This window comes from Chiloscyllium plagiosum, unplaced genomic scaffold, assembly GCF_037043375.1.
Source record: "Chiloscyllium plagiosum isolate Xiang-an unplaced genomic scaffold, Cpla_swu_hap1 HiC_scaffold_1, whole genome shotgun sequence".
NCBI classification, from domain to species: domain Eukaryota; kingdom Metazoa; phylum Chordata; class Chondrichthyes; order Orectolobiformes; family Hemiscylliidae; genus Chiloscyllium; species Chiloscyllium plagiosum.
The window spans coordinates 59,617,923-59,762,101 of record NW_028270139.1 but is presented as its reverse complement, the minus strand read 5'-3'; positions in this window follow the sequence as shown (position 1 = coordinate 59,762,101).

Genomic DNA, 144,179 nt, shown 5'->3' with positions numbered 1-144,179 from the left:
GAATGTAAGAAGTTCCTTTTCATTGCTGGAGAGTTTGTTCTACAGTATTTGAGAGTTATATTGCTTGATATTGCTGAAACAGTAAACATTTTTGGCTACATTTTTCACTCTGCATTGTTCAGAACATTTAGCAAGAAAACCTTTTTCTCTCCCTTGCCCAGTATCTTCCCACATACATTTGTGATTCTTCTGACACTCAGAAGAAATTAGGTCATTGCACAATTTCCAGTTTCATGATCCTAGCAACCTCTTAATCACGATGGATATGGAATTTATTTACACCTCCATCTCCATCTGAAGGTTCTTAGCTTCTTCCTTGAAAAGAAAGGGCGGCTCAGTGTTTAGTCCTGCCGCCTCACAGCTCCAGTGACCTGGGTTTGGTCCTTGCCTTGTGCTACTGTCTGTGTGGAATTTGCACATTTTCCCTGTGTCTGTGTGGGTTTCCTCCCACAATCCAAAGATGTGCAGGTCAGGTAAATTGGCCATGCTAAATTGCCTATAGTGTATGTGCATTAGTCAGGGGTAAATGTAGGGTAGGGTAATGGGTCTGGGTGGGTTACTCTTCGGAGGGTAGGTGTGGACTTATTGGGCCAAATGGTCTGCTTCCACACCAGAAGGAGTCTAATCTAAAAAGGGGCCTGAACTACCCCTATCCAATATCAACCTTCTTCCTCTGAGTTCAACATCACTTTGAACTGTTTGTCCTACAAGTCATCTCACTTTCTCCAAGTAAAAGACCTGGGCGGCACGGTGGCTCAGTGGTTAGCACTGCTGCCTCCCAGCACCAGGACCCCAGGTTCGATTCCAGCCTTGGGTGACTGTCTGTGTGGAGTTTGCACGTTCTCCCCGTGTCTGTGTGGGTTTACTCTGGGTGCTCCGGTTTCCTCCCACAGTCCAACGATGTGCAGATTAGGTGAATTGGCCATGCTAAATTGCCCATAGGTTTAAGTGGAGGGTAGGGGAATGGGTCTGGGTGGGTTACTTGTCGGTGTGGACTTGTTGGGCCAAAGGGCCTGTTCCCATACTGTACAGAGTCTAATCTAAAAGATATTTTGATCAGAACCTGCATGAGTTTCAATATTCCTTGAATATTTGTGTTGTATGTGTACTGTTGTTTGTTCCAGTCCTACTCAAGCATCTCCACAACCCTTTCCCTGGTAAATTGATGATTGCATTCTTAGTGAATTCTATTTTCTGCTATGAACACTTACCATTCACATCTACTCTTGTCTATATCATTCTTTCCCTACCATAAACAGTCTCTTTACCTTTTGCTCTGGGCACGTTTCCCATCTATTCCAATTGCTCTTCCTCCATCCCCCTTTCTCCACAGAATAAAAACAATCGGTTTTCCATCCTCTTTCAGTTCTGAAGTATGGTCATATTGGATTCAAAATATCAACTGGTTCTCTACCTACAGATCCTACCTGATATGCTGAGTTATTTTAGTATATTTTGTTTTAATTTCAGAAAAGATTCAGTATCCATAGTGCTTTTCTTTTATTTTATTAGTCGTTGTGGTGCTGATTGAGGGATAAATATTGGCAAGGACACTAGGGATAACTCCCTGTTATCCTTTGACATAATATTGTTTCATCCAAACAACCAACACTTTGGAAGTACAGCATTCCTTCTGTACTTTTTTTATGTTGAAGCCTGGGAGTTGAACTTAAACCTATAATTTATGATTTAGAGTTGAGAGGACATCAATTGAGCTACAGTGACACAGTTTGCATGTTTAACAGCTGCTGAAAGTTGCTATATAATTTACAAGTAAATAACAGTGAGAGTTTTGACCTCATCCTTCTTTCTACAATAGAATCTTGATTTGATTTATTGTCACATGTACCTAAGTACAATGAAAAGTTTTGTTTGCAAGCAGTATGGGCAGATCATAATAAGCAAGATCATACAGATCATAGGATGCTTGGACAGGGTGAGGCATATAGGTTATAGATTAGATTAGATTAGATTACTTACAGTGTGGAAACAGGCCTTTCGGCCCAACAAGTCCACACCGCCCCGCCGAAGCGCAACCCACCCATACCCCTACCCCTACATTTACCCCTTACCTAACACTATGGGCAATTTAGCATGGCCAATTCACCTGACCTGCACATCTTTTGGATTGTGGGAGGAAACCGGAGCACCCGGAGGAAACCCACGCAGACACGGGGAGAATGTGCAAACTCCACACAGTCAGTCGCCTGAGGCGGGAATTGAACCCGGGTCTCTGACGCTGTGAGGCAGCAGTTATGCTGACAGGTGGTGCACAAAGCGAGATCAAGATTTGAAAGATCAGCATTATTTGAAGTTTGAGAATCCATTCAGCAGTCTAATAATGGCTGGGAAGAAGCTGTGCTTGAACCTGCTGAGACCTGTTGAATAAATCAAATCAAATCAGAACCTAACTCATTCTGTGTAAAGAAAATAAATTGCTAATAGGTCTCCATGATCACTAAGTCATTTGCATCTTTCAAAACCGATTGAAAGAAACATTACTCCACCTTAATTGGTGGGCTCTGACTGTCTACAAACATAAAACTATCCATTACAGCAGCAGCGATAAACTGTTTGTGGCAGAACACTTTACCAAAGCATTAATTGAAGGTTTTTGTGTGACGAGGAGTTCTGATTGTAAGGAGATAATAGGCCGAGAACATTCACATCTGAACTCTGTTTTGCTGTAGGTTCTGCTGAATGACATGTAACTGTCTATTAGATGGGCTGTCTCCATAACCTCATCTGCATTTTTAAACATTAGATGCTTTCACCACTCCACTGTTCTGTATAATTGACCCATTGATTTAAGCCCTTTGACTGACAGGTTGTTGTGGTTGTGTTGATGATACCCCCCTGTAATTTTGGTTTGTGTCAGCATCTGGAGCCAAAATGCTGTGCATGATTGCAACAGTTGTTGATATTGAAGGCAGTCATATCTCAGCAAAAGCCGTGGGAAAAGATAAAACTTCGTTAACAGTCATGTTAAACTCCTGCTGTTCTGACAATGCTGTAAAAGATTATTTTTAAAGAATTAATGTTAGTAGAAATCTTACATTACATTTCCTACATTTCTCTGAGTGGGGAAATGCATTGCAAATGAAGTATAATCTGGGTAACTGTGAAGTACTCCACTTTGAAATAAAAACAGGGAGGCAGACTATTATCTGAATTCCAATAGATCGGGAAAAGGGATGAAATGAGATCTTAGTGTCTTTGCAGACCAGTTCTTGAAAGTAAGAATGCAGGTACAGCAGCTAGTCAAGACGGAAAATGACACGTTGGCTTTCAGCGCAAGAGAATTTGAGTTTAGGAGCAGGGATGTCCTGCTGGCATTGCCTCAACCTAATTTGACAGTCCACTTTAGCCGGCTCTGTTTTCATGTCCTCATTTAAGTTTAAGGCACTTTGAGATTCGCTCTTCTTTCCCTCAAACTGAATGTGAAATTTAATCACATTATGATCACTGATGCCTCAGGGCATGTTCTCCCATTAATTAATCCTGTCTCATTGCACATTACCAGATCTCATATTGCTTTCTCCAGCTTGGTTTTTAGAATATGTTGCTTTATGAATTTTTCCCACAGCGACACCATGAACCCATCATATCAAGGTTACCTTTTCCAATCTGATTAGACCAGGCGATGTGCAGATTAAATCATCCATGATGACTGCTACATTTTTCTCACATGCTGACATTATTTTTTCCTGAATACATATTCCTACAATGCATTTTTAGTGAATACATGAACCACTTCCAAATGTGACATCCACTTCCATTTTTCTCATCTATACTCAAGCTTATATTCTATATTTTGATATCAAGGCTTAAAGTCATCATTGTCTTTTGTGCCTTGTCATCTTTAATTATTAGAGTTATGCCTCTGCTTCTTTCTAACTTCCTATCATTCGTAAATGCTATATACCTGAATATGCAAGTCTGTAATGTTTATCTAATCATGCATTTTTTTCCATTTTGTGATGTCAGTTTCTTTTAGATTTTATCAAAAGGTTAAGAGTAAAATAGTTACTAAGGAAAGAGCAAGGTCTGTTAAAGAGTAACACTGTAACTTATGTGCATAGCCAGGAGATGTGGTTATGTTTCTTCACTAATACTTTCCATCTATGACATCTCTCTTGTATCTCAAATGGGTAGATCAGTGGCAGATGGAATTTAAATCTGATAAATGTGAGGTGATGCAGTTTGGAAGAAGGAACAAGACAATGGAGTACTCAATAAATAGCAAGATACTAGGAAGCTCAGAGGAACAGAGGGAACTTGGGGTGCTTGTCCACAGATCCCTGAAAGTAGCCGGACAGTTTAATAGGTTAGTGAAGAAGGCATACGGGACACTATGCAAACTTTGGTCAGACCACAGCTGGTGTACTGTATGCATTTCTGGTCACTACAGGAGAAATATCATTGCCACAGAGGGAATTCAAAGGTTATTCACCAAGATGTTGCCTGGAACAGTGCATTTCTGCTGTGAAGAAAAGCTGGGTAAGTGCCAGTTGGTTTTTTTTGGAACAGAGAAGGTTGAGGGGGTGATGGGGAGGGGAACATGGTGGAGGGTGTATAAGGTTATATGGGTCAGGAACAAGGTAAAAAGGAAGCAGCTATTCCTCTTAGTTGAATGGTCAATGACAAGGGGACATAATTTTATATAGAAAGGCAAATGGTTTAGAGAGGATTTAAGGAAACACCTTTTCACCCAAAAGGTAATGGTGTCTGCAATACACTGTCTGGGAGGGTAGTTGAGATGATAAACCTCACAATCTTTAAAAAGTACATGGATGGGCACTTGAAATGTCATGACATTCAAAGCTAAAGGTCTGGTGCTGGGAAGTTGAACAAATGTAGATGTAACATAGCTTTGGCAGAGTTATTGGCTGAAGGGCTTTTTTCTGTACTGAATAATTCTATGATTCTGAATCCAAATATTATGGTAAAGTAAAAGAAGTGTGAAATTTTCAACTTGAAAAATATAGATAAAGAATGTACTAAAAGGATTAACACTGGTGAAAGTGGATAGTAACCAGGACAAGATGAATTGTATCCCAAGTTGTTAATAGAAGCCAGGGAGGAAATAATGAATGCACTGACTATTATGTTCAAGTCCTGTCTGCCTGCAGTGTAGTGCCAGAGCAAGACTACTAATTCTGTAGCTTTGCTTAAATGTGGAGTGAAGGATCAACTGAATAATTACAGACTATTCAGACTGACCTCGGTAATGGGGAAGTAGTTGAAATACATTCTGAAAGGCAGGATGGACTGTCAGTGAGAGAGCCACAGAATAAACAAAGGACAATAAACATGGACTTGGTAAGGTAACATCATGAACTTGATTGACTTTTTTTGAGGATGTTACAAAGAAGATTGATAAAGGTAATAAGTTCAAGTGTTGTGGATTTTAAAAAGGCTGTGGACAAGGTCACACATGAATAATTAAGAAAATAAAGCCCATAGATCGAAGGCAATGGAGCAAGCTGGCTATGAAATTGGGTGATACAGTGGTAGAATTCAAAAGATAATGTTTGACAGGCGTTTTGGCGACTGGAAGACTGTGGGACTTGCATGGCTCAGTGCTTTGGTCTCCTCATTTTTCGTGAAAATATTAAAGACTTGAACATAAATATATCGTACATGATCAGCAAGATTGCAGACAATAGAAACATTTGTTAAGTGTTGATGGTGAAGAAGTTAACTGTAGACTTCAGGCATATATCAGCGAACTGGTCAGGTGGATAGAAAGTAAAAAAAAACCTTGAGAAAAATGTGAGATGATCCATTTGAGGAAAGCAATACAAAAAAAAGTGAGGCCGCTAGGAGGCATGGAATCAGTGAGGGACTTGGCAGAGCTTGTCCACAGATCCCTGAAGGAAGCACATCAGTTTGATAAGGTGTTTAGGAAGGCAAATGGAATGTTTTACTTCAATGGTGAAAACATAAGCTTAAATTTTCCTAGTTTTGGAAAAATATTCCTTTTTATGACTGATTTTCACAGGTGCAGATGCAATGGAAAGAGTAGCCTCCTTCTATGCTCTCAAGTTTTATACATTAAAAACCTGACGAGGAGTGATGTGGGGAAGGAGTTGTTGAGTGTAAATATACAAGTTGTTCCTTCAAAAGACCAGCATAGATACGATGGAGCAATTGACATTTTTTTTGTGCTTCAATGATTCTGTCCTTCTATGAAAATGAAAAAAGAACAAATGGATAATACCACCTGAAAAAATGTTACCTGTTTTACACTATCACCAGAATCAATTTTACACCAAAGAAGTTCTAGATAAGAGCCATTCTGGACTTGAAACATTAACTCTGTTCCTTTCTATACAGATGCTGTCAAACCTATTGTGTTTCTCTAGTACTTCCTGTTTTCATTTCAGATTTTACACTCCATATTTTTGTCTATTGATTTGCACTGTAGCGTGTCTTAACTTTCCATATGTCTTTACTCAGGAAATATTATTGAATTAGTTTTCCTGTTGAAATTCCATGACTTTCATACCTTGACAGTTACATTTTTTTTGACACAACTATTAACATTACAGAAAAGATAAGAAAAAACGATCTCCTTATGTCTATCAATGCCAATTCTAAAATAATCGAAAAGCAATGGATTATAAAAAGCCAACTATCCGTTGAATATCTCAAAGACATTTTTATAGCTAAATTTGAGCAGAGGCAAGTACCTTCTGATGAAAGTACCTTCAGTTGATGAAAATGTAAATATGCCAAGACTTGAACATTCACCTGCTGGTTGAAATGCAGTTTGTGATTATAAACATGGATAACTTTGATTTCATTTCATTAGTTAACTCATTTGAAGGCTTGGCACGATTTCTTTCTTCATGTGCTTGCTGTGATGGATAAAGGTAAAGTTGGATCAATTTGGATCAAGCCTGAGAATTTCCTCATTTTCTTGCAGACATCAGTGAGCCAGATAGGGAGCAGCCAAACATGGACCACATGTGATGCTGTGTCTTTCTGTACATGTGTTCACTTTCCAACAACATGGTTAATGTTTCTGTGAACTGGAAAGCTCAGACAGAGTGAAGTTATTATATAATAACATAATCATTCCGAAAACCTACAGCACAATTTCTTTGTTCAATTGGACATCAGGTCTTTATGCTAAACCTGACCTGGAACAAAAAGTAGTGTAAGATAGTGGTGTGAAAAGCAGTCAAATTAGATATAAAAGGTTTATTGAATAAAATGCTATTTGAGCTTACAAAAGAAAAAATAATTTTGTTTTTGTTTTGCACACATCAAGACAACTCACAAAAAATAAAGTGAAGGAAAAGCAATATTTATAATGTATAAGTATGTTCTGATCAGGTAATGTTGTCACGGGGAACGTACTAGTTGATAACTGACAATTAGCTGAAAAGCTTTAGTTAAATTTGAAACTTTGCAATTTGACTATGATTGGTTCAGAAATTTCACTGAGAAACAAGTCAGAGTAGGGCTATCACCTATTTTGTTGAAATGAAACGAGTGGAATGTGTGTGCATATTCTCTGTGTCAGCAAAGAGTATGGCCCTATTAATGTATGCAGCTTCCAGTACAAGCAAGTGGTACCACTGTTTAAAAAAAGTAGTAAGGAAAAGCCAGAGAAATCTAGAGAACCTGACATCGGTGGTGGGAAAATTGATGGGGGGAGTCCTGATGGAGAAGATTTACATGTATTTGGAAAAGCAAGGACTGATTAGCGATGGTCAACATGGCTTTGTGCGTGGGAAATCATGTCTCACAAACTTGACTGAGTTTTTTGAAGAAGTAACAAACAGGATTGATGAAGTCAGAACAGTGGACGTGATCTATATGGATCTCAGTAAGGCATTCGACAAGGTTCCCCATGGGAGACTGGTTAGCAAGGTTAGGTCTCATGGAATACAGGGAGAACCAGGCATTTTGCTACAGAACTGGTTCAAGGGTAGAAGACAGAGGCTGGTGGTGGATGGTTGCTTTTCAGACTGGAGGCCTGTGACCAGTGGAGTACCACAAGGATCAGTGCCGTGTCCACTATTTTTGGTCATTTATATAAGTGATTTGGATGAGAACATAGGAGGTGTGGTTATTAAGTTTGAGGATAATACCAAAATTGGAGGTGTAATGGATAGTGAAGAAGATTACCTCAGAGTATAATAGGATCTTGATCAGGTGGACCAATGGACTGAGAAGTGGTAGATGTGTTTAATTTAGATAAATGCAAGGTGCTGCATTTTGGAAGAGCAGATCAGATCAGGACTGAATAGACAATAGACAATGGACAATATGTGCAGGAGTAGGCCATTCTGCCCTTCGAGCCTGCACCACCATTCAATATGATCATGGCTGATCATCCTTAATTAGTATCCTGTTCCTGCCTTATCTCCATAACCCTTGATTCCACTATCCTTGAGAGCTCTATCCAACTCTTTCTTAAATGAATCCAGAGATTGAGCCTCCACTGTCCTCTGGGGCAGAGCATTCCACACAGCCACCACTCTCTGGGTGAAGAAGTTTCTCCTCATCTCTGTCCTAAATGGTCTACCCCATATTTTTAAGCTGTGTTCTCTGGTTCGGCACTCACCCATCAGCGGAAACATGTTTCCTGCCTCCAGAGTGTCCAATCCTTTAATAATCTTATATGTCTCAATCATATCCTCTCTCAGTCTTCTAAACTCAAGGGTATACAAGCCTAGTCGCTCCAGTTTTTCAGCGTAAGGTAGTCCCGCCATTCCAGGAGTTGACCTCGTGAACCTACGCTGCACTCCCTCAATAGCTAGAATGTCTTTCCTCAAAGTTCCTCAGACCAGAACTGCACACAGTACTCCAGGTGTGGTCTCACCAGGGCCCTGTACAGCTGCAGAAGAACCTCTTTGCTTCTATACTCAATCCCTCTTGTTATGAAGGCCATCATGCTATTAGCCTTCTTCACTACCTGCTGTACCTGCATGCTTACCTTCATTGACAGGTGTACAAGAACACCCAGATCTCTTTGTACTGCCCCTTTACCTAAATTGATTCCATTTAGGTAGTAATCTGCCTTCCTGTTCTTGCCACCAAAGTGGATAACCATACATTTATCCACATTAAACTGCATCTGCCATGCATCTGACCACTCACCTAACCTGTCCAGGTAAGGTCCTAGCAAATGTTGCTGAATAAAGATACCTTGGAGTGCAGGTTCATAGCTCCTTGAAAGTAGAGTCACTGGTAGATAGTATAGTGAAGAAGGCATTTGGTATGCTTTCCGTTATTGGTCAGAGTATGGAGTATAGGAGTTGGGAGGTCATGTTGCAGCTGTACAGGACATTGGTTAGGCCACTTTTGGAATATTCCTCGCAATTATGGTCTCCTTCCTATTGGAAGGATGTTGTGAAATCTGAAAGGGTTCAGAAAAGATTTACAAGGATATTGCCAGGGTTGGAAGGTTTGAGCTATAGGGAGAGGCTGAATAGGCTGGGACTGTTTTCTCTGAAGAGTCGGGGGCTGAGGTGTGACCTTATAGAGGTTTATAAAATCATGAGGGGTATGAATAGGATAAATAGACAAAGTCTTTTCCCTAGGGTGAGGGAGTCCAGAACTAGGGGGCATAGGTTTATGGTGAGAGAGGAAAGATACAAAAGAGTCCTAAGGGGCAACCTTTTCACACAGAGGTTGGTGCGTGAATGGAATGAGCTGCCAGACGAAGTGGTGGAGGCTGGTACAATTACAGCATTTAAAATCAACGAGGTAAGGACTTTTGGCCGAAACGTTGATTTCGCTGCTCCTTGGATGCTGCCTGAACTGCTGTGCTCTTCCAGCACCACTAATCCAGAATACAGCATTTAAAAGTCATCTGGATGGGTATATGAATATGAAGGGTTTGGAGGGATATGGGCCAAGTGCTGGCAAATGGGACTAGATTAGGTTAAGATAACTGCTCAGCATGGACAAGTCTGTTTCTGTACTGTACATCTCTATGACTCTAAGTGCACCACACTACAAGCCTGGCTAACAAACCCAAGTTGAATTGACAGTCCTAAGTCTTTGCACCCTCACAATTATATTTTATGTTGGACTGTGTCTTTTTCTTTGGCAATTGAGGTCTGGTTGGATACTGTCAGCATTTTGCTTGCTGCAAACAGTTAAAAGGGTATGCTGTTTGAAATTAAAATTGGCATTGAAATTCATATATTATCTTACTCATTTCTGTGGTAGATAGAGCATCTTTTTGGCTTGATGACAGCATCTTGTTAATGCTGAACATTACTCAATAATAATCATATTTGCAAACTTTAACAGCTAGTTTCACTTATTGCTCAGAAGTTTGATACTTCTTACTCTTCCAGGGTAATCTGAGATAGACTGGTCACGTTCAGGACCAAAAGTGACGGCCTGAGGTTTATTGATGAGTTTGCATGTTATACAGGTGACCTGATCACTATAGGTATTTCCCTGCAGTATGGCTTTGAAATGACCTTTTCCAGCAGCAACCCTATATATTGAACAAAAATTTTGGTTCCAATTTAAGAAGTTGCAAATTAGGTCAATCATACAGCATATGGAATAGGAGGAATTGTGAAGAAAGCTGTCTTTTTTATTTTTCTGTGTTTTTGATTGTAGACTAAAATGGAGGAGAAAACACTTATAAGTCAAGGATTCTTGAATGATTGTTAAAAATTTTAAAAACAGGTAATCTGATGCTCATAAGCCTAGCTACAGATAAGCTAGACCAAGGGGGCGAGGTATAAATGGAGATTTGGCTAGCAACCAGTAGTTGGTTGATCTGTGTACTTGTGACCAGTCATTGATGACAAAAAAGCTCCTGCTTGTATACAACTATCTGTCAGGCTCCCAGGTAGACAAACCACTTGGCTGGGCAGAAATCATCTGAAAGAGAAGGAATTGGGTCACGCTCTGATGGAAAGAAAGAACATCTTAAGCCTGAAAATAACTTGTTCATTCCTCCTTTCCAGTTACTGGAAGGTCTGACTTTCAATTGATTCATTTGGTGCCTCCTGCAAACAATGTAAAATATCTGGTGAAGGAAAAGCAGCATCGCAATCAGCCAAATGGTCATCCCAGCAAACTCTGTGAAGTGGGACCACTCAACTGCCTTCCTGGTGTTTCCCTTCATTCAGAGCACACTTCTGTTTTGTGCCTATCTGCACTTGTCTGTGTATGTGTGTAGAGTGGGGGTTTATAAGGAGTTTAGACTTTTATACATTAGATTTATATGTCAACAGTTCATAATTATTTATCTGTATCTAGAATATGTTATTTATTATAGATAGTCTTTCTTGTTAAGCACAGAATCCTTGTCCATGCTTTCTGTCAACCTGGGTCAAAAAGAGAGGAAATTTGAGGATTCTGAATACTTCTCAAAATCTTTAACTTTTGTAATGACTTTGAGAAAAGTGAGACTTTATTTTTAGAGTGCTCCTCCAGTGAGGTGTAACAGAATCCCAAATAGTATATCAACAAAAGTAATTTTGTTGCAATGAGAGGCAAAAAGAGGTCTTTATGATTAATGTCAGTCAGATTTAGATTTGGAAGGTAATTCTGATGAATTATCTATCTTTGTTATATGAAAAGTGTTTGGTTATCATTGTTTAGACTCTAAATACAGCAGATTCTGGAAATTTGAAATGAAAGTAGAAAATACACGAAAATCTCAAACATATTTTACATTATCTGTGGAGAGAGAAATGGAATAAATAACATGGATTTTACCTGAGTTGGGATGAATCAGATTTTGCCCTTCATGATTGGTGAGTGTGACATCCAAATACAGAATTCCCAACTTCATTCCTGGGGTTACTGACTTTGGGGATGCCTTTTAAAGATATGGATTAATTCGAGACATAGCCCACATCTGGCCTTCCCAAACAAGTCAAGTCTGCTGCAGCGATAAGCATGCTCTATGTCTCCACAATCTTCATGGATTAAACCAAATTTTTTACAAGTCACTGTCAACAGTACTTCAAAGTAAAGTGTGCACAAGATAACATTTGAAAGGCGAATAGAGCTTCTCATGACTCCATTGCAGACTAAAACCCCGATATATAAGGAAACTTGGCTGAAAAACCACATATCCATTATTCCTTTGAAACAAATGAGCCCCTGTTTGTTTGATACATCTTGATCTCTAGGCTTTTCTTATAAATCTCACATTTTATATTAACACCAGACTAAAATATTTCAAGTGCTTGCAGCTTTGCCTGTCAAAATTAAAAGGGTCTCAATGATCAGCAGCTTTATTGCCATGAATTAGAAGCAAAGTTTTCCAGGTCATGTAAGGTTATCAGTTAATAGTTTTTCAAAGCTTTTTTTTACATACATGCAAATGTCACAATAAGGTTGCATGCTTCCACAGAGTGCACAATGGGTGAATCGGCATGTGTATGCCATGGGTTGGCATGTGTTGTAATGAGGAGCCAGAGGGATTGGCTTTGGATGGAAAACCTTGGAAAGAAGAGCATGCGTAGCCATATGGGATGTGTGGAGAGGACATAGCTTGGCATGAGGTGCATGAGTAGACATTGTTGGTGAGTTGGGCAGCACAGTGGCTTAGTGGCTAATACTGCAGCCTCACAGCACTAGAGACCTGGTTCAATTCCAGCCTCTGGCTGCTGTTTGTTTGGAGTTTGCACATTCTCCACGTGTCTCTGTGGTTATCCTCCGGATGCTTTGGTTTCCTCCCACAACCCAAAGATGTGCAGGTTAGGTGAATTGCCTAAGCTAAATTGCCCATAGTATTCAGGAATGTGTAAGTTAGGGGTAAATGTAGAGTAATGAGGAATAGGTTTGGGTGGGTACTCTTCGGAGGGTCGGTGTGGACTTGTAGGGCCAAAAGGCCTGATTCTTAGAGGCATAACCTGGCATGAAAGTCCATAGCAGGTGAGGAAGGGGGGAGTGCAGTGTCATGAAGTGGCATGTATTGAGCGTGGAAAATGTACACGGAGGCAGGAGTGCATGTGGAGTGAGGCTGGAGAGCTTTTCTGTTTTTATTGTTACTGAAACAAATCGCACAGCGTTGAAGTGAACCTGCATTGGATCCAAGATACACTCAGCTGCCTCGGAACTTTCTGATGGGTTGATTGACTTGACTGCAGTCTGCATCTTCCAACAGGAGTAATGAAACTGAGGTAGGCCAGCCAAGCCTGGAGTTTCTCCAATACCCATGATTCTGAGATTTTTATAAATCCAGGTCAGTGCTTTGAATTCAGTAGGACTGGTATTTGGAATTTGTTTGAAGAAATCACTCAGTTGTGAGTGCCATTTTTAGTTTTAGTGAAAGTGCTCTAAAATGTTACTGAATTCAGCCAAGCTCTATGAATATTTAGATCACAATGAAGCTCAGGCATCTGCTTTGAAAATCAAAACTTCTCTGACAGCTTTAGCTAATCTCTCAAACATTACTTTGAACCTAAGTATTCTGGCAAGCTGAAGATATGATGAGGTCTGATCAACATCTCCTCTAACTTAGGTCAACAATCTCTTAGCTTGATGACTGGTGCTCTGTAGTCATTACACGTGTATGTATGTTCACCCAGTCTGGTCTTGATGCACCAATTTGCCTCCTTCTGTGCGACAATGACTTGAAACCTTGACCCCATTCAATTTCATACTCAGGTAATTAAATATTATTCATTTATTATGTGCACTGCACATTTATTTTCCACTCTACATTTGAATTATATCTGTTACTGCTCTCTCCACTCATTACTTCACGGCTGCTGTCTGAAAAGAAACACAAATGAAGTGCTACTACATATCTCAGACCAGCCAATCAACAATCCAACCGATGGGGGCAAATGTACATTCTCATTGCCTGGGTAACAATCTGCTGGAGCAAATTATCTTCCTATGGTTGAACCTGCCTGATTTTCAGTCTTTGAGGTTATGCAGAAAAAAGCCTATTATAGTGAAAAAGCATTTCCAAATGTATCTCAATCTGGCGAGTGGTAGCAGGAATACAGATATGCAGGAGGTTGAGTACTCTGATAAGATTGGCAGGATATAACATGAATTTTAGCACCAAGCTTTCCAGAGCATTCAAATATATCCTACAATAGGAATCAATTATTATAAAATGGAGCTACAGTCTGGTCCAAAAAAAAACTTTTTTTTTGTCTTAAGAATGTTGCCAGCTAATGAAAGAAAATGTATTGAAAAATATCCCTGCTGGATTAAAAACAATTCATGAGGAGCAAATCCTGACAATAGAAAAAAAATGGAACTAATGAGTCAAAATTGGATATCCTCCAGGCTGGTGAGTTTGCATGTTGGAGATGTGTGTTTAAATGGCTGGAAATCATAAGTGATTGCTGGGCCTCTTGCTGAGATATTTGTATCATCGATAGTCACAGGTGAGATGCCGGAAGACTGGAGGTTGGCAAACGTGGTGCCACTGTTTAAGAAGAGCAGTAAAGACAAGCCAGGGAACTATAGACCAGTGAGCCTGACCTCGGTGGTGGGCAAATTGTTGGAGGGAATCCTGAGGGACAGATGTACATGTATTTGGAAATGCAAGGACTGATTAGGGATAGTGAACATGGCTTTGTGTGTGAGAAATCATGTCTCACAAACTTGATTGAGTTTTTTGAAGATGTAACAAAGAAGATTGATGAGGGCAGAGCAGTAGATGTGAACTATATGGACTTCAGTAAGGCGTTCGACAAGGTTCCCCATGGGAGACTGATTAGCAAGGTTAGATCTCATGGAATACAGGGAAAACTAGCCATTTGAATACAGAATTGGCTCAAAGGTAGAAGACAGAGGGTCAGTTAGACTCGAAACGTCAGCTCTTTTCTCTCCTTACAGATGCTGCCAGACCTGCTGAGATTTTCCAGCATTTTCTCTTTTGGTTTCAGATTCCAGCATCCGCAGTAATTTGTTTTTATTGAGTACAGGAGTTGGGAGGTCATGTTGCGGCTGTACAGGACATTGGTTAGGCCACTGTTCGAATGTTGTGTGCAATTCTAGCCTCCTTCCTACCGGAAAGATGTTGTGAAACTTGAAAGGGTTCAGAAAAGATTTACAAGGATGTTGCCAGTGTTGGAGGATTTGAGCTATAGGGAGAGGCTGAACAGGCTGGGGCTGTTTTCCCTGGAGTGTCAGAGGCTGAGGGGTGACCTTATAGAGGTTTACAATATTATGAGGGGCATGGAAAAGATAAATAGACAAAGTCTTTTCCCTGGGATCGGGGAGTCCAGAACTAGAGGGCATAGGTTTAAGGTAAGGGGGGAAAGATATAAAAGAGACCTAAGGGGCAACCTTTTCACACAGAGTGGTATGTGTATGGAATGAGATGCCAGAGGATGTGGTGGAGGCTGGTACAATTGCAACATTTAAGAGGCATTTGGATGGGTATATGAATAGGAAGGTTTGGAGGGATATGGGCCGGGTGCTGGCAGGTGGGACTAGATTGGTTTGGGATATCTGGTCGGCATGGACGGGTTGGACTGAAGGGTCTGTTTCCATGCTGTATGTCTCTATGACGCTATAAGTCACCAGATGGATAATCCACCACCGTCCAGTTGGTGTCACAATTCATTCCCACGTAAGCACCTTTGGTGGGCTTCCCCTCCTGTCTGAAACAAATAGTGTAGTCGATGGTGTTGTTGAGAACTACAAGGGAGGGGTGGCCTATGTGATTGGTTGTTATTAGGCTGATACCCTGTATGAGGTCAGGTTTTACCCTGTTGACCACCACTCTTGTGCATCATTGGTGTTAGGAAAGTCACTGGAGGGGCTTCAACGCAGTAGCCATTCACCCAGTTCATGCCATTGAAACGGTGCGGGCCACAAAGGGGAGGGGGAGGCATGTGGGCACATACCCAGCAGAGGGTGTCTCTCCCCATTATGCGGGCTGTCTAATAGGCTCGGTGCAAAAAGGTATGATGCTGCAGGCAGTCAATTTGGGATCCACCTATTCTGAAGGCCCCCTCTCCCAAAGTCCCCAAGGTCACAAGTATGGAAAGCATCCTTGTCCTTAGTTGTTGTCTGCTTCCATGCTGACTGTTTTGCAGTCGGTTCTGTATATCCACCGGGGATGGCCTTGTACTTTCACAGCTGCGGGAGTGGCTAGCAGCACCTGGAACGGTCCTTTCCATCTTGGCCCCAGCTTCCTTCATTCCCAGTCCTTTATCAGGACGAAGTCCCCCGGCTCGGTAGTGGGGTAGTCTCCTACAGGCAAATCGTCGGTCTCTCGATAAGCCGGGCGAATGCAAACTTTGGAGAGATTTGGTTAGCCCCCTGTAGATACATCCCCACCTCCTCTCCCAGGCTGTTTATATCTAGTCTCTCAGGGAGGGGTGAGTTGGACTATTCCAGGTCCCCATGGGGTCCTCATGGGCTTTCCGTAAACCAGCTCAGCAGGAGACAGACCGGTCTTGCTAGAAGGGGTAACCCTCATGTGGAACAGGGCTAGAGGGAGGACCTTCAACCAACTTGGGCCTGTTTTCTGTTTTAGCTTCGCCAACTTATGTTTTAGGGTACTGTTTTGCCTGTTCCTCTACTCCAGCTGCCTTTGGGTGGCGGTATAGTGGAATTGTTGTTTTATCGCTAGTTCCCTGCAAATTCCCTGGTTAAATTTGGCCACAAAGTGTGCCCATTATCTGAGCTAATAGTCTCCGGGAGTGCATAGTGGGAAATTATTTCCCTCAGCAGTATTTTCACTACCATTGCAGTCGTGTTGTCCGTCACTGGGATTGCCTCAATCCATCTGTTGAAGACATCTACTATTACCAAGCAATGCTTATAACATTGTACTCAGGGTAGTTCTATAAAATCTAATTGTAAACAATTAAAAGGCCTACCAGGCAAAGGGGTAGTCCCAGAACTGCAAGGCATCCCCTGACCAGCATTAGTTCTTTTACAGATCAAGTATGCTTGTGCTCGTTTCTCAGCTGTCTTCTGAAAGTCGGGATGCCACCAGGTCTGTAACAAAATGTTGACCATTCCCTCCCTACCTAGGTGGGTACAGTTATGTACAGAGTCTACTAAGATAGGTAAAAGCAAAGAGGGAACACTGACCTGTTTCGCAGGAATCATCCATAGGTATGGGCATCAATGGTGCACCCCATCTTGTGACCACAGTCTGTGTTCCTCTGTAGGGGCTTCCCCCTGTAAGTGACGTATCTCTCCCAGGTCTGGCATACCGGTCCACATACCCTTTGTAACCAGGTGTTGCTATGAGCCCAAAGGAACTAGGAGAGCAGGGTATAATGCTGCCTGTTTGGCGGCGGCATCTACTTGCGCGTTGCCTTAGAGACCCTGTCAGGTGCCCCAGCGTGGGCTGAGCATTTTCCCACTGCTGGGCTGGAAGGGAACTGTAAGGCCCATAGATGAAATGTAGGAGCTGCCATCCACGTAGAAGGTGAAGTCTGCACATTTAAGGGACAGGTCAGCTAAATCGCTACGAGCAGAGGTGAAAAGGTGATTCCGTAGCAGGCAGGCGTGTTCGGGAGATGAGGGGTGCTGCGGGGGTTCCATCAGCAAGCTGGCCGGATTCAGGGTGGTGCAATGGGAGAAGGTCAGCAGTAGGCTGTTGAGTAGGGCTGCTCCATATTTGTTCTAGCCTGTGCCTGTTGTTAAATGTTGGGTCTGCCGGGAAGTGAGAAGGTCGACAATGGAGTATGTGGTTAAAACCCTCACCAGCTGGTGCAGGATGAGGTTTGAGATGGCTGGTACAAGGACATGTCTAGGAGGAAGTACCAGTGAGCAGGGCAAGAGGCCGGCTGCTACTGGGTCCAGTTTAGTTGATAAGAATGCCACCGGGCGCTTCCATGAGTTTGGGTGAGGACCACAGTGGCACATCCATCCGTAATGGTAACATACAGTTGGAATGGTCGATCGTACAGGAGTCGGCCTAGGGCTGGGGCTTGTATAAGGCTGTTCTTTAATTGGGTAAATGCCATCAGCTGCTCTGTTGTAAGGGTGAAGTCGGGGGGAGCATTGGTTGATGCCAGTGGGGTCAGTAGGCGAGTATGCAGGGTGACATTTGGAATCCATTTCCTACAGAAATTTAAAAGGAAGGCTTGCATTTGTTTAGGGGTCGGAGGCAGAGGGATTTCTACAATGGGTCAAATTCTCCTGTCTGCGGAGAGGAAACCCCCCAAAATTTCACCTCCTTTTGACAGCACTTGACCTTGTGGGGTGGAACCACATACCCAAGGGAGTGTAATAAATTCAGTAATACTGTGGTATTGGTCTCGCAGTTAGACAGGCTGTTACTGGCGACAAGGAAGTGGTCTACATATTGGACAACGTTAGATCCCTGCGGGAGCTTCGGGGTCCGTAATTGATTAAGGAGGGTTTGTAAGAATAAGGTGGGAGAGTGGACAAATTCCTGGTGCAGGTGGATCCAACTATATTGCTAGCCCCCAGTGTGGGTGTAGGTAAAAGCAAATAAATATAGAAAGTCAGGGTGTAGCAGGACAGAAAAGAGGGCCTGCTATAAATCAATGATGGTAACAATGCAGGCATCAACAGGTATACAGCTTAATATTGGAGCCAGCTTTGGGATGGGAGGTGGGGGGGGGGGACAGTGTAATGGTGCCACAATCTCATTGATCTTCCTCAGATCCTGCACCAGCCTCCAGTCCTGTCGACCTGGCTTGGGCACTGGGAAGATTGGGTGTTGCACGGTACCTTGTGCCAGGAAAGAGTCAATGAGGGTATGGGTTCCCTATTCTGCCTCTGGTTTAATGGGATACTGTGGGATTGAAGGCAGGTTCTAGTTTGCCTTTATTTGTATTTGTACGGGACGGCAAGAGGTGCAGCCAACTTCATGGTTAGAGGCAGCCCACAGCTGGGGTTCAACGTCCCTGGTTGAGTTCACAGAGGATGCGTGGCTGGTCAGGATGCTGATCTTCTGCTGTGGGAATTCCCAGTATTTCAAACAACCCTCTTTGAAGTGTTGCCATGGTCCTCTGGTATCAGAAGCGAATTGTGTCAGGGTGTAGGCAAGGTGGCCCACATCTTTGGGTTTAAACCGTGGGCTGACGTTTCAAGTGATGTGTGGGATTACTAACCCCGTTTGCCACCACAGGTAGTGTGGGATTTGAACAAGATAAACAGAGCCTTCCTTACCTTCAACCTCACCGATAATCAAAACGGAGAATTCCATGCCCTCAAATGGTGTGTAGTACTGACTTTGTTCTGTGGGGCATCCAGTAGAGTCATAGCAAACAGTCACATGGAGGTCTGGGGTCAGGAACGGTGGTGTGAAGACAGATTGTTCTTGCAGTTAGACAGGCTGTTACTGGTGACAAGCAGGTTGTCAATATTAAGCTGTATACCTGCTGATGCCTGCATTGTTACCATCATTGATCTACAGCAGGCCCTCTTTTCTGTCCCGCTACACTCTGACTTTCTATATTTGTTTGCCTTTACCTACACCCACACTGAGGGACTGCAAACTGAGGGAATTGCGGCTGGCCATGCAGTCCCACCATAATGCCCTCATCTCGATTCCCAGGGGACAAAGCTGACCCCTGCCTGCCAAGTTCCAGCCAATTTTAACTGTTACTGTGAAAGAAATTGAGCAGGCTCGTCCACAGAACTCAGCCTCCAGCGGAACAGTTTTAGGATATACATTGTTGTCCCATCAAACCCGGCGAGTGCTACGGTCTCGCCTGATAGCTGAAATCCCTTATCCCTCACCGATTGAGGGTGGAATTGGTTACCCCTGTATCTATCATAAATGGGATTAGCATTCCAGCTATCTGCAGGGTAATTTTTGTTCCTGCTGAGGGGATGTGCTGACAACTGGGAGGTTACTGTTTGGGAATCAGGCGAATGGATTGTTCAAGGTGAAATGAGCCTGGGGCAGCCAGTCCGACCTGGATAGTCAGGTTCTGGACGAAGGGAGCATTCAGACTTCCAGTGACTGGGCCTATCAGAGTTGAAACACTGGCCTGGCTGCCTCACTGGGAATCGATCCTGTCTCCCTCTTATCCAGGGTGCATCAGTGGACGCCCCAGGTGGCCCCCTCCAGGGTCCCCATGGGGAGAGGTGGTTTGGTGATTGTTGTTGGACCGGCATCTGGGGGAGAGTTTGTGCCCAGGGGGTATCCTGATTCCACTGGAATTTGTTAGTACTGACTGGGGGTGCGCAGCGCTTGGGGGGGGCAGCTGAATGAATTCCGTTTTTGGGTGGGATTTGGAGCATGGTTTGGGGTAATTCTGGGCTTTCCAATAATACATAATGGTTCTTCTCATCTTCTCACCTGGTGTTTTCAGACCAGTCCATGTTATTCGTGGGTATCATGTCAGCAAGACTTGAGGGGACACATTGTAGAATCACTAAGTTAAACAATGGTGAGTCCTTCCCAGAGTTAAAAACTTGATACCCAGCAAAGGTCCCATAGAAGGCAACTACGCTCTCCCAGGAGTCTCCCCCAGACTCTCCCACCTTGGGTCTGCAGTCTAGGACCCTGCAACGGGCTGTTGCAGGGCGCATTCTAATGACTGGACAATTTGATTCACTTGAGTGTTGTCTTTGATTGTGTCGTTTAAATCCTTGTAAGTGAGGACTGCCCCCTTTCCATCACTCTCACCCATCTGCTCCTGCCATTTTGTTACTTCTTCTGGTGACAAAGTTATGCAGCAACGGGCAAACAGATGTTGCATTGTACATTTGAATGGTGCGTGCGGATGTACTAAGTGAATTGGGCAGGCTTGTCTTTACGGTCTGGCCCCTGATTCGTAATCATGATCATCTCTTATGGTTTCCATGGGACATAAACTCCGATAGTGGGCGGCTCATCTTCCTCATGTGCTTTGGGGTTCAGTAACTGCCTGATGGGTAACATAGTTTTCGGAGTGACATGGAGATGGGGACCTCCAGTGCAAAAATTGCAGGCTGCTGCAGATTTCCTAGTGCATTTTAACCTGAATGGCTATGCAAGATCTCTCGGGACTCGGGTACGGTGGTGGAGGGGGTCAGGGGTGTTTCAAATGGTGGTCTTAGTGCACTGGGATACCATCCTCATTCTTCCTCTATCTCAGTGTCATTCCCTCCCTCCTCAAACAGTGTCGGTATGCCAGACCTGAGCTCAGAGTCCTGAGATGTGCTTTCATATTCTTTGCAGTGCTACCCCTTTAACCCCTCTAGTTTATCTTCCCCTGCTTTGGCCTCTTTGCGCTGTTTGTCCTGTTCTCTTTTTTGCCACCATCCACCTATTCACACTCTGCCTTTAGCGCTTCCCAGCCCTTCGGAGTCCTATCTGCTGTTAACACCGCTATCTCCCTGTTGGAGAGATTACTTCTCCAGCTGGCTAGCAAAGTGTCCTGCCATTTGTTATCGGCCCTCTTCTTCCATCCTTTAATGATGGATTTCCACCTTTTACCACAGTTTCTTTTCCAGATCAAGTTCACCGCTTGCTCACAGGCACCCATATCCCAAGCTCCCCCCAGAGGCCAAATCTTGTGCCCGAGTCATTTTTAGATTAGATTAGATTACAGTGTGGAAAAAGGCCCTTCGGCCCAACAAGTCCACACCGACCCGCCGAAGCGAAACCCACCCATACTCCTACATTTACCCCTTACCTAACACTACGGGCAATTTAGTATGGCCAATTCACCTAACCTGCACATCTTTGGACTGTGGGAGGAAACCGGAGCACCCGGAGGAAACCCACGCAGACACGGGGAGAACGTGCAAACTCTACACAGTCAGTCGCCTGAGTCGTGAATTGAACCCGGGTCTCTGGCGCTGCGAGGCAGCAATGCTAACCACTGCGCCACCGTGCCGCCATGTTCAGTGTTGCACTTAATTTTCAGATGTCCTTTTCCTAATCAGGTAAGTATTCGTACATGCTCTGAAGGGGGGTTCAGCTTACTGGTCACATCAAGTGATTGCCCCATTTTACTATTCTGCTCTATTATGAAAGAATTTCCACTGGCTGTATTATACCGCGGGATGAGAAATTTACTGAGCCAGCTCTCTTTTCTATACATCAATTTCCAACAGCCATATTCAAAAAAGGCATTGGGCTAGAACCAGAACCTGCACAATATAGAGTAGCCCAATGTCACCCCGCAGTAATTTAGAGCAACTGGACAACTTTTCTACCTTACAAGCTGAGTCTGGGTGGTTTGTGCGACCTCGTCAAGGTACCGGTTCTGCGGGGTGATGGCCAGATCGTCTGGCTGAACACAAGGAGCAGTCTGGGGGAAAATACCTTACCGCTCGGTTCTGCCCAAGTCAGATGTTCGTGTCACTTACTCAGGCCCTATGTTGAGATCTGAGTCACAGCACCAAATGTTGATGTCTGCTTTGTTCCACAAATCCGGACGACACAAATTTTCTGTACAACAGCAGTAGATGTATTATCGGACAGCAGGTGAGAGATTCAAAGCATCTCTCAAGTAGCCGAGTGTCTACTCGTAGTGACTCTTCTTCACAAATCTCTGCCTTACACCCAAAGATAGTATCTTTTATCGAAATTAGACAAAGGCATATCAGTCATATGGGTGATTGTTATTATGTGGTTTAAAGTAGGTAATCATGAATTGACAAAGCTCGATGAATGTCGATGTTCTATAATAATGTGTGAATGGACTATAGAAACCGATTATCGTATTCTTCATGATTACGTGTTGATGGGAAGAAATTAAGATAGAAGGGTTCTTCCCTCAGTAAATGGGGGATTCACATATCTATGCTAATATGGAAGGGACGTGAGACAATGGGAGCGGGAGGCATTTTAACAGGGTTGTGGCCAGGGCTATCAGTCTTTTCGGGAAAGGGCAAATTCCTCTGTCTGGGATTACAGGGGGAATCCACATGTGTGGCTCTACTAGGCTCTATTTCTAAGATACAATCAACCTCCCCCCTACTGAGGTGTTCTGTCTGGATTCTAACAGTACAGGCTTTCAGTTGATAGTGCAGTAACCCATTTGATAGGGGGGTGTTTAACCCTGAGTCCCCAATGTGTCCTGAAACAGACGCAAAGCATAGAACTGATCCCTCTGTGGCATTTTAACTTCCTCACTGGTGGCTGAGTTACTATCAGCTGCAATTACTTTTCAGTACCACTGCCTACAATGGATTACTACTGGCCTCTGCTTAGTGGCACCTCTCCTGAGAGAAGCGTGTTTGCCGCTGATATTTTTGATCTTGGGGAAGGCACATCACTGGCTACTTAAGTCCTAACTGTCAATAACATCACTAGGTCTTCCCCACAGAATGTGATTTTAACTGGCTGTCCAGTTGATATATAAAGATCCTTATTGTCGAAATTAAATCTGTACATTGGGCTGGAACATATTTCAGAAAATAATTGTCTATTTAATGACATTTTCAGTTCTGAAAATATAAATCATCCAATATTTTTTAACATCTGACTGCTAATAATCGCATTGAAAATTATTCTGAACTCTCTTTTCTACCACGTGTATTAAACTAGCAGAACCAAAATCAGGCTGATTCAACAACATGCAGCAATTATTAAATGCTGATCTCTCAACTCTCTATAAGATTCCATGCATTCTCTACTACGTGTTAACTATAAACTAAACACAATGCTAAAAGTTAAAACAGGTATTTAGCAATGTAAGACTTTTTTAATGTTGAGACTTATGTTCCTGAGATTGCCCTCAAAATCTCTGATAAAGAAAAGGAATAAATTAAACTGTGGAGTTTCTGCAAGGAATGAATTGCTTGTGGAGATCATTAAATTTTAAAGTTGAACTTTTTAAAACAAAATTTATTTTCTGTTTCATTTTGCCACTCTTAATCTAATTTTGAATTCCCTCTTTTTATTGTCCGTTTCTGTACTTGAATTGACTCAATTTAGACCTCATTCTTTGTCATTTGTTTATTTCTCAATCATTAAATTTAATTGATCCTGCAGCTGGATTCATGACAATGCAGTTTCTCCATTGATTTGTTATCCCGTTATCACCTTCTACTTTAAATGGCACAAAAATCTGAGTTGAAATGGAAGGGAACAAGTCTAAACCATTCTTCAAGGTTCCCCCAATCCTCTAAATATTGGGCTATTCTGATGCTTAGAGAGAGTGTTGCAGCTTTGTCTGATGTATTTGACTGCTGTACTTTAAAAACAGTATTCCAATGTTAAAATAAATAAAAGAATTGCATGATAACTTTCTCAAATTGCTGATGTCGGTAATATTAAGAAAAGGATATATCTGAGTATTGCTAATCTCCTTAAAATATAATTCCTATTGGTTCTATGCAGTCTACATCCTGAACAGCTTATTGTATTACTAAACCAAAATAAACCCACTGTATTCAATATTAAGTCTCTCTCTCTTCTGTACTGGTTTTTTGAAGGGTGACAGCATGTCCCTACATAATAAACGTCCATGTATTCACATTTTTTGAATGAGAGGAATTTTCAAACCAATTTAAATTTTAGAAAATCAAGCATTTTCATATAGATTAGTTCCTTGAAAAAGTGTAAAATTGAGTCAAATTTATTGACTCATTTTAGTGACAGCTCTCTAGATTGGAAAAAAAAATATTTCCAAAACAATACAATTTTCATTAAACACTTAATAAAATGTACATTCAATCAAAAGCTTTGAATGGTGTTCATTCACTTTCACTGAAGGACAGGGTAATCTAAGAAGTAGGGAAATAAATTGAAATGCCTACGTCAAGTGGAAGAAGTCATTCAAAATCCATTCAATCAAATTCATGATCAGTTTGTACAGATGTGACCAATTTAACAGAAAATAGGGTACTCGTAAATATGCACATGTACAGTGTCTGATACAGCTGACTTGGTTTGCCTTATTGCAAAATTTTTAAAGCAAATGTACCTTGGATTTTTATCCTGACAGTGACAGCAGCAATATTCCAACAACATTCAACAAGCTTGACAACTTTCAAGGCTAGGCAAAGCAACCCATTGATTGACAATCCCATTCCCCACGAGAAGCCAAACTGTCAGCATCAGCCCTCATCACAAACTAACTGACCAAGATTATCCCCATGAAGGTTCACCTTCTCAATCTCTCTCCATGCCTGAGGTGTGGTGTCCTTCAGGGGAAATAACCATCAGCTATTTCTCTCTCTAATGAGAGAGCAGGCCAATGGTCCACTGGAACTATGGCAACTTTACCTTTATTCCTCATCTTGAATAATTACTGCCACTACCATTGACACACGGGGTAATTGTCAAGTTTTTTCACTGAATCTTTTCATTACTCAGTCATGGGATTTGGGTTCTCTGGCTATTCTAGCATTTATTACACACCCTAATTTCCCAAAGGGAATTTAACAGTTAATTACATTGCTGCTAACGCTCTGGAGTCACATGTTAGCCAGATCTGGTAAGGATAGAAGACATACATCCCTAAAGGACATTAGTGAGCCAGATAATTTTCACTTCCTGACTCCCCAAAGCCTGTGCACCACCTAAAGCGCACAGTAAGGATTGTGATGAAGTACTCTTTGCTTGCCTGGATGAGCACAGCTCCAAAAATACTCAAGAAGCGTGATACTATCCAGGACAAAACAGCACACTTCATTTGCTTTGCATCCACAAATGTTCACTCCTTCGAGCTCTGACACTGAAAGGCAGCAGTGTGTACTGTCCATGAGATGCACTGTAGAAATTCACCCAGACTCCTTCAATAGAACCTTCCAAATCACTCCCAATGAGAAGGACAATGGCATCAAAAACATAGGGACTTTCCCACCTCCAAGATGCTCTGCAAAGCTGCTCACGATCTGACCTGGAAATATATGTCTGTTCCCTCAGTGTTTGCTGGGTCAAGATGCTGGAATACTTTTCCCAATGACACAGCAATTGTTCAAGGAAGCAACTTACCATAACTTTTCAGGGCAACTAGGACTGGGCAATAAATATTGGCCCAACCAGCAATATCCACATCCTACTAGTGAATAGAACAATGTCATGAATATCAATTAAATTAATTAATTTCATATCAGATAATAATTTGGTACCAGACTGAAATGTTCCAATAACTAAAGAGATATTTCAAAAATGATATCAAAAAAGGAAGACATTATGAGAATGTCTTAGTTATTGGTAATTGTTCATAGTAGATTCTTGCGATCGTTGAATGACCCATGAGGTTCACGCACTTCTGTTCCGAGACAAGACTCAATTAAATGAAACTACCCAAACTGAAGAACACAAACCTTACATATTGTTTGATCATAAACATTCAAATTACTCCTAACATGAATTCTCTGATTGGAGATTGAGAGATATTCAACAATAAACTGCAAGTATGCTTCAGAAATTTTAAAAATGAATTTGATGAGAGCAAAGGAAATTAAAATTGCCAACAATTGACCAATTTCTGACTGTTACAATTTACAATCTAATCCACATTGATGAGTGGAGCCGAAGTAAAGCTCTCAATGCCAATATTAATGAAACTAATGCACACCCAGTAACCATTCCTATTTGTTACTCTGAGCCAAGGCTTGATGTTATTGAACTTACTGAAGATGATTAGATTCATGAGGCAGTTTCTCAACCTTTCAGTTCTGTCGTTGAGATTTGTCTGCTGCAAGTAAGTGGGTATATGTTTTCCCAAGTTACACTGATATAATTTTTTTTTTTAAATATTAAATGAATGTTCCAATTGTCAAGCTAGCTTGCATTTGCTAAAACAAAAAGCCGCTGTCTTTTGGCTTTGTTGTAACCTGTTAGGGAACACTTTTGACAGTGAACAAATAGTGGCAGTAGGAAGTGGTAGAACAGGTCATAATTGATCATGCTTATAACAGAACTTTTGGTTATTTCTTATTGGAAGTAGACAACCTGATTCAGACTTCTATCATTTCTACGTTTTTGACAGCCGACAGAAAATAAATATTTTTAATTAACTTGTTCAGACACGCTATGATACACTCCAGGAATAGGTAAAACTTGAATCTAGATCTTCTGGTACAGAGATAGGGACACTACCACTGCATCAAAAGGCATAAGGAAGGTCAACAAGCAACAAACGTTTTCACTTAATTATCTATTGCTGGGATTTTCCTCAGATATAATTTAAATGTTCTGGATGTGGAATTATGGAAAATTTATATCATAATTGCAATATTTCATTGTGTAAAGAACTATCAATTATTCTCCATAGGTAGACCTTCGATCTTCAGAACAAATAAATCATAGAAGAAGGCCATTCGCACAGTAATATCTGTGCCAACACTCGACAGGAGCAATTAACCTTCTGCCTTGCCTCTGTCTTTCCCTCAAATCCTAGCAGATGTATTTCTTTTATAATTATCCACTTCTCTTTGAAAGCCATGATTGAATTCATCTCTACATATTCTCAGACATTGTATTCCAAATCCTAATCACGCACCACACAAAATATTTTAAACATATTTATGGGAAAGTTGTGAAAGGACAAAAAGGAGACTACTTACTTCCCAGTAAGGGAATGGGCTAATGACGGGTGTACAGTTGAAAATATCAAAACAGTGAAATTTGACAATGGGGACATATCACTTTTTTTGGATAAGCTGTTTGCTGAGAATTTTTGTGCTGGAAAACATATTGTTAAAAATTGGCTTGTTCACACAATGGACACTAAGATGGGTGGCACTAAAGAGGTTTTAGATTAAATCTCATACAAGGAAGGCAATCAGCATTCAAACAGCAAGACTGTTTGTGTGGTGGGAACTTCAGGGGAACCACAAGCAAGTGAAATAGAATTAGTGTTAGGTTTTATTATCATGTTAGTAAGTGTTGTGCAGAAGAGACAGGTTACCCGAATGATAGTAACAGAATAACTGTGTTGCAAGATGTTCAACCTATCTGAAATGCATGGTTGGACAAAGGTCCATGCACTGCAGGCTGCAAACGAATTTGCAACTCAGCTCAGTTTACCTGACCTGATTAAGTTTCTTAAAGCTTTTCCTGCACTGTATCCAGGAGTATAGGACACTGCTTTTTCTTCCCACTTGACCATCTTTGCACCAGAGCTTCAAGTAGTGCATTTTTTATATCTTTAAACATTGCCATCATTCTGCATTCCTAATTCCTCTGAATGCAATTTGTGATTGAATCTTTTGATTAGTTAAGTTATGAATTGGATAAATAAAACCCATAAGCAAAATTATAATCAATTTGCAATGGAATAAGACATTCTGATACTCCAAAACCTCTTCTACTTACACAGGTACTAAGTATGGGAAATATTTCTTGGCAGCCATGTGATAGAAAGAAATTTGGATCCTCCACCAGCATTGTCCATAGCTCTGACTATACCATACATGTGAGTATGCAGTTTGGTACAACAGCTTCTCAGAGGCACTCAAGAGTGACCTGTAATGTACCATCAAGAGATTTAAGGGACTTGAAAGAAATGGAATTACACCACCGTCAGAACAATCATGATTTTAATGAATATCAGAGCAAAGGTGAGGTCCAAATGGTTACATCTGCATATATTTGTTATATTATTATAGGTATAAAGCAGTTACAGAGACAATTAAATGCACAGTGAGAAAAATATTTTTTTTTTAAGATGAAGCGACAAGACCTGAGAGCTTTGGGGGTGGTTGGGCATGGTGGGGGAAATGCAGATGTGTGGTGCATAAAGTCTCTGCCACTAGTGGGGAAACAGAGGAGATATGGACATTAAATTGGAACCACCATGACAAAGTGTGCTAATTTGGATTCGAGGTGAGAGAAGGTTACAGAAATAATAACAGGTTATTGTAGATGGAATCAAAGATTTCACAGTAGGACAGTGAACCAGTCGAGTTTGAAAAAGACACAGAAGGCAGATGAGCAAATTAATGATACTTGAAAATGATGAAGCATGACATTAGACTGCAGAATTGTAAAAAAAACTTTCATTATCAACATCAATTTCTTCATTTGATAAAGGTTTCAGATCCACTGTGCAGAAAATGAATTGCTGGAGGAGCCATTGTATAACAGGAAATCATTTGAAGCCTGATGTTCTAAAGTCAGTTTTCTCTTCTAATTTCTCCTCCACTTTGACCAACTACTGATGAGAGTGGGTTGCAATATTACTGGTTGTTCATTGATGCCTTACCCCCATGACTTTGCTTAATCTTATCCCCTGCAAGTTAGGAGGCTATTCACCAGTTTACAATCAAGCCTGATTAATCAAGCAACTAATGCCTGTCAATATACATAATCCTCCAATTATGAGGCTTGGTGGCTGGCCTCTTGTTGCATTCTCATATTGCCTCTACCTCGAGACAAGAAGACCTGGTCAAGTACTATCTGCTCTAGATATGTGTCATAACACATCTGAACAGGTAGATTAAACATGTCAACAGTCCCTGCAGGCATTGCTAGACAGAAAGTAAAACTTGTTTGATTTTTCTCCTCCATAGCTAGGGCTCTTGATGTCAATTGTGCCAGCTCATAAAAGTTAACTCAACATGAATCAAAAATCAGACTTAATCTTTTTGTTCAGATGAATTAGCAAACCGTTGGATTAGTAAAATTAGAGTTGCTTTTGAAAATAAAATTAAATTAATGGATGAAAGATTCAGAAACAGGATACTTACATTTATATAATATACACTAGCTCCATACAAGGCTCAGCTTGCAATTTGAAGATCCACAACATTAGTGTTTGGGAAGTTAGTTTGGTCTTAGTTTTTTTTTAATATTGATGGTTTGTTGGTTAGATACAGATAAATCCTTTCTCTTCTTCCTGAACTCACAATAGTTCGAAGCCATGTGGCTGCAGTGGGGCGAGTCCACCCCATACATCAGTCAATCACCTCTAACTTGAAGAGTGAAGTTTGATTCTCCCTTCTTGGCAAAGTAGTGACTGGAATAGCAAAATCAGATCTACTTGTCTAATGAGTGACCTGCAGATGAAGTTAACATTGTTCCAGTTGCTCCCCAGCGTTTTGTATTAATGCGGAAAGTAAGCATCAAATGCCAGCATTTGCATCTCACAACACATTTTGCTTAAGCTTACTCATTAATGCATAATTGTCCATTGGTACTTCAAAACTAATTCTCACTCATTCAGTGCTATTAGCTAACAGCAGGTATTGAGATGAATGCTTAACACATTCATATGACATTCCTATAGCTGCTACTTTAGTGAGCTCATTAACACACTCAAAATAAATAATTTGCAGGGAAAGGAATATCTATATGCTAACGTGTCAAACCTCTTGTCTGTTAATATTGACAATGAGATATCTAGGCTTCTAGCATTTACAGGAGGATGAAAAAGCTTTGGAGACTGGGAATAAAAATCTGGAAAATCATTCCTTGTCATTGGATTCTACAATATTGCCACATTGATCACAGAGAAATTCAGGCATTTCAGGAAGACAATCATTGCACTATCTCTTGCATTATCACAAAGCAATTTTGGATGATACTGTTGTATAAATCACACTACCACATTACACACTATCTGCACTAAGAACTATATTGGTGTTCGCTTGATGTCAAATTCCTGGAACTCGCTTCCAGCTGTGCTGTGAATACCACATTGAGTACAAAGGTTCAAAAGGGTTCAACTCGTCTTCATCAAGAGTGATTATGTATGGGCAAAAATGCTTGTCTTTACAGTGGTACTTTCATCCAAAGACATTTTTTTTTAAAAAGTAACAGAGATTAGCTCCCCTTCGAGCTTTTGATTGTACTGAGACTGAGAGGTTGATAACATGGGGAACATATTATGTTAACTTGGAGGAGTGCTTGAGTTTAATGGACATTTGGGCTTAAAGTTAGAAAGTTTTGATTAAATCCAGAAGCTAGCGATAAGATTCCAAATTTGAGGCTGTTTCTACAATAATCCCTGTCCTATGCTACCTATCAGCTGTTTTTTTTTAATTTGTGATGAATGGTCAGACAAGAATTAACAGGAAACAGGAAAATTGTGTGCTCTGAAAGTGAATTTCTAAAGTCGTTTATGGGATGTGGGCATCATTGGCTGGGCTGACATTTATTGCCTGTCCGTAGTTGCCCTTGAGAAGGTGGTGGTGAGCTGGCTTGTTGAACAGCTGCAGTCCACCTGCTGTGGGTTAACCCACAATGCCATCAGATCTCTGCAAGATTGCTTTGAATGGGGGGAGTGGAGGGAGGTGGAGTGTGAAAGTGATGACTTGGGATGGAGTGTATAAGAGGAATATATTTAACATGTTGTTTGTCACTTCATGGGATATTTATGAAGCAGGAAAGGTCAGCATTTTCTTCCCATCCCTAATTGCTCTTGAGAAGCTGATATTGATATCTTTCCTTGAACTGCTGCAATCCATCTGGTGTAGCTACACTCACGGTGCTAATAGACAGGAAATTCCAGAATGTTGGCCCAGCAGTGAGGAACAGTGACACAGTTCCATGTCAGGATTGTGTGTGACTTGGAGGTGAACTTGCTGATAGTGAACATTTGCATGCATCTGTTGATATTGTTCTTCCAGGCTGTAGAGGTGACTGGGTTGGAAAGAGCTGCTGGACGAGGATTAGCAACTTGCTAAATTCTAACTTATAAGTAGTGCAGGCTATACTCGAAAGATCTTAGTTTGTAATAGGACATGCGCTATGCAGTCAAAAGTTCTGCACAGGGCTCATCTGGCACCAGACCGTCTGGCAAAGTTTAAAACAGGACCATCTTCAATGTGCCCCAAATGTAAAATAAGTGTAGGTACTCTTACCCATTGCTTCTGGACATGCCACAGGCTCCGTGTTTATTGGAGCGCTGTGGCGGGAGAGATAGGGAGGGTATTGAGGACAGAAGTCAAAGTAGACCCAATATCTCTCCTCTTAGGTCAACCGAATTTAGACGGGCATGGGAAGAAACTATTTAATATTCTTGCATACTGTGCACAGAAGATTATTCTGATGAATTGGGTGTCTGAGAACCTGCCAGGCTTGCTGGGATGGCAGAAATTAATTATGGAGCACATTCCCTTGGACCTTTTTACAAACATGGTGCACCACACAACAGAACATTTTTATAAGACTGGGCAGCCCTACTTGAGTTATTTGGAAATAGATTTGTCAGTTGTCTTAACTAGGGCATTTGTTTAACCAGGATGATTAGATGTGTCAAGCCTTGGGCCCTGGAGGGCGTCTCCTGAGTTAATACAGGTATATATACAATGCTCCCGTTCCTTTATTTGGGAGCTTTGCGCCGAGCATAGCTATTCTGCATTTTGTGGGTTTTTTGGGGTTTTTTTGGCTTTTCTTTTTTTTTGGTGTTGCTTTGCACAGTGTTAGGGTTTGTTTTGTATTAGAGGGTAGGTTAATAGTTAGGAAACAGTAGTTGTTTTGTAATTTGTGTTTTTTTCTTTTTATTATACTGATATTTGTTATTGATTGTATTTTTCAATAATTTTATATGTTTGTAAAGTGAAAAAAAATTGCTAATAAATATATGTACAAAAAAAAAGTAGTGCAGGTTGCTGCTATTTTGAGTCAGTAATGGAGTAAATCCTTCAGATGTGGATGGAGTACCAATCAAATGGCGTGGTGCTGGAAAAGGTCAGGTAGCATTGAAGGAGCAGAGAGTCGATGTTTCGAGCATAAGCTCTTCATCAGGAATTATGTGGTACAAGTGATTTTCCCTGGACGGTGTTAACATTAGAAACATCGAAGATAGGGACAAGAGTAGATCAATCAACCCTTTGTGTCTTCTCCACCATTCAATATGATCATGGCTGATCATCTGATTCAGTGCCCTCTTCCTGCTTTCTCCCCAGACCCTTTTATACCTTTAGCTTGAAGAACTATATCCAATTTTGTCTTGAAAATATTCAATGCTTTGGCCTTAACCACTTCCTGTGGCAAAGAATTCCATCATCTCAGCACTCTCTGGGTGAAGAAATATGACCTAGTCCATATGCTTTGACTGTGAATCCTGGATCTGGACTCTCTGGTCATTAAGAACACACTTCCTGGCGAGTCCTAGAAGGATTCTATAGGTTTATAAGGGATCACCCTCATTCTCCTGAAGGCCAGTGAATAGAGTCCTCGCCAATCCAGTCTCTCTGCATATGTCAGTCCTGCCATGGCAGGAATCAGTCTGGTAAACCTTTGTTACACTCTCTCCATGGCCACAACATCTTTCCTCAGAAAAGTGGAGCAAAATTGCACATGATACTTCAGTATGATCTCTCTGAAGCCCTGAACAGCAAGATAGCCCTCCTCCTGTACTTGAATCCTTGTAGCTTGAAGGCCAACATACCTTCACTGCCAGATTCCTGATGAAGGGCTTATGCCTCAAACATCAATTCTCCTGGTCCACAGATGCTGCCTGACCTGCTGTGCTTTACCAGCACCACACTCTCGACTCTGATCTCCAGCACCTGCAGCCCTCACTTTCTCCCAATGTACAAGGGCACCCAAGTCTTGTTGCAGCTCCCCTTTCCCTATCTATCATCATGCAGATAATAAGCTGCCTTCCTGCTTTTGCTACCAAAGTGGATAACTTCACATTTATCCATGTTATACTTCAAACTTCTTGAGTGTCATTAGAGCCGTACTCATTCAAGCAAGTGAGTGGCATTTGCTCGCTTTAACATAGTAGGCAGGTTTTGGAGAGTCAGGAGATGAAACATTTATTGACACTCACATCATTGGTGGCTAAGTTGGTGAAATTGTCACCTTCTCACCCACATTAAATGTACCAACAATTGAAATTGACTTCTTGTCTAATCGCCAGTAGGTTTTTGTTAATAGTTTTCATTGGTTGCATACTGTGAGCTCCTGCGAATATTTAGCAAAGCATTGGAAGGAGTTAGAGACAAAGAAGTTTATCACAGTGGTGGTTTTAACAAGCATTGATACAGCCATTCAGTGTATTTGGCAACAGGTCATTTTCTAATAGATTGCAAGACACCATCACCAGCCTGAGCCACTTGAGACACTGACATTCCAAACTATTCAGGATATTAGGCAAAAGTGAGGACTGCAGATGCTGGAGATCAGAGTCTAGATTAGAGTGGTGCTGGAAAAGCACAGCAGGTCAGGCAGCATCCGAGGAGCAGGAAAATCGATGTTTAGGGCAAGTGTGCATCCAGGGCTTTTGCCCGAAACATTGATTTTCCTGCTCCTCGGATGCTGCCTGATCTGCTGTGCTTTTCCAGCACCACTCTATTCAGGATACTGCTGATTCTCAGCTTGTACACCCCGAGCCATGGATGTCATCTCCAGAAAGTGCAGCTTTCAGTCCACCCCCTCCCCACCTGTGAAACAACAGCAATGATAACAGCAGCCTTTGCTGTTCTGGAGGGTGCTGCTAGTCTTGTTGGTGACTCTGCCATTGCTCTGGCTGTGGTTGAATCTGTGATTTTCTGGTCAAGTGTTCAAATTGGTCATTCTAAATTGACACAGAGCCAGATAAATCAGGCCTGAGAGAAAATTGGTCAAGTTAAAATAAGAAGCAGCCAGCAGCTATCAGCTACAATGAACAGGGGCGACCAACGTCAAGAAGGTACAGAGGTTCAAGGGAACCAGTTACTACCGGCCCAAGGTTTGTGTATTGGACAAGTATCAATCAAACTTCCATCAGGCAATTGAATATCAGTCAGTGCCTGAGGACATGCACTTTACACTTCCTAGGCATGACAACAGTGATGGGTTTTGGCATGGCCCGAATGGATACTTTGAACCCAAGCTCATCACCCCATTGGACAAAGGCCACAGAGCATTCTGGAAGGTCTAGGATGAGGAGGGATAAAGCCACTCATCTGGGAAAAACAGTGCTCCTCAGCGAAGACTCACAGTAAGACCCATGGCAGAAGATTGAGTGGCAACCCAAGAAGATCTTTGATCTTTGTGGAAGAAAGCCAGCCCTACATTGAAGAGGAAAGAGATTCCAATGATCCATCTTAAACATGTGGAATGTTGCGGGTAATATTCTTTCTCAGATAGATAGAACTAGATGGAAAATAAAGATTGAGGAAATTTGGGAAATGCTTATGTGGTGTTTTTAATAAGGATCATTTTGTTAATAAAATTGAGTTCAACTGCAAATTGAATTCTGCGTCCCTTTGTCAGCCTTACTAACAAGAGCACTTGGGTAAACTGTTTTTAATACAGAAACTGGTCAAAACGTCATAAGCAAAGACAAAATCTTGATCCACGTCTGTCTGAGATTCAGACAAAATAATATTCTAGCTTGTACCTTTGCTAATCTGATGATTGCCAGCTCTGAAGTGGAGATCAGCTCTATCTAAGTTAGGAAAATAATCTGTGAAACAGTGAGAATAACCGACAAAGTTATGGAATTAGCCTCATGAATTGTGCCTAAAAACCTTCTACACAATCAGAGAAGGAGTCAATGCTGAGATTTTCAATGTCTATCAGATCCTTTGCCAGTCATTTCTTCAGCTTCTTCAGTGATACGGTGAGTAATGTCAACAAAGAAGCTGATATTTTTGAATTTCCAAAAGGAATTGCAGAGTGGCACATGCTATCCATTTCTCCGTCACTTTCTGTGCCTATAAACCTCAGTAGAGCCCCAGATCAATTCATTCTTACAAGTAGAAATTCCCTCAATGTGTTTATTGTAAGAATCATAGGAATTATGAGAATTCATTGGCAGCTTGTTTTGCTGAAGTACTAACAATATTTTGTGATATCCAGAATTAATTCAGGAAAAGAAAAGTCCTGTTTCCAGGAATTCCATTCTGGTTCATCACTGGGGAAAACCCTGTCTGAAGATGATCTGGAAGATTTCAAGATGGTCCTGAGAGATTGGATTTTTAAAATTTTTTTTTTCTTTGCAGTGTCAGGATGCTCGAAAGGAATGTTTGGTCTTCCATGTCCTTTACGTTCTCACCCCACTGCTATCCTGTACATTATCTCACCATCCCTACTCTGGATGCTCAGATATCCCTCTCCTACCCTAGACACTCACACTCCTCTCCTACCCTCGACGCAAACTCCCCTCTCCTACCCTGGATGCATACTCCTCGCTCCAACTCTGGATGGTCTCTACCGTCTTCTACCCTGGACGCAAGCATCCCTCTCCTACCCTGGAGGCTCACTCCCCTCTTCTACCCTGAAGGCACAGTCCCCTCTCTTACCCTCGACGCAAACTTCCCTCTCCTACGCTGGATGCACACTCCTCTCTGCAGTCCTGGATTAACACTCCTCTCTCTTATCCTGGACACTCACTCCTCTCTCCTATCCTGGACACACACTTCCATCTCCCACCCTGGATGCTCACTCCCCTCTCCCACCCTGGATGCACAATCCTCTTTACAAACCTGGACCTAACCCCCTTCCGCTACTCTGACTATACACTCCCCTTTCATACCCTGGATGCACACCCCCTCTGCTACCCTGGATGCTCACTCCCATCTATTACCCTGGAGACAAACTCCCTTCTCCTACCCTAGATGCTCACTTCCCTCTCCTACCCTGGACACTCATTCCCCTCTCCTACCCTGGATGTTCACTCCCCTCTCCTACCCTGGAAGCACAATCCCCTTTACTAACCCAGACCTCATTCCCCTCTGCAACTTGGAATACACACTCCCCTTTCCTACGATGGATGCATAATCCCCTGTGAGACCCTTGACATTCACTCCCCTCTCCTACCCTAGGCACCCACTCCTCTGTCCCACCCTGGATGCACACTCCCCTCTCCTAGCCTGGATGCACAATCCTCTTTACCTACCAGGACCTCACCCCACTCCGCTACTCTGACGACACACTCCCCTTTCGTACCCTGGATGCTCACCCCCTCTGCTACCCTGGGTGCTCACTCCTGTCTCTTGCCCTGGAGACAAACTCCCCTCTCCTACCCTAGATACACACTCCCCTCTCATACATTGGATGCCATTTCCCTCTTCAACCCTGGATGCTCTCTACCCATTCGCACCAGAACACTTTCCCCTCCCTCCAACCGCCCCCACCCCCACCCACCCCTTTCCCATCCTGGACATTCACTCCTCTCTCCTCCCCTGGATTGTCACTCCTGCCCTCTACAAATGCCAGTTACACCTTCGCTATCTCAAGTGTGCTGGTTATAAAACTTACTCTCTTATTGCCAAATATTAAACCACTTAAAAAAAATGGAGTGAATTCCAGATTAGATTAGATTTAGATTAGATTACAGTGTGGAAACAGGCCCTTCGGCCCAACAAGTCCACACCGACCCACCGAAGCGAAACCCACCCATACCCCTACATTTACCGCTTACCTAACACTACGGGCAATTTAGTATGGCCAATTCACCTGACCCTGCACATCTTTGGATGGTGGGAGGAAACCGGAGCACCCGGAGGAAACCCACGCAGACACGGGGAGAACGTGCAAACTCCACACAGTCAGTCGCCTGAGGCTGGAATTGAACCCGGGTCTCTGGCGCTGTGAGGCAGCAGTGCTAACCACTGTGCCACCGTGCCGCCCATTAAACAATGATTAAGTTATGACCGAGCTCTGGACTTTTGGTTTCTTTTCAGAAAATCTACATTTGACCTATACTTGACCAAATGTTTCTCTCAAAGCAACAGAAAATTTTTAAGTTGTCATTTTGAAGATATATACATCCACAATCCTGTCAATAGTGTAATACTGTACATTGGTGATTGAATTTCTTTGGGGTATATCCAGCTTCACCATTGAAACCCTGGCAAACTCCTATGTAACGTTAAAGACTGGCATTGATTTGACACTGTTCATGACCTCAGGATATTCCAAATTGCTTTGAAACACCTTTTGCATTTCAGTTACTGTGAAAATGTACTGCAACATTACTCACAGAAACAATGGTTTTACCAGACTTGCATCAAAGTGATAGCTGACGAGTCAGAGAATCATTAAAGTAATTCATCTTTGAGTGCATTGCTGTCCACATAATGAAACATCTCTCCCTGACTAACAGCACAGCATATCTCCTGTTAATATAGCTTGCTTGTTTTTACAATACAATTCATTGAATATACTTGTAACACAGTTCTGGCCAGTTAATTTAACATCATTGATGGTAAGGTTTGTGAAAAACAAAAATCAGGACAAAATGATTAGGCATGTGCTGAGTTTTGAGTTAATTTGGGAGATCCAACACAGACAAGTGAACGTAAATGCACAATTGACTTTTCTAATTGAATTTCTGAGGAAGAATCAGATGAAATCAATGAGGAGAGTGATCTAGACATTGTCTCTATGGATTTTAATGAAGTATTCGACAAATGGCCACATGGAAAGCTGACTAGGAAAATGGCAAATAGAATTAAAATCAGAGATTTTACCCACACATTTAACTTGTCTCTGTCCCTCTGCAGACTCCTTGTGTTATCTTCCCCACTTGCCTTGCCACCTAATTTTGCATCATTTGCCAACATGGTGGTAATACATTTACTTTCCACATCCAAACCATTAATGTATAGTATAAATAATCATCACTTCAGCACTGATCTGTGTGGCACACAACTTGTCGCATCTTGCCAACTTGAGCAGAAACCATTTATGTCTATTCTTTGCTTCCTGTTAGCCAGCCAGTCTCCTAGCTGTACCAGAATGCTGCGCAGGACACCATGAGCTTTCTTTCAAATTCCACAGTAACCTTTAATGTGGCACCTTAACAAATGCCTTCTGGAAATGTAATTACAGTGAATCCCCAGCTCCCCTTTCCCCACGGGAGTAATTACTGCCTCAAAGAACTCCAGTAAATTGGTCAAACATGATTTGCCTCGTTGATTCTGCTAATTGGCTTGAATTTATCCAAGTGCTCTGTTATAGATTCTTCAATAATAGCTTTGAACATTCATGCTCTGATAGATGTGAAGCTAACTGGCCAGTAGCTTCCTGCATTCTGTTTCCCACCCTCTTTGAGTAAAGGTGTTTACAGTTACTGTTGTCCAGTCTAATGGGACCATCCCTGAATCAAGGGAGTTTTAAAAAATTAAACCTAATGAATCTACTATCTCAGTAGCTGTCCTTTTATAACTCTGTGGCTAGTGGTTAAGACAACCAAGATCCATTTGAAATGATGTAATCCTGTCATGGTCACACTCATTCTTGTTCAGCCATGGTACCACTAAAGAACATTTAGAGTTTCCGATGCTCAGAATATGTGCAAAGGCCCAGAAACATTTCATTGGAGAATAAGTGAGGAGCTGCTTCTCCAGTTGCTGACTGGCTTTGTCTCATGCTTCCTGCTTCCAAAAAGCTCTTATACTGATCCTACCTGCAGTAAGAGAGAGTGCAACAGCCTCAGATTGGAGGGCCAGTGTGCACTTAGGAAGGAAAGTGCTGGCTGTTAGAGTTGCCAGGAGAATGACCTGCTATTGCCAGATTCAGGAGGAGGTCAGCATTTTGCCTGTTCCAGGAAGGAGCCAGGGTTTTCCGAGTTCAGAAGTGGAGATTCAGGGGAAGCCTATTTTTTAGCAAGTTGGGAGAGGATTGCACGAATGATTGAAGGAGGAAGGATGAGGGATGGGGGGGCAGCGGGGGTTGGGGGGGAGGCTGAAAAAGGCAAAGGGGAGAAGAAAGTTACAAGACAGCCTGCAACTGACAGGGAGTTGTCTGATGGGAGAGGGGTGTGAGGAGAACGAGATTCCTGATGAAGGGCTTTTCCCTGCAACGTCGATTTCCCTGCTCTTCAGATGCTGCTGGACTTGCTGTGCTTTTCCAGCACCACTCTAATCTTGACTCTAATCTCTAACATCTGCAGAACCCACTTCTGCCCTGTGAGGAGAATGAGATTGGAATGGATTATAACAAGGGAAGGCTGCAATGAGTCTGTAGGAAACAGCAAAGCTGCAAAAGGGTAGGAGAAAAAGGAAGGCTACAAGGGGAATGGGAGAGAAGATAGGAGGGCCATAATAGTTTTGGGGAGTTGTTAAATGTAAATGTTGGGTTGAAATCTGAGATGCAGTAACAAAATTAGCATTGGCCAGGTTGAAATCTTTCACCCTTGTACGTGTTTGATGGAAACAGATCTTGTGACCTGACCAGAAGATGTGTTAAGGATGAAGCCTTTTTGTGTGTCAAAGTAAGTGAGTTTCATTTATTTTGAAAAAGAAATGTTACTAATTTTTGACTGTTGTCTTTGTGCCAATTTAAATAATGTGATGACTTGCAAATGGATGTATTGCCTGTGTTTTGTGGCTTTAAAAGTATTGAAATGGGTGATGATCCAACAATTGAAGACTGGTTTGAAGATGCACCGTTAGCAATGCCATCTGGGGTTAACAACACAAGTGAGCAGCCAGTATGGAAAATCTGTGTGGGAAATCCCATTGGGAAAAAAAAGAGTTACAGATGTTTAAAGGTGCCCACTGCAGATCATTGAGGTACTGGTAAGGTTTTGGGGATAGCAGTAGCCTTTTGCAGCTACAGCAGGGGTTTTAGGTTTAAACAAGACAAAGGGAGTACCTGATTTCTGTATCTCTGGAACTGGTGAATTGATCAATTGAATCACTCCCCCAACCCCTCTTTCAAACTGAGAAGGGACAGGCAGCTGAAGGAACACCCAGCAGAAACAATGAGGGAGTAAATTACTGCAGCTGCTGGAATCTATACCGAAAACAAAAAACTGCTAGATGGCGTCTGTGGAGAAGGAGCAAGCTAACATTTCAAATCTAGATGACTCTTCATTACAGCTGACAATGAGGGATAGGTTTGTCCAAATGCAGTTGAGTAGTCTTAATAGCAACAATCTCAACTATCTCTCTTTGGAGCATATGATCACATCATCCAGATCATGGAGAATATTATATTGCTAAGACCAGAAAATAGGTTACTTTTAGGGAGGTAAGTTAATGCAGATGACGATTATAGACATCAAGTTATAGATGCCTGGGCCAATTTGAGTGATCCACTACAGAACTGGATACTTAGCAGTACAGATAAATGGCTGAGAATATCTTCCTGAGCAAATGTTGGATATCATCCTCAACCTTAGAATTTGCCCAGATCAATTATGCTGGAAGAGCATGCTTCACTAATGTACATTCCAACATTTTAATCATCATGGTGTAATTGAAACAGTTAATAACACTCCTTCACAAACAAGCACTGTGTCGAGTTGCCAAAATGGCAAGATTTAAGCAGGGAAGCGCAGATGGAACCTCCATCAGGAGATGGCAATAGTGAGCGAGGGCAACTGGAGCAGTTGAATGGATCCTGCCTGGAAGAACAAGTGACTTTGGGAAAGAAGACTTCGTGGTGAGAAGGAACAGACAGATAAAAGATCCTTCAACATAGTGTGGACCATAAGCTTCATTCATGTAAACACTGAGTTTACTCGTATTCCCCTTTATGTTTGTCATGACTGCATTCCAATTGAATGAAAAATTGCAGCTCATTATCTTTGAGCTACCTGAGTGCTCAGATCTCATGTTACAGTTCGTTCAAGTTATTCTAAACTGTATGTGGAGTTATTATTTGCAGTGCTTGTTGTGATGTTCAAGTCTTTTTGATGTTATTGCTATCCAGATATTCCATAGGGTGAGTAATGAGGATGTGGCACTAATTGGATAACATGAACGACGATGTTATAGATAATTATTTTACCAAGTCCTGGTTGTAAAGTGCATTGTACTGAAATATGAGCTTTCCATGTGCTTCATTCATAGAGGCTTGAGCACAAAATGAAGAATTAAGGTTTGCTAAACATAGGTAAAACCGTTAATCTACATGGATATGAAGGACAGAATTAAATATAAATATAGGTTTGGGACGTGGGAGGTGCGTGATAAGATCTAGGAAACAAGCGAAACAGAAGAACCTGCTATTTTGCTTGCACATTGAGGTAAACACATTGAGATTGAGATCAGCAAAATTAATGAGATTGTAGATGTCATAAGTAAAGGTATTGGGAACAAAAGTAGGCACACCAGTTATGCTGAATCTTTATAAAATTTGGTCAGACCATAACTATAATACCATGATATGCTTTGAGTATCACATTTTAGGAATTCTGTGAAGATGCTTCAGTGGCTGCAAAGAAGATTTACCAAAATGGTTCCCTGGATGAGGTACTTTAGTAACAAGGTTAGATTGGAGAAGCTGAGGGGGTTTCTTTTTAAAGCAAGGAAGATTTTACTGAGGTGATTTTGACAGATTTAAATAAGGTACACAAAGAGAGAAATTGTACCCGCTAGCTGATAGTACAAGGACTAGGGTGTACGGTTTTAAGGCTTTGGGTAAGAGATACAGGTGGAATACGAGGAAGAAGATATTCATGGAGTGAGTAGTAATGACCTGGAACTGACTAACTACAAGGGTCATGGAAACCAAAGATGTAAAGGGACTGAATGTGCTCTTGAGGGAAGTAAACTTGCAGGGCTAAGAGGGCAGAGCAGGGAAGTAGAACTGACTGGATTGCTCTACAGAAAGCTGGCATGAACTCATTGAGTTGAATGGTCTCCTTCATGTCCATAATGGCTATATGATTTTATTTCCTGTGCTATTATAAAACACATCACCTGTCTTTATAAATGTGGCACATCTAATCTTTTTAATACAGCACAGCACAAAACAATACATCTCTTCTTGTGATGCATAGGTCAAATATTTAATAATCCAACAATCTCCAATTCTAAAAACGCAGACCTTCTGCCCTTGTTATGCAGTATTTACAGCAGCAACTTTAGACTATAGTGTGTTTCTCTTACTTGATCTATCTCTGTGAACAGAATCCTTAATTATGTTTAAGAAGCACTGAGCGAACAATCCATTTACCAGTCTCCCTGAGCAAGATCACTCGAAATGTTGTAATGCTCCATATGGCTATGTTTTCAGTGTGTAAACCTAATTTAGAGGGAGTTCAGCAGGACTTGTAATTTAGATCTCTTCCAGTCTCATTTCTGATGTTGAGGTAAACTGCAATTTTCTGTCCTTAGTGAGTGCACAACGAGTAATAACATGTGCTTTGTTTTCACTACTCAAACTCATTAAGTGAGTCTGAAAGAAGTGTATTAACTGCAGCTGAGTAAATTGCTATCAAAGCAATTGTTCCACTGGGATTTGGTCTGTGCCTACCTGTAAGAGAAGTAGCATTAGTAGCAGACTAATGCACAAATTCCAAGGAGTAGTTCTACAAGGTAGGATATTACTTAATATTTCAAGGTCAAGCCAAACAAAGAACAGCCAGGGAATTCCTAGAAGCATGGCACTCATCCACAAACTCTATCAACAAACACATCGATCTGGACCCAATACAGCGGACATCTGAAACTGACAACCGGAAGCGGCAGGGACAGGCCACTATAAATGCCGGAGGAAACACCACAGAAGCGCTTCACAGGAGGCTCCCAAGCACTGAGGATGTCACCTAGACAGGGGACGAAACGTTTGCAACAAAAGCTTCCAGCTCGGCGAACAGAACCACAGCATTTCAAGGTCTGTTAGAAAAGTAATGTTCAGTACAAATCATAGAAGTAATTGTAATTTGACTCAATTGTAATATTGCATATAGTCAAAGGATTTTAGTCTCTAGGTTGTTGGAGATCAAACTAATGACTAAAATATATATTCGGACCCAATGGAAGTCCTGCTGTGTGAACTTCTGTAGGAATTGCCTGTGAACTTTTAACTACCAATGACCAATTCCATTGCTCTTCAGAGCCTGGTACCCCTTTGCAAATGTCTCTGACTTTGAGCTGAGATAAGCAACTTGGGACAGTTCCAAAGTACTTAACTGAACAGTAACCCAAGAAATGTTCGACTGATTAAAACTAGTCAAACAACTTTACCCTTCCCAAACACAATCTCTGATCTTCTAACTATACCCTCAACCTTGTCATTACACCATGAATGACCCCTCAAATTTAACAGAATGTTTATTTCCTGTTCTTTCCCTCTGAGAAAAAGAACAGGAAATTATATCACCACAGGAAATGACAACACCAACCGAAGGAAACCTAAGCACATAAATAGAAAGCAGGTCCCCAACCATCTGATGAAAGAGCAGCGGTCCGAAAGCTAGTGCTTCCAAACAAAACCTGTTGGACTACAACCTGGTGTTGTGTGATTCTTTTTAACCACTAACACCAGTGCTTCACTTGAGGCTCACTGATGATATTACCTAGTATGATGACGAAATGTCTGAAAACAAACCTTCCAGCTCCGCGAGCAAACTTTCTTACAGTTTCTGTAGACATTTAAAGAGGATGAGTATTTACAACGTGGGCATTAATCCAACTGAAATTGAGCCTGGGAAATGAACAGTGGAAAATAAGGATTGGGCAAATGAATCGAACAGTTAAGTTGCATCTGTCTTCACCATGGAGAATGCAAGAATCATCTCAGAAAAAGCTATAATTCAGAAAATGGAAGGGATGGAGGAATGAATGAAAATCACAGTCACAGGGAAATTGTAATATGTAAATCATTGGAGTTGGAAGTTTAAAAGTTGGACTTCACCCTGTGGTCTTAATGGAAGTGAAGAGTTAAGATGCGTCATGCATTGAGTCCAGTTTTCCAAATTACCCTGATTCCCTGGAAAGTTCTGTTAGATTGAAAGATATTCTTGTAACCTCTTTATACAAAGGAGAAGGGAGGTAGAAAGCAGAAACTACTGGTGAGTCAAGTTAATATCTGTCATAGTGTAAATGTTTGAAGCAGGCATTAAAGCCATTATAGCAGAGCATTTGAAATGTCCAAGGTAATCAGGCAGAAACAAAGTGATTTTATGAAATAGAAATCACTTTTTACTAATTTATTTCAGTTCTTTAAAGAAGTAACATGTGAGGGAGATGAACTGAACTTAGATTTCCATAAAGCATTCGATATGGTATCACATCAAAGGAGGAAAATATAGACTTAATGTGTATGGGGTAACATATGGGCATGAATAGAAAATTGGGTAGTTAACAGGGAGTGAGAGTAAACTTAAATAGGTTGGCATCTGCTTTGCAAGATGTAATTAGTGGTCAGCCACATGGATCAGTGCTAGGGCCACAGCAGTTTACAATTTATGTGGTGAGCATTAGACATTTAATGGTTCGTGTGTTGCAATGGTAGCATCCCTGTCTCTGGACTAGGAGGCTCCAGTTAAAGTCCCAGATGTGCCATAACCTCTCTGAGCAGGATAATTAGAAAATATCTAGAGAAGACAGACATATAGTTTCTAAATTTGCTAATGACAGAAAGATAGGTAGAAAAGTAATTTGTGGAGCGTGCACAAAGAGATGCCAAAACAATACAACTAGTTTCAGCGAGTGAGCAAGGGTTTTGCAAATGTGAAATTATCTATTTTGGCAGAATAAAAAGAAATCTAAATGAGCTGAGAATGCAGAGTTCTGAGAAGCAGAGGGATCTGGATCTGCAAGAACGTGAATCACAAAAGACGAGTTTGTACGTACAACAAGTTAGCAGAATGTTATTGTTTATTGTGAGAGGAAATTGAGTGCATAAGAAGAGAGGCTATGGTTCAGTTATGCAGGGAACTGTTGGGACCACATCCTGATAACTGTATTCAGAATTCAACTCTATTTGAGCTCATACCACCTTGATGCCACCTTGATGCCTCAGATCACAGAACAGTATAGAAAAGCTGGTCAATTGGGCTAATGAGTGACAAATGAAACTCAATCTGGCTAAATGTGAGGTGATGTATTTCAGCAGGATAGACAAAGCAAGGGAATATGTAATGGATGGTAGAAACCTGGGAAGCACTGAGGATCAGAGTGACTTTGGCGTGCACGCCCTTAAGGCATTAGGACAGATAAATAAGGTAAGACATATGGTATGTTTTGCTTTTTAACCTACCCTTAGAGTTTAAGAGCATGATGGTTATGATGGAACTGTATAAAACAGTGATCAGGCCGCAGCTAATGTATTGTGCATAGTTTTGGAATCCACAATATAGGAGGGTGAGATTGCATTGGAGATGGTGCAAAGGAGATCTACCAGGATGTTGCCTTGGCTGGAGAGTTTTAGCTACTAAGAGAGATTGGACAAACTGAAGTTGTTATCCTTGGAGCAGAGGTCATTGAGATGCATAAAATTAAGAGTGGCTTAGATAGGGTAGACAAGAAGAAACGTTTCCCCTTGATGGAGAGATCAATCACCAGGGGCATAAATTTAAGCGAAGGGACAGAAAGTTTAGAGGAGAGGTGAGGGAAAATCTTTCAACGTAGAGGGTGGTGGGAATCTAGGGTGGAAAAGACAATAACACGCATGACATTTGACAAGTATTTAGATGCACATTTGCAATGCCAAAGCATACAGGCCAAGTGCTGGAAAATGGAATTAGAATAGTTACATGATGATTTTGACTAGTGCACACTTGGGGGCTGTAGGTCACTGTGATTCTGTGCTCTAGCAAAGGAAAGAGAGTATTTGAATATTTTTAAGGCAAAAGTGGATAGAATCTTGATAAGTAAGGTGGGGGAAGTTTTTCTGGGTAAATAAGAATGCAGAGTTGAGGTTGCAATCAGGACATGCATAATCTTGTTAAATGCCTGAGCAGACTTGAAGGGCTGAATGGTCTACTCCTGTTCCTAATACGTCTGTTCATATTTGTAGAGCCCATGTTTTCTGCTTTATTCCATATTCCCAGTTATAAAGTGCTGGTAATTAAAACAAGCAATTTTGGGGAGCAATTGAGACTGACTACTATTCTGGTTGGAAAGTGGGAGTCAAGTTTTACACTGAACATACACAACAACATAATGTGGGTTTAAACTTCTGGTTGTGGACTAATAGACCACATTCTATGGCATTTATAAGCTTAAACTACAGGAGCGTTTAGAACTGTTGAACTAATTTCTTTAAGCAGACCTAAGTATATTCTTATTTTATTTCTTACAGTAAAATTTGCATTATCGAGCAACTTGCAAACTTTAATATTCCAACAACTAACAACTCTGATCGTCCACCCCGATTCAAATGTGTTGTGTGCAATTAATGAATGTGGGTTCATGGAAGCACTTCTAATCTGTTTCCAGGCTACAAACTGTTTTCCTTGTGAAATTTCATCATAGTCACTTATGTACACATCCACTTTAGGTTAAGAACTACATATGCAGCACTTACCACTTAGAAGTGTTGCTCAAGCCCTCACAAGACCCTCGATACTGAAAATCAAGGACTTGGTCAAAACAAAATTAGGTCCTTACTCGAGCTCTATATTATCATTATGACAGCCTGACTGACTTCAAATGTTTGCCTTGAATATTTACAGCTATGGGGACACAATTGTGTTTTGAACACTGGCAGCTTTTAAGTGAATGTAATTGGTGTCAAAGTTACAATGTGAAATAGCAACACTGTCGGGCTGAAGTGATTCTGAAAGCTGCAAACAGTCACCTAAATCGTGAAATGATTAACAACTGAATTAACCAGTGTTTTTGGTTTTTAAAACTCAAATCTTTCATTCCTGGCAACATTTTGATTAATCATTTCTAAACCCACTACAGTTTAATGATATCCTTCCTACAACAGAGTGACCAGAACTGTCCACAATACTCCAGAAGAGGCCTTACCAATGTCCTGTACAACCTCAACATGACATTCCCAATTCCTATTCTTAAAGTTCTGAGCACTGAAGGCAAGTGTGCTAAACACCTTCTTAACCAGCCTGTCTACCTGTGACACAAAAATTCAAAAAATTATATACGTGAACCATTGGGTCTCTTTGTTCTACACCACTACCCAAGGCCCTACCATTAATTGTATAAGTTCTGCCCTTGTTTGTTTTACCAAAATGCAATACCTTGCACTTATTCACCTTAAACTCCATCTGCTGCTCCTCAGTCCATTGACCTAATTAGGCTGACATTTTTGGCGAGGAGGTGGAGAGACTGCTTCTTTGCATCCTGAGCAACTCCTGCTCATTCCTCATCCTGGAGGACAGAACCTCAGACAGAGCCAATAGAATGCTAAACCTCATGCCCAATAACCAATACAATCTCAACGTCTTTATGATTCATTTATGAAACATTCAGACCAGATAATGGCCAGAGGAAAAGCCAAGATAGACCAATCCCTTCAGGCTTTTGTTTCAGAGACTTGTTTCTCAAAATCTTTAAGAAGTTGAAGGATTTTGATTAAATGAAATTTGGCCTGTCAAATGAAAGATGCTTCTCCTCCTCAGACTCCAATTTCGATCAGAATTTCTCCCTTACAGATATAAACTCAACCAAGCCATTTCTCACACTTTATCCCAAACTCACAGAGCAATGACAAACCCATCTAAAGCATGAGATATTTAAAAAATACATGGATTTATATGATGCCTTCAATACAATAAAACATCCAAGAGTGTTTCACAGAAGTGCAATCAAACACTATTTGACAGCAAGGAAATTAAGCTAATATTGAAGTAGATGTCCAAAAATGGGTCAGAATTAAGTTTTGAGAAGCATCCTGAGGAAGCAAAGTGACCCAGAAAAGAAGAGAAACTTAGCGAGGGAATTCCGCAGCTGAGACCTTCGGCAGTTGAAAGCACATCCTCAAAAGAAAGAACAATTGGTGATATCTCAGAGGAGTCTATTGTTGAAGGAGATTGCTGACATAAGGAAGGGCAAGGCCATGGAGGAACATTGACAACAAGATTGGGAATTTTACAATTGAGTCATTGCTTAACCAGGAGTGTGAGCCTGGGGGTGATGGCTGAATTAGACATCACATGAGGTAGGACTCTGATAGTAGGCATGTAAATGATTTCAAGCTCCTGGTGGGTACAGTGTGCATGGCCAACCAAAGTGAATTAAAATAATTAAGTGTAGGAGTAACAAAATTTAAGAATGAGTGTTCTAGCAGCAGACAAGCTAAGGTAGGGAGGACAGTGTTTAGTAAAGTGACAGAGGTGAAAGTAGCTGGTTGTAATGATGATGCAGACATTTGGTCAAACACTGATCACATGGTCAAGTATGACACAAGATTATAAAAATGCTGATTCAGCCACAGACTATTGTCTGGGAAGAAACTTAGGGTCGGTAATTAGGAAATAATTGCAGGACGCAAAGGCAATGACTGTGGTCTTTCCAATGCTTAATTGAGTAATGTTTATGATGAACTGGTTGCCAGTTAATAGTCTAACAATATGATTAGATTAGATTCCCTACAGTATGGAAACAGGCCCTTCAGCCCAATAAGTCCACACCGACCCTTTAAAGAGCAACCCACCCAGATCCATTCCTCTATGCTATATTTCCCTCTGATTAATGTATCTAACATTATGGGTAATTTAGCATGACCAATTCACCTAACCTGCACATCTTTGGACTGTGGGAGGAAACCAGAGCAAACCCACGCAGACACGGGGAGAATGTGCAAACTCCACACAGACACTCGCCCAAGGCGGGAATCAAATCCAGGTTCCTGGCGCTGTGAGGCAGTAGTGCTAACCACTGATCCACCATGAAGGAGTCAAAGGAATTGAAGGTGAGCTAGATTTGTGACATGTGTGATTGTGTGTTTTAAGATGTTGATGATGGGAGTATGCAGATGAGACATATGAGGGGCCAATGAGAGACTCTTGGGTGGGGGGCAATTGATGCCAATGTGGGGAGATAAATCATTGCAAGGATTACACTGATTACAATTAGATCAGAATGGAACCCGATGAGTGCAGTCAGAAACACTTAAAGGGCAGTGGGCAGGCATTGACAGAAAATGATGTGGTCATGCATGTGAAGTGCTGCATTTAGATCAGGAAGAATCCATGACCAAAAAAATTGCGAAAGTAGCAATTTTCAAGCTGTAGCTGGGGAAGGAGAATTAACATAATGGAAAAAATGCATAGTTTATAAATGGTGGCAACCTTAGACAACAGTCTACCTAATGAACAATACCTAAGCATGAAGTGAATTCTATAGGTGTCATGTGTTTCCTGGAGGCATTTTATAGCATGAAGCATGACAGAGCAGAATGGTAGGGGCATACATTAGAATGTATTGCTTGGTATTACAACCACTAAAGTCTGATAAATACACTGGTGCCAGTTATGTTAAATGGAGGATTATTTTTGACTCTGTTCTACATTCAGGTCTTAGGATCATTTTTAGAGTCAGACGTGATTAACAGGGAATTCCCTGGGATGTTATGCTAATCTAATTTCAGGGAACCAAAGAAAGGAGTACTGTATCTTTAACCCTCCTATTCAGAATGCTGGACAAGAATTCCCATATATTTCGATGAGAAAATGGGTATCAACACTTTTATTATCTGGTGGGGTTAGCTGAAATGACATCCTCCTTTCAAGGTTATGATAAGCAGAATTTATGGAAATAGTTGCTTGAAATACTTAACTGAGTGAAAAGCATTACAACTGCTGAAAAGGTAATAAGAGGCATATTTATTTTGTGAGAAAATATTTAAGCTCTACTGTTTTGTTTGTTCATATTTGTTATAGACCTCTTCAACATTTGGAGGAATGACCACTAAAGAGCAAGGTCAAAGAATGTGCAGGAGGCCTGAGTTGTTGAATGCAGAATTCAGAGTGTTGTGTGGCTTGAGATGGGCAAACTCCCGAAAAGGTTTCAACATATGAGCATTTTAATTGTAAGCATTGGAAGAGATGACCATAAAACAATAAGAAGCCTGTTGGCCCATCTGATCAAGATCCTGTTGTAATCTGAGGTAACTTTGTTTGCTGTCCACAACATCTCCAATTTTGGTGCCATCTACGTACTTACTGACTATATATCATGCTCACATCCAAATCATTTATATAAGCAATGAAAAGTAGTGGACACAGCACTGATCCTTGTGGTACTCCACTGGTCACAGGCCTCCAATCTGAAAAACAACCCTCCACTACTACCCTTTGTCTTCTATCTTTGAGCCAGTTCTGTATCCAAATGGCTAGTTGTCCTTGTGTTCAATGAGATCTAACCTTGCTAACCTGTCTCCCAGGGGATCCTTATTGAACGCTTTACTGAAGTCCATATAGATCACATCCACTGCTCTGCCCTCATCAATCCTCTTTGTTACTTCTTCAAAAAACTCAATCAAGTTTGTGAGACATGATTTCCCATGCACACATCCATGTTGACTATCCCTAATCAGTCCTTGCCTTTCCAAATACATGTACATTCTGTCCCTCAGGATTCGCTCCAACTACAGAAGTGGGAAGTTGCATGTGGATCCTGTGGAGATCAAAGAGGTCTAAACAAACATTTCTCATCTGTTTTCACTCAGGAAAAGGAGAATATTATACAGGAGAAGAATTAGGTACGAGATATTTGACTAGAAAAGATCAAGGTTGGTTACAAACAGGTGTTATCAATTCTAGAATGAATGAAAGTAGACAAATCGCCTGGGCCGGATGGGATTTATCCGAGGATTCTCTGGGAAGCTAGGGAGGAGATAGCAAAGCCTTTGACTTTGATATTTGAGTCATCATTGTCTATGGGTTTGGTACCAGAGGACTGGAGGATTGCAAATGTTGTGCCCTTGTTAAAGAAGGGCAGTAGAGATGACCCAGCTAATTATAGACAAATGAGCCTTAGTTCTATTGTAGGAAAGGTTTTGGAAAGGATTATAAGAAATAAGATTTATAATCATCTAGCAAGCAACAATATGATTTCAGACAGTCAACATGGTTTCATCAAGGATAGGTCGTGTCTCACAAACCTCATTGAATTTTTCGAGAAGGTGACCAAGCATGTAGATGAGAGTAGGGCAGTTGACATGGTATATATGGACTAGTAAAGCCTTTGATAAGGTTCCACATGGTAGGCTGTTGGAGAAAATGCAGAGGCATGGGATTGAAGTGGTTTAGCAATTTGGATTAGAAACTGGCTTTCTGAAAGAAGGCAGTAAGTGGTAGTTGATGGAAAATATTCAGCCTGGAGTCTGGTTACTAGTGGTGTGCCACAAGGATCTGGTTTGGGACCACTGCTGTTTGTCATTTTTATAAATGACTTAGATGCATGCATAGTTGGATGGATTAGTAAATTTGCAGATGACACTAAAGTCGGTGGAGTAGTGGACAGTGTGGAAGAATGTCACAGGTTGCAGGGGGACTTGCAGAATTGGGCTGAGAGGTGGCAAATGGAGTTCAATGCAGCTAAATGTGAGGTGATTCATTTTGGGAAGAAAAACAGGAAGGCAGAGTACTGGGACAATGGAAAGATTCTTGGTAGTGTGGATGTGCAGAGGGATCTTGGACTCCATGTACATAGATCCCTGAAAGTTGCCACACAGGTTGATAGTGCTGTTAAGAAGGCTTACGGTGTGTTAGGTCTCATTGGTAGAGGAATTGAGTTCTGGAGCCGCAATGTCATGCTGCAACTATACAAAATGCTAGTGCAGCTGCACTGGTCACCATATTACAGGAAGGATGTGGAAGCATTGAAAAAGGTGCAGAGGAGATTTACTAGGATGTTGTCTGGTCTGGAGGGAAGCTCTAATGAGGAAAGGCTGAGTGACTTGGGTCTGTCCTCATTGGAAAGAAGACGACTAAGAAGTGATTTGATAGAGACATACAAGATGATCAGAGGATTAGATAGGATAGACAGTGAAAGTTTTTTTCCTAGGATGATGATGTCAGCTTGTACGAGGGGGCATAACTACAAACTGAGGGGTGATAGATTTAAGACAGATGTCAGAGGCAGGTTCTTTACTCAGAGAGTGGTAAGGGCGTGGAATGCCCTACCTGCCAATGTAGTTAACTCAGCCACGTTAGGGAGATTTAAACAATCCTTGGATAAGCACATAGATATTGATGGGATAGTTTAGTGGGACGAGCTAAGAATAGTTCACAGGTCAGCACAACATCGAGGGCCGAAGGGCCTGTTCTGCATTGTATTGTTCTATGTTCTATGTTCTAAATTGCCCACCAACAACAATAGGCTCACTGGTCTATAGTTCCCTGGCTTGGCCTTTCTTAAATGGTAGCATCACATTAGCCAACCTCCGGTCTTCCAGCACCACACCTCTGACTATTGATGATATAAAGCAAGGGCTGAGGAGTGGCAGATGGAGTTTAATTTAGATAAATGTGAGGTGCTGCATTTTGGGAAAGCAAATCTTAGCAGGACATACACACTTAATAGTAATGTCCGAGGAAGTGTTGCTGAACAAAAAGACCTTGGAGTACAAGTTCATAGCTCCTTAAAATTCAAGTTGCAGGTAGATTGGATAGTGAAGAAGGCATTTGGTATGCTTTCCTTTATTGGTCAGAGTTTTGAGTACAGGAGTTGGGAGGTCATGTTGCGGCTGTACAGGGCATTGGTTAGGTCACTTTGGAATATTGTGTGCAATTCTGGTCTCCTTCCTATCGGAGGGATGTTGTGAAACTTGAAAAGGTTCAGTAAAGATTTACTATAATTTTGCCAGGGTTGGAGGGTTTGAGCTATAGGGTGAGGTTGAATAGGCTGGGGCTGTTTTTCCTGGAGCATCAGAGGCTGAGGGGTGACTTCATAGAAGTTTATAAAATCATGAGGGGCGTGGATAGGGTAAACAGACAAGGTATTTTCCCTGGGTTGGGAACTAGAGGGCATAGGTTTAGGGAAGAGGGGAAAGATATAAAAGAGACCTAAAGGACAACGTTTTCACTCAGAGGGTGGTGCATGTGTGGAATGAGCTGCCAGAGGAAGTGGTGGAGGTTGGTACAATGACAGCATTTAAAAGACATCTGAATGGGGATATGAACAGGAAGAGCTTAGAATGATATGGGCCAGTTACTGGCAGGTGGGACTAGTTTGGGTTGGGATATCTCATTGGCATGGACAAGTTGAAACAAAGGGTCTGTTTCCATACTGTACATCTCTGTGAACTCTATTTGATTGGTAAGAGCATTTTCAGTGCTGTGGCTGAGGCAGAAACTCAATTAGATTCAAACATGGAGTTCCGGAAAGACGGGCAGAGGCTTGAGAGGTGACAACATGCTGAAGTATTTTGATCAGGGAAGGAAAGTCAGAGATGGGGTGTCTATTAACAAAGATGGTTGAATCAAGGATTTGTTTTTATGAGGAGGGGGATGATGACAGCAGACTTAGAGGAGACAAGTGCAACAGCTGGCAAGAGGAAACCATTGATAATTGGCTAACAGAAGGGTCATTTGAGTGATCAGTTTAAAATGAAATAGGGCCAAAGGAGCAGGAGTTTGTTTTCATTGACAAGATGAACTTTGAGCAGGGAGTAAGGGGAGAAAAACTAGAGAAAGATTTGACTTCAATGTTTGGATCAGATAGAACTTTCGAGGAGTTTTAGCCCAGTGGGTTAGTGGACCTTTAAAAAAGGGAGCAGTAAACATTAAATAATTATTACAATTTAACATTTCCCAAAATATCAACATTTTTCTGACAAAGCTTAATAGATTTGTTATTTATTCCAATAAAAAATTACAACAGAACTAAATAACTCAGTTTATTAAATAGCATTATGAAATATCTAATGTTTCTCTAGGGGATTGCCTGGTGTTCAATCTGAATGTATAAACTTGCATTTTAAACAGTTCATCAGATAATTCAGGAAGCAATAGCATTGAAGAGCATTGTGAGTTACTATCACTAGTTTCTGTATTGTTTCTCCACTGATGTCAACAGATGGACCAGCAAAATACTGTGTGTGAAAATGTTGCCACTGTGATAGAGCTGATGTGTTTCAAACTGAGGTAGCTCTAACCCAGTCTTTTCAACAATTAATTACGCCCTTAGTAGTAAGTTTTGTTAGAAAGACTGCCACCAGAATAACACTATTTATGCCACACATGTTAGGTTATATATGGATATTTAAAATTAGTCTTTTCCAAGCCTCTTATGCAAAGATAGGAGTGAATTTTGAACATTGAACATGCTCTCTTTCTGTTTTCTAGCTCATTCAGTTTTCAGAGTCCAACAGCATAAATGAGATAACACCAGTGAAATCCAAAAGCACTTAATAGAATTTTCTTTTTAGCTTTTTATTCTGTCTCCAAAATTGCCTTTTAAATATCCGAAGTTGATCTGAGTTCAATCAAACGTAGATTCTTAAAATTTTAGAATATCTTTCTCTCTGCATTGAAACTAGTCTTTAATTTAACAATACCTTGTTTAATATTTCTGTTGTCTTTCCTTAATGAAACAGAAAAGGACTAACACTAACAAAGGGCATTGAAAGAATTTTCAGAATGTACCAACTAAAATCATCTGAAGAGATTTCCATCTCTGGGAGTCTTCTCTCCTGATGATGTTGCTTCCTGTTCTTATTTCTTTCATGACTTTTGTTGATCATATTTTTTACTGAGACTGCTGCTATTATTTGAAGAAACTTCATAAAAATGTGCAGTTGTTCATTCTTTAACATTTCAAAACACTCTAGATCTATGTAAGTTCTTTAGCCAGTCTCGCTGGTTTAATCCTTGCTTCCATTCTCATTTGTATGGTTTGCACATACTATTTTGCTCAACTTGGCTTCTGCAGGGTCAAAACACTGATACTTGTTAAGTGAAAATGTTACACTTATGGCACAATTGTAATTATTTTACCTGGCTCCAACAATCAATTTATCACGCCTGGGTAAGATCTAAATTTGAACTTTGTCAACTGATATTCATGATACATCTTTGATTAGAATACAATGTTTAGTTGCTCGAAGATAACAAGATTCTTGTTCCGTAAAGATGATAGAAAGTTAACAACAGAATAACTCATCATTACAATAACAACAAAACTTCCATTGTAATGAAAAAAATGTTGATGCTTTACAATATGTTACTGATGAGTTATGAGCTCTTTATCCAAATAAACAAATGCTCTCATTGTTAGCAATGAAATAAAATGTTTGCGCATTTGAACTTTCTGAATTTCCTCCAAACCACAACTGATATGAAGAGAAAGTTCTGAAACATTTGTCTCTGAATCCACCTGTCTTTTCATTTGGTCCTCCCATTTAAACAATCTGAAAAGCTCATCTACTCTTGTAATCCCAATGGAGAATAGATTGTTATTCCATTCCTTGTTTCAAAAGGGTGTGCATTAAAACCTTGATTAAATGTTATCCACAGATGATTTACTTCCACACTGCTTCCATCCAATAGCTCGAAACTAGGATGGACAATGAGGAAAAGGGTCACCAGTAAATGTATATATATATTTCCAATATTAACTGTACAGTTATTGTCAACACAATGTGTTACACTTTCATATCAGTCACTTTAAACAGTTTTGCTCATGATCACTGAGTTGTATTAAGTAGAAATTGTTCAATATCTGCAGGAGTGTGATTTTCAGCATCAATTATAAATAAATTCAGCTACAGAACTTCCATTCTTGTCATACTTGTTTTCTTTAAGATTTCTCCAAGCTACACAAATATGGCAAATCATAAAATTACAAGAGGAGGAGGTAAAATCCATCAGACAGCAACATTTATCTATGTTTATGTACACATTGTTTTAACAACAGAAGTTGTTCAAGCTCCAGTAAATTCAAGAGCAGATTGTGTGCCAGTGGGAGTTCAGCTCTGACTTGTAAGGAGAGTGCGTGAGTGTTAGAAGCCAAGGTTTTAATTTGACCACTGTAAAAGAGCTACACATTTTCTTTTCTCATTTGTACATTGTTTCTGTGACATTTCAAGATCATACCACAAAATCCATATCCAAACTGCAAAGCTTACTTGATTTTTCAGTTATCTCAGCATAGATTTTGTGCAATAACATAAAGCATTATGTTATGCAGTTCCTCTTCCATTTCTACTGATTTTGATTGTATTGATTTCAAGCTGTCGGAAACATTATTTCAACATGAATGTTGGGCTCCAATGATAATATTAAGCACCTATTTTTATCTAAGGTCTGTCCGGAAGGAAGAAAAGTCAAATTTGCAAATGAAACATGTTTTTCTGACTTCTCTTGTATCCTTCAAATTAGAGTTCCAGTGGGCCCAAATGTTCATTTCCAAGTATTACTGCCTTATTGCTCTGAGCAAGTTTGGGATTTATGGTACCTTGACCTCCAAGCCAAACCTGCTGCTGAGCCAAGCCAGATGCTCATCAAAATAAGTTTTTAATTATTTTTTGTAAGATTCTTTGTACTGCTTTAGGCCCCACAAATAAACCTTGGCACGATCTACTCTGGGGTTGCCTCCTCTTTCTTCGCCTGCCAAGCCATTGCAGTCACTAAACCTGTGCCAGTATTTTGTGGGTCACTGGCAGAGGCCTCTGAGCAGCATGGTAAAATTGGCTGAATCTCCTTTTCTGTTGCTCTTGGATGAAGCCAAATACACACTGGACCACACTGATGTCTGGAAGTTTACCTCTAGCCCATAACTAATTCATGTAGAATTCTCACTTAGAAAAAGTGCCAGGAGGTTCTGAGCTTTCATGGAAATGTGTTCAAGTAAGAAAAACCATCAATAGTTAAGGAGGAGAAAAGAAATATATGAAATATTATTATCATTCAATGTCAATATTTAAAATTCCACAGGTGTTATTTTGTTTGTATATTCACTCATGGGACATGGGTGTTGCTGGCTGGCCAGCATTTTATTGCCCACTCCTAATAGTCTTTGAGAAGGTGGTGGTAAGTTGCCTTCTTGAACTGTTACCGTCTATGTGCTGTGAGTTGACCCACAATGCCATTAGGGAGGGTATTCCAGGAATTTGATGCAGTGACAGTGAAGTGTTAGTGATATATTTCGAAGTCAAGGTGGTGAGTGGCTTGGAGGAGAATCCGCAGGTGGGAGTGTTCTCATGTATTTGCTGTCTTTGTTCTTTCAGAGAGTAGAAGTCGTAGGTTTGTAAGGTTCTGTCTCGGATCTTTGGTGAGTTTTGCAAAGCATCTAGTAGAAGAATTGGTGGAAGGATTGGATACTTGTGGATGCAGTGCCAATCAAGTGGTCTGCGTTGTCCTGGATGGTGACCGTTGATGGAGCTGCACTCATCCAGGCAAGTGAAGAGTATTCCATCAAAATTCTGACTTGTGCCTTGTAGATGGTGGATAGGCTTTGGGAAGTTAGGAGGTGAAAAGCTACTAATTGCAATATTCCTTGCCTCTAACCTGATCTTGTAGCCATTTGTCCAGTTAGGTTTCTAGTCGATGGTACCATCAAGGATGTTGATAGACGGAGATTCAGTGATTGAATGTCAAGGGGCGGTGGTTACATTGTCTGTTTTTGGAGATGGATATTCTCTGAAAATTGTGTGGTGTGAATGTTACTTGCCACTCATCATCCCAAGTATGGATATTGTTGTATTTGGACATGGACTACTTCAGTATCTGAGAAGTCATGAATGGTGCTTAACATTGTGCTATCATCAGCAAACATCCCTACTTCTGACCTTATGATGATGTGATAATGCTGTGGCATAAAGAGATGTCTTGAACTAGTTTCTTTTTGGGGATAGGTACTGAGCAGTCTATGAGAAGATTAACTATATGTGAGGCCTTCATTTTTTTTAAAAGCTGGAACAATAGAAACAGCCTGAGGGGTGTGGTCATGCTGTCACAGATTCGGGGTATTTAGTTAGCTTTTGACAGTTGTTGCTGGGGTCTTGAAGAAGTGGAAGCTATTTTTTGTCCCTCTCTTAGCTATAGCCAAAAGCTATACATTCTCTGCCTGCTACATGTCACATGTTGGATAGAATCACGTGTGAGACAATCTGTTTTCTGACTGTGCCTTTTTGCCAAGGAGGTTTTTTCTGGGATTTTACTATTATGGAACAATTAATTAGTAAGAGTTACTGTACCTATTATTCTGTCAAGTTTTTCAATAGAGATAAGTTATTCCAAGTTCTTATTTCTTTGTTTGTATTTTAACTCTAGTGTTTGAATAAGTTGTGTTTTGCTTAACATAGAGTTGTTTGACCAACACTGCACTGCATGTGGAACACCATACCTCACATTTACCTTTAAAAATAAGAACAAGTCAGTGTCTAGGCTATTTTCTTAATATATTTTTAAGGATTCTGGTCTGGTCCATAACAATGGAGGGAAAGTCATTGATGAAGCAGCTGAAGGTGGTTTGGCCAAGAACACTACCCTCAGGAACTCCTACAGAGATGTCCTGGAGTTGAGATGGCTGACCTCCAACAACCACAGCTACCTTCCTATATGCCAGAAATGCTTCCACAAAGTGGAGTGTTTCACCTCTGATAACCATTGGTTCCACTTTTGCTAGGTGGCAACACTGCAGCCAGTTTCTTTCCATAAAATTGTTACACAATCCCTACCTCTGGGCCTGAAGGTCTGGTTTCAAGTCACAACCAGCCTGGAGGTATTTTACATCATTTCTAAGCAGGTTGATTCAAACATAATTGTATGCTTGTGACCTGATTGTTGTGTCCTACCCGGAGCCAGAAGTTCAGAGCTCCCTTCCCCTTTCCTGAAAATATATGAAAACAGGTTGATGTGAAAATAATATTTTTCATGAAATCATATTTTTCAGGTATCTAGCCCTGAGACACCTAAAACAAACTACAAACTGAACTCTCTATTACTTTCATTTCAGAACAAACACGAGTTGCAAACTCATTACTCAGAATTTCCGAATTTCTTACTAGGGAGTTTGGCAGTCCTCCATTCAATCTCTGGCTCACACCTATTAACTGTGTGACTACCTTCTAGATTTTTCGGTTTTTCCATGTGGTCCTGAAACCCTGTTGCTAGGTAACAGCACAGTTGGTTTCAACTTTTCTTTTGAAATATTAAATGACCTAGTCCCCATTCCTTCACCTTAAAGTTTTAAACCCTAGTCTCCAACATGTAGATCATGTGATCTCACCCCTGACCCTGTACCCTCAATGTGCTAGCATGTCGATTGTCATGCTGATGAATGACTTCTGTTTCCAGAATTTGTGTGGTCAGAGAAAAGTGCAGGCTCTTACCAGGTTTTGTCAACTTGTTGTATCATGTTTCAGTTTGGTCCAGATAGTCTATCAATGCAGGGTAAAGTTAATTTTGTGCTGGCAGTGCAGATGAATGAATAAAATATATCATGGGAACTGATGTGTGAAGCTAGTACATTATTGTACAAGAAACATAGGAGGCTATTCAGTCCATCATATCCATGCGGACTCTCTGCGAGCTCAGTTGTGCTGGCTCTGTTTCTTTTCCCATTCTCATTAACCCTGCAGCTTTTTGTCTTAAGCTGCTTATCTAATAGGTCAGGATGAAGAAATATTAAGCAGATCAGGCAGCATTCAAGATGCAGGAGAATCACCATTTTGGACATAAGCCCTTCATTAGGATTGTTGGGGGGAGATGGGGAATAGAGAGTAAGGAATAGCATTTTTACAGGAGGCAGGGTGGGAGGAGGTGCAGTCCAGGTAGCTGTGGGAGTCGGTGAGTTTGAAATAGATATCCATGTTGAGTCAGTCACCAGAGATGCAGACAGAGAGGTCCAGGAAGACCAGCTCCTGTAAAAATGCTATCGCTTATTCCCAATTCTTCCACCTCCACCATACCTGCTCCCAGGTGGAGCAATTCCACTCCAGCATATCCCAGATGACCACCTATTTCAAGGACTGCAATTTCCCCTCCCACATGATCAACAATGCCCACCAGTGTATCTCCTCCACTTCCTCCACCTCTGCCCTTGAACCCTACCTCTCCAACCGCAACAAGGAAAGAATCCCCTGGTCCTCACCTTCCAACCGACTAATTGCTGGATACAATGTATCACCCTCGACCATTTCCACCACCTACAGTCAGACCCCACCACCAGAGATACATTTCCCTCCCATCCCTGTCGGCATTCTGCGGAGACCATTCACTCCATGACACCCTCGTTAGGTCCATGCCCTCCAGCAATCCATCCTCCACTCCTGGCACTTCCCCTTGCCACTGCACCCACACCTCCACCCAAGGCCCCAAAGGATCCTTCCATATCCAGCAGAGATTTTCCTGCATATCCAAATATTTCACCTACTCTGTCCATTGATTTTGATGTGGTCTCCTCTACATTGGGAAGACAGGACACCAACTTGGAAACATTTCAGGGAACATCTCTGGGACACATGCACCGAACAACCCTACCACCCTGTGGCTGACCACTTCAACTCGCCCTCCCACTCCACTAAGGGCATGCAAGTCCTTGGCCTCCTCTACCGCCAAATCCAAGCCACCCGACTCCTGGAGGAAGAACGCCTCATCTTCCACCTTGGGAGCCTCCAACTGTACGGCATCAACATCAACTTCATCAGTTTCCTCACCTCCCCTCCCCTCGCCTCATGCTCGATCCAACCCCCAACTTGGCACTGCCCTCTTGAACTGTCCTACCTGTTCATCTCCCTTCCCACCTATCTGCTCCACCTTCCCCTCTGACCTATCACCATCATCTCCCTCCGGCATCTACCTATTGCCTTCCCAGCTACCTCAGCCCCACACCTAGCCTCCTATTTATCTCTCATCCCCCTTCTACAATCCCCCACCAACATTCCTGATGAGGAGCTTCTGCCCGAAACATCAGTTCTCCTGCTATTCGGATGCTGCCTGACCTACTGTGCTTTTCCAGCATCACACTTTTCGACTCTGACTCTCTAACATCTGCAGTTCTCACTTTCTCCTCCTGAACCAACTCCAATTCCAATATCTAAACAATTGGCCTGAGAAACAAATTGTGACCACAGAAATGACCTCTCTTGCCTCCTTGAAAACAATCAGCAACATTCTGCATGTTGCAGAGATGCTGATCTGCAGCATGAACAGGGAAAGAGTGACATGAAAAACTACATGTTAAAGCAATAACGATGAGGATAATAGACCATCTGGAAAGAAGCCAAAAATGCACAACTTCCACAAGGAATTAGAAAATAAATTTCTGTTCATTAGAATGTTTGCTTATCTGACATGAGAGTATATTGATAAATTTAAAAAGACAGTTTGAATCAACTCTACACAATGATGAAATGAATTCAAGGATAGTTTTCCAATGTACAGCATGTTTTGAACATGCAAAGTTGTTGAGTTGAAGACCATTTTGAAAGCTGAACTGTCATTTTTTTTCCCCTAAACCAGCAAGAAATGTAAGAACTGCACTAAAGCAATATTTCGCATTTGCTCTTTTCCAGCAAAATGCAAGAAATCATTCACAGATTGCAACTAACTTAAAGAGATCATGACTGTGGCCACCGATCCTCTTTGTTCAAAAACTTTAAGAAAAAAGAAGAAATGATGATTGACATCTAGCACAGTGTGCTGAGAAAGTAGCAAGATGAGAGGAATCTTTGTGCACGAATATATGAGGACCCTAAGTATTGTGAATGTTTCTCACTGCAGTTTGATGAATCTAGCAACATGGTAAACATAACCCATTGTTTTTGTGTGCATAGTTTAAGGACATAATGAAAGGGAGATCTCCTTACCTTGTCCCTAAAGAAGAGCATAAGGGGTGGAGATGTCTACAACAAATTTTAAAGGTATCTGCCTCAGAAAAACAATCTATTCAGACAACTGATTTCCAATTCAAGTGATAGTGCACCAGCCATGCTCAGCACGAATGTGAGATTTGTTATAGTTCATCGAAATAATTCTGATTTCCCTCTTTGTGTGTGAAGTGGTTCAGAAAATAAAGTTATGCATCAGTGAATACGATTAAGGACTTTTCTCATGTAATAAAAGTTATTCTTAATTTTGGAAACTCGCTTTGAGCAAGGTCTCTTTAGCAGCATTTAAATATTTACTCAGCAACCTCAATGCTGCCAAAAGGGAGTCAAGCTGATGTGAGTCAAGTTAATTTGAGAGATGTCCTGCAAAGATTTTTAAGTCTGAAGCCCAAGATCATCATTTCTCTTAAATCAAGAAATGGAGTGTGCAGTGAACTGTCAGACAATGAATGCTTGATCGATTTCAGGTTCCTTACAGATACAATGTCAAGTCTGAATGACCTAACTGTGAACTGCAGTTGAAAGGGCATTAGTGCATGTGATCAGTGCTGTGAATGCATTCAAATAGAAACTGGGTCTGTGGCCCACCCAATTCAAAAGGTAGAGCAAACTGCAACACTTCCAAAATCAAAATAATGATTGAAAAAGAAAACTTCCACCAGACAGCACCTGAGGGATGTAGTAGAAGAATTCAGCAAGTAATTTCAGGAATTAAATATGACGGAACAAATATTATGTTTGTATTAAATCCATTCCTTTTGAGTAGGTATTGGTGGGTTGGCTTCCAAATTTTATTGAGGCATTTGATCTGTGAAGAGGTGGATAATTACTGTGCAAACTAGTACTGAGTTGAAAGTCCTATCTCGGGACAGAGATTTTTGGTAACTTGTACACACAGATAAATACTCACTTTCATTATCCTATGCTTTTAAAGTGAAAGCTTACTTGGCAACACGTGCGCCTGTGAGACAACGTTCTCCTAAATGAAGATAATCAAATTGAAGATTTACACCCACCTCACAGTGAGCCACTGGATTCAACGAGCATCTCATAACCTGACTTCAAGGCACTGACAGATAATGCGCAGTCTCAAATGTCACCCTGAAACAAAATTCATAATTATACACACTTAGTTATAGATTGAGAGAGCACCAAAGGTAAACTCTTTCTTCTCTAGTTTCTTAGGCAGAGATCCGGGGTTTGCACTTAAAATCAAAAAGTGTTTCTTGTTTAAAGTGCTGAAACAAAGTAATGTGGATGCTGGAGATCTGAAATGAAATCAAAAATTGCTGCAGGAACTCAGCAGGTCAGGCAATATCTGTGAGGTGAAAGCAGAGTTAACGTTCTGAGTTTGGTGACTCTCCTTCAGAACTGTGCTTAAAAAGGCTAAAGAACAGTATTGTAAAATCTCATTAAAAATGCATGCAAACAGGTCTCCAGACTCTTCTGGCATCAAAACGACTCTACACAATAGAACTAAAACCTTGCCTTTCCTCTCTTAACGTAGAAAAATACATCAAACTTACAGTGTTCCAAACAGAGAAACAGGAAAGGGGAATAGCTCAATAAGAACATTCGTACGTCGGGTTGCCTGGATACCAATGTTCTCAATAGTTGGTTGGAAATCTGAGGAAGAGTGTTAAGTTAAACCATCATTACTGGAGAGTAGACAATAAAGTAATGAAAATTCTGCAGTTTTTCAGTGCATTGGTAACAAATGTTTCAAGGTGACAGTTCAAAATATTATGTACGGTGACTTGAGAAGCTAAACATACTCCTGCATATTCACAAATATAAAATGTAAAGATGCTGAAGGATTGATAAAAATGGCAGCTAATAATGGCTGTATTATCTCTTTTGTTTGTTAGGGATTCATTAAGCTCAGTTGGCTGGATGGTTGATTTGCAATTAAATGTGAAATCAACAGCATAGTTTATATCTGTACTGGCTGACATCACATGAAAATCCTACCTTTTGAACCTCACTCTTTCTCTGAGGTGAATGCATTTAAAATGAAACCAAGTCTGTGGTCCTTCCAATTAAATAAAAAAAAACTACAACACTTTGCAAGTCTGGAGAAAATACTGAAAATAATGATCGGTGAACAAAAACAATTCCACACAGAAAACATTGTATATGTTTGAGGAATTTAGCAGAGAAGTTCAACAGGCAGTTTTAGGAGATAAACATGGTGGAATAAATTTGGTTAGAGAGAAAAAAAACTGCAGATGCTGGAATCCAAAGTAAACAGGCAGGAGGCTGGAAGAACACAGCAAGCCAGGTAGTATCAGGAGGTGGAGAAGTAGACGTTTTGAGTGTAAAGCTCCTTCAGGACCGAGGGTGGGTGTTGGGGGAGCTGCAGATAAAGGGATTGGTAGGGACAGGGTGGTGAAGTGGGGATAGGTAAAGACAGGTAGAGGGTATGACCTGGTTGGTTAATGGAAGGAATGAATCCATTTGGTGGCAGGGAGGAGTGGAAGGGAGGGGGTGGGCTGGGAAGGGAGTGAGGGGGATGGGAAGAATGATTAGTTTAAATTGAAGAACTTAATAGACCCCCACCTCCAAGAACATCTTCCTTTCCCACCCCTCTCTGCCTTCCACAAGGACTCTTCCCTTTGACAGTCCTTGGTTTGCATCTCTCTCTCCACCAAGCCCCCTCCGAACCCTGAGGTACCTTCCCCTGCAAACAGAAAATTCGCCGGTACACCATGGCCCCTCACCTCTATCCAGGGCCCCAAACAGTCCTTCCAGGTGAGACAGAAGTTCACCTGCCTCTCTTCCAAGCTAGTTTACTGCATCAAGTGCTCCCGATGTGGTCGTCTTTACATCAAGGTGACCCAACATAAACTTAGGGAACAGTTTGCTGAGCATCATAGCTGTGCTGCCGGGGCCCTGCCCGACCGGAGTCACCACCCATTTCAATTCCCCTAGCCCTTTCTGCCATGACCATTCTTGGCCTCTTCCATAGCCACAATGAACCAAACCACAAATTGGACGAACAACACCTTATCTTCCGCCTTGGCAGCCTACAGTCTGAAAGATTCAACATTGAATTAACGAGTTTTGAGAAGATTTGCAGCTCAGGTTGAGGTTCTGGATGTAGGTTTGCTCACTAAGCTAGAAGGTTCATTTTCAGATATTTTGTCACCATATGAGGTAACATCATCAGTGAGCCTCCGGATGAAGCACTGGTGTATGGCACACTTATTATTTATGTCTTTAGGTTGTCTTGTGTGGGTGATGTCACTTCCTGTGGTGATTTTATTTCCTGTCCTTTTTCTCTGGGATGGTAAATGGGATCCAAGTCAATGTGTTTGTTGATAGAGTTCCGATTAGAATGCCATGCTTCTAGGAATTCTCATGCATGTCTCTGTTTGGCTTGTCCGAGGATGGATGTGTTGTTCCAGTCAAAGTGATATCCTTCCTCATCTGTATGTAAGGATACGAGAGAGAAAGTGGTTCATTTTTTTGTCGCTAGTTGATGTTCATGTATCCTGGAGGTTAGTCTTCTGCCTGTTTGTCCAATATAGTATTTGTTACAGTTCTTGCAAAGTATTTTTGAACATAGAACATAGAGAAGTACAACACAGAACAGGCCCTTCAGCCACAAGGCTGTGCTGAGATTAATCCTAATCTAAAATAAAATAACCTAACCTACGCAACTCTCAATTCACTGCTGTCTATGTGCATGTCCAACATGTATTTTGTAAATGACATTAATTTTTCTTGTGGTCTGTACAGGCCCTGAGAAAAAGAACTGGAAATAACATCACCACAGGAAATAACATCACCAACCCAAGGAAACCTAAACACATAAATAGAAAGTGGGCATGCTACCAGTGCTTCATCTAGAGGCTCAATAATGTTACCTAGTATAGTGACGAAGCATCTGAAAATGAATCTTCCAGTTCAGCGAGTAAACCTACATCCTCAATATTGAATTCTCTAATTTCAAATAACCTCCCTTCCCATTCCCTGACTCCCTTCCCAGGCCCTTTCCTTCCTTTCCATTCCTCCCAGCCATGAACTGGATTCAGTCCTCCCATTGAACAACCAGGTTGTACCTGTCTTCACCTATCCCCATTTCACCATCCTGCACCCACCACCCCCTTTATCTGCAGCTTACTCTACACACACCCTCAGTCCTGAAGAAGGGTTATGTCTGAAATGTTGACTTCTCCACCTCCTGATGCTGCCTGGTTTGCTGTGCTCTTCCAGCCTCCTGCCTGTCTACTATGGTGGAATAAATGTTATGTTTGCCTTAAAACCATTCCTCTAACTCGACATTAGTGGGATTGCAGCCCAATTTGATTCAGGTTTTAACTTAGGTGAAGTTCGCCATCAGTTTTGCCTTTCTAATGAGATAATGCTCCTCTGGAACTATGGTGATTTATTGCTCATTTCTACGTTCCCTATGAATAATGTTAGTGAGCTGTCTTCTTGAACTCCAGTAGTCCATGCAGTAAAGGAGAACTCAAATCTATTGGATAGTTTGAGGATTTTGACCGAGTGACAATGAAAGAATAGTAGCTTAGATCAGGATAGTTTGCAGTTTGATAGGACATTGGTTCCCTATGTGTCTATGTCATTATCACCATCTCTGTCTAACCCCTCAAAGTCTGAATCTCATAGGACAAAGCAATCTGGAACTCTGACTGAATGTACCAATCTGGTTTGCCTGAATTCTATATCAGGTTGATAACATCATATCATGCTTGGAAATATCATAATTTTAGTCACTTACTAATGATAATGATCGTCCCCTCGAAAATTCTGTGTCACTGGTCATGGGTTCTGTGGAGGGCAGAGATAACATTGTCATCTAAATACTGAAGTTCCACAAGCAAGATTGGCATGTTTTCTTCTTGAATTTCAACTCGTTGAGATGGAAACATTTTCCATCCATCTTGTAGACAATGAACACACCACTAGCAGTCATTGTTCTTTACTCCAGTCAAATCATCAGTGAAACATAAGCAGCTTGGAATGACAGACTTAAGGTGATCCATGTGAGCTTGAAAAATATCACACAGCCCAAAGTGGAATCATTGCATGCAATCTCATCTGAATGAGGGAAAGTATGTAATGCACTCTTAGGATTCCTCCACAAGATATACTGACCAGTAACCAAGTTTGACATGAAGCTTCATGAAAAATTGTACATAGACGGATCTCAGATTTAGCTTTTCTAAAGTGGGCACTTTGTAAGAGCATCGCTTCAAAGATGTTTTGGCACATTCTCAAAGGTCCATCCTTCTTTATAACATGTAATTGAGTTACAGTAGGCTGTATGCTCCTATACTCTTTTACTTGAGTGCACATGACAATAAAAATCTAAATCTAAAAAATCTAATGATTCTATATCTCTCATCTTACCAAACTCAATCCTCAATTGTTTTTTATAAGTGGACCCTGTACTTCAATAGTGGGACAATGGACAAGCTTGCATTCTCATTTAGGTACAGTGTACAGCTATTATGAAAGACGTATAATATCACATAAGTGTTATGGCATAGAAGGAGGCCATTTGGCCCATTATTTCCATACCATATGTCTATAAAGATTTCTGTAGAAGATTCTGTCAAAGGTCAGCTGTCTAATTAAATTCACCAAATCCTCCATCTCCTTCACAACAAGATGTTGCTGACAGCCCTCACCAGTGGTAATATGTTCAAATCCTTTAATGTCAAGGTAGGGATCAAGTGTGATTGCCCTGTTCTTTTCTCCATCTTCATTGCCACCATTCTTCATTTTGTCAAGAATAAGTTTCCAAAGATGTGGACATTGTCTACAGGATAGACAGAAAACTTTTCACCTTCAACTGATTGAATCCAAGAAGAAAATGACACCAACCTCAGTTGTGGATCTTCAGTATGTAGATGAAAATGCTGTCTCTGGTCTCTCAGAAGAGAACCTTTAGGACTTGTTTAATATCATTGTGGAAGCCTCAACACCAAGTCTTAGCTGTCCCAGGTTGAATTCTGATCCATCCTTCCACTAAGATCTGTGGAGATATCCTCCCAAACATGGATCACCTCCTTTAACTAGAAAGCTACCTTTCAAATAAGGCTGACATTGATTCAGCAAGTGCCACATTTTGACACCAAAGCATGAGAATCTTTTGTGACTGTGATATCTATGGTGATACTAAGATCCTTGTGTGCAAGGCAGTCAGCCTTCAGACACTTCTATATGGTTCTAAAACATGGACTACATATGGACTCCACCTCAAGTTCCTTGAGAAGTACCATCAACCCTGCTTGAGACAGGTTGGGAGGACAAGTATACGAACATTAGTGCCCTTGAAGCAGCCAATAGCACCAACATCAAGACCATGAGCATCTGAAACCAGCTCTGCTGGGCTGGCCACATGTCTATGAAGCTTGTGTTTTGACTACTAAAGCAAATCTCTTCATCCAGCTCAAGGAAGGCATTCAAATGTGAGGAGGACAAAGGAAACACTTTAAAGATTTCCTGAAGGTTTCCCTAAAGAAATACAACACAGCTGTCAATGCATGGGAGACACTCTTTTAGAAGAAGCAACTTGGAGGAATCTCCTGTATGAAAGGACACAGTTCAGTGAGAATACTCCTTGATAAATATGGAAAAGGAACCAGAGAAAGGAATGCCAATGAACAGATCAAGGACCACTTCCACCTTCTGGAAACCCTGGTCAGAGATTTGGCTCCAGGCTTGACATCAGCAGCCATACAGTGGCCCACAGAATCCATGACCAGTGACACGGAATTTCCTAAGTGAATAATTATACTAATTACCGAGTGATTATTGATAATAATGGTATTTCTTCTAGAATTTGCATTTCAAAATAGAGACAGATGGGTCTTGGTTAGATCTGTGGAGGGCTTTCTTTTAAAATGTTAAGAAAAAGGTTTTCTCAGGATTTATAAGATTAATGGGTGATCTGACATAGTCTTAAGATAGTAACAGGAAAAGACACAGTAGTTAAAAATGAACTGGTCAGGGTTTCTAGAACTGTGGAGTACAGCATGAAAATTAGGACCAGACAGTTCAGGAAAGATGTTCAGATGTACTTCTACATACAAACATGACAGATGTTTGGAACTCTTTTGCACAGATGGTAGTAGATGCTGGATCTATTGTTAGTTTGAAGTCTGATACAGATTTTTGTTTATTAACCAAAGGTATGAAAAGACATGCGCCAAGATCAGCCATGATCTCACTGAATAGTGGAAAAGGCTTGAGGGGCTGAGTGGTCTATGCCTGTTATGATGGTTTTATGTCAGACAGTCTTTCTAAAACAGTGACCTTAACCCCTTTCCCAGTCCATTTCAGACAGCTCTCACCTCATTCCTTTGAAGTTACCCTCATTTAAGGTTGCACAGTTGTTTCCAACTCAAGTTCCTCCCTGTCAAACTGAACGTGAAATTCTCCCATATTATAATCATTGTTTCCAAGGAGATCTTCTAGTCAAGATCATTTATTAATCATTGCATCTCACCAGATACAAAATGACCTGATCACTCATTGGACTCACACGGTATTGTTTTTGGAAACTGTCCCAATATATTTTAGGACCTCTTTACTCAAGGCTACCTCTGTCAATCTGATTATCCCAATCTATATAAAGATTAAAGTCACTCATGATTAACGTACTGCTTTTTTTTAATAAGCCCCTTATTACCCCTGATTTATTCTCTGTCCCACTGTATAGCAGCTGTTTGGGGTCTAAAGACTACTCCTAACAGTGTCTTCTTCTCCTTGTTGTTTTTTAACTCCATGTGTAAAGATTCTATATCTTTTGATCTATTACCTTTTCTTGCTATGATACACATTCCATCCCGTATCAGCAAGGTTAACCCACCACATTTTCCCTCTCTACCTGTTGTTTCAAAAAGTCACATCCACCAGACTATTTAGTCTACAACTTTGATCTCCTTGTAAACCCGTCACCATTATGGCTATAAGATTGCAGGCATTTGTTGAAGTTGTGCTGTTATTACAATTATTTTGATTTAATACTATGCACATTCAAGTAAAGAGCCGTAACTTTGCCTGTTTATGATTTCCTTCCCGTGCAAGAACTTAGAAGCACAAACAACAATACAGCACAGGAACAGGCCCTTAGGCCATCCAAGCCTACACTGCCACAGTTTTGCTATTCCATATTGAAACTGTCCTCACTTACAGGATCTGTATACTTCTATTCCCTCCCTATTCATGTATTAGTCCGGGTGCTTCATAACTGTTGGACAATTGCAGGAGTTGAGGCTCCTCAACTGGAAGCCCCTATCCTTATATATGATTCAACAGAAGTCGCCCCTTCCTGACCCAGTCACAGGTTTTTGTTGTCACATATCTTGAAAAACTATTTTAAAGCTAAGTACTTTGTGCATAGAGAAAGCCACACCTTCCATATACCTTGCTAAGTTTGGGTGTTCCCATGATTTTGCAAATTGTCAAGTTTGTACTTGGGACTTGTAAGCTTTATTGACTTGTGAGAATTACTTTGTGTTCTGCCATTCTTCAGTGATGTTTGTATGTTGTACACTTGCAATTTATCTGCAATTTGTTGAAGAAAGTTTCCACGTGGATCAATACAGTCACATACTCAACAGATCTGTACCCATCTGAAAAATCATGAGCCCTTTTCTTTACGTCCGCTGACAAAGTGGCTTACATGTTCTGTATGTTTCTGTCTACATGGCATGAATTCTTGTTGATCGATACAGAAATTTAATCTGACACTGAATTGGTCCTCTATTGTAGTCCATATCTTTTGGGAATCTCTTCATTCTTTGACTGTTAATCCTGACACACTAAGACTGTATAGACTTCTGTTCTAAGCAAATTGTAATGGTTTTTTTTCACTAAACTTATCTAAATCTATAGTGCTGAATGAAATTTAAATATTCTAAATTCAGTTAGGAGATCTGATGTATCCCAATTTAAATTATGAAATTTGTGGATACACTGACAATATGCTTTTGACCTTGCCTTGCTTATCAATCTGGCACATGTCCCTTACCTTCATCAAGTTAAATTTAGTGATTTGTCTACTTACGAGCAGGTTATGTTTTCAATACTGTCTGATGCTGTAACAAATAAAGACATGATGGGTGGCATGGTGGCTCAGTGGTTAGCATTGCTGCCTCACAGCAGTAGGGATGCAGGTTTGATTCCAGCCTTAGATGACTGTTTAAGTGGAGTTTGCACATTCTACTTGTGTCTGCATGGGTTTCCGCGGGTGCTCCGGTTTCTTCCCACGGACCAAAGGTGTGCAAGTTAGATGATTGGCCATGCTAAATTGCCCATAGTGTTCAGGGATGTATAGGTTCAGTGGATTACCCATAGTAAATGCAGGTTTAGGGGAATAGGGTGAGAAGCTGGAACTGTGTGTGATGGTCTTCGAAATGTCGTTGCAGACTTGATTGTCCAAATGGCCTCTTTCTGTGCTGTAGGGATTCTATGAAAGCTTGTCTCATGCACTTCAGCATGATTTAAAATTATTGTCACATGCTCTATTGGCTTTCTGACTGTTTAAGCATGATAAGTACCTCTGGACTTGAACTCTATTTTCTCTTCTCAGCTAGACCTGCCGAGTTTTGCCAGTATTTTATATTTTTGTGATTATTTTCAGATCTTTAGATTCCATAGTTCTTTAATAATCTCATCAGCATCATGTTTTCTATTATGGTTTACCATGTTATGTTAACAAAAATGATTTGTAGTAATAATTAATTGTTCATCAGGGATTGATTACCTCTGTAGGTTAGTTTATTTGAAACAGGAAAGCACATTATGAGTTATAGAACAGATGTTACAGCAACCAACTGAATTATTGTATGTTTGTAATTTGTACACTCAGATTAGACTAACAGTCAGACAGAATTACAACATTGTTTATACATGGTCTATGGAGTTCTTAAAAGTGAGTTATCTTAAAGGAAAGACACACATGCAATATTTCTTTGTCCTTTACATTATAATCATTCTTGTTTTTATTCAGAAAATTTAAATCCCCCATTAAACCTACTCTAATATTCTTCTGCTTCTCTGTAATTTTTTTGCAACTTAATTCCTCATGATCTTCCTCACAAGTTGGTAGCCTATTTCTCTCTCCACAGATGCTGCCTGACCTGTTGAGTTATTCCAGTGTTTCTGGTGTTTGTTTCAGATTTCCAACATCTGGAGTATCTTGCTTTTATTATAAATTGATTGCATCTTTTTTTTTGTTCCTTAAATCCAGCTATATTTTATTTTTGACCCTTCTGGGACATCCTCTCTGGCTCTCTCTAACACTGCTATGCTCTCCATAATATTATCCCTCCCAGTTTGTTTTCTTTCCAGAGCACAATGGACCCAGAAATACATACAAACCCATTTTGCACTACTTTGAGCCAAGTATCTGCTATTGCCTAAACATTATAGTTCCAGACAGTTAACTTAGTCTACAATTCAACAATCTCGTTTCTTACACTCCATGCATACATGCATTTCTCACGGACAATCCACCTAACCTGCATGCCTTTGGATACTCCACACAGACATGCACTGTCATACTAACTTAGGCTTTGTTACTTTTCCTCTTATATTGAACTTGCCTAGTGCCTTACTATTTCTTACTCTAATTTTTCACTTCAGTTGCCCACTCTAGTCTTACATCCTGGTTCCAAAAGCTCTGTTTATTCATTGGAGGATACATACATAAAAAAGAGCTAAGGGAGTTTTTAGAAAAGGAGAGCAGCAAGATGAAACTGACACTCTAGGGGATAGAGGAATTAAGAAACATTGACACTTCACAAATACAATGTCTTGTGTTTTCTAAATACATTTATCATGTGCATTCTGGTTAGTTGAAGATCTCTGGTGGATTTATTTACAGCTAAACTAATAGATACCATACAGACTCCTCTCCAGATACACACTATTCTTCAAGTGGTATACTGCAGAGACCCTGTGGCCTAAGGTCATTTGAAAATGTCTTGGTGCTTGGTTCATTTACATCGTGTGCTGTTAAAGGGGGGGTCATCACTCCAACGATGATAACACAACACAAGGCAAAATGACACATTGAGATTTCATGTAGGGGAGGATCAAACAATTAAATTTGGATGAATTAAACTTTGATGAAGAATGCAACTTTGGTCAAAGAGCATTGAATTATTCGAGGACATGGATAATGACTTGAGGCAATCAGATAAGATGAGGCATACATATATAGCCACATGAAATCATATACTGAAAAATTTAACATCCCTGGTCACCTTGAATCATTAGTCTCCGAAGAAAAAACAAAAGATGGTCCTTATTTCTTTTTGAAGAATCTGCAAGAGTGTGGTTCAGGTATGGAATAAACCACCAAATTAGATTAAGATGCAGTTATAAAATTTAAAAGACATTTGGATAAATACGTGAACAGGAGAGATTTGGAGGGATAGAGGCCAACCACAAACAAGTGAGAATAATTTAGTTTGGGAACATGGTCAGCATGGATTAGTTGGACCGAAGGGTCTGTTTCCATCCTATATGACTCTACGACTCTACAAGCTGTACCGTCCTAGTTTAACGAGCACGTCAAATACTCACAGCTTATACTTTTAATACATAAATCTTAAATTAATTCAGTCTTGATATTCCTTCTCTAAAGAGAAAGAAATCAAAATTCCTGAAGGGGGAAAGCTTCAGAATAACAACAGCGGTGAATATATACAGTGGTCAAGAGATTGTGAAATGTCGACATATAAATACAGTTCTGTAAGTTGAGTCTTCAGATACAGATCTTTTACATATTCTGAAGAGATGTTTCTTTCGCTGCAAGTGATGACAGGTTTATATAACTTGAAGACCCATCGGCTTCATTTCAGAAATTGTGCTACACATGTTACACAGCTGAGTAGCTTATATTGAGAAATTATAACTCATTCAACCATACTCTTATAATCTGAGTTCTCTGCTGCTGTCAATAACTTTGTTCTTTTCCTTCACATACAAAATTTGGCATGTTCACTGGTTCAATTTTGTCCCCAGCTCATGTTAAATCTCTCATAATCTTAGCCTAGATCTAAATTTCAGTATATTTTATATTCTACTTGCTAAAGAAATCTGTCAAATTCTTATCTTGAGATCTACCAGTTTAAAATTTACTCTAAAAGTAGCTACGTCACAGAGTCATACAGTACAGAAATAGACCGTTCAGCCCAACTCATCCATGCCAACCAGGTTTCCTGTATGAACTAGTCCCATTTGTACCCATTTAGCCCATATTACTCTCCTATGGGACTCTCATCTGAGGATTACAGCAGTGGTTTACAGATCTTATGTGCCATAACAGAAATAATAATGTATGGAAAAAAGGGAGAGGAACTGTGATATACTTGAATTAATTATCATTGAGAGAGAGGTGGTATTAGTGTTTCTAGTGGGCCTGAGAGTGACTAGTTTCCTAGACCCCGATGAGATGTATTCAAGGCTGCAGCTGGGGACCAGGAAGGAGTTTGCCAGGATACAGACATTATTTTCAATTTTCAAATCATCTCTGGCCAAAGAAGACGTGGAAGAGGATTGAAGGACAGCTAATGTGGTACCATTGTTCAAGAAGGGGGGTAGGGATAAGCAAAGAAACCACAGGTCAGTGAGGTCGAACATCTGGGTAGGAGAACAGTTAGAAACAATTCTGATGAATGGAACTGATCTCCAGTTGGAGAGGCAAGGATTAATCTAGGATCACCCATATGGCTTTGACAGGGGAGAAATAATGTCAACAAATTTAATTTAATTTTTCAAGGAGGAGACTGGGAGTGATGGTGAGAATCATCCAGTCAGTCTAATCTACATGGACTTCGGTAAGACTTTTGACAAGGTCTCACATGGCAGACCTTGAGATCCAGGACAGTTTGGCAAATTGGATCCAAAATTAGCCTAATTTCAGGAAGTAGAGAGTGATAGTTGTAGAGTGTTTTCATGACTGGAAGCCTGTGTCCAATAGCATAACACAGGGTTCATTGCTGGTTTCTTTGCTGTTTATTGAGTACACTAATGATCTAGATATGAATGTCAGAAGTACAATCAGTAAGTATACAGACGTTATGAGAAGTTGAGGTGTGGGATTTAGTAAGGACAAAGGCCCGAAGCTACAGACCATTATAGATGGGCTAGACAGCAGCAAATGGAACTTAATCCTGAAAAGTGTGAGGTGATGCACTTTGGGAAGACTAACAACAGAAGCGTATACATGTTAAAGGGTAGGATCATTGGAAATATATTGCATGAGATCTTGCATGGGCTGTAGACTAGCTGCTTGAATCACACTCAAAAGAGCACTTCAACAAAACCTGGGAAGATTCAGCCTTGTACTGCCTTTCACCTTTACAAACCTAACATTGAATCTGATCATATTATGATCCCTACAAAAACATTCCCTTATGAATGGATTATTAACTGAGCTTGACTCATAATTCATTTCTAAGTTTAGTGCACCCTGTCCTGTTGATCAGAAAGACCTGCATATCAGTGGATCCTTGAAGGAGCAGGACAGGTAGTTAGGGTGTTTACGAACGTTAAAATGCTGCCATAAACCCAAGAATTAATGCTTTTTCCCCTCTCTTTTATGGAGTTTTCATCATTCAGGTTTGCCCCTTTTATCATCCTTTCAATTGTTTATATTTTTGGCATCGAATTTGGCGTTAACTTTCCAGCAGTAGTTGGGTGGTGTTATGCCCTGGTGCTGCTATGCTCCCTTATTCAACTACAAACTCTCATGTTTAGCCTCTACACAGTTCATCTGATCTTTTCTTAGTTGTGCTGCTTCAATTGTGTAATATTTTCACCTCATTGTCTGCTTCTGAATCCCAGCAAGATTAGAAACCTCGAACAGTTGCTGTACAACTTCCAGAGGAAAAAAAAGCAGGTCTCAGGGAGTTGGAGGAGAAGGAATAGACCCTCATCTACTGGCCTCGCTGTCAATTACTACAGGCTCAGAAAACCAGTGCACACAGAGGTCAAGGATGTCTTGGGCTGCCATCATCAAACTATGTTATGCTCACAAGGAATGGATGGTCACATCATCCCAGTAGCCATCAAAGTTCCAAGTGCCTTAAAAATTTATGTCAGTGATTCATTTCAAGGAGCTACTGGAGATCTGTTTGGCATATCCCAAGGATGAGGGGAATAATTGCCATTGAGTGGATATGCTGCATGTGACAGTGAAAGGAACATTGTACAGTTCTTGGTTAAAGATATGTGTTAGTGGCAGCATTTGAGTGATTACTGATCCTCAGAATATGAGGGATCAGAGAGAGAACAGTAAAAGAATCATTCACCTTGTTTCTGTTGTTGTGTGTTCCGCTTCATGTGGGACACTGCACTGGCATGAGCTACCAGTCCAATTCAGGTTGGCCGTGTCTGACAACATTGTATCCTTTAGGAATCACTCTGGGCTATGTCCTAGGTAATGTTCCTCTCAGAATGCCAGAGAGTGGCATTGCAGTTCCTGGCTGACGGTTTATGAAGTGCAATCGAGCTGAGTTTAAATAGAGGCACAAACATCGCAAAGTCCTGGCAGTAACAAACACTTCCAGTTCTCCTCTTGCTTTATTCCATGAGATGAGCATCAAAAAGGCCATGATTACATAATTAATGAGCAGAAAAGCAGAAAATTGCATAAGAACTTGCATGGGCTGTAGATTAGCTGCTTAAATCACACTCACAAGAGCACTTCACCAAAGTGGGAAGATTCAGCCTTGAACTGTCTTTCATCTTTACAAACCTAACATTGAATCTGATCATATTATGATCACTGCAAAAATGTTCCCTTATGGTTGGATTATTAACTGAGCTTGACTCATAATTCATTTGTATGTTTAGTGAGCCCTGTCCTGTTGAGTTGAATTCTGCCACTACCTCTGAAACTACTATTGAAACCTTCATCATTCACCTCTAGACATAACTCTTCCAATGCTCTCTTAGCTAGCCTCCTGCTTTCTGTCCTCATTAAATTTGAGTTCATTCATAAAAAGACCATGTCCTAATTTATAAAAGGTTTATTTTACCTATCATCTCTGTGATCACTGACAACAAAATAGTTGCTCAATTTTAAAATCATCTTTTTCATTTTTAGTAACACCCTGGCCCCATCACTTCCTATCTTTGAAATCTCCTCCAGCTCTACAAGATTAGGAATTCAATATTCTTCCAACATTGGAGTACTACTGGTTTTAATCATCCCACCTTAAGTAGCCTTGTCATTAATTGTTAAGGTCCTCAAATCTGCAATTATATTTATAAAGATCTCTGACTTGCTGCCTCTGTTCTCCTTGTAAGGTGTTTCTTACAATCTGAGTCATTGACAAAGCTTTCAGTCAATACCCTAATATCTCTTTATGTGATTGTGAAATTTTATTTGATAACACTTTTGAAAAACAATGGAATTTTCACTCAGCTTACACAAGTAATTATGATTATTATTGTTTTTAGGGAATCTATTGCTCCATGAGTGGACTCAGATAATTAACTACTTTTCTGATGTGAATTATTCTGTTTGTTACAATCTATATTAAGGATCCCATGAAAACACATTGCATTTGCTACAGCCTATATAATTTCAAATTTGCTGTATTCTGTTACTTCATTACTGCTATCAGGAGGATTGCAGACAATACCCATTAAAGTGTAAATTCTTTATTTTTGCTTGAAAAAGACATACTTTGTTGAAGCATTTCTATATTCCCGAAAATACATCCAGGGGAGTTATTTGGGTGGAACTGAGAAATAAAAAAGGGATGATCACCTTACTGGGATTGTATTATAGACCCCTAATAGTCAGAGGGAAATTGAGAAACAAACTTGTAAGGAGATCTCAACTATCTGTAAGAATAATAGGGTGGTTATGGCAGGGGATTTTAACTTTCCAAACATAGACTGGGATTGCCAGAGTGTTAAGGGTTTACATAGAAGAATACAGCGCAGTACAGGCCCTTTGGCCCTCGATGTTGCGCCGATCCAAGCCCACCTAACCTATACTAACCCACTATCCTCCATATACCTATCCAATGCCCGCTTAAATGCCCATAAAGAGGGAGAGTCCACCACTGCTACTGGCAGGGCATTCCATGAACTTACGACTCGCTGAGTGAAGAACCTACCCCTAACTTCAGTCCTATATCTACCCCCCCTTAATTTAAAGCTATGCCCCCTTGTAATACCCGACTCCATACGCGGGAAAAGGTTCACACTGTCAACCCTATCTAACTCCCTAATCATCTTGTACACCTCAATCAAGTCACCCCTAAACCTTCTTTTCTCTAATGAAAACAGCCCCAAGTGTCTCAGTCTTTCCTCATACGATCTTCCTTCCATACCAGGCAACATCCTGGTAAACCTCCTCTGCACCCGTTCCAGTGCCTCCACGTCCTTCCTATAGTATGGCGACCAAAACTGCACACAATATTCCAGATGCGGCCGCACCAGAGTCTTATACAACTGCATCATGACCTCAGGACTCCGGAACTCAATTCCTCTACCAATAAAAGCCAGTACGCCATATGCCTTCCTCACCGCACTATTTACCTGGGTGGCAACTTTCAGAGATCTGTGTACATGGACACCAAGATCCCTCTGCTCATCCACACTACCAAGTATCTGACCATTAGCCCAGTACCCCATCTTTTTGTTATTCTTCCCAAAGTGAATCACCTCACACTTAGCTACATTGAATTCCATTTGCCACCTTTCTGCCCAGCTCTGCAGCTTCTCTACATCCTGCTGTAACCTGCCACATCCTTCCTCACTGTCAACAACTCCTCCGACTTTCGTATCATCCGCAAACTTGCTCACCCAACCTTCTAACCCCTCTTCCAGGTCATTTATAAAAATGACAAACAACAATGGTCCCAAAACAGATCCTTGCGGAACACCGCTAGTGACGGCACTCCATGAAGAAACTTTGCCATCAACTACTACCCTCTGTCTTCTTCCATCCAGCCAATTCCTAATCCAAACCTCCAACTCACCCTCAATGCCATATCTCCGTATTTTCTGCAGTAGCCTACCATGGGGAACCTTATCAAACGCCTTACTAAAATCCATATATACCACATCTACCGCTTTCCCCTCATCAACCTCCTTTGTCACCTTTTCAAAGAATTCAATAAGGTTTGTGAGGTACGACCTGCCCTTCACAAAACCATGCTGACTATCCTTGATCACATTATTCCTATCCAGATGTGCATAAATCCTATCCCTTACAATTCTCTCTAAGACTTTGCCCACAACAGAAGTGAGACTCACCGGCCTATAGTTACTAGGGTTATCCCTACTCCCCTTTTTGAACAAGGGAACCACATTTGCTATCCTCCAGTCTTCTGGCACTACTCCTGTAGACAAAGAGGACATAAAAGTCAAGGCCAATGGCTCTGCAATCTCCTCCCTTGCTTCCCAGAGAATCCTAGGATAAATGCCATCAGGCCCAGGGGACTTATCTATTTTCACCTTTTCCAGGTTTAGAAGGAGAGGAATTTGTTAAGTGTGTACAAGTCAATTTTCTGATTCAGTATGTGCTTGTACCTACTAGAGAAGGTGCAAATCTTGACTTACTCTTGGGAAATAAGGCAGGGCAGGTGACTAAGGTGTCAGTGGGGGAGCACTTTGGGGCCAGCGACCATAATTCTATTAGATTTAAAATAATGATGGAAAAGGATAGACCAGATCTAAAAGTTGAAGTTCTAAATTGGAGAAAGGCCAATTTTGACGATATTAGACAAGAACTTTCGAAAGCTGATTGGGAGCAGATGCTGGCAGGTAAAGGGATGGATGGAAAATGGGAAGCCTTCAGAAATGACATAACGAAAATCCAGGGAAAGTATACTCCTGTTAGCGTGAAAGGAAAAGCTGGTAGGTATACAGAATGCTGGATGACTAAAGAAATTGAGGGTTTGGTTAAGAAAAAGAAGGAAGCATATGTCAGGTATATACAGGATAGATTGAGTCAATCCTTAGGAGAGTATGAAGGCAGTAGGAGTATACTTAAGAGGGAAATCAGGAGGGCAAAAAGGGACATGAGATAGCTTTGGCAAATAGGATTAAGGAGAATCCAAAGGGTTTTTACAAATATATTAAGGACAAAAGTGTAATTGGGGAGAGAATAGGGCCCCTCAAAGATCAATAAGGCGGCCTTTGTGTGGAGCCGCAGAAAATGGGGGAGATACTAAATGAATATTTTGCATCAGTATTTACTGTGGAAAAGGATATGGAAGATATAGAATGTAGGGAAATAGATGGTGACACCTTGCAAAATGTCCATATTTCAGGGGAGGAAGCGCTGGGTGTCTTGAAATGCATAAAGGTGGATAAATCCTCAGGACCTGATCAGGTATACCTGAGAACTCTGTGGGAAGCTCGGAAAGTGATTGATGGGCCTCTTGCTGAGATGTTTGTATCATCGATAGTCACAGGTGGCTAACAGAGTGTGACTGTTTAAGAAGGGTGGTAAGGACAAGCCAGGGAACTATAGGCCAGTGAGCCTGACGTCGGTGGTGGGCAAGTGTTTGGAGCGAATCCTGAGGGACAGGATGTATTTGGAAAGGCAAAGACTGATTTGGGATAGTAAACATGGCATTGTGTGTGGGAAATCATGTCTCACAAACTTGATGGAGTTTTTGAAGATGTAACAAAGAGAATTGATGAGGGCAGAGTGGTAGATGTGATCTATATGGACTTCAATAAGGCGTTTGACAAGGTTCCCCATGGGAGATTCATTAGCAAGGTTAGATCTCATGGAATACAGAGAGAACTAGCCATGTGGATACAGAACTGGCTCAAAGGTAGAAGACAGAGGGTGGTGGTGGAGAGTTGTTTTTCAGACTGGAGGCCTATGACCAGTGGAGTGCCACAAGGATCGGAGCTGGGTCCCCTACTTTTTGTCATTTATGTAAATGATTTGGATGTGAGCATAAGAGGTATAGTTAGTAAGTATGCCGATAACACCAGAATTTGAGGTATAGTGGACAGCAAAGAAGGTTACCTCAGATTACAACAGGATCTTGATCAGATGGGCCAATGGGCTGAGAAGTGGCAGATGGAGTTTAATTCCGATAAATGCGAGGTGCTGCATTTTGGGAAAGCAAATCTTAGCAGGACTTATACACTTAATGATAAAGTCCTAGGGAGTTTTGCTGAACAAAGACACCTTGGAGTGCAGGTTCATAGCTCCTTGAAAGTGGAGTCGCAGATAGATAGGATAGTGAAGAAGGTGTTTGGTATGCCTTCCCTTATTGATCAGAGTAGATTAGGTTAGATTACTTACAGTGTGGACACAAGCTCTTCTGCCCAACAAGTTCACACCGACCCGCTGAAGCGCAACCCATCCAGACCTATTCCCCTACATTTACTCCTTCACCTAACACTACAGGCAATTTTAGCATGGCCAATTCACCTAACCTGCACATTTTTGGACTGTGAGAGGAAACCGGAGCACCCAGAGAAAACCCACGCAGACAAGGGGAGAATGTTCAAACTCCACACAGTCAGTCGCCTGAGGCGGGAATTGAACCCGGGTCTCTGGCACTGTGAGGCAGCAGTGCTAACCACAGTGCCATCGTGCCACCCACAAGAGTATTGCGTACAGGAGTTGGGAGGTCATGTTGTGGCTGTACAGGACATTGGTAAGACCACTGTTGGAATATTGTGTGCAATTCTGGTCTCCTTCCTATCGGAAAAATGTTGTGAAGCTTGAAAGGGCTCAGAAAAGGTTTACAAGGATGTTGCAAGGGTTGGAGATCTGAGCTACAAGGAGGGGCTGAACAAGCTGGGGCTGTTTTCCCTGGAGCGTTGAAGGCTGAGGGGTGACCTTATAGAGGTTTACAGAATTATGAGGGGCATGGATAGGAAAAATAGACAAAGTCTTTTCCCAGGGGTGTGGGACTCTAGAACTAGAGGGCATAGGTTTAGGGTGAGAGGGGAAAGATATAAAAGAGACCTGCTGGACAACGTTTTCACACAGAGGGTGGTGCATGTATGGAATGAGCTGCCAGAGGAAGTAGTGGAGGCTGGTACAATTGCAACATTTAAGAGGCATTTGGATGGGTATATGAATAGGAAGGGTTTGAAGGGATATGGGCCGCGTGCTGGCAGATGGGACTAGATTGGGTTGGGATATCTGGTAGGTATGGACTGGTTGGACCGAAGGGTCTGTTTCCGTGCTGTACATCTCTATCACTCTATGACTCTATGACCCTTACTTTTATCAGGACAGTTCATAAGAATTTCTCAATTTCCCTCAGAATCTCCACTAATTGTGCTTCTTAATCCTTACCAATGCTATGATAATATCCTTGATATATCTGCCAACCCTTCTATTTTGCAGTTGTGTATAATTTCCAAACAATTTATAATATTGGATAAACCTCAATCCCAATTATGAAACATCAAAGTAGTATTTTAAGCTTAATTTTCTTTATGTGTTAGATTTCATGTTAGGATATAAAACTTTCATTTGGTCAAAAGATTTCAGGCTTCCATTTTACTTTGATGCTGTCTTTCTCAGATTAGTTAATTCCGTAGATTCATTATTTGTCATACCTCCTGGAACAAAATTAATTATTTCAGTTTTCCCTTCAATTCAAGAAACCAAATCAATACTTGTGATACAAGTCTGCTCTTATCCATTTTTGCAAATGCTCAAAATATACTTTTTGCCATGTTGATAACTGAGTACCCCACTGATTTATTTGTGTGAAGTACATTTTGCCGTCCTATTTATTCTGTCCAGTAGATCAGGCATCCCCCAAACTAACAATATAGTTATGACCCTTCCCTGTGTTGATGTTAGTGTCTCATGAAGTGGAAACCTTCCTTTAGCCAAGTATTCACCTTCCTGAATAAATTCTGAAAGGACTGCAGACACTGTAAATCAGAAATAAAAATATAAATTGCTGGAAAAGCTCAGCACATCTGGCAGCATCTATGGAGAGAATCAGAGTTAATTAACTTAGTTCTGAGGAAGGGTCACATGACCTGAAATGTTAACTCTGATTTCTCTCTGCAGATACTGTCAGACTTGCTGAGCTTTTCCAGCAATTTATATTTTTGCTCATCTTCTTGATCTGTTTGTCACTGGGCCGATAAGCACATAGGTCAATTAATAATGTCATGCTTGACCTTCTGCTCTAAACTTTTCTTTCCAAATCATGATAATGCAAGGAATTTCCTCCCTTTTGTTTCTCCTTATGTCTGTGTTCTCATATGGACAGAACTACAGGATCACCCATGTCTTTTTCAAAATTCTTTTTGCGTCACATGAAGATGTCCCTTTCCAGATACCAGTTAGTATGCTTAAGAGTCTCAATGATGGATTCCATCTGACACCATTTTATTGACTTACCAATAATAATTACTTTCCAATTCTGTTGCACCTTACTTTGGTGAAAAAGTCAACATTTCGGGTATAACTCTTCCCAGACCATTGACTTCTCCATCTCCTGATGCTGCCCCTGGCTTGCTGTGTTTCTCCGACCTCCTGCTTGTCTAGTTTGGATTCCAGCACATGCAGTTTTATTTGCTCCTTACTTTGTACAATCTTCTTCTCCTAACATATTAAAGGATTGGACACTCTGGAGGCAGGAAACTGATGGGTGAGTGCCGAACCAGAGGACACAGCTTAAAAATACGGGGTAGACCATTTAGGACAGAGATGAGGAGAAGCTTCTTCACCCAGAGAGTGGTGGCTGTGTGGAATGATCTGCCCCAGAGGGCAGTGGAGGCCCAGTCTCTGGATTCATTTAAGAAAGAGTTGGATAGAGCTCTTAAGGATGGTGGAATCAAGGGTTATGGAGATAAGGCAGGAACAGGATACTGATTAAGGATGATCAGCCATGATCATATTGAATGATGGTGCAGGCTCGAAGGGCAGAATGGCCTACTCCTGCACCTATTGTCTATTGTCTATTGTCTATTGTCTAGGTTAAGTATCCATCAGTGATAAATTTAATCTTGATCTAACAGAATTACTTGAGACCAAGATTATATTTAGGATATTGATTTAGCTTGATTTCAGCTTAATTTGTAACTAACCAGTCTTGATTTTGTTTCTTAACTTCTCTATTTTAATATCTCCTTACTTTCTATTTATTATTTATTATCTATGTGTAACAGACTCTTATTTAATGCAACTCAAATCCCTTTAATATTAATATCCTCTATTTAGTTTTATTTTAATTTTCTCTCATGAGAACTAATTAATTACTTTGATTATTTATTTATATATTTACTTATTTACTATTGTCCCTTGGTTTTAATTAATTAATCACTCCTTCCCCTCTCTACTATACTCCCAAATTCACTAAATTATAGTCACCACTTCTCTTATCTGTGTGTACAGATGTCTAACGGCATGAAATACAAGGAAAAGTAAGATATTAGATTTTACAAAAGATTTTACAAAACTAGTTCCAGTTGCCAATCTCAGCAATTTAACACTTAGCATGCTTGCCAAAAATATTTCTCTTCTCTATTTGAATTGTGCCACTGAATCCCATTAAATTAAATGGCCTAATATCTGCTCTGAAATCACAAAGTAAAGAGTGTGCCAGCCAGTATTCCAGTGCTAATTTCAATGTTAATGTCCTTTGCCTTATATATGCTGGAAATGTGTTGCTGGAAAAGCGCAGCAGGTCAGGCAGCATCCAGGGAACAGGAGAATCGACGTTTCGGGCACAAGCCCTTCTTCAGGAATGAGGAAAGTTTGTCCAGCAGGCTAAGATAAAAGGTAGGGAGGAGGGACTTGGGGGAGGGGCGTCGGAAATGTGATAGGTGGAAAGAGGTCAAGGTGAGGGTGATAGGTCAGACTGGGGTGGGGGCGGAGAGGTTGGGAAGAAGATTGCAGGTTAGGAAGGCGGTGCTGAATTTGATGGATTTGACTGAGACAGGGTGGGGGGAGGGGAAATGAGGAAACTGGTGAAATCCGAGTTCATCCCTTGTGGTTGCGGAGCGTTTCAGAGAACACCTCTGGGACACCCGGACCAACCAACCCAACCACCCTGTAGCTCAACATTTCAATTCCCCCTCCCACTCCACCAAGGATATGCAGGTCTCCTCCATCGTCAGACCACAACAAAACGACGGTTGGAGGAAGAACGCCTCATCTTCCGCCTAGGAACCCTCCAACCACAAGGGATGAACTCGGATTTCACCAGTTTCCTCATTTCCCCTCCCCCCACCCTGTCTCAGTCAAATCCATCGAATTCAGCACCGCCTTCCTAACCTGCAACCTTCTTCCCGACCTCTCCGCCCCCATCCCAGTCTGACCTATCACCCTCACCTTGACCTCTTTCCACCTATCACATTTCCGACGCCCCTCCCCCAAGTCCCTCCTCCCTACCTTTTATCTTAGCCTGCTGGACAAACTTTCCTCATTCCTGAAGAAGGGCTTATGCCTGAAACGTCGATTCTCCTGTTCCCTGGATGCTGCCTGACCTGCTGCGCTTTTCCAGCAACACATTTCCAGCTCTGATCTCCAGCATCTGCAGACCTCACTTTCTCCTTTGCCTTATATATACCTAGACTGAGTGCTTTTGACTATCTGTTAATAGATTTAAATATTATTCCATTCACTTAAACAAGTCTGTAATCTGTAAGATAGAGAAGAACAACTGCTAGCTATTTAGCACCTTTAATAAAGCATGAAAAGACATATCACAAGGGTATTATAAAGTGACTTTGGACTACAAGCTACAGCTAGTCCCGCCTCAGGCGACTGACTGTGTGGAGTTTTCACATTCTCCCCGTGTCTGCGTGGGTTTCCTCCGGGTGCTCCGGTTTCCTCCCAAGTCCAAAGATGTGCAGGCCAGGTGAATTGGCCATGCTAAATTGACCGTAGTGTTAGGGGTAAATGTAGGGGTATGAGTGGTTTGCGCTTCGGCGGGTCTGTGTGGACTTGTTGGGCCGAAGGGCCTGTTTCCACACTGTAAAGTAATCTAATCTAATCTAATGTGATATTAGGGTAGATTGCCAAAACTTCACCAGTTCGGTTTTATGAAGTTCTTAAACTAAGAAAGTAGGACATTTGGTGGAGCAGTTATTCGCAATCCTACTGTTGAGCTAGAAATTATCGGTTTGAGATTTATTCCAGGACTTAATGGCCAAAAAAGACTCATCTAGATTCTGGACAAATATAGGAACATAGGAACGTTCTGTCTGGATGTATCACTACCTGGTATGGCAACTGTACCATTCAGGATCGGAGATGGTTACAGAGAGTGCTGAACTTGGCCCGGACAATCACAAAGGCCAATCTCCCATCTGTAGAATCCATCTACCAGCCCACTGTCAAGGAAAGGCCACTAGCATTCTCAAAGATCCATCCCACCCTGGCAATGCTTTTCTACAGCCTCTACCATCGGGGAGAAGGTACAGAAATCTGAACACACACCAGCCGGTTTCGAAACAGTTTCTACCCTACTGTTGTTAGAGTGCTGAATGGACTCACAAAGCATTCGCCTGTACCTATGTTTTTGTTTTGTCACTATTTATCTATTATTTACTTATCTATGCTATTTAACTCTGTGATCTGCCTGTATTGCTCGTAAGACAAAGCTTTTCACTGTGCCCCAGTACACGTGACAATAAATTCAATTCAATTCAACAGGAGTATGTTGTTCATCTGTTTGAGCCTGCTGTGTCATTTGTTTGGTTGTCTGATCATAAAATCTAATACCACTTTACCATATTCCCGCCATGCTCTTTGATGTATTAGGTTCCATAAACCTAACCATTCCTATCTTTCACATGGAGAAAGTGAGGACTGCAGATGCTGGAGATGAGAGCTGAAAAGGTGTTGCTGGAAAAGCGCAGCAGGTCAGGCAGCATCCAAGGAACAGGAGAATCGATGTTTCGGGCATGAGCCCTTCTTCAGGGACATGCTCAGGTAAAGCTTCCACAGCCCCGAATGTAGCGCATTCCAAAGACTGACTGCACTTTAAGTGAAGACATTCCTCCTCTTCTCACTGTTAAACGGTCTACCCCTTATTCTGATATTATATGCTCTAGCTTTAGGCTCACCAGCGGGAGTAAATGTCCTACTTATATGCATCCTGTTATGCCTTATAAGAATTTTGTAGATTTCAAGAAAAATCATGCCATTCTTTAACACTTTAGAGAATACAGATCCACCTTCCTTAATCTCTCTTTCCAAGAATTTCCTTTCATCTCAGTGATTAGCCTTCACAGCAGTTCCCCGATGGCAAGTATATCCTTCCTTTGATAAACACAGCAAAACTCTATGTAATATTTTAAGTGCAGTCTCAACAAGGCTCTAAACAGTTGTAGGATTAGAGTGGTGCTGGAAAAACACAGCAGGTCAGGCAGCATCCGAGGAGCAGGAAAATTGACGTTTCTGGCAAAAGCCCTTCATCAGGAATAGAGGCAGAGTGCCTGCAGGGTGGAGAGGTAAATGAGAGGAGGGTAGGGGTGGGGAGAAAGTAGCATGGAGTACAATAGGTGAATGGGGGTAAGGATAGAGGTGATAGGTCAGAGAAGAGGGTGGGGGATGGTAGCAAAGAGTATAATGGGTGAATGGGGGTGGGGATGAAGATGATAGGTCAGAGAGGAGGGTGGAGTGGGTAGGTGGAAAGGAAGATAGGCAGGTAGGACAAGTCATGGGGACAGTGCTGAGCTGGAAGTTTGGAACTGGGGTGAGGTGGGGGAAGGGGAAATGAGGAAATTGGTGAAGTCCACATTGATGCCCTGGGGTTGAAGTGTTCTGAGGCAGAAGATGAGGCGTTCTTCCTCCAGGCGTCGGGTGGTGAGTGAGCGGCGGTGAAGCTGGTCCAGGACTCCATGTCCTCGGCTGAGTGGGAGGAGGAGTTGAAACATTGGGCCACGGGGCGGTGGGGTTGATTGATGCGTGTGTCCTGGAGATGTTACCTAAGGTGCTCTGCTAGGAGGCGTCCAATCTCCTCAATGTAGAGGAGACCACATCGGGAGCAACGGATAGAATAAATGATATTGGTAGATGTGCAGGTAAAACTTTGATGGATGTGGAAGGCTCCTTTGGGGCCTTGGATGGTGGTGAGGGAGGAGGTGTGGGCACAGATTTTGCAATTCCTGTGGTGGCAGGGGAGGGTGCCAGGACAGGAGGGTGGGTTGTTGGGGGGCGTGGACCTGACCAGGTAGTCACGGAGGGAATGATCTTTGTGGAAGGCAGAAAGAGGTGGGGAGGGAAATATATCCCTGGTGGTGGGTCCGTTTGGAGGTGGCGGAAATGTCATTGGATGATTTGGTTTATGCGAAGGTTGGTAAGGTGGGGGGAATGGGGATGGAGTTATGAGCAGGGGTGGTGTTCCCCTCAGGGTTCTGGGGGGCGGGGATGGTGACAGTGGGATCTGCGGTGGGCGTGTCGCAGAATGCAGGTGAGTGGCATTGGTGGGGGCAGAAGTGGTGGCGACCACGGCTGTGGGGGGAGTGGAAGTCACTAAGCGTTTGATATCAGCGATGATGTGAGGGGCGGTAGTGGATGTGGAAGCGGCCATGATAGGGGTGGAAGTGACATCATTGATCACCGTGGGGATGGTAGCTGCACCAGCCGCATGGCTAATGGCGTCCGAGCAGTTCCAGAGACCGGGGGAATCTACTGGAATGTTTGAAGAGCGCTGGTTATGGAGGTGAGGCATCTTCCCCTGCCATCACAGGAATTGCAAAACCTGCACCACACCTCCTCCCTCACTTCCATCCAAGGCCCTAAAGGAGCCTTCCACATCCATCAAAGTTTTACCTGGACATCCACCAATATCATTTATTGTAGCCATTGCTCCCGATGTGGTCTCCTCTACATTGGGGAGACTGGACGCCACCTAGCAGAGCACCCGCACCAATCAACCACACCGCCCCGTAGCCCAACATTTCAACTCCCCCTCCCACTCAGCCGAGGACATGCAGATCCTGGGCCTCCTTCACCGCCACTCCCTCACCACCTGACACCTGGAGGAAGAACGCCTCATCTTCTGCCTCAGAACACTTTAACCCCAGGGCATCAAGGTGAACTTCACCAGTTCCCTCATTTCCCCTTCCCCTACCTCACCCCAGTTCCAAACTTCCAGCTCAGCACTGTCCCCATGACTTGTCCTACCTGCCTACCTTACTTTCCACCTATCCACTCCACCCTCCTCTCTGACCTATCACCTTCATCCCCACCCCCATTCACCCATTGTAGTCTTTGCTACACTCCCCCACCCTCCTCTCTGACCTATCACCTCTATCCCCACCCCTATTCACCTATTGTACTCCATGCTACTTTCTCCCCACCCTCACCCTCCTCTCATTTACCTCTCCACCCTGCAGGCACTCTGCCTCTATTCCTGATGAAGGACTTTTGCACGAAACATCGATTTTCCTGCTCCTCGGATGCTGCCTGAACTGCTGTGCTCTTTCAGCACCGCTCTAATCCAGAATCTGGTTTCCAGCATCTGCCGTCATTGTTTTTATCTAAACAGTTGTAGCAAGGTGTCTTCATTTTGGATCCCCTTGTTATAAACGCCAACACAAATTTGTGTTCACTTCAAAAGAAGACTCATATATTTTCTGTCATGTCATGTCTCAATGTATCGTGAACTTTCAGTTAAAGCGTTAACTCAGTTTTTCTCTCAGACCTGCTAAGCTTCTCCAGTACTTTTTTTTAATAGTATTTGTCTTCCTTTTTGATTATTGCACTGGCACAGGAGCTGATAGTGACTCATAATCAAGCCACACGAGCATTTCCCAACCTCCAACACTGAAGAAATATTCTGTCTTTCTGTTTCTGTTTAACAAAGTGGATAACTTCACACTTTTATAGGTTGATAAACAGGTTGGCTGACAGTAAGTAGGAGAGTCTCCAGGTCAGCCATGCTTGATGCAGAATGGTGTCCCTCAAGCTCCAGTCTTTGGTGAGAGGCTAGCAACCTGGTCAAGCCTTAGGCATGAACGTTACCATCTTTACTTTATGTCACTAGGTGTGGGGGAGCACCTAAATCCAAAACAAAAGTAGAGCGTTGGAAATATTTGGGAGATAATTCTTTAATGGTGTAGGCAGATCAGTGTAAGCTATAAATGATAGAACAATTACAATGGGGAATATGAAAAGCCAGAATAGATTAATGAATATATCTTGAATTATTGGGACTGGAAGAGATTACAGAATTAAAGAAGGACAAGACCATGGAAGGATTTTAAAATAAGAATAAGAATCTTAAGAATGCTAGTATTGCTTGACTGGGAGCCGTGTACATCAGCAAAAAGTAACTGCAGTTTAAAACTCTGGTTTTCTGAGACCATAATGCTTCACTTAAATATTGGCAATCTGTATTCAAATACTAAAGGTCACATGATGTTAAACATCCATTTTTAAGAGCTTGATTGAATACAGTTTTTAAACATTGTTGACTGAAAGTTCACGATACATTGAGACATGACATGACAGAAAATATATTCCTCAAAAGATTTTATCTTCACATTGAGGGACAGAGTACAATTTCTTCCCTTTATTTTTTTTTCCCGAAACTATGTGAACTATGGCTCATTATGGGTGGCACGGTGGTTAGCACTGCTGCCTCGCAGTGCCAGAGACCTGGGTTCAATTCCCACCTCAGGCGACTGACTGTGTGGAGTTTGCACATTCTCCCCGTGTCTGCGTGGGTTTCCTCCAGGTGCTCCAGTTTCCTCCCACAGTCCAAAAATGTGCAGGTTCGGTGAATTGGCCATGCTAAATTGCCCATAGTGTTAGGTGAAGGGGTAAATGTAGGGGAATAGGTCTGGGTGGGTTGCACTTCGGTGGGTCGGTGTGGACTCGTTGGGCCGAAGGGCCTGCTTCCACACTGTAAGTAATCTAATATGGCACTCTTATCTCCAAATCTGCAATTTGTTGTTTCAAGTATTGTTCCGAACATTCAAGTACATAGCTTCCATTGGTCCAGTTAGGTTAAGAGAAAAAAAATCTCATGCCGTTATTTTGAGTTTTCTCCAGTGTCCTGGCCAATATTTATCCATCAATCAATGTCATTAGAAATAAAACAGATGGCCATATCACATCTTATTTATGGGAAATTACTGTGCACCAGTTTGATGTTGCATTTCCTCTTGACAAAGTGATTGCATGCCGTTAACTTAAATAAGGATGGTCTAAGGTTATGAGCAGATTGTGTAATTACATTGTTTAAGTGTTCCAGTATCTCCACAGCTCTTTACATCCACCAATGTTATATTTATGATAAATGGATATTACTCGACTTTATCAATCACAAGAAAAATTACTTTTATTTGTTGCTTTCACCAATTCAATGATTGTTCACTAAGATTCATGTGTCATTTAATGTCTCAGCACCTCTATCTGTTGAAGTTTAAATTAATATTTTATTTCATTCTGAAAAATATCTTATTTTTGGCCAGGTTTCCCAATGAAACAAAATACCCTAGGGAGTGTGAATTTTATTTAAATAGCTTGCAACATCAAGATCTGAGGTTTTAATTATGATTTTGACTTTGTTTGCTTGATCAATTTACTGAAATAGCTAGTGAAGAAGAGATAATTGATCAGCAATCGCTTCTTAAAGTCTAAACCTAAACTTAAGTCCCATTCAGTCATCTAGTTACTAAGAATGTAATTGATTCAGAAAATTCTAATTCATCACTTCAATTCTAATATATTGTAGATGATGTAGACTTTCAGAGTAATTATTTTCAGCTCTGCTACGCTATTGCACTCAGATTTTGCTTCTCATCTTCAGTTATTGGAAGTATCTATCAGCTCATGGGAAAAATAATTTCTGTGCTGTACAAGAATACAGCTTTTCCAGTTACTGCTGGCATATGGACATCCTCACTTAAAGCATATTTGTCATTGATGATACACAAGGTCACTTTCTGGCTAGATTCTTCTGATGGTGATCATTATAGAATCCCAGAGCGAGTGACATTGATGCCATTTCCGTAAGTGAGGAGTCAGCTGTCAATATCATTCAGGTTTTACACTCCTTCTTGTGTATGTGCCTTTTTCAGTACTTGGACAGTTGAATGGATTACAAAAGACTGTGCTCTAACAGGCTGAACACATGTGCAGAAGTGACTCGGTTATGCATTTTTGATATGTACTTTAAATCTGAAGCTGCGATATATTCTGGGGAACAAAAAACAATGTTTCCAGACATTATGCTGTTTTATAAAGTCTGCAAAGTAACTGAAGTTATTTGAAAGAAAATCTCATGAAAAATCTTACAAATCTTACAAAAGTACTTTTACACTTGAATTGAAAATCTATTAAGATACACATACTAAGAAGAGAGCTGGCAATTGAATATACTTGGAATAAACCTCTAACCGACACTGATTAACTTTATTCAAAAGGGGAGAATAAAAGCCTTAACATATTTCTTCTCAGTGAAATAACATATTTCATTAATATTTAAGCATACAATACACTTTTTGAAAGAAAACATTCATGTTCAAATATATGCCACTTAATATTATGTAATTCTGTGCCTCAGAAACTGAATTTACTGCCTGACATTAATACGGGAAACAGATGTAAATGTTTCTGTTGAAGAATTCGAATGATCGTTGAGACATCATGTTACACCTGTATGGGACATTAGTAAGGCCACTTTGGAGTACTGTGTAAAGTTCTGGTCCCCGTTCTACAGGAAGTATATTATTAAGGTGGAAAGAGTACAGAAAAGAATTACAAGGATGTTACTGAGACTAGATGGCTTGGGTTATAAGGAGAGGCTGCATAGGGTGGGGCTTTTTTCCCTGGAGCACCGGAGGCTGCAGGGTGAAGCTTACAGAGGCTTATAAAATCATGAGGGTCAGAGATAAAGTGAATTGCAAAGGTTTTTTTTCCCCAGGATAGGGGAGGCAAAAACTAGAGGGCATAGATTTAAGGTGAAAGTGGAAAGACTTAAAAGGGACAACTTGAGGGACAACTTTTTCACACAGACGGTGTTGTGTATGTGGAATGACTGCCAGATGAAGTGTTAGATGCAGACACATTTACAACATTTAAAAGACATTTGGACAGGTTCATTAATAAGAAAGGTTTAGAGGGCTATGGGCCAACCACAGGCAAGTAGGACTAATTTAGTTTGGAAAACCTGGTCAGCATTGATGAGATGGACCAAAGGGTCTGTTTCCATGCTGCATGACTCTATGATCTATGCACTTTATACCAATATCTATGAAATGAGACAGGCAAGCCAAATTGATTTCTAAAGACCAGAATCACCTTTTAAATCAAATGTTAAAATTGATCACAAATATATTCTGCTTAAATATTGAGTTCTAGAAAATCTGTTTCTCCACTCACAGATGCTGCCAAACCTTCTGAGTTTCTCCAATACTTTTAATTTCAGAGCTCTAACATCCATACAATTTTGCTTTTCTTAAATATTTCAGTAGCTATATTGCACAGTTAAAATTAAAGATAGTAATATATGATTAACTACCATGAAAAGTTAAGTTGTAACACTTGCAGGGACAAGAACATAGTCTCCTTTTCTTTGTTCAGGGGTCTTTAGAGATCTGCCAAAAATAAATATTGCTGAAACTAGGAAATTAAAAACATTTATCTAATCAAAAAATAAAAATGATAGAAAGTGTGCAAGAACTGTGAAGCAACATAAATGATGGTTTAGACTTCTGTCCAAGAGTAAATTATCTTAGGAAAAGTTTGAATCTTATTCAAACCACAGACAGTTAATATTCAGCATTCAGAGCCCACTGAAGAAAATTTGGAATGATCTCCAAGTCCTGAATAATAAGCAGGATACTTGAAAACCATTTGTGATTGTTCCAATGGCTGATGAGGAGGACCTTAGGAATTTTAAAGACAGAAGTCTGTTTGGAATATCCATCAAATTCCTTCTGTGATCTAATGAATTCATCGATTCGATTTCCTTGGCAGTTAATAGACTTTTTCTGTTGTCCTTGGGGGAGGGGAGGGGTCAAAGGGAGGATTTTCTTCTCACATATTAGCTCTTTCACTTCACCAGATTCAGATGATTAGTAATTTTGTGGAATGGGGTTAAGCCCTGAATTACTTAGAGAGATCATTATTTTTGAGGGGCGGAGGTGCAGGTAATAGATAGCAGTAAGGAATGACAGGAATGTTTTAAAAAGGTTTAAGTCATATTTGAAGTCAATTGATTCTGGCTTTTGTAAAGTGGCTAGCATTATTAGAAATAAGCCAGTTTATTGAACAAACATGGATATCTAGTTCCGTCTGTTTCAAACTTGTATAATTTTTGTCATTAGTGCAAGAAATAAAGCTTTTTTAAAATCATTTTTGCCTCTGATGTTAGTATTTAATGATTCTACATCAAGAATGGTGAAAATCAGAAGGTTTAGCCCACACTGTTGAAAAGCATCTTATGTAACATAGCATCAGAGCTGCTATTCCACTAACCACAATTAAAAGCTGTGAATCGTCTTCATGAACTTGTTGAGTAGAAATAATAATGGCCAATCTTGTACTACAGATTTGCATCAAATTAAGATTCAACAACCAACATAAAGAGGATAATTTTGCCCCAACAATCTGGCCTAGGTTTGAAATCAGGTCTTAAGAGGTTGAATGGGCAATGTCTTAAGTCAGTGCATTATCTAATTCCCTGGAGGTAGCTTAGCAATGTTATAATCCAGCCAAATGAAAGGAAACTTAATAAGGCATGGTTTCAAAGAGAGTAAAAATAAATTGGTTTAATTAGGTAAGGAAGAGGGGAAAGACACTTAGATGGAGTGTCAGAAGGCAAATTGCTTTACTTCTTAAAGAGTTTGCAGGTTAGCCCCAAACACACAGAAAGATGCTACAACTTAGCAGATGTATCAATTTTAATTCAAAGTAAAATGTTACCAGTGAGTTTGAAGGATATCTGTGTTGACCAGACATTTTCCAACTTTAACTAGCCAGTAACAAGCATTCCAAGGTGAATTATCAACTTCAACAGTCTATATCACTCAATGGCAGAAGAGAAATCCTGAGTTTGCCACCATCTAAGTTTGCCATTTTCCATGTTTGCTGTCATGCTGTAAAAGTTTGTCAATTTGGAGTACGTCACTTATATGCAGTTTGTGCCATAAAACCATAAACAGTGTGAGTTACATTGAGTTTCATCAGAATAATGTTAAAGTAAGGCTTACTAGGTTAATGAGTATTTTTTTTACATTATTTTATAGTTTGAGTCATGCTAATGTATTACATCACTTAGTTCCTTAATTTTGTTGCTGTTAATGTCAAAATATCTTTGCAGGTCATATTAGTTTACCATTGAAATTAATAAGTTTAAAGATAGTGAGACAGCTTGCAATTGAATTTTTCATGCTGTAGAAATTATGCCAATAGTATTTTTGCATGAAACCTTGAAGTCCTCATAGTAATCTCCTCTGTACATTATTATAATCAAATATTAATGATTTAATACAGACAGGCATATAAAAATTGAATTCTTGCATAAACAACTGCATTAAACTTGACATTGTTACGGTTGAATTTGTACACAAGTTACAATATTCCCTTGGGAAGTTAGGTTGCCTCATCTGGTTTCAAAACTAAATAGATTCCCAATTCCAGAACTGGAATAATGAGACAGTAAGTTTGCCAGAGATTGACCTTGGGCCTTATTAAAATAGAATCGGTCCAGGATAGCAACAACCCTCAAGTAATTTGATCTGAGGATCAGGACTAGAAGTTAAAGGCAATGTCAGGAAAAATGTTGCTAGAATTCAGGATTGAGGGAATAACTAAATGGGCTTTCACTGCTGAGGGAATGAGGGATCAGGAAAAGCAGTGAAGTGACGAGAGCCCAGAATTCAGAGTGAGGAAATTTGGACTCATGGATTGGAAGCCTAGCCATTAATTGGGTTGTGGGTCTGTGTCAGAACTCGGTCATAGAGATCAAGATGAGGGGAATGCAGTGGAGAGTGAGGATAGAGAGCAGCGCTTTGGAATTCAAGTTGTGAATGAAGCATAAGCGTCAAGAATAATGAGGAGGGGCTGGAATAGGAGTAAAGCAAGTCTATGAGAGGGTGGAGTAGGATGCACCTCCTGGCTTCACAATCAGGTAATTTACTTTCCAACCTTGATGTAGCTGGTCCCTCACATCGATTTCTCTGTGTTTAGTCACCACAAACTCCTTCAGAACAAATTAATCTCTCAGAATAAAGCCTTAACCCAACATTAGATCCATTATTTACATATGAAAAGACCATACTTCAATGTTGGTTAAATTGCATTGTTTAATATGCAAGCACACAGTTCCAACCAGTTTATGAGCATTTTTTTTCCTCTTTAGCATTTTGCGCTTCAGTAGTTCAATAGTACACAAGAAATGGTGTGGACCCAGTTCTGGTCTTGAGCCATTCAAATAAATCCAAATTAAATATTGAAATAGAACCAGTATTGTCTGTATACATATTGTAGATTTGGCAAATTAACAATAAAACTACAGGATGATCAATGGTCATTTTCCCTAATGGTCACTTAGGGCTGCTGCATTTTCTTTAAATAGATAAATGACAAAGATATAGAAATAAAAAGTAAAGATTCAACATTTGCTGGTGACACCAAACTTGAAGATATGGCGAACAGCAAGGATGAAACCAATCAACTGTAACAAGAGATGTATGGGTGAGCAGAATAGGCAGAATGGTGACAGATAATATTTAATAGGGAGAAAAATCAGGGTGGTGGAGCATAGTGGGCTAGTAATGTAGAGTCTCAGATAAATGTTGCAGGACATGATAGTGAAAATTGAATTCAATAAAAATGCATATCATCTGTTTCAGCTGGAAATCTGGAATCCTAACCTGAATGTCAGTTCTACATGTAATTCCAGATGAACAGAAAATTGGTTAATTTTCAACTTTCTTCTGAAATGGCCTAACAAGTCACTGAGTTCAAGGACAATTAGGAATGTGCAATAACTGCAAGCCCAACCAGTGATGTGCACATCCTATTAAAATGATTTTGTGTTGGACAGTGCATTTTTGAAGAAGGGATTAGGATATTGCCACAATGAGACAATTCTAAAGCATGTACAGATGAACCAGAGTGGGGTTTATGTATGGAAAATGTGAGGACTGCAGATACTGGAGATCAGAGTCAAAACGTGTGGTGTTGAAAAAGCACAGCCAGTCAGGCAGCGACTGAGGTGCAGGAGAGTTGACGTCTGGAATGAGCATTACTGATGAAGAGCTTATGCTCGAAGTATCGACTGTCCTGCTCCTCAGATGCTGTCAGATGTGCTGTGTTTTTCCGGCACAACACTTTTGGGCTGGGATTTATAAATACTGAACTTTGAAGGTGGCAGGATATATTGAGAAATCAGTTTAGCAAAGCATCTGTGATCTTGACCTTGGTGAATAAAAGCAGGAATTTTATGCTCCAAAAAAACCCCAAAGAAATTGCTGAAAATACTCACTAGGTTAGGGACCATCTTTGCAGACAGTAAATTAATGAAAGCTTTTGGTCTGACATACATCAGATTTTGTGAGCATTGACAAAATTTACAGCTTTTCTTTTTCATATTGGCAACACTTTACAGTATTATGTTTTGTATGTTATGTTGAAAATGTATTAAAAATCTGATTAGGTGGTAACTACAGTACTGCATCCAGTTGTGATAACCACACTTTAGGAAGGATATGCAGAGGAGATTTACCCAAATGAGATCAGGGATTTTAGCTGCAAGTTTAGGTTAGAAAAGCTGGAGATATTCTCCCTGGAGCAAACTAACTTGAGAGGAGATTTGACACATGTTTCTAAGATTCTGACAGGTTTAGGTAAGATGGAGAAAGAAAAGTTGTTCCCAACTGTTGGTGGTGCAAGGTTAGGTGACACAGATTTTAGGTTTAGGCAAGAGAGTTGCTTGGGTTTGTGAGGAAGAACCTTTTTTACACCACATCTGGAAACGATGGAAACCACTGCCTGTGACAATGGTGGAAGAGGAAACAATCAAAGCTTTCAATAGAAAAATGGATCAGCACTTAGCACAAATAAGCCCGCAGAGCTTTAGGAATAGAGCCAGCAAACATGACTGTCTGGATTCTTGGACTCAAAGTCAGCTTGGACTCAATGAGCTGAATGGTCTCCTTCTGTGCTGAACTGACTCTATGGTTAAGTCCAGTACTGGCACATCTTAAATATCTTTTTGAGAATATATGATTATAAGATGCTTTGTTCTCTGTTTTTACCTGTTGGCTTAACTTCAGAAACACTGTAAAGCTGTGCTATTTTATTAAAAAAGACAACCGGATCTGTGCATGTGGAAATCAGCAGGATACGTAGAAAATCATCAATAAACCTTATTGATAATAAATGCCCCTTAAAGTGACAGGTCAATTCAAAACCTTTTGTTTATTCCCTTGAGAGCAGCACAAACCCACAGTACTGTTATAAATAGAAATTCAATGTATAGTCAAGCAATGTATCACCATGTGCCTATGACTGTGTGTACTTTGTAAATGACTAAACATGTTTTCTTGTTAGGAACAGTTCAAATCAATTATAAAGAACTGAGCCTCAAAGTAGAAGAATGAAGATAGTTTGGCCAGAAGTACATTGTCAGTTGGGGAATTTGTCTTTTTTTTAAAATGCAGCCTTCTAACATTTACTGAAATAGCTCCTTTTTTTTTTGCTATTTTAAAATAGGAGCAATATTTCAATATATTTCAGTTTAGGTGATTACATTTACTATTAGGCACAGCACCAGAAGGATAATAGAAGATAGATGGATAAATTAGTCCAGGGAGTTTAAGTAACATTTTTGAATTCGACAACACTGCCCTAGATGAGATTTTGGTGAAGCATAATTATTGTGAACAATTAATAGAGATGAGTGGTTCTGTTAAATCACATAAAAGTATAAAACAGAGATGCAAGTTAACTGAATAATATCTTGTTCAGCTCACTTACCTGAACCAATGCCAGTATGTCTATAAGCCTCTGGACAGAAATTGGTTAACTTACATCCCCAAAAAGCTGGGAAATCTTATTTATATGGCAAAACTCCAAAAGGTGGCAATAAGATGGCTATGTACTGTGAATTAGAGATATGAATGGGAAATCATTTTCAATTCTTTTTGTGAACGGATCATACACTTCAGAATTTGCCACACATTGTGCCTTATGGTCGACTTTAGATACTTAATACACAGATCTGCAACTTTGTGCTTTAGTTAAATTTATGCTTGTCATGAAATGAGCTCCCTGATGTCAGGCCTAGCTTTGCACAGGGCTGTGCAAAGGGATCAAGCTGTGCTGTGAATCGGGAGATCTGCCAAATGAGTGACATTTCCTGAGAACATCTGCAGAATTTTAAGAAGTCATCTTTGTCCTTCTAAGCAGCAGGGTTAAGGAATGCTTATAAAAAAGCTGAAATCTAGAATGGATAAATTGAATTAAGATAAATTAGCTTCACATTTTGGTTTAAAAATTAGCATGCCAAGATCATCTGCTTTTCTCTGAACATTTGTATTACTGATCTTCATACAGACGTTATAAAATGCTGCAAAGTTTCACTTTGATATTATTTTTACACTATATAAGAACACCTGGTCTGTCAAAGAAAGACTTTCAAGAACAAAAAAAAATACTTTGATGCCAGGTGTATAATATTGAGAAGTGTCAGGGCTGGTGCAAGAAATTTTCATAAGAAAATCAGGATTTTATTGGAAACAGCAGTTATAAATTTTGTGGCATTGGAGTGATGTGACATATTAATATAAAGATAAGCTCAAGGTGGAAGACATGAAGGTTTCAAAATTTGAAATGAAGCAGCAGATGAAAATATTGGCATGACATCATGACAGCTAGCGAAAAATATCAAGGAACATAAAATTTAATATCAATCAAATATTTAATCCTATTTATGTAGTAAAACCTGAGTACCTATGGGAAAATCATTCCAATGTTTAGTTGAATGAAACTGACACTGGCTTCAACCCACTGTGTGAAAAGAAAGGTTGTAAATGAGTAACAAGTGAAAACATAGTACTGATTCACCTGATTCTGTCCCACTGGACAGGTCAAACATACTCAAAGAGCATTGTATTTGCCCTGACCTCTGCATACTCACATTTGATATCGCATATTATTTGAATGACCCCCACCCCCCCCTTGCCAACCGACATTTCCAACAGGGACTAGCAGCTTGAGGGCAAGAGAAGAAATGGCTGCCTTGATCAGAGGACTCTCATTACTCTGTAAAGGCTGCAGCCAGGAGAGCTCACATGTAAATCAGCACTCCTCTTGAAAAAAAGACTTGCATTTGAGTTCTGTCCACACTTCTCCGATCCTTCCAGCAGGTGTTTGATGTAAGAATTAAGTTCTGTGTACCTTTCAAAATGGCACATGAAGCATTAAATGAAACAAGAGCACTTTCTCTTGTCTTACTTGAGTTACGATCCTGGTGCAGACACATTCAATCTGCCTTTTCATGTGGATGATTTAGATTTTATTGTCACGTGTACTCAAGTACAGAAGTAAAGGAGTACAGTGAAAAGTGTACAATATCGCCACACATAGGTACCTTTGTATTAAGATGGTACTAAGTACAAAAAGCTTAGGTACAATATAGTAAAAGAGAGAAGCAGAGTTAAAATGTTAAGTATTACAGACCATCATAGAACAGGTAGAAAAATACAGAAACAAAGTCATAGTTAACATGAAAGTCCTTAGTATAAACTAGAAAAATAAAGAAATAACTTCAAAGTTCAAGAAGCTTTTTTTGAATGTTTAGCCATAATGGAGCCCCAGTCTCCTCCGCTTAGCTTGCACTCCAAGAGACCTCAGTTGCTTGCTCTCGATGCCACCATGAAGATACTAGGGGGACCTCTCACAGCGTTCTCTCCTCCAACGTTGGGAATTGATGCCATTACTGTTGCTGAAGCTGTCACCTCCAATCTCCTCCTGCTGCCGCTGGAACATCCCCGGGCAGGACCCACACACAACCACTGATCGCCGGGTGTATGCTGGACCCCATTTTCACTGCAGCAGCCTCAAGCTGCTTTCTCCTGTTCTCATTGTCAGCTAACCCAGACTGCCTTCCCCACTCTGCTCACTCTCATTTAAAGGGAACAGGGTTTGGAAGAAATTGTCCGCAATCTTTTTTTGTACGTACTACTTGCAAGACTAAACTTTTCTATTCACTAATCCTAGGCAAGTTAACTTGCATAAATCTCATTGACATTGAAATATATCAAACCATTAAATTGTACTTCTTTTAAAATTTGAAATTCTGTAAATAATTATTTTGCATCTTCTTCTCATTTATTGCATAATTTGTTTTACAATTTTACCTCATTCTTTTAGTGCAGACTTATGTATTCTGTAGAATCACACTTAACAATTGTTTTTTATCCATTTTCAGGATGCATGTGTGCTGGGAAGGACATCATTTCTTGTTGAAGTACATGCGTCTTGCTGAAAGTGAAGTCTATTCCTGTTACACTTGAGCAGGTAGTCATTAGCCTTCTTCTTGACCAAAGCAATTATATAATGGAATAATTTCCACAATGTTGCTTGATGGATAATTCCAAAATGATACATGATGTAACAAGCTAAGTGTTATAATTCCCAGAAGTTCAAATGAGCACAATGCTAGCAACAAATTCTGGGAGTAACAGCAAATGCATTTTGCAGCTCTCATTGAAAATTAATTGTCAGTTCAATGGTTCAGCTGTAGTGCAGTATTGAGAGAAGTTCTGAAGAAGTTTTGGTTCACCTGAAATGTTAATTCTGATTTCTCTCCACTGATGCTGCCACACCTATTGAGATTTTCCAGCAATTTCTGTTTTTGTTTTTATTTATTTTTTGATTGAGCGATATGTATCTTGAAAACCTACATCTGTGTGCAGATAACAATTTAGTTAAAACATTATTTTTCTTACCTTTTAACCTACTTATGTAGCCACCGTATTGATATGGCTAGTCCAGTTCAGTTTCTGGTCAATGGTAAACCCAACATGTTGATAGTTGGAATTAATTGATGGTAACTTCACTGAATGTTGGTGGTCAGTGTCTGGAACTCACTGCTTCAAAGGATGGTAGAGGCAGGAACCATCACAATGTCTACAAAGTTTTGAGATGCAGACACGAAGTGCTATATAAAATAAGGCTTTGGACTAAACACTAGAAAAATATTATCTCCACTAGCCCAGCCTTCGACTGTCAGCAGCTGTTACTGCTAAATAAGAAAAAAAGATTAACCCCTTCAGAATCATGACCATGTGTGTTGTTAAGTTGAAAGCACCCAACAGGTACTTTAAGGACTGGTCAACATGATTACAAGACACATGCACTTCAGGATGTAGCTAATTTATTAAATTAATTTTATTTAATATATATATACAAACTAATGAGTGAATCTGTTAGTTTAAACTACTTCATACATATGCAAACTAATGAGTCTCACAGCCTTGTTGTGGTTTGATAGTGGGCTTGGTGGAATGTTACAAATTACTCTGAGTTAAGTGATACTAATTACTAATTAAAGTTTATTGGTGATTTTTCATACATGTACATATATATGCAATGATGAATATATTAAGTGTTAAATTAATAAATTGAAATAAATATAGATACGTATTGTTATGACACGGCCGTGAACCCTCTGTTAATTAAACCAAACACCCAGAAAAGCTCAGCTCACCTTTTAGTCTGTTAAAGTATGAGTGACAGAGAACTCCCAAATTCCACTTTTTAAAGAAAATAATATCAATTTATTGTTTAACTCTAAAAGTGAACATTAAACAATAACTATTCACAATTGTAAGCCGCCTTTCTCATAAATGCTTGCTATCTGCCTCCAACTCTATAACAATATACTGTTCCATCAAAAATCAGTATGAAAATTACATCAACTTAATTTCAAAACCACAAAGCAGCTGTCATTGTGGGTGTCCTCCTTCTTTTGGCTAAAGATCTCCCTGAGTTGCCTTTTGTCTTTTACTGCGAAGATGTTTCATTTGAAAAAGGTACCTTTGATCGAGAGTGTTTTGAATGGCAATCTCTGTTGATGACAGTTATTCTCTGTCTGACTTTCAAAATGCTTGTCTTTTTTATACATCAACCATCAGACTGTCTCATTGATTCAAGGTTTACAAAAACAATAGATTCAAGCTCAATTGGGTTTATTACCTTGGGGCATAATTTAAACTGGTTAAATTTGAATTATTGTTGAAACAGCCACCAACTCAGGTATCTATTTCACAGCCAAATGTTACATATTTTAAATTTTCCAGTACACTGAGACTGCCAACTAATCATATGACAGGTACTTGTAAGCTCCCATGCAAAACAAGCATTCACTCTCTCTTAAAGGTACAGTACACACCTGCAACTTCATAGCAATGTACATTAAGCAGTAAATATGTATTCAGCTGTAAACATGTATATATAACAGTAAATATACATTGAGCAGTAATTTACTTTAGATACATTAGAAAAGCATACAAATTAATGAGTGCTGAAAGTAATTTAGACATGTTCAACAATGAGTCGCACTGCCTCCTTTCCATCACTTTATGATGGTCAGTCCAGAGAGCTCAGGGGGGTTCCTGGCACCATTTGCAATCCCGATCCAAGGTGAAGTCCCCAATGTTAATACTATTCTGAATCTAAAATGACATGCCATATTATCATGCTGTGGAACTTTCAGTACTTTCTCGGACATTCCATTATACAGAAAAACACATCCAGCTGTTCCGTGATGGCCAAACAGAGTAATTCTCACAACAGTGTAGTATCACACGGTCATTCCTCAGTCAAAACAAACTGTTTTTGCAATCAGCCTGTTTCCCATGTACTTTTCCACTTTATTCAATTGCTAATTGTCATGTCCAATTAATCCTTAATAATTAACCCTTAATGATCATGTCATTTTTAATCCCACATTTGTCCTCATGCCAGGGACTTTAGCAGGCTTGGCACTTGGAGATCTGCCTCAGATTCCATGGGCCTGGTCTCTCAAACTGGGTCTGATCGAGAAGGTTCAAGGCGTGGGGCAAAGTCTCTGAGATTAATGCTATTTTTGTTACGTGCTGAATCACCACTCTGCACTTTCCCAGATGTTCCATGCAGAAAACATGGGACTCACTGTGAGGAACATGTTCACACTTGTGGACCATTTATGGTCTGTGACATGTTCCATCAAACAGTTTGCCCTTTATTCCAGTTGAGTTCAACATTGCCATCTGGGAGGGGGGGGGTGGCGGAGGTGAGGCTAGGATTAGACCAATCCTGTGTGATCAAAAGGAAGTCCATTGGTGCCCTGTTTATTGTAAGAAGCTGAGCCATTGTGAGTGGAGACTTTGCCTTAGTGAGTGAGACAAAAGCTACATGAATACATCTGGGAATTTGATTCAAAGTGGGAATTGAGGCAGAGGAGAAACAGGCGCTTTAATTAAAGTTCACTGCCAAGAAGCAAAGCTCCAGAGTGAGAGGTGAGTGGGACAGAACACAAAATGCAGGTTGGGACACCTACCTACAGACAGACCAGCAGCAGATTAATACACAAATCACAATGTGTAATACTAGTCCAGGGAAAGCATCTGATTGGTGAGTATTTCTAGTCTGTACAGTAAATGTGAGGTCTTTGGTTTGTCTTTAGGTTTCCAGTATTTCTTCTATTATCTCTCTTTCTTCAAGAAAGCTTGTGAATTATAAGGTTGATTCTGGTATATAAAAAATGCTAACAATGTAAACAACAGAGATTATTAAGTAATTAATTGTTAAATTAAATAAAATAGAGATGACAGGATGGGTGATGAGATACTGCTGCAGACTGGAGCAAACCAATTGGCAGAAAGTATTTGCAGTTCAAGGAAAGTCAGCTCTGAACTGGAACACCAGCTGCAGACAGCAAAATTAGATGGATAGAAACTGATCTGCACAGTCATGAGTTTAAATCCTGAAGTCTGTGTTTCTTGCTTAGTGGTGGGGTTAAAGACATCCGCTCAGGACTATAGAGGATCTTGGGGAGGCAGAGGAGAAATTCAGTTGACATTACCAACTGAAACTGAGGCACCAAGCCTTCTGTTTCAGGAGGATAGTTATGGAATGATGATCCCCTGCATCCAGATCATGGTTTTCCACCTTCAGACTTTATGGTGACATATTTACATGAAGCCTCCTCTAAGGTACTGCAAGCTGACAGCATATTTTATCCCTTAGGTGTGCTGCCCCAATTGTTTTTATATTCATTCATGGGATGTGGGCTGCATTTATTGCCCATCCCTAATTGCCCATTAACAAGGCTGTTAAGTGTGAACCATACTGTTGTAGATATGGAGTCACATGTTCACCAGACCAGGCAAGAGTGACATTTTACTTCCCTAAAGGATATTGATGAACCAAATGGGTTTCTTCCAACAGTCGACAATGGATTCATGGTCATCATTCGACTCTTAATTCCACATTTCTTTACATCATTCCACTACCACTAGGCCATCGCCTTCCCCTGGATTATGACATGGAGTTCCAGTTTATTGAGTGAATGAATTCTTGGATCTGGTTCCAGGAATTGCACCTTATTTACCTGGACCTGATCAAAGTTTGTAACGTGGTCATCTCATTCCAGAGCTCTCTCCCCTAGATGCTGGTGTCTATCACTAGGGCCTCTGTCAGCATGGATTTCAGTGACTGGTGAAGGAGAAGGTTTGGAATTGGGAGTTGCTCAGACTCCAGGAAACATTGGCTGGCAGAGGAGTGGGTTGGCTGGCGCTGATGCAATTAGTGTTCCATATGGCAGTCCCAGAAAATAAACAGTTCAGAAGATTTGCTGTGTGCCAGGCCACATCTAGGTTTTATGGGCTAGAGGAAACAATTTTGTTTTTGCTCGCATTACCTACTTAGTGTTTTCTTGGAAAAGAATGCTTTTAAATTTTTGATTGCACTTCAATTCCATGTCCCTGATCTCTGGATACCCCATGTAGGGTTGTGGAATTGGCACTGGCAGATCAGAGGACTACTTCATGGCTTGATTCATTGGCCAGGCCAAGAGAGCCATCAATAGATCCAAGACATAGAAGAAGTCAATTTCCTAACTCTCTGCTCATCTTCTATGGTTAGACTCATGCTTCGGTGTCCAATGAAAAGGATCATATGGAGTTCACTGGCTCAATAGAAACTGATGGGCACCACAGGTGCTGGAGTACCTTACTACCACTTGTAATGAAAATTTTGATAAGTTATTAATGAACATTTGACTTTTGGTAGCAGTGTCTCATCAAGCTTTCCAAACTTTCTTAATTAAGGAAAAATACATAGTAACAGGAGTAGGCCTTTCAGAACATGTCTGATCTGTGGCTTAACTTATCTTTTGGTCTGAAATGAATGACCTGGCACTTGCTTATATTAAAATCTATCTGCCACAGCTTTGCCCATTTGCCAAATTAATCACTATCCAACTGTAACAGAAACAGAAATTATTGGAAAAACTCAGCAGGTCTGGCAGTGTTTATGGTAAAAAAGCAGAGCTGACATTTCAGATCCAATGACATTTGTTCAGAACTGATGGTAGCTAAGAAAAGGTTGGCATTTATGCAGAAGATGGGTGGGGATGGGGGTGAGGGGTTGGGGGGCGTGGGGGATGTGGGGGTAAGACTAAACAATAGACAGCAGTAGAGCCCAAAGAGAGAAAAACACAGTCAAACAGATAAAGGGTCAAGAGTGTGGTGCTGGAAAAGCACAGCAGGTCAGGCAGCATCCGAGGAGCTGTATTTGCTGCTCACAACGAGGCCTCTACACTAGGAAATGAAGCACTGAGTTACTGCGACATTCCGTCTGTAAAAAATGACCTCGAGCTTCCAGCTATCTGCCACTAATTGACAGAAAATCAACATTTCGGGCAAAAGCCCTTCATCAGCCCTTTTGCCCAAAACATCAATTTTCCTGCACGTCGGATGCTGCCTGGCCTGCTGTGCTTTTCCAGCACCACACTCTTGTCTCTAATCTCCAGCATCTGCAGTCCTCACTTTCACCCAGGCAGATAAGAGACTGTGTAAAGATCAGCCTTGGAGAATGATTAGCTGCTAATGGGACCATTGGTAGCCAACAATGGTTTCTGTGTAATTGCACTCCTGATGAAGGGCTTATGCCTGAAACCTTAACTCTCATGCTCCTTGGATGCTGCTTGACCTGCTGTGCTTTTCCAGCTCCATACTTTTGTGTGTAATAGCAGCCCATCTGATGACAAGACCTATGTGGGGGTGGGGGGAGATAGACATGAAGAAGGTGCTCAAGCCCTAAAATTGCTGAACTTGACTTGATATTAAGTCCAGAAAGCTGCAGAGTTCCCAATGGAAAATGAGGTTCTGACCTTCCAGCTTGCACTGAGCTTTGCTGGAACACTTCGGCAAGCTCGAGACAGAGATGTTGGTCAGGGAACAAGGTGGTGCATTGAAGTGGCAGATAGCTGGAAGCTCGTGGTCATTTTTTGTCGATGGAATGTAGGTGTTCTGTGAAATAATAACTCAGTCTGTGCTTCGTTTCCTATTGTAGAGGAGGCCTCATTGTAAGCAGCAAATACAGTCAACTAGCTTGAATGGAGTGTAGGTAAAATGCTGCTTCACCTGGAAAGTGTGCATAGAGCCTTCAATGGTGAGGAAGTCCGAATAGAGGCCTATAAGATTATGAGGGGTTTGGACAAGATGAATAGAAAGCCGCTGTTCCTTTTAGTTAAAGGGTCAATAATAAGGGGATATAATTTTAAGGTGACTGACAGAAGATTTAGAGGGGATTTGAGGAACTACTTTTCATCCAACAGATGTTTGGGGCCTAGAATGCACTACCTGAGGAGGGAAACCTCACAACCTTTAAAAAGAACTTGAATGAGCACCTGAAGTGTCATAAACTTCAAGGCTATGGGCCTCATGCTAGAATGTGGAACTAGTGTAGCTTTGGCAATATAGACTGGATGGGTTGAAAGTTCTTTCTCTGTACTGTACTATTTTATTCAATAATTCTATGTTACACAAAAAGTGAAAATAAAATTGAAGAAATCCAAATATTTCTTCAGAGAGGATAAAAAGTCAGATTGGACTCTGTTAATTGTTCCTCTCTTCAAAGATGTGTCAGACCTGCTGGGTTTCTCCAGCACTTTCTGCTTTTATTTCAAATTTCCAGCATTCACAGTATTTTGCTTTAATCTAGGTTCAATGTCTCCTTTTAAACCATTGAAAAGTTTTGACGACATGCAGTCAGTTTCTTTGAAGAATGACTGACAGTCTGTTGATCTCCATCTCATCATCTTATAATAAAACATCCTTCCCACCGCTGATGCTGGTACAAAAAAGCCAGTTTTCTTCTCAGACAGCACAACTAAAACTATTCTGGTTGTCAGTGTAGTTTTGAAGTTGTCAAAGCCACGCTGACATTTTTGCATCCATTCCATTTTTTTCCCCTTTCTTCAACAAATTTGATAACGGTGCCATGACAGTGCTGAAGTTTGGAATGAATGTCTGTTAGCCACTCATTCTAACAGTTTGCAAAGTTTTATATTTTGTCATAAAATTGCCCTCATTTGCATCTTTTTAGGTTATTACTTGGCTTCGCCCCACAGCCCAAATAAATCATCTTTGCTTTGGTACATTCACTCCTAGCCAGATTAATAATCAAATAAGCCTTTGTAGCCAATCAAACAGTTTAGTCAAACTGTGTAAGTGGTTTTTTTTTCAGGTTTGGTTCAAAACCATCAAATTGTCACTGTAAACCAAACATTTATATATTTTTTCAGTGACCTTGTTGGAAAGTTGCTGGTATATCTTTTTTATTCTAATCATCAGGACTTTGCATTAAGAAAGTCTATCCAGTGTTCCAAAGGCTGATCTTTATTTTTCTCTATCAGTAAATGGAAGGTGCCAGTATCTTTTTTGTGGTGGTGGTTATGTATTGTGTGCATCCAATGCCTTGAATGCAGTTCTCCAACCACAGTTTAAGCTATTAGTTATGATGTGGAGGTGCCAGTGTTTGACTGGAGTGGACAAAGTCAGAAGTCACATGTTACCAGGTTACCAGGTTATAGTCCAAAGGTTTATTTGAAATCACAAGCTTTCAGAGTGCTGCTCCTTCGTCAGGTGACCAAAATCTCTGAAAGCTTATGATTTCAAATAAACTTGTTAGTCTATAATCCAGTGACTTCTGAGTTAGGCTATTAGTTCACTTTTGTTACCATTTTAACACTGTGATAATCAACACAAAATCTTGTGGATCCATCTGGTTTCAGCATCAACACAACAGGTGAGTTCCAGCTCTTATGCCTTAGTTCAATAATGTAATAATCTATTATGGACGTAATCTCTTCCTGCAATGGAGCTAATTTCTCTGTATTGAGTCTGAAAGGATGTTTATTTTTAGGTAATGTATACTCCACAATGACATCATTAGTGGGCAGCACAGTGACACAGTGGTTAGCCCTGGTGCCTCACAGTGCTAGAGACACGGGTTCAATTCCCACCTCAGGCAACTGTCTGTGTGGGGTTTGCACATTCTCCCCGTGTCTGTGTGGGTTTCCTCCGGGTGCTCCGGTTTCCCCCCACAGTCCAAAAATGTCTAGGTTAGGTGGATTGGCCATGCTAAATTGCCCGTAGTGTTAAGTGAAGGGGTAAATGAATGGGTCTGGGTGGGTTGCTCTTTGGAGAGTCAGTGTGGACTTGTTGGCCCGAAGGGCCTATTTCCACACTGTAAGTAATCTAATCTAAATTGTGAATAAAAATGATGGTTCATTCACATAAGTAGGTCTATGATTCTGAAACAGTCATTTTAGGTCACTTTGACAGTTTTCTGGAAGATAAAATATTAAGCAATCTCAACTTTTAAGCACTTCTGTATTTTCCAGTGTGGCAGTTGGAAGTTCAAGTTTTGATTTTTCAATTTCTGATTAACTTTTCAATTGTTCTGGTTGTTCTTATGCTCCCTATTTCTCTCTCTACCATAAGTACATTTTTCTCTTGACTGCCATTTCTGTCGTAATACCTGTTTAACATATTAACAGGACATACTTACTGATTCTTTCTCCTGCCGAGAATACTAACTATAGAATTAACATAATTGAGTTTATTTTTGATCTGAAAGATCCAGTGTGTCTTACCTTTAGTGGTTCCTGAGAGACAGGTAACAACTGACATCTCCAACATCAAAATTTCAAACCTTTACCTTGTTCTTTATTGTGGTTTTCATTGTTGAGCATCCTTCAAATCTTTGGTTTTGAAATTAATATCATGCTTTGGACAATTTATTCTTGAAAATTTACAGGGAGGCTAGATATGCAGCCACTGAGCTTTGATTTATCAATTTTTCTTTAAACAACCTCTGTGGTCCCCTCTTCTCATGCCTATATATTAGTTCAACAAGATTAAATCCTGTGGATTCATGTTTGGAAAACAATCAAACAAATTCCCTTGTCCCAATTATTGGGATATTCTTGGCTGCAGAGATTATGTTGTTTTTATTTTTCTACATTTTTGAGTGTGGACAAAAAAATGGAAAAAATAGTCTCTTGAAACCAATAACTATTGAGGGATAGCTGTTATTTTTAACAGTGAGGTACTTGATATTAATTGTAAGTTTTTTTTATGTTGGTGCTTGTTTGAGGAGTAAAGGAATGACTGCAGATGGGCTGGAGCCAGCGTGTGGAGTACATTAGGAAATTCAGCCAGCAACAGGTAGCTGATTGATCTGTAGTATGTTGTGGTGACCATTTGGCGATGACAAAGGCCTTCTGCCTGCCAACAGCTATGTGATTCACTCGTAGGTAGTTGACCACCTTGTGGGTGTGAATGCTTATTCAGAAATCATCGAACTTCTGACAAAGAAGGTGTTGTCCTTTTGTCCATGATACGAGAATACCTCAGGCCTGAAGAAGGCCAGTTTATTTCCCATGATCATTTGCTGTAAGCTGTGGCTTTTAACTAATAAGTTTTCGACTATCTAGGTGTGACCCTGTGCCTTTTGCAAGCAAGTGAAAGTACCTGGAGAAGGAAGATCCAGGAGCAGCATCCTTTCCCTTTATGTATAATACCCAGGTAGTTTTTGTGTCTGTCTCCATTGTGTAGGGAAAGTTTTAAAATGGAGTTAGAGTTTTAACTAGTAGAGTTATATCGATGGTTCATAATTGTTTACTTTTAACTGGCAAATATTGATTTATAATGAATAGGAATTCTTGTTACATAGAAAAACATGGCCCATGCTGTCTGGCAGAAGAAAGTCAAGCCAGGTGTAAAATTCTAAGGTCCCATCAGGAAGCCTACAATGGTAGAAGGTATTTATTCCAGGCATGTTTCAATTGACCATTCTAAACTAGGAGAATGGCATGGCCTACAACACATGCCTGTAAGTGTTACTTCATTAAAATCATAACTTGGAGTAGATCATTTATTATCAACAAAGTTTATTGACATCTGTACAAAGTTTTAATGCTCTCTTTAATAATTTTGCTTCCCTCTTGTAGCCTTCCCATTACAGAATGGAAAATCATAAATCCAGCCAGCTGTTCATACTGCTGCTGTGATGCAGTTGCCGGATTGGACCATTATGATGCTTGGCTGAACTCTGAGGATGTCAAATGGACCCAATCCTGTCAGCAATGTTGACATGGTTGTAGTAAATATTGACAAATATCTGAGAGATTGACATCATAATATGCTGATCTTTATTTTTGAAGAGACTTTGTTTTCCCCTTAACCTATGTGTTTTTCTTAGATTTGTTCATGGAATCTGATGTGGATTGAAGGATTCGTCAATGTGGCTTTTACTGTCCTTGATTGTTCCTTGTCAATGTTTTACAAAGGGAATGTTGAAGAGCTGATTTCTTCTTTTATTCAGACTGAGGATTGTGGTTGTTCATAACTCTCTTCTGAGAGGCTTTGAACCATGTTAGTTGATAGGAGGGGCATGGATCCACCATCATTCTGAGGGGGCAATGTTAGCTGATAGGAGGGGCATGGTTCCACCATCACTTTGATGGGGGTATGTTAGCTGATAGGAGGGGCATGATTCCACCATCACTCTGAGGAGGTTATGTTGAGCTGATAGGAGGGGCATGGTTCCACCATCACTCTGAGGGGGGTATGTTAGCTGATAGGAGGGGCATGATTCCACCATCACTCTGAGGAGGTTATGTTGAGCTGATAGGAGGGGCATGGTTCCACCATCACTCTGAGGGGGGTATATTGAGCTGATAGGAGGGGCATGCTTCCACCATCACTCTGTGGGGGGAATGTTGAGCTGATAGGAGGGGCATGTTCCACCATCACTCTGTGGGGGGAATGTTGAGCTGATAGGAGGGGCATGAATCCACCATCACTCTGTGGGGGGAATGTTGAGCTGATAGGGAGGGCATGGTTCCACCATCACTCTGAGGGGGGTATCTTAGCTAATAGGAGGGGCATGGTTCCACCATCACTCTGTGGGGGGAATGTTGAGCTGATAGGAGGGGCATGGTTCCACCATCACTCTGAGGTGGGTATATTGAGCTGATAGCAGGGGCATGGTTCCACCATCACTCTGTGGGGGGAATGTTAGCTGATAGGAGGGGCATGGTTCCACCATCACTTTGAGGGGGGTATGTTAGCTGATAGGAGGGACATGATTCCACCATCACTCTGAGGAGGTTATGTTGAGCTGATAGGAGGAGCATGATTCCACCATCACTCTGAGGGAGGTATATTGAGCTGATAGGAGGGGCATGGTTCCACCATCACTCTGTGGGGGGAATGTTGAGCTGATAGGAGGGGCATGTTCCACCATCAGAGATGGAAATGTGTTGCTGGAGAAGCGCAGCAGGTCAGGCAGCATCTAGGGAACAGGAGAATCGACGTTTCGGGCATTAGCCCTTCTTCAGGATTCCTGAAGAAGGGCTAATGCCCGAAACGTCGATTCTCCTGTTCCCTAGATGCTGCCTGACCTGCTGCGCTTCTCCAGCAACACATTTCCATCTCTGATCTCCAGCATCTGCAGACCTCATTTTCTCTTCATGTTCCACCATCACTCTGTGGGGGGAATGTTGAGCTGATAGGAGGGGCATGAATCCACCATCACTCTGTGGGGGGAATGTTGAGATGATAGGGAGGGCATGGTTCCACCATCACTCTGAGGGGGGTATCTTAGCTGATAGGAGGGGCATGGTTCCACCATCACTCTGTGGGGGGAATGTTGAGCTGATAGGAGGGGCATGGTTCCACCATCACTCTGTGGGGGGAATGTTGAGCTGATAGGAGGGGCATGGTTCCACCATCACTCTGTGGGGGGAATGTTGAGCTAATAGGGAGGGCATGGTTCCACCATCACTCTGAGGGGGGTATCTTAGCTGATAGGAGGGGCATGGTTCCACCATCACTCTGTGGGGGGAATGTTGAGCTGATAGGAGGGGCATGGTTCCACCATCACTCTGAGGTGGGTATATTGAGCTGATAGGAGGGGCATGGTTCCACCATCACTCTGAGGTGGGTATATTGAGCTGATAGGAGGGGCATTGTTCCACCATCACTCTGAGGAGGTTATAGAACATAGAACATAGAAGAATACAGCGCAGTACAGGCCCTTTGGCCCTCGATGTTGCGCCGATCCAAGCTCACCTAACCTATACTAACCCACTATCCTCCATGTACCTATCCAATGCCCGCTTAAATGCCCATAAAGAGGGAGAGTCCACCACTGCTACTGGCAGGGCATTCCATGAACTTACAACTCGCTGAGTGACGAACCTACCCCTAACTTCAGTCCTATATCTACCCCCCCTTAATTTAAAGCTATGCCCCCTTGTAATACCCGACTCCATACGCGGGAAAAGGTTCACACTGTCAACCCTATCTAACCCCCTAATCATCTTGTACACCTCAATCAAGTCACCCCTACACCTTCTTTTCTCTAATGAAAACAGCCCCAAGTGTCTCAGTCTTTCCTCATACGATCTTCCTTCCATACCAGGCAACATCCTGGTAAAGGATGAGCTGAGCTGATAGGAGGGGCATGGTTCCACCATCACTCTGTGGGGGGAATATTGAGCTGCCTAACCCATAATTAAGCTAACAACGTCATGAATATTTCACATAGGGTTACACACCACAACCTTCTCCTGCACTAGCAAAAATTACTAGAAACAGGAATGTGGATGGGTATGCTTGAATCAATTCCCACTCAACATTTTGAAAGGGTCCCAACCTCACGCAACTTCACAAAAATCCAGGCCCGTGTCTTTAATCATGTGTCTGTTTTAATTAAGTGTGAGTTTGACTTTAAACTGTAGAAAGAGGAATGGGAAATTAACTAGCTCAAACTCATCAAATTAAATACCAGAATACATTTTAAGTGCCTTAAAATCCCCCCTGCCACCAACAAGCGGATCCAGTACTTTAAATTGGAGCACTTAATCGAAATTCCCCACTGCTGACTAATTTATCAACATTGAGACATCATCCCTACTTTAGAGGTTTTATTCCTTCTTAACTATTTAGAAACTTTACCTATCTTAAATGCAACATGCATATTGTACCTACAACAACTTTCCCTACAGGCTTTGTAATTACTACTTCAAGGCCTAGACTTCTCTAATTTACTGGTAAAAGGAAACTTAATCATAATGACCTCTCTATTCATTAGTTATCATTTTTCTGGGTGATGTGACAATCTGTCAAATCTTTAAATGCAGTGGTCATAACAATGTATTAAAGCATAATTTAGCTCTAAAATAAGCTTCACTCATCAGACAATGTTTTGGGTGCTTAGGTTCTTATTTGTCTATATCACGCATTGTTGTCTGGTATGTAGCTGCTGTTAAATCATTTCAAACTTTTACTGAAGAATAATTAAATTTGTTCAGTGCGTCATGAGCTGTGCTTTGAATCTATGATGGGAAAACTAATAGCTATATATGCTCCCAAGCACAATGAAATCTGTCTGCTAAACTGATGCTGCTGAAAAGCACTGCAGCTAAAAATAATTTGCCCACTGCTGTAATGTAGTAACAAATGCATAACATAGCACCTGACATTTCAGCAACAAATGATATCTAGCTATTATGCAGATCAAAACAAAAACCAATTTAAACTGGTCCAGATCCACAAACACAAAAAACACACGATTAACCTCAATGTCAGAGGCATATTTAATTAAACGTTGACAAGGATTTTAATACCAGGACAGAAAAATCTGATTTCTTTAATAGGGTGGGCTTTTATTTTTTGCTTGTAAGAAATGAGGTAAGGAGTTTATAGATGGAAAGCTATTACCATTTAAGGCAATGAAAACTAGAAAGTGATCAATACTCAGCAGCTCTGGCAGCATCTGAGAAGAGAGAAACAGAGTTAAAGTTCGGAGAGTGAGTAAAAACCTCCAAAGAGATATGTTTTTTCAACACTTCCTGTTTTTATTTCAGATTACTGGTATCCACAAAACTTGCTTTTATTTTGCTATCTAAGTCATTTGTTATTTGTTTGTTATTTCATAATTTATGTATCCTGGCAATTTCACATTTTCAATATTACAATCATCATTAACAAGTTCTGTGTGCTCACTTCTGCAGTTTTTTTCACACAAATTTTGTACGACTTAAAGATTGAAAGATACAAATTTCCAATAAAATTCTCAAATGAAATTTATTATTTTTCAAAATGAAACAATTCAAACCAGTACAGTCCCCCAAATAATCAATCATTTCATTGTTGAAAAATTAATACTTCAATTGTCCTGTTGCAACAGTTGCTCCATGGTGAGACAATTGTCAAAGAGAGTCAACGAGAATTTGTGGAAAGTAGGTCAAGTCTGACTAGACTACTGAAAGATTATTAGCATGGAGGGGGAAAGAGGAGGGTCAATGGTACAGTCTCTATGAACCTCCAGAAGTTCTGCATCAGAGGTTATGATCATAAAATTGTGTGATTTGGACCTGGATGCAACTTTGTGATGTGTCTTGGGTGATGGCCAATACGGTATTTCTCTTGTGTGATGCACAAATTATATAAAGGAATATGGACATGACTATCTAAGTTTCCTAATGATTAAGACTGGATGCAACTCTCTTGAAGCCTCCACCATCATTGATTTGTCACACTGCTTGAGAGTATTGAATGAGGGAGAAAAAGTCTGCAATTAAATCTAAAGAAGATCTAATGGCAAGGGAGCATTGTGTTTGTATAATATAACTAGCAATATAAAGATCTTGGTAATTGATCTGGATAAATGAGTTCAAATCGCATCAAAATAAATGAATTTAAATTAAATCTGGAAAGAAAGTTAAATTATTGATGAAGACTGTTAAACTACTAGATTGTTGGGATAAAAATCAATTGGTTAACTCATGTTGTATAGAAAAAGAAACCTGTCATCCTTATTCAGTTTGAGCTGTACCCAAACCTCCAGCAATTTGGCCTTAACTGTTCTCTGAAAAGGCTCAGTTGTATTTAAGAATATGGCTTCACATCAACTTTTCAAGGCAATTAAGTTTGGAAATAAATGTAAACCATGTGAGCAAGTTTGCAGATGACACCAAAATAGGAGGTGTAGTGGACAAAGAAGAAGGTTACCTCAGATAACCAGATGGGCCAATGGGCTGAGAAGTGGCAGATGGAGCTTATTTCAGATAAATGCAAGCTGCTGCATTTTGGGAAAGCAAATCTTAGCAGGACTTATACACGTAATGGTAAGGTCCGAGGGAGTGTTGCTGAACAAAGAGACCTTGGAGTGCAGGTTCATAACTCCTTGAAAGTGGAGTTGCAGGTAGATAGGATAGTGGAGAAGGTGTTTGGTATGCTTTCTTTTATTGGTCAGAGTATTGAGTATAGGAGTTGGGAGGTCATGTTGCGGCAGGACATTGGTTAGGCCACTGTTGGAATATTGCGTGCAATTCTGGTCTCCTTCTTATCAGAAAGATGTTGTGAAACTTGAAAGGGTTCAGAAAAGATTTACAAGCATATTGCCAGGGTTGGAGGATTTGAGCTATAGGGAGAGGCTGAACAGACTGGGACTTCTTTCCCTGGAGTATCAGAGGCTGAGGGGTGACCTTATAGAGGTTTACAAAATTATGAGGGGCATGGATAGGATAAATAGGCAAAGTCTTTTCCCTGGGATTGGGGAGTCCAGAATTAGAGGGCATAGGTTTAGGGTGAGAGGGGAAAGATATAAAAGAGACCTAAGAGGCAACCTTTTCACACAGAGGGTGATGCATGTATGGAATGAGCTGCCAGAGGAAGGTCGGTACAATTGCAATATTTAAAAGCATTTGGATGCTGGCAGGTGGGACTAGATTGGGTTGGGATATCTGGTTGACATGGATGGGTTGGACCAAAGGGTCTGTTTCCATGCTGTACATCTCTATGATTCGACCCCTCACCTATCTGCAATTGAAATAACTGCACAGAGTCTGGTATCCTGTCATCAGGTCACCCTTTATTCACTTGTGTACAGTGCACTGGTTGTAACTGCTAGCTCGGAGTCAGTCACCTGAACTGAGGAGATTCTAATCTCCAGACTATATTTGTCAACCTGATTGGTTCACATTAACAACCCCAATTAACGACCTCATGGTCAACGAGATCAACCTGATTCCAATCATTACATCCCGCCCTCTAACCCCTCCCTCCGACCCCTCCAAAGTCCGAGGATATAAGCCTGGTCTTTGGCTTGTTACTTTTCCTGCAACATTTTCACTCCAGGTCTGGTTCCCCTGAGTTGGACTCTGAAACTGGCAGCATATACCAGACTGTAGCCCACCTCTTGTTTCCAGACCACCTCAGGAGACTTTCCTCCTTTTCTTCTGGTGTAATGGTATCAAGGCTGCATCCATATCGGACTCTGAAGTTTTCTCGACACTAGATGGAGGGGAAGAACCTAAGGCCTTATGGGTGTTCTGAGGGGCTATGTATGGTTTTGTTCCTGCCCAGTTTGTGAGGTAAGAGCTTTCAGATGATCCACGTGTTTGTTCAGACTGTATCACCGACCCGAAGTGACAGCACCTGACCTTGCCTCATATCCATTCAGGAATGGTTCTGGCACCAAACTTCATCGCTTGAATTAAATTGTTTCTCTCGCTTGGAGGTGGCATGAGGCTGGCATTGATGTTTCTGCACCTCACTTTCTCCTCCAGCAGATGTAATGCCAGTTTTTTCAACTCTGTAACTTAATAGGACATTTGGGGAAGCCTGGAGCACACATTTTTATTCTCTAATGCATATGCCTGCCTGGGAGAAACATTTATGTACTGTGTCCAAGTTCGCCAAGTGCTCTTTATTGGTCTTCCCTGTTATTAGTATGTCATCCAGATAAATGGCAACCTGGGGTAGTCCATGTAAAATGTTCTCCATGGTTCACTGGAAAAGGGCAAAGGCTGAAATACCACAAATGGCAGTCTTGTACATTGATGTAAACCCCTATGGGTGTTAATTGTAACATAATTCTGGGACTCCTCATCCAATCACAGTTGTAGGTAGGCGGGGCACTTGTCCGGCTTTATGAAGGATATCCCTCCCGCCAACATTACGTATAAGTTCTCTGTGAGGGATTGGATATTTATCCAGCTGCGAGAAGTGTTTTACTGTTTGTTTAAAATCCCCACAAAGGCATTCTGAGCCGTCAGACTTCACTATCAGTATGAGCGATGCTGCCCATTCTGCACTCTGCACTGGTTTGATGATCACTTCGCTCTCCAGTCTCCTGATCTCCACCTCCACTTTTGCGCCCTCAAGGCAAATGGCACCAGGAATTGCTTCCTGGTCAACATGTCATTAATCCCACATACCAACCAGTGTCTCAGCGTCTTATTCAGGATAAATCTAAAATTTCATGCCTCTGTCAATTTCAACTCCGTCAAAAATGCTGACTCGGATTCCCCCCATTCTCAAAAAGCTGAATAAAACCGATAGCATCTCAGAATTAGAGGAGGTTTGGGATTGTAATTTTCCTTAACCAACTCTGTCAACTCTTGGAAAGATTTAGTGTCCAGTTCCTCTGGGAAAGTTAAGCCCCTTATAACCAAGACTGTTTGGATCCACAAAGTCAGAAGGACTACTCGTTGCTTTCAATCTGTCCCAATGTCATTTGCCCAGAAAATAAAACTCATCCTTTCCATTTACTGGGCCCAATCTTTGACAACAATATCAAATGAGTCAAGCTTCCCAAATAAAGGCATGATGCCAGAAATGCTTACCACAGCTCCGAGAAGGCTGTTGCAAGCAAATGTTCTTCAGGCACATCCTATTTTCTCCTGTTGCCACTGAAATAACTGCACAGAGGCCGGTATCCCATCACCAAGTCACCCTTTATCTACTTGTGCACAGTGTACTGCCTATGAGCAGCTAGCTCTGAGTCGGTCTCCTGGACTGAGGCGATGCTGCGTCTCCTGGTTATACATATTTTTTCTAAACCTCTTGTTTGTATTTTTTTCAAACCCCCACACTACTGCCAAACAGCAGTAGTGCTTATTTTCCCCAGCACCTATATCTTGTGTGTGTAGGTGTAGGACACAGTAAAGAAACATCGAGTGCATAAATCTTTATTCATGTTCCACCACCAGGAAGAAAGGCAACACCCAATTGGCCAGTGACAAAGTGTGCCCTGCTCATCAGAGGGCAATGCCTAAGTGATCAAAAATGTGAAGGGGAGGATAGGAGTTAAATCAAAATAGAATCAAAGAAGGAGATAGAGCACTCCACATCCCGCAGTGGCCACCTCTCCCTGAAAACCTTGAGGGTGGTGGTAATCATCCCCTGATTATATTGGTCAGCAGGGCTTTGCTGATTAGGCCAGGTTAACAACCCCAATCAAGGACCTCATAGTCAGTGAGGTCAACCTGGTTCTAATCACGACAGCCACCCTATCCACTCACCCACCTACTCACCTGTCACCCCACCTCCTCCCTCACTTTCTCTCCGCAGCTTATTGAAGCGATTTTAGAACTATTAACACCCTGGAGTGCAGCAGTTACTGCTGTGGAAAAAAAGTTTAAGGGCAACATCTTCTTTTGTCTCTTTAAAAACTGTGAACTGCAGTGAGAAAGGAGTATTTATAAAAACAGGGGTTTACCAGGATGGCTATACCATTTCACAACAAGGAACTCAATGCCTGTTGTGAACTGTGTTTTGTGGTTCCTGCTTTGTGCAGGAGACAAGGAGTTGTTTACAAATGAAGCTGATTTGTTCTCAACTAACTGAGCAAGTAAGAACTGGAAACAAGTTACAGAGACACAGACACACAAAGAGGAAAAGACATAGAAAGGGGTGTTGTTTTTCTCCCCAGCAGCAGTTGCCTGTTCAGAGCATTAAAAATAACTCAACTTATACTTGAAGAAAACCAGTTAAATTTCCTATAGCAGTTGCTGAGGGCTGTGACTTTTAAATTGATAAATCAGAGACATTTTCCAAGTCAATCAGTTACCAGTGGAAGCTTCTAGAGCCCACTTACACTTCTATAGTTTCTGTCATGATGAGAAATGGTGCATAGCATATCTGGACTGGACTAGTAATCCGGAGTCCAATGAGAACATGGGTCTAAACCTTCCATGGTAGATGGTAAAATAAAATCTGGCATATAAAACTAGTGTAATGGTATACATGAAACTGTCATCTACTGTCATAAAGCCCTTCTGGTTCATTGATGCCCTGTCAAGAAGGAAGTCCTCGAGCCTTGTCCTTCTCACCCTCTTTAAGCTCCTTCAATCTCAAAAAAGTCTACTTCTGGCCTATTGTCATTTGTCACTCTACTATTGTTGGCTAAGCCGATAGTTGTCAAGGCTGTAAATTCTTAATCTCTCAACGACTTTACCTCTCTACGTCACTCATCACCTTTAACTCCTTTAAAAATTACTGGTTTAGCAAATATTTTGGTCACTTGTTTTTATATCTCTGAGTGATTCACTTTTAAATTTTGTTTCACAGTCATGCCCTTGATGTTTGGGACATTTTGCTACTGTGATGTCATTCACTTTGGATATGTTCAAACAAGTCAACATTTTTGAGACCAGGACATAGGAATATATGTGTCCAAATACAACAACCTTGTGAAGCTTTTTTCACTTGTGACTATTGTCCTTATTCTATTGGGGTTGGAATACAAAAATAAGGTTGATGTTTTAGGTGTCCTGTGTCTTAGCCATGTTAGAACTCTATATTTAAATTGACCTCATTGTGGTCTTTAACATGGCAAAGACATACAACAAATCTACAACAAGCTGCTTTCTGTACAATGAGGAAATACAGGCAAAGGGTATAATTTTGAAATAAGAGCTAGTCTAGTTTTTTACATGAAATCAGGGAGCATGTTTTTCATACAAAAGTTATTCAAGGTTTGGAACTTTTGATGGTAGTGGCTTCTGGATCAAATTTCAGGACTGAGATTGTTGGCTTAATTTTAGCCATGAAACATCCAGACGTTTGAAATGAAGGTTGGTAAATAAGTGAGGATGCAAATCAACCATGACTTAAGGGAATTGTGGAATAGATTCAAAGGGCTACTCCTTGATCCAAACATTTGCCAGTTAAAAACCAATCAAAAGTCAATCAATGATCCATGACACTCTTTGTCTCCCAAGTCTTTAATCACGGCTGATTGTTTTTCCTTCGAAAGTGAATGAGGGCATTTGTGCAGGCTCATCGTAAAATCAAGAGCTCTTTGTAATGGACACAGATGGCAGCATTAAAAATTTAATGGAAGAGTTAAAAATAAATACTTATTGTTACCAAAGCATGTTTAATCACTGGGCTGGCCAGTGGCAAGTAACATTCACTTCACACAAGAACAAGGCAATGACCATCTCCAATCTAATGACTGCTCCTTGACATTCAATGGTGCTACCATCATTGAACCCCCATTATCAACAACCTGAAGGTTAAAATTGACCAGAAACTCAATTGGACTCACTACATCAACAGAGTGGACTCGCTACATCGACAAGAGCAGGTCAAAAGCTAGGAATACTATGGTGAAGAACTCACTTCCGAAAGCCTCTACATTATCCACAAGCTTCAGATCATCCAAGAAAAAACAATCCACTTGATCCACAACCATTCACTCCGTCCACCACTGACACTCAGTAGCAGCAGTATGTACTACCTTCATGATGCATTGCAGCAAAATTCTTAGACAGCACCTTCCAATCCCACAACCACTTTCATCTGGAAGGGCAAAGGCAGCAAATAAATGGGAATTACACTACCTGCAAGTTCCCCTCCAAGCCACTCAACATCCTGACTTGCAAACATATCACGATTCCTTCACTGTCGCTGGGTCAAAACCTTGTAATTCCCTCCCTGATGACATTCTGGGTTAATCCACAACACATGAACTGCAGCAATTCAAGAAGGCACTCACAACCACCTTCTCTAAGGCAATAACTGCCAGCCAGCCAATGACGTCATGTCCCATGGCTGAATATAAGAAACATTTAGCATCTAAAGAAAATGAACATTTCTCATATATAACATGAAAAGTCAAAATAAGGACACTACTGTTGGTTATATCTTGAGAGGTATTTTTAATGTATATAGTTTGTTTTGCCTCTGGTAGAGATGATGGTTCATTAACGAAATTATTGAAATGGACCATCTTGTACTAAGATGCTGGATGAATGAAGTGAGGAGGTGCAGCGTTCTTTTCACATTGAGGAGAAGATTCTGCAAGGGCCCCTGACACCTCATCAAAGTTAGGGATGCAATGATGTTGGACATTAGCAGCAACTAGGGCAGATTGGATGATTACAGATAACTTGCAATTGGACACAGATTTGCATTTATCTGACCAGACTGTATGAGAAGAGTTGAAACATGGAGGTGAGTGGTCATCTGCTAAACATTATCACAAGACAAGCCCCAAGTTCCTTTCTGCTTGAATCTAGCTCATCAATACTATAATGCTAGCTTGCTCATTGATAGTTCCTGATTTTATTTAGGAAAAGTCCAAGTGAAGGCACATGAACACATAGCTATGTAGGAGCAATTCCGCTCGAGAGCAGACAGTAATTGACTAGTGATTAGTCAGTTGCCCATTGTACACCCAGCAGATTGTCATTCGCAGTGAAATCGATCTGGCCTGTAAAATGACCAATTCGTTATTGTCTACTCGATACCTATGGCTGAAATTCAATTTTGTCGTCTGTGCTCATGTCTAGATTTCCGAAGCAGGTGAGTTTTTTAGTGCTTCATATCATGTAATGTTTGCAAAGGTAGCCATATTCTGCTCAATCAAAAAGAGTAAACAAGATATTTTTATATTGTACGGAATAATGGTTATCAAATTGTTAATGTTAGAGACTGAATTAATGATGCCTTTATCTCATGATAGCTTTCAGTCTTTTTTTAAAATTCATTTGTGGGATATGGGCATTGCTGGCTGACCACAATGAAATGAAATGTTCATTTTCTTTAGATGCTAAATGTTTCTTGTATTCACCAGTGGGACGTGACATCGCTGGTTGGCCAGCATTTATTACTCATTCCAGCTTTGACAAAGGGCCAGTTACACTCGAAACGTCAGCTCTTTTCTCTCCTTACAGATGTTTCCAGACCTGCTGAGATTTTCCAGCATTTTCTCTTTTGGTTACCCATTCCAAGTTGCCCTTGAGAAGGTGGTGGTGAGCTGCCTTCTTGAACTGCTGCAGTCCACCTGCTGTGGGTTGACCCACAATGCCAGTAAGGAGATAATTCCAGGATTTTGACCCAGCAACAATTAAGGAATTGTGATATATTTTCAAGTCAGTATGGAGAGTGGCTTGGAGGGGAATGTGATGATGGTGGCATTCCCATATATCTGCTGCTCTTGTCTTTCTAGACAGAAATGATTGTGGGTTTAGAAGGTGCTGTCTGAGGATCTGTGGTGAATTTCCGCAGCACATCTTCCCACAGAAATGGGAAGATGCACTGAGTGTTGCTGGTGGAGGGAGTGGATGCTTGTGGATGTAGTGCCAATCAAGTGGTTGCTTTGTGCCTTGTAGATGGTGGACAAACTTTGGGAGTCTGGAGGTGAGTTACTTGCCACAGTATTCCTAGCCTCTGATCTGTTTTTGTAGCCATTGTATTTCTGTGATGAGTCCAGTTGTGGTTCTGGTCAATGATAACCCCCAGGATGTTGAAAGTGGGGGGGGAGGGGGTTCAGTATTGATAAAAACCATTGAATGTCAAGGGGCGGTGGTTAGATTGTCTCTTATTATTGATGGCCAAAGCCTGTCATTTCTGTGGGAAGAATGTTACCTGCCACTTGTTAGCCCAAGCCTGGATACTGTCCAGGTCTTGTTGCGTTTGAACATAGGCTGCTTCAGTATCTGAGAAATCACAAATAGTGCTGAGCACTGTGCAATTATTGGCAAAAGTTCGCACTTCTGACCTTTATAATAGAGAGAAGCTCATTGATGAAGCGGCTAAGGTGGGTGGGTTTAGGACACTAACTTGAGGAATTCCTGCAGAGATGTTCCGGAGCTAAGATGATTGACCTCCAACAACCACAACTATCTTTCTATGTGCCAAGTATGACTCCAACAGGTGGGGAATTTGTCTCTTGATACCCATTGATTCCAGTTTTGCTAAGTTTCCTTAATGCCATACCTGTTCAAATGAAGCCTTGATGTCAAGGACTGTCTTGAGGGAGGAAAAGAGGAATCCAGCTTGTGATGTCAATAGGGCCAAGCACTCGTCCCTGGCTATCAATGTCCCCAGTAACTGGCCCAGATGTTCCAATTGTCAAATGGTCATTGGTGCAGTGTAGACTGGAGTTGTGTGTTGACTACTATAGAATCACCAATGTAGCTGACTTCATGGGAATTGTCCAGGAAACCTAAAGTTTTCCCATACCTGGAATGCTCCAAAAATGCTTCTTGAAGATGAAAGTTTCAGAATTCTGACTCAATTTAGGTCAACAGCTACTAAGAAGAAATGTAAAACCTCATGTCTCGCAAACTTGATTGAGTTTTTTGAAGAAGTAACAAAGAGGATTGATGAGGCCAAAGCAGTTGCTGTGATCTACATGGACTTCAGAAAGGCATTCAACAAGGATCCCCATGGGAGATTGGTTGGCAAGGTTAGGTCTCATGAAATACAGGGAGAACTAGCCATTTGGATACAGTGGCTCAAAGGTAGAAGACAGAGGGTGGTGGTGGAGGGTTGTTTTTCAGACTGGAGGCCCGTGACCAGTGGAGTGCCACAAGGATTGGTGCTGAGTCCACTACTTTTCATCATATTTTATATAAATGATTTGGATGTGAGCATAAGAGTTATAGTTAGTAGGTTTGTAGATGACACCAAAATTGGAGGTGTAGTGGACAGTGAAGAAAGTTACCTCAGATTACAATGGGATCTTGATCAGATGAGCCAATGGGCTGAGGAGTGGCAGATTGACTTGAAGTTAGATAAATGTAAGGTGGTGCATTTTGGGAAAGCAAATCTTAGCAGGACGTATACACTTAATGGTAAGGTCCTAGTGAGTGTTGCTGAACAAAGAGACCTAGGAGTGCAGGTCCATAGCTTCTTGAAAGTGGAGTCAGATAGATAGGATAGTGAAGAAGGCAAAAGAGAAAATGCTGGAAAATCTCAGCAGGTCTGGCAGCATCTGCAAGGAGAGAAAAGAGCTGACGTTTTGAGTCTAACTGACACTTTGTCAAAGCTAAAAAAAAGGGGAGAAATAGGGAGGTATTTATACTAGGCTGAGAGAAGGTGAGCTGAAAATGTGTTGCTGGAAAAGCGCAGCAGGTCAAGCAGCATCCAAGGAGCAGGAGAATCAAAACGTCGATTCTCCTGCTCCTTGGATGCTGCCTGACCTGCGGCGCTTTTCCAGCAACACATTTTTAGATCTGATCTCCAGCATCTGCAGTCCTCTCTTTCTCCTGAGAGAAGGTGAGTCATGGCTCCAGAAGCAAAGGTAGACATAAAGAGGTGATAATGACAGTGCATAGAGAGATTATAGGGAGATTAGGAGCTGGGAATGACCAAGGTTGAAGCCAGTGCTGTGTGACAAAATATGTGGGGGATGGGTGAAGCAGAGGCAAAATGGAAAACAGGGGAGAAAGGTAGCAAAGGGGGAAGAGGAGAGGAAAAAGGTGATGAGAGAGTGGGGAGCAAGAGAAAGAGAGACAATCAAGAAATAAGAGGTACAGACCGTGGGAAAAATATATAAAAAGATAAATAAAAGAAATGAAATGTGTTGCTGGAAAAGCGCAGCAGGTCAGGCAGCATCAAAGGAGCAGGAGAGTCAACGTTTCGGGCATAAGCCCTTCTTCAGGAAATTGAAGTTGTTGAATTCAATGTTGAAACCGGCTGTAACGTGCCTAGTTGGAAGATGAGAAGCTGTTCCTCCAGTTTGCGTTGAACTTCACTGAAACATTGCAGCAAGCCAAGGAAAGCCACGTGGGCATGGGAGCAGGGTTGTGTGTTGAAGTGGCAAGCCACGGGAAGGTCTGGGACCTGACTGCGTACAGACCGAAGGTGCTCAGCAAAGCGATCACCCAGTTGGCATTTTGTCTCTCCGATATAGAGAAGACCACATTGGGAGCAACGAATGCAATAGGCCAAATTGAAAGAGGTACAAGTGAAATGCTGCTTAATCTGAAATGAGTGTCTGGGGCCTTGGATGGTGAGCATGGAAGAGGTAAAGGGGCAGGTATTGCAACTTGAAACCAAAAGAGAAAATGCTGGAAAATCTCAGCAGAAGAAGCCATTTGGTCAGAGTATTGAGTACAGGAGTTGGGAGGTCATGTTGTGGCTGTACAGGACATTGGTTCGGCCACTTTTGGAATATTGAGTGCAATTCTGGTCTCCTTCCTATTGGAAGGATGTTGTGAATGTTTTTGTGCTGGACATCTCTATGACTCTATAACTTATAGTTTGACATTAAAATGTCTCCAAAACTCACCCCTGACGCCCTCACCTAGAACATCCCTGACCTTTAGTATCTGCCAGGTACTGTCCACCACTCTATTAACCAGTGACACCACCAGATTGACAAGAAATATCTCCACTAACATGACACAATTCCATTCCCCAAACTGACCCAACAGGATCTGACTATTCAGGACACAACACTTAACCTTAACCTGATGCCCTCCACCCCGGACCCAAAATGGCACCTCCCACAAACCTGAACTTCACCAATGTTCCACATCCTCCCTCAAACAATTGTCTCTCCCAACCTCCCTAACACCGGTCTAAATTACTGACCTAAACTCAGCTGGCCTGACATATACCTTGGACCCATCACCCCTTATCCTAATACGATCCTTGACACAATTTCCTGAAGAAGGGCTTATGCCCGAAACGTTGACTCTCCTGCTCCTTTGATGCTGCCTGACCTCCTGCGCTTTTCCAGCAACACATTTTTCAGCTCTGATCTCCAGCATCTGCAGTCCTCACTTTCTCCTTGACAATTTCCCACCCCACTTACCTAGCACCCGACTGACCTCACTCACTGGCAGCCAATCTCCCTCACCCACCTTTTACCCTAACCACTCACCCAACTGCCAACTTAACAATATACTTAGCTAAATGCTTAATTTTTTCAAAGCGTCTGGCTCTGCTGCTAGATATTAAAATCACAGAATACTGCGCAGCAGCTACAAGAGGGTGTGTGGTTTCTTCAGTGATCTTCTGCATAACTAGTTTCTTAAATTCCTTGTTAAGGTCACAACTGGAAGCCTCCAGTGCAGATGATCTTTAAGGGTAGGCAGGTATTTTCTTAATCCAAATTGTTGATTGGTTTCTGGTGTTTGTTCTACCAACTTCATTGGCTTATCAGGTGTTTCTTTTCTGTATACCTTAAGAATTGAATATTTTCTGAAGATCTTGTTTCTTTAGGTTTGGTCTGTGTTGCTTTCAGAACTTTGCTTCATTCACCAACTGAACGGCTTACCCGAGAGTTAATGCTTCTTTGGACCATTATAAATCTTTTAAATCTTTTAAAAAGTCTCATCAATAATCCTCTAACAATTTGGTTCCTTATGAATTCTGGCTTGAAGTCACATGTCACCATCTCTCCACTAGTTTGTAAGAATCATTAATGAAGTTACCTATAAGTTCTCCTGGATTCTGTCATCTTTTGTTGAATTTGGCTCTTCCAAGAATTCTGTAAGTCAGAGGCTGATGTGGTTGTCAAAGGCTTTCAAAACATCTTGGATTGTGTCTGGTGCACCTTTGAGCCCTTTGTGAGCAATAACATCATCTTACATACTCTAAATGTGTACAACGTCTGACTTAATATACACTTTTGAAATTATTCTATATCACAACAATTGATTGCTCCAATTTTGTCTTCTATTTGCATCATCTCTAAACTTAAATTACCCTGAAAATATTATTTCAGGTGGTTTCCTAATATTCCTGACAAAACTTTTTTTTATAGATGATTATTTTCCAACAACTGTTTCTCCCATGCTTCACTGCTGTTCTGAAAAGTTTGCCCCATCTTTAATGAATGATTTCTCACCTATCATAGCTGTAATGAGTCTCCCAAAAACATTTTACGTTAGACCTAATGCTTAAAATGACTCATTTGTGATTTCTCAGCTTTCCACTCTCATCTTATGACTTTTTTTTTTCTTTTAGCCCTTGTTGTTCTATTATTTTTCCCTATCCATGCTTTGGAATTTAAATATGTTCTGGCAAAGGTTTCCAATCTGAGCTGCATCTTATCTTTCAACTTCTTCCCTTTGCGGCCTGAACTCTTGGACTGTTTTATAGTATCTTCTTTGAACCAGGAATTTCAGATTTGAGTGGAACAATATTTTGACATCTGTTCACTCACTGGCTGAACTCCAACTCAGGACTTCTCCCACAGACTGCTGCTTTGTAACACTACCTGTATCCCTGCCTTGGAGCTGTAGATTTCTTCTGTTCTGAGGTATCTCTTATCAGGTTTGAAATGTCATCCTTTGCAGTACTGTTCTGTCATGAGGCTTTTCGAAGCTTGCTGGCCTCCACAATTAGAAGTATCAGTTTTCTTTGAAGTCTTTTGTTTACCAGCACATTTGTGTTGTGAAGACTCCTCCTGCCAAATTAATCTTCTGATTCAATGGTGATCACTATATTGTGTGTGCCATCATCTATGATATTTAGGTGTAGGAGTTCTTTTGGGGCTTTGTGGTCTATGTCTGTGAAGATGTCTACCGTTTGAATAAAGGCTTGTCTATAATCTTGTGCTGGTGTGTAGCTTAACTGTGCTCCAATTAATTGGCATTATTACATGTGAAACTTGCACATATTTGGCTAACAGAGTCACAGAGTCATCGAGATGTACAGCACGGAAACAGACCTTTTGGTCCAATTTCTCCATGCCGACCAGATATCTCAACCTAATCTAGTCCCACTTGCCAGCACCCGGCCCATATTTCTCTAAACACTTCCTATTCATATACCCATCCAGATGCCTTTTAAATGTTGCAATTGTACTAGCCTCCACCACTTCCTCTGGTAGCTCACTCCATACGCGCACCACTCTCTGCGTGAAAAGGTTCTCCTTAGGTCTCTTTTATATCTTTCTTCTCTCACCCAAAATCTATGCTCTCTAGTTCTGGACTGCCCCACCCCAGGGAAAAGACTTTGTCTATTTATCCTATCCATGGCCCTCATGACTTTATAAACATCTATAAGGTCACCCCTTAGACTCCAACGCTCCAGGGAAAACAGCCCTGGCCGATTCAACTTCTTCCTATAGCTCAAATCCTCCAACCTTGGCAACATCCTTGTAAATCTTATTTGAACCCTTTCAAGTTTCACAACATCCTTCCAATAGGAAGGAGACAAGAATCGCACACAATATGCCAAAAGTGGCCTAACCAAAGTCCTGTGTAGCCACAACATGACTTCCCAACTCCTGTACTCAATACTTTGACCAATAAAGGAAAGCATACCAAACACCTTCTTCACTATCCTATCTACCTGCAACTCCACTTTCAGGGAGCTATGAACCTGTACTCCAAGGTCTCTTTGTTCAACAACACTGCTAAGATTTGCTTTCCCAAAATGCAGTTCCTCACATTTAGCTGAATTAAACTCCATCTGACACTTCTCAGCCCAATCACCCATTTGATCAAGATCTCGTTGTAAATTGAGGTGATTTTCTTCACTGTCCACCACACCTCCAATTTTGGTGTCATCTGCGAACTTACTAACTATACTTCTTATGCTCACATCCAAATCGTTTATATAAACAATGAAAAGTAGTGGATCCAACACCAATCCTTATGGCACTCCATTGGTCACAGGCCTCCAGTCTGAAAAACAACCCTCCACCACCACCCTCTGTCTTCTATCTTTGAGCCAGTTCTGTATCCAAATGGCTAATTCTCCCTGTATTCCATGAGATCTAACCTTGCTAAACAGTCTCCCATGGGGAACCTTGTCAAACACATTATTGATGTTCCATATAGATCACATCTACCACTCTGCCCTCATCAATTCTCCTTGTTACTACTTCAAAAAAAATTCAATCAAGTTTGTGAGACATGATTTCCCATGCACAAAGCCATGTTGACTATCCCTAATCAGTCCTTGCCTTTCCAAATACATGTTGGATTCTCTCCAACAACCTACCCACCACCAACACCAGGCTCACTGGTCTATAGTTCCCTGCCTTGTCCTTGCCTCCTTTGTAAACAGTCACACCATGTTAGCTAACCTCCAGTCTTCCGGCACCTCACCTGTGACTATCGATGATACAAACATCTCAGCAAAAGGCCCAACAATCACTTTCCGAGCTTCCCACAGAGTTCTTGGGTACACCTGATCAGGTCATGAGGATTTATCCACTTTAATGCATTTCAAGCAATGTAGCACTTTCTCCTTTGGCATCTGGACATTTTTCAAGATGTCACCATCTATTTGCCTACATTCTATATCGTCCAAATCTTTTTCCATAGTAAACACTGATGCAAATTGCTTGTTTTGTATCTCCCCCATCTCCTGCCGCTCCACACAAAGGCCGTCTTGCTGATCTTTGAGGGGCCGTATTCTCTCCCTCGTTACCCTTTTGTCCTTAATGAATTCGTAAAGACCTTTTGCATTCTCCTTAACTCTATTTGCCAACGCTATCTCGTGACCCCCTTTTGCCCTCCAGATTTCCGTCTTAACTATACTCCTACTGCCTTTTTACTCTTCCAAGGATTGACTCGATCTGTCCTGTCTATACTTGCATGTGCTTCCTTCTTTTTCTTAACCAAACCCTCAATTTCTTTAGCATACCCTATACCTACCAGCCTTTCCTTTCACCCTAACAGGAATATACTGTCGATGGACTCTTGTTATCAAATTTCTGAAGGCTTCCCATTTTCCAGCTGCCCCTTTATCTGCAAAAGTCTGTCCCCAATCAGCTTTTGAAAGTTCTTGCCTAATACCATCAAAATTGGCATTTCTCCAATTTAGAACTTCAACTTTTAGATCTAGTCTATCTTTTTCCATTATGGTCACTGGCCCCAAAATGCTCCCTCACTGACACCTCAGTCACCTGCCCTGCCTTATTTCCCAAGAGTAAGTCAAGTTTTGCACCTTCTCTAGTAGGTACATCCACGTACTGAATCAGAAACTTTTCTTATACACACACACATTCCTCTCCATCTAAACCCTTAACACAATGGCAGTCCCAGTCTATGTTTGGAAAGTTAAAATCCCCTACCATAACCCCCTATTATTCTTACAGATAACTGAGATCTCCTTACAAATTTGTTTCTCAATTTCCCCCTGACTATTAGGGGGCTATAATACAATCCCAATAAGGTAATCATCCTTTTCTTATTTCTCAGTTCTACCCAAATAGCTTCCCTGGATGTATTTTCGGGAGTATCCTCCCTAAGCACAGCTGTAATGCTATCCCTTATCAAAAACGCCACACCTTCTCCTCTTTTGCCTCCCTTTCTATCCTTCCTGTAGCATTTGTATTCTGGAACAATAAGCTGCCAATCCTGTCCATCCCTGAGCCATGTTTCTGTAATTGCTATGGTATCCTAGTGCCATGTTCCTAACAATGCCCTGAATTCATCTGCCTTCCCTGTTAGGCCTCTTGCATTGAAATAAATGCAGTTCAATTTATCAGTCCTCCTTTGTTCTCTGCTTTGTCCCTGCTTACCATTACTGTTTGACTCACATCTATTCTCAACTGTACCAGTCTTAGATTGATCTCTTTCCTCACTATCTCCCTAGGTCCCACCCCACCTTACAATTTTAAACTCTCCTGAGCAGCTCTAACAAATCTCCGTGCCAGTATATTAGTCCTGTTCGCTGAGCTGGAAGTTTTTGTTGCAAACGTTTCGTCCCCTGGCTAGGCGACTCATCAGTGCTTGGGAGCCTCCTGAGAAGTGCTTCTTTGATGTTTCCTCCGGTATTTATAGTGGTCTGTCCCTGCCGCTTCCGGTTGTCAGTTTCAGCTGTCCGCTGTAGTGGTTGGTATATAGGGTCCAGGTCGACACTATATAGGACAAACAGGAAGACCGCTAACAATCCACATACATGAACATCAACTAGCCACGAAACAACACGACCAGCTATCCTTAGTAGCCACACACGCAGACAACAAGCAACATGAATTCGACTGGGACAACACTACTATCATAGGGCAAGCCAGACAGAGAACAGCCAGGGAATTCCTAGAGGCATGGCATTCATCCACAAACTCCATCAACAAACACATCGACCTGGACCCTATATACCAACCACTACAGCGGACTGAAACTGACAACCGGAAGTGGCAGGGACAGACCACTATAAACACCGGAGGAAACATCAAAGAAGCGCTTTGCAGGAGGCTCCCAAGCACTGATGATGTCGCCTAGCCAGGGGACGAAACGTTTGCAACAAAAACTTCCAGCTCGGCGAACAGAACCACAACAACGAGCACCTGAGCTACAAATCTTCGCACAAACTTTGAGTATATTAGTCCCCTTCCAATTTAGGTGCAATCTGTCCTTCTTGTACAGGCCACTTCTACCCCAAAAATGATCCAAAAAGTGAATCCTTCTCCCATACCAGCTCCTCAGCCATGCATTCGTCTGCTCTATCCTCCTATTCCTTCCTATTCCTGCACTCACTAGCTTGTAGCACCAAGAGTAATCCAGATATTACTACTCTCGAGGATCTCTTTTTTTTTTTAAATTGCTACTTGACTCTCTGTAATCTCCCTTCAGAATCTCAACCTTTTCCCTTCCTATGTTTTTGGTTCCAATGTGCACAATGACCCTGTGCTCCCCCTCTCTCCTTTTAGAACATTCTGCAACCTCTCTAAGACATCCTTTATCCTGGCAAGCATCACATCATTCTGATTTTTCGCTGCTGGCCACAGAAACGCCTAACTTTACCTCAGACTAGAGAGTCCCCTCACACAATCGATCTCTTGGAATCCAACGTACCCTCTCATTGCATTAGAGCAAGTCTCAATACCAGAAACCTGCCTTTTCGTGCTCTATGCCCCTGAAAATCCATCACCCCTTATATTTTCCAAAACAGCATACTTGTTTGAAATGGGGATAGCCATAGAAAACTCCTACACTACCTGCCTACCTTTCTTACCTTTCCTGCAATTAACCCATCTATGTGACTGTATCTGCGACTTTTCCCCCTTCCTATAACTGTTATCCATCATACTCCCTTGCTCTTGTAAATTCCTCATTTCCTCTAACTGCCTCTCCAACCAATCCATTTCATCTGGTAAGATTTTATTGCAGATATAATTCTCAGTAACACGTAAACTCTCCCTAAACTCCACATTCAACAAGAAGAGCATAACACTCTACTAAAGGTCATTTTTGCTTCTTTCAATCTACAAACCCAGAAAATAGCTCTGTCTTATTCCTCTACAAAACACTGCTTCAGGTTAAATTAATACTTTTGGCTTATCTTAAGTTTAATCAAGAGACATATCTCAATATAACATGTAATCAAGAAAGAACCCACTCTACTCACTACTACAAACTTACTTTAAGGCCACACTTAAAACTATTCACTTATCTGTTTCTGTGCTGTGACCTCTCCCAAACAGGTTCCTCAAAATTAGTTGTGAATTTCACTGTTTGTTAATTTTCCCAGATGCACTCCGATGTCCAGCGATACATGAATTCAAACAGCAAAGGCAGTAACTGTGCAGGTTCACTGCTGTTCCAGTTAGCAGTGTGAGTTTCTTTCTCTGTCCTGCACTGACCTCACCATGTGTTTCCTTCGTCTGTCCCTCTCCCTTTTAAAAGTGCTGTTGTTTTGACTTTTTTGCTTTCTCCAAAGTTACAAAAAATGCAACAGCATATAAAACAGTAATTGCTGCTCCTGGAATTTGAGGAAATCACATCCAACACCAAAAATATCTCAAACTAGCAGCCTGTTACAGCCAGAAATTTTTTCCGTCCTCCATCTTGCATCTAGAGTTTCCAGTCGGGAATTCAACTTATGAACATCCTTCCATTAGATTTCCTATCCTGTCAGCATGATGGCTGTCTACCTTGACACAACTGTAATTTCAGGTTATCTGATCTTGACTCATTGCAATTACACTGTAGATATCATCTGCATGTTTATCACTGACAAACCCAGGAGTGAATCCAAATGAAATCCCTTTGCTCATGGCATTGATAATGTAGAGTTCAATGCTAAATTGTGTGGCTATGATGATAGCACAGATACATTTATCGTGAAAAGCAGGATAGCACATGAGGGATATAGGAACAGAAGGCTATCTTGACAGTGAAATGTAAATATGTATAGCAGAAGGACAATTCTTCAGAGCCAAATATTTGGACTCCATGCTTGGTCATGCATTGTAAAGTTTTATTATTCAAAACATACTGTAACTTTTCTTCAGATTGGACAATAATGCTAGGCAGTGCTCCGTCTAAACTGTGTGGGTGCACGGCCATGAAACAGCCAAGAATGTTCTGGCAGGAAATTAAGAAGTAATGCCTAGTTAGTGTTTGTGTTAAGATGCCAGTTAAGCTTACGGCAGGCAACTGCATTCTTCTAGGAAAGGGCTTGTTTGCTGCTGGAACTGATGGTCATGCATTACCAATGTCTATAAAATAACCGCTCTTCCAATTTTTTGGCCCCTTCCAAGGCATTACTGATACATGATTGATAGCTGGTTACACATAAACGCTTTAGGTATTCAACTGATGAACTATTACTCAGGTATAGAAGCAATGTTAATATCTCTTGTAATGCTGCAAGTAAGATGGGGGGAGGCAATGGCCTGATGGTATTATCACTGGATTGTTAATGCAGAGATTCAGATAATGTTTGAACATCTGGGTTCAAATCCCACCAGGGCAGATAATGGACTTTGAATTTATTTGGAATTAAGAATCCAATGATGATCATGAATCTGCTGTCCATTGTCAGTAAAACGCCCATCTGGTTCACTAATGTCTGTTAGGCAAGGAAACTGCCATCCTTACCTGTCTGGCTTGCATGTGATTCTAGACCCACAGCAATGTGGTTGACTCTGAACTGCCCTATGGGCAATGAAAGCTGCCTGGCCAGCAACACCCTCATCCTTTGAATGAATAATCAAGGATGAACAAATCTGAGTTTTATGATTGCAAGTGCTGGAGGTTGGAATTGATTATATACATATGACAATCCAAAATCCACCAACTTAATTTATAATGACCCACTGTGATTCATCTGGTCAGCTCTGCATCAATGCTCAACACTGTCCTTTCAAGTGACTGATTCCATACTCATGCCTCATAAGTATGTTTGTGTGATAGTTCACCTTTGGATGGGTCAGTTTTCTTGCAATTAGTGTCCTCCAGAAGCATCGATTTCTTTAGTGGAATGTGAACATCACTGGAAAGTGCAGAATTTGTTGCCCATCCTAAATTGCCCTTGATCTGAGGGACACACTAGGCCATGTTTGGGTCTGGAGTCACAGGATGGCAACTTTCCTTGTCTTTAGGCTATTAGTGAAGCAGATAGGTTTTACAGGAAATCAAAATTAGCTGCCATGGTCGCCATTACTGTGTCTAGCTTTATTATGGATTTCTTGATTGAATTTATAGATTTGAATTTGAAGTCATGTTCCCTGAATATTTGCAAGAACCTCTGAATTGTGCATCAGTGACTATTTCACTGCACTACCATTACACCCTTGATGCTACTCTTTGGTGGTAGAGAAGAGGAGTAATAGGTATTATTTAATTTTGGGGAAATTAAATTATAGACATTTAGCATGATTAAGGTGATTGTTTTTCATTCATTCTTGAAATCTAGTTTAAATGGTTCCCACTGTGCAGACGGCTTATGTTCCACCTCCAGAACTTATATTTTGCAGTTCCATTTCCTGCAAGAAGACATGACAAGATTCAAGATTTTGTGGGAGTTTTACAGGGTAGATGTTGAGAAGGCATTTCCTCTGGTGAGGAAATCTTAAACTAAGGGATATAATTACAGAATAAGGGGCTACCCGCTTAAAATTGGGATATAAAAGAATTTCTTCTGACAGAGGGCAGCAAATGCCTGAAATTCTCTACCCGAGAGAGTTGTGGAGGCTAGACTATGGAAAATATTTAAAGAGGATGTCGATAGAGTTTTTGTGTTAAGAATTATGTGGAGCTGGCACATAAGGAGTTGAGAGCTGGAAATGTGTTGCTGGAAAAGCGCAGCAGGTCAGGCAGCATCCAGGGAACAGGAGAATCGACGTTTCGGGCATAAGTCATCTCCAGCATCTGCAGACCTCACTTTCTCCACATAAGGAGTTGAGGCCTGGACAGATCTTTTGAATGGCAGGGCAAGACTGAGAGGCTGAATGTCCAACTCCTTCTCCTATTTCTTATGTTCTCTTAATTTTCTGTAAGACACGAATGCAGGGCATGTATTAAATATGGCCATTGGGACAGATAGAAGAAGCACCTATAATTATGTTCACCTTTCCTGACTTGTAGGTCATATATCGCTTCTTGCACTGAACCCAGATAGGCAGCATTGCAGTCTGATTGCTGCACTCTACATGTTCCCCTAACCATACCTTTATTTTTAACAAATGTCTCCTTCCCATTGTTGGGTCAAGGGCCTCTCTACCTCCATTACTGCACCCAACAGTACATTAACATGCATTGACCCATAAGGATGTACAGCACATAAGCAGGCCATCTAGCCCATCATGACCACACTCTGTCAACTAACATGTGACTACCTGAATCACATTTTGCAGTTTTTAGCCCTTATCTCTGCAGGCTGTGTCAACACAAACACATACTTAAATATTGTTTAAGTGTTACAGGATTTTCTGTAACATTTCCCTGTGCTCCCACCGCCCCATGAAGGCAGTGAGTTCCAGACTCCCAAAATCCTCTGAGTGAAACCTAAGTCTCCATAACTCTCCTTTTTGTCTTCTACCTTTAACTTAAACCAAAGTGATACTGCTTCTATTCTCGCATTTCAGTAGATCCTTTTCAAGGTCCCACATGGGAAACTGATAAAGAAGGGAACAACTCATGGGATCCAGGATAACTTGGCAAAACTCAAAATTGGTTTAATGGTAACGGATAGAGGGCGGTGGTAGAAGGTTGTTTGTGTGACTGGAGGCTGATGTCCACGGTGTACTGCAAGGATCAGTGCTGGGTCACTGATATGATGGGATATGTACACACACACATAGATATATATGATGCAGATAAAAAAGTGGAGGTGGAGGGGCAGCAAAAATAAATAAGTTTATGGATGATACAGAGATTGGCAAAATGGTTGAAGTGAATAGAAAGGCATTCAGTTACAGGAGTATATAAATGGATTGGTCAGATCAGTAGCAGATGGAACTTAACACTGGAAACTGTGAGGTATTGCAGTTTGGAAGAAGTAACAAGAAAGGACTCACTTAATGAATATTAAGACATTGGAAAGCTTGGAGGAATAGAGGGATCTTAGGGTGCTTGTCTACAAATCCCTGTAGGTGGCAGCAGGTCAATAGTGTAGTTCAGAAGGCTTATGGAAAATTTGCCTTTATCAATTGTAGCATAGATAAGAATTGGGAGGTTATGTTGGAGCTGTACAGGTCTTTAGTTAAGCTACAGCTGGAACACTACACAGTTCTGATCTCTGCACCGAAGGAAGGATATGAATACGCTGGAGGGGGTGGAGAGAATGTTGCCTGGGATGGAGCAGTTTACTATAAAGGCCGGCTGGATAGGCTTGAATTGTTTTCTTTAGAGAAGACTGATTGAGTTGTGTGAGATGATGAGGGCAATGGACAGGGTGGATAGAAACCAGTTTTCTCTTTAGTCAAACGGTGAATAACAAGAGGGCATATTTTTAAGGTGAACAGCAGGTGGTTTAGAGAAGATATAAGAAAACATTTTTTCCTCAGTTGGATGCTGGGAATCTGCGCTGCACTGCCTGGCAGGACAGTTGAGGTGGGAAACTTCACAACCTTTAAAAAGTACTTGGATGAGCACTTGGAAAATGTCATATCACTCAAAGTAATGAGGCCATGTGCAGGAAAGTGGGACCAGTATAGATTTAGAGTAGTTTTTATTGGTGCAAGCTCAATGAGCTGAAGACACTCTTCAGTACTGTGTGATTCTATCATTCTATACATGGATCCTGGATGCAGCATTTGACTATCTTGGCTTCACCTCTATTATTTTCTCACTCCTTTCCAATTCTGCCAAGATTCTAAAATTGCTTCTGAACATTTGACCTCAGAATACAAAGATGAAGTCATGCCACATGAATGGATACAAGACCCACTCATATGTAAGGGAGATGGAAAATTCAGAACAAAAAGATTAAATTACAATCTTGTTGAAATTGAACAATTTCATGCTTCTCATGGCTTTTGGGATTTTGATCCTGTTATTGCCTGTCCCACTCAAATTCTCTATGTTCATGTGTCCCAATTGTTTTTATAAGTCTCTTGTGTCTAGCTCCATAAACTAACAAAATGTGATTAATTAAAAATTGATAAGTCTTAAATCATTTGATTGCATCACATGTGGTGAGGAAAGTAATGGTCCTGGAGTTATCTACTCAATGATTCACAATAAGCTGGCTTGCATCACTGACAGGAAAATAATAGAGGACATATTCAGACTCTAGGAGGAGCTTTGCTCCATGTTTAATGCTCTTTTTGATCCACTGTAGAAGATGTGATCTTGTTTCACACTAGCATTGACCTGCTTTAACAACTGTAGAAACTTCTTCCGGTTCATCAGCAAACAATTTATTCTCTCGAGTTATAAAGTCATAACGGCCTACAACTTAGAAAAAGGCTCTTAAGCCCATCAAGTCTGCACCTGTCAGAAAAGAACTATTCCATTAGTCTAATCCAATTTTACACACTTGGCCGATAGCCTTGTATACCTCGGCCATGCAAGTATACGTCTGAATACTTCTTTGAGGATTCCTGCTTCTACCACCCTTACAGGCAGTGTAAATTCCAAATTTCCCACACTGTCTGAGTGAAAACAGATTCCTCATAACCTTCCACCACTTAGCTTAAATCTATGTCCCGATCATTGATTTCTCCAGCTGTGGAAAATGGTTACTTTTGTCAACCCTGGCTGTGACTTTCATAATGTTATATATCTCAGTTGCATCTTCCTTCAATCTCCTCTGTTGTAAGGAAAATACCTTCAATCTATCCAATGTCTCTTCATAGCTAAAAGTCTCCATCCCAGTCAACATCCTGGTAAATCTCTTCCAGATTCTCAAGTGCAACGACATTCCTCCTATATTGTGGATTTTGGAATACCCTCACTGTGGCCTTACCCACTTCTTCTACACTTCCAGCATTATATGACTCAGCCAATAAAGGCAAATATCCCATATGTCTTCTACACCACTTTAACCACTTGTTCTGCTACCTTAGGGAACCAGTGGATGTGCACACTAAGTTTCCTCTGATCCTCAGTTCTTACAAAGAGCCTATTGTTCATCATGTATTCCCTTGCCATGTATGTCCTGCCAAATTGCATCACCTCACTCTTATGCAGATTGAATTTCATTTCTCACTGATTTGTATATTTGATCAGACCATTCGCATTCCGTGCAATTTATGACTATCCATCTCACTATTTACCACTCCATTAATCTTTCTATCATTGATCCCTGTGAAACCCCCACTGAAAACGGGCTTCCAGTCATTTAAACACCCTTCAACCATCGCCCACTCAGACAACTTTGGATCTGTTTTGGCAAATTCCTTTGGATTCCATGGGTCTTATCTCTACTATTGGTGACCTATTTGGAACCTTACCAAAAGCCTTGCTGAACTCCAAGCAGCCTATGTCAACTGCATTGCTCTCATCTACACACCTGGTTACTTTTTGAAACATTCAGTCAAGTTTGTCAGATATGATCTCCTCTTAACAAAACCATGCTGACTGTTCTTGATGAACCTTTGCCTTTCCAAGTGCAGATTAATTCTATCCCTCAGAATTACTTCCAATTGTTTCCCCATCACCGAGGTTATGCTGACTAACTTGAAATTTCTTGGTTTATTTCTTGATCCCTTCTTAAATAAAGTCTCTCATTTTCTATTGCTATGAAGGAAAAATTCCACATTTCATAAAGCTAAGAACTACCTATTTCATAGCACTTAATACGTAAACTTGTATTCTATTTCAGGCTTCTTATTTTAAAAAGATCCTCCTGTGACAGAGCATTTCTGCAAACTGAATACCATACTGGATAGGATTTCAACAAGTGCAGAGGAGAAACCTCATATGAAGCCTATTTCAAAGAATTCTTTTTTGCTGCATTTGCACATTTACTATTGAAATGTAATTTTCTAATTAATTAAAATCATAAGCAATTATCTTCTGCCATTTTATACTTAACCTTTTTAAAATAATTTGCCTTACAGCTTGACTTTTCAAATCTATTGCGATTGCTGGTTGAAGGCACTTTATTTCATAACATTATTTAAGTAATATTCCAATTCTTCCAGTCTCCAAATCATTGGAAACAGGATGCATGACTAACATGTGCCTTGGGACATCTGGAATTCTTAGCTCCTTACCTCCTGTGGGAATTGCCTGGAAACTTTCAACTTCTGAAAGACAATTCACTTGTCTCCCAGGAACCTTCTTGAATGGCCCTGATTCTAAAGTAAAGCCAAAAACATTTTTGTTGTTCTTAGCTAGATATTTATCTAGTCAATGTCAAATAGATTGCAACCTATCGTAACTCCTGAACAGCTGCATAACTGACTACTTCAATCATTTCCCTGACCCACCCTTTGCTAATTCAACCATTCTACTCACTTACCTAATCCTCCTACCCACTCTACACACTCTAACCATTTATTCATATATCCATTCACTAGCATTCAAACTGAACATCTTAATTATACCGTACGGTAACTGGGGCCATGATAAAGAGACATGCCCTATCTTCCTGTGAAACTACTCTGAGGAATGTTACAGAAAGGAAGGACCTATCAAGTCAGTTAACTTAATCTACCTAATGCTTCCTTTGTTGAAATTAATGGGGTTAAATGATGCTTTCCACATGCTGCCATATTCTCTTCTCTGCTGATTTGTCTTATTTGACCTATTAAGGTGTTCCCTTAAATCTCAGGTGATAAAAATGAAAATCTAAGTCTATTTCTCTCTCACTGAAATTGTGTCTCAACAGCATTTCCTATCAAATTATTTGTGTCTAGTTTTGACTGTCCTCTATCTTCCTGTTCCTTTTTCTGTTATACTCTTTCTGTTTTTACCATTCCTCACCTGTATGTCTCCCTTTCTTTCTATATTAATGTAACACATATTTATTCAACATGTGCCTTTTAGCTAACGCGTGTTGTAAAATTGCAGATAACATGAACGGGGTGACTGAGTATGCAGTCAGCGTGGGATGGACTGTTGTAATGCTGTGGTAGTGCCCCTATCTTTGAGCCACAAGGCACAGGTTCGTGTCCCACCTGTGTGCGCAATGTCATCTCTGAACAGGTTGATTAGAAAATGCCTTCAAGTAGCATCTGAGAAACAGAGATTATTTAATAAAGTTTTGCATTATGTGTGAACTAGAGAGCCTGGTACATGAACAGACAGGATTCATGGAGTTGGGAATGGAAGAGGAGTTCATGTAACAGATTGGGACAGACTCCTGAGGAGGAAAGTTAATTAACGACTGGCATCTGGGGTTGAGAGGGAATGGAAGTAACTGCTCTCAGGCAAAGAAACCCAATTAAAAGAGTCACAGCCAATTTTAACTTCTGTTCAGAAACCAAAGAGACTAGGAGACAGAAATCTCATGTGAAAGCCCAGCAAATTTTAAATGTTGGGCCTCCATCCAATTCTTCTGGTCAGCTGCTCAGCTCTTTCTGAAAGGTAGCAGAAGTTGGCAGCTGAGTTTGCAGAAAAGATCAAGGTTAGTTGTTTGAAGTGGCATTTGTGTATTGCAACTGTTCACCTGTCTCTAAGTTCCAGCCTAAATGTCATCCCCATTTTACTGTTGGCTGAATTGAACTGCTTCACTGTGGAGCTGAACAATACAAAATCATTAGTGAAAGCCCTCACTTGTCACTCTATGATAGAGAAGGGGCCAGTGATAAAGCAGATTAATATTGCTGGACCAAGGTTGCAGTGATCCAATTATGGTCATTAGCCACAGAAAATATGTAATGTGTAATATTTATCTTTAAAGTTAAGTGGTATTAGAAGGATTCAAAATGCTTTTATGTAATAGTCTTGAACAAAGATTCCGAGTTTATCCATTGTTGAACAATAGCTGCATTTTAATCAGAAAAGCAAAATACAGTAGAAGGTGTAAATCTGAATCAGTTTGTTTATTTACAGCTTGTTTTAGAAGCTACGCCATTTCACTGTGCCTGCAGACTAGCAGGAAGTAGAGCACAAGGAATCTAGTCCCAAAGACATGTAAAGCTTACTATATGCCAGCTTTGGGGTTGACTAGAGAATGAAAGGAGTACTCAGGGTATTTTTTTAGAAATAGTTGAATTTGGTAAGCATGCAAAGTGTCATTGTTTAAAACAAAAGGAGAGAGAAATAAAATCACTTTTTTACATTTTCTTCAAGGAGATTCTAAATCCCCTGTTTACATGTTTTTTTAGATTAGATTAGATTAGATTAGATTAGATTACTTAGTGTGGAAACAGGCCCTTCGGCCCAACAAGTCCACACCGCCCCGCCGAAGCGCAACCCACCCATTCCCCTACATTTACCCCTTACTTAACACTATGGGCAATTTAGCATGGCCAATTCACCTAACCTGCACATCTTTGGACTGTGGGAGGAAACCGGAGCACCCGGAGGAAACCCACGCAGACACGGGGAGAACGTGCAAACTCCACACAGTCAGTCGCCTGAGGCAGGAATTGAACCCAGGTCTCTAGTGCTGTGAGGCTGTAGTGCTAACCACTGTGCCACCGTGCCGCCCATATTTTTATTCCCATATTACAGATGCACAGTAATGCTTATATTTTTTCCCTGCAGCACTCATGATGTGTGTGTGTAAATGCAGGGACTCCGTGAAAACACCATGTTCAAATATTTCCATCACCAGGAAAACATCCATATAATGAAGGAACCAGCAACAAGCAAACACCGATAAGAGCAATGCTGACATGAAAAAAAAAATGAACAGGGAGGGTAGGGGTTAAATCAAAATAGAACTGGAGGATGAAATAAAGCATTTCACCCCAAAAATCACTTCTTAGAAATAGGGCCATCCAACTCTGGTTGGGTTCCTGAAAATTTCATGACCATGACCTTAAATCAAACCATCCATGTTTAGATAGCTAATTATCTCACGAGTTTAAACAAGCTGAATGAAACACACCTTTTATTAGATTAGACTCCCTACAGTGTGGAAACAGGTCCTTCAGCCGAACAAGTCCGCACCAACCCTCCAAAGAGCAACCCACCCAGACCCATTTCCCTCTGACTAATGCACCTAACACTATGGGCAATTTAGCATGGCCAATTCACCTGCCCTGCACATCTTTGGACTGTGGGAAGAAACCCACACAGGCACAGGGAGAATGTACAAATGCCACACAGACAGTCACCCGAGGCTGGATTTGAACCTGGGACCCTAGTGCTGTGAGGCAGCAGTGCTAACCACTGAGTCATCATGCTGCCCCGTTTTTTTCTTTTTCTTTTCTTTTTAATGCCCCTGTCACTTTTCTCCTGGGTTGCTTGATTAATCTTTAATTCCTCAAACTGTTAGGGAAATGTTGAAGTGT